We start from the raw sequence: 144,179 nt of genomic DNA, 5'->3' as shown, positions 1-144,179 counted from the left end.
CATTGAGAACAAACCGTATTCAAGGACATGGTTAAAAGGGTCATGAACTCCCTTCATCCTGAACATACAAGATTATGAACTAAAAGTCCTTGTTTACAAGGCAAGAAAAAGACCTTAATGCAGACTTAACTTATCTATGACGATCCCTTGATAATAGGAAGTTTAAGTAACTTGGGGCGTAAGTAATCGACTTAAATCACACCTACTCAACATCTATTATACTGAGATAACAGTGGCACACCTAAATACTTGTTAGTTTTGATTGCGAACCTCAAGGCTTATACCAAAGGCCTTACAAAGGCACCTTTCATACTAACTTGGAACTTTTCTTGTAGTACACCAAGTAGCAAGAAATTGCCCGACAACCAACCTCAACGCAAGTGCCAAACCTCCTAGATGAGCTGTACCAAGGCCAAATCCTTGCCCGAACATAGTTTTGGCAATCTCAATGGGACCTTGATAATTTTGTATGCCCAGAAAAGGGAAGGAACAAACTTTCAAGTGGAACGTAAAGTACGGGCAACCACATTGTCCAAAAAGATTAAACATGACCGATCACTTGGAAGATTTCCCCTCCCTACGAGGTCCAGCTATTTTGGGAAGCCCGACTTCATCTGAAAAGTCAGGTGGCAAGGTTACCAAAGAAGACTTGCAAGCCACCATGGTGCAAGTATTAAAAAGAATGGAGAAGATTTCTCAGAAAACCAGAGGAGAAGTGAGCAAACTCTGTTCCTTAATAAGGAGTCTGCAGAAGAGGTTAAAGTTGGAGTATTCTTTGCCAAGGAATGATCAAACCAGAGAAGTGATCAGGGAGACAAGCCCTAAGAATGAACCAATGATTCCCTTATTTCCTTTGCTCGAGGAAAAGAATGATAGGGGGAAGATGAAGGAAGCACCTGGAACTAGTTAACCAGAGGAGGAAGAGATCCTGGAAGGAGATTTGCATGACCCTCTATTATTCCCACTAGATAGTAGGGGGCAGATCAGGCAAGATTAGAGAAAGTATAGGATGAATCAACAAGTTGAAGAATCCAGTGGAAAACGCATGTCCACAACTGAGCCTCATTCTTATAGGCCACTATCGTTGGCTAATAAAGGAAGGGAAACTAAGTGGAGGGTAGCCGGAGCCGTAGAAGGAAATTTTCTCGAGTAATGAGCGAAGCCCGAAGTGAGGACCTCCCTATAGCCCACATAACAATGTAGCTATCCAGTAACTTAAAAATGAGTTGGCTAAGATGAGAATGATGGTGGTCCAGAATGCTCAACCTCAAGCTTGCCCACTATTCAAGATCACGTATCAAAAGCCCTACCCTGAGTATATTGATGAGCAGAATCATTTTCCCCTTAACTTCAAGATGTCCGCGTTCCCAACTTTCAGTGGGGAAGATTGCAATATGTTCCCTAGAGATTACATATTCAAGTTCTCCAACTACTATGTGGCGTTTGAAGACAATGCTAACTATAAGTTAAGGTTGTTTGGGAACTCGTTGGTTGGCTTAGCATCTTAGTGGTACTCTTTGTTACCCCTATCCCAAATTCCATTGCCAATTGGGGGCAAATGGATATGGCTTTCCACAAGCAGTTTTATAGAGTGAAGCCCAAGATGACTATCAATGACTTAGTGGATGTGAAATAATAAGAGCATGAATCTAGAAAAGACTTCATGATGAGGTTTAGATGGACGAGGATGAGATGCCAGTTCCCTATCAACCATGCCCAAATTTTATCCATTGCTCAGAAAGCATTGAGGCTCCCCTTAAGAAAGAAGTTCTCTGATGTGCAATTCATTGAACTACAAGAGTTGGTAATTGCAGCCACAAAGTATGAGAAGCTGTTGATTGAGGAACAACAAGTAAAGCATTCATCCAAGGTGCCTCTTTTCTACAAGAACAAAGCTGCAATTCACCAATTAAAGTTAAAAGGTTCAGAGCCTAGAGAAAGTGACAGCAATGGAGGATAGGGGATAAAGTTGTGTGCAGCAAAGATGACCACTCCCTTCAAACCTTTAATGGTGAAGGGTTTGGTCTACCTAGTTAAAAACCAAAAAATAGTGATGAATGACGGAGGATTCGTGCCTATGAAACCCCCTAAATACCAGACTTATTCTTTTGATCTGACCAAGGTAGCAGAAATCTATGAAGAAGTGTTGAGGGCAAAAGTGATTATTGATGCGAGAATTATACGCATACAAATTAAACCCTCTTTTTGTCAATTGTAGTAAGTATGTAAGTAGGGATTGCTCTGGACCGGGGATTAGGAGGGATTGTTAATCACTTGGATTTGACTCAAAAACGTAAAAACAAGTTTATAACACTATACTAGACTCAAAGAAACGGCGCCAAAATTTGATGCGAGAATTATACGCACACAAATTAAACCCTCTTTTTGTCAATTGTAGTAAGTAAGTAAGTAGGGATCGTTCTGGACCGGGGATTAGGAGGGATTGTTAATCACTTGGATTTGACTCAAAAACGTAAAAACAAGTTTATAACACTATACTAGACTCAAAGAATGCAAAATTCAAAATAAGATAGATTAAGACTAAGACTAAACAAAGTATGGGGGGGGGATTGAGGTTTTGACGAAATTAGACTAAAATGAACAAATTGTAAAGAAAACAAATTGTAAATACGAATTTGATGGAATTGAATGGATGGGAAGCTAGCTAAGGGGTTCATCTCCACACATGTTATACTTGCATACAAAATGATTTCTAATTGCTTTTCAATAAACCATGAATTCTCAACACCCTGGGTTAATTAGGTCCGCTTAAATTAACCGTCAAGTTTTCCTTAAGTTAATGAATTGGATGATTGCATACGACAACCCAAAGCATTCCCCACAAGTTCCCTACATGATTGCATAATAGAGATACAAGCAAGAATCATTAAGTTCTTTGAAAACTATAAGTGTTGACGAGGCATTCGTTACTATGAATTGCATGAAACTTATGCCAAGAATTTACTTAACGCGATTGTTTATAAGCAACCTCCACTACTTGTGAATATAAGTTCATAACTATTAGGTGAAACTCACTTATATTCTAGCGTCATATTCATGCATGAAAATTAAGCATGCACTCTCAATAAACATACATAAATAGGTTATCAATCAAATAGTTAAACAAATTGAATCCACAACTTATGAAACGCAATTGGAAGTAATCAAATCATATTGCAAGCATAAACATGTATTTCGAATCCCCCCTAGCCAAGGGGGGGTTTAGTTCCTCATACGTACAAGACAAAGAGAATTGAAATTAAACATTGAAATCGAGGAAAAGCAACACCTAAAAATTCCAACAACTCAAACTTGAATTGTATGAACGTTTAGGCACTCTTCTCCTCCTCTTTGTTGTGGCATAAGGTCTAAAGATAGGTTTGGAGGGATGGGGAGTGGTTGGATAGTGTTTTGGAGGAGATATGGTGCAGAAATGGAAGGGAAGAATGCTGGAATTGGAAGAGAAACCCATGACTTCAAGTGATGTGTTTGTTGTTGTCTATGGAGGTGTGGGAATTGAATCAATTGTGTGATGGAATTGCATGGTTTTATAGGGAAAGAATGGGTGAGAATGTGAGAGAATGTGGCTGCAATGATGAAGAGAATGCATGTGAAAAACAGCTAGATTGGTTGGTGGAAAGCTGGAATTGCCAAAGGGGAATGCAAAGCCACGGCAAGGAAGGTGTTTTTGGTGATGGATGCATGTGTTGGCTGATTTATTGAAGGGAATGCATGTGAGTGACAACTAGGGTGAATGATGATGAATGCATGTGGATTAAAGAGTGAATGGTGGCTGCATTGAAGGATACATGTGGCTGAAATGAAAGGGAAATGCAAAGGGAAAAGCTGGAAAGGGAAGGGTAGGTACGGCAAGGGGGATTTGTTGATGGTTTTGGGGTTGTGATGCATGTGTATGCATGTGAGTGGCAGCTAGGGTGAATGATGATGAATACATGTGGATTAAAGAGGGAGAATGTGGTGCAATGATGAAGTGGGAAGGTGGAAATGCAAAGGGGAAATGCTGGAAATGAAAGGGAAGGCACGGCAAGGGCTTTATTTGGGTGCATGTGTGTGTGAATGGTGGTTTTGCATGGCTTTGATAGATTGTTTGATTGGGCTAGAGGTTTTGCATGGCTCAAAGGATTGTTTGATTGGGCTAGGCCCTTTGTTTTATGTCCTAAAGTGCATACAATGCCTTCAATTTCGTCCAACACTTTGGCTCCAAGCATAAGCTATCCATTCCAAGCCCAATTTTGCTCCAAAATGCACCTTTTTGCTTCCTTAGCCATATGAACCTAGAAACACACGAAAATGGCATAAAGGACTCAAATAACTAAAGAAACACAACGTAAATGCATGAGAACAAACCAATTAAGTCGCATAAATATGCTCCTATCAAATTCCCCCACACTTAGCTTTTGCTAGTCCTCGAGCAAAACAAACAAACTAAACAAAACGAAACGAAACAAAACAAACAAAAGACAATCTAAACCTTCCAAAGTTGCCTCCGGGATTTCCAATGTACATGACATGTTAAAATTCGTTATCTCCACAGATTTTAGTCATCTTCACACTTAAGTATATTCTTACTCATAGTCACCACATACTAGTTCACAATTAGGCATTTAAAACCATGTTTTGAATGTAATAACATGCTTTAGAGAATTTGCTCAATTCCTTACAAGATATGCACTCAATTTTCACTCAGATTTTCTAACTACACACCCTAATCTAGTCATATGTGAGAAGATTGATGTAAACATGAAAACGAACACTCACATATATGTATCACAAAGAACGCAATTTCTGGAGTTAATAAGCATGTTTAGATATGATCTCATGAATGGAATGCTACTACTTAGACGCGAGAACCAGTGACACCATATGCTCATGCCAACTTCAAACTCCACAAATTGAAATGCACAACACTCAAGATAGAAGTCAAGGGTTGTAATGGGGTTTAGGGTATTGGTTAACAATGGAAAGATAGAGGGAAACAAAAGTTCTTTAAGCAATAGCAAGCAAAGTAATGAAATTGAGACTTAGAATTCACTTAGAATGCAGAAATCAACTTTTAGACAAATAGGGGAGATTCAAACAACTCTTAAGGCCTAATTCATTGTTTTGGGCCCTTACTTCAACAAACAATACTTTGGAACTCTTTTTCACTTCTTTTCAACTCTCTTTTTTCTTTTTCTTTTTTTTTTTTTTTTTAGCCGTGCCTATGGCACATAAACTCACATCAATAATCCTTCCCCCACACTTGTTTTCTGCAACACATTACTCAAAGGGAATTCATTCATGCTTACTATGCTTCAAGAACAAGGGTAAGGATGGTCCTAATCTAGGTTAGGTGAGGGTGATGTGGGTTAACGAAGAACATGGGCTACACAGCTCAATGGGGTTAAACTTAAACACAAAATGAGTGAAGGGCACATGGCTATTTGGCTTTGATGGTGGTCACTACACAACTTCATCTTGAATATGTGTTATGCAAATCAATAACATGCTTTGAATGAAACCAAGAGTAAATCAAACTTTTCTCCATGTTTATAACTCTTTTTAACAGTCAAGCAATTACAAACCAAATCCTCATCATTGTGTTGGAAGGTGACCTACGACACAAACACACAAAAACGACTTAAAACACTCTTTTTAGGCTTTTCAAAACATGTTTTTCTAATTTTTATGTGATTTTCGGAGTTATAAAACAAAACACACTAAAACACTCCAACTCAGCTTAAAAACATTTTAAAACAGCAAGGAACAACACTTGAAGTTATGGGTGATAAAATCCAACGAATTTGCATCAACATACTTAGTTACCCCCCCCCCCCCCCCCCCCACACTTCAATCAAACATTGTCCTCAATGTTTTAAGCTTAAAACACACCAAACAAAAGTAAACACATAAACAGCAACTAAACATACTAAACATGGCAGAATGTATCTAACAAAGAGAAGAGTTTAGGGATGCAAATCTGGTTATGGAGTGTAAATTCCATCTTCTTCTTGGTGATTGCATTGAGGCTTGATCGTGAGTTTTTTCACAGGCTAATCTTGGACTGGGCTGGAGGACTCTGACACATGGCAGGCAAGCACGAGGTGGAGGTGATGACCTGTTTCTTTGTTCAATCTTTCCAATTCGTATTGAAGAGGGTTAGAGGATAACTCAGCATATGCAGTTGTTGCGTTTGCTGACTATCTACAAGATTGATGTCACTCGTCTTAGCTGTTCTCCAAGCAGATGTGTAGAGGATAACTCAGCATATGCAGTTGTTGCGTTTGCTGACTATCTACAAGATTGATGTCACTCGTCTTAGCTGTTCTCCAAGCAGATGTGGTCCCTTCTCTGGAAGTGTATCAACCTTTGAAGATGACTACTCGAGAGCAACACTAGGTAAGCAACCAGGGAATAGATTCCAGGTAGTCGGTTCCAGATCGGAAGACTGACTCCAAGTGCCGGTTGATTGCTCACTTTACTTTGCCATGTGAGTAATAACAAGGACAAAGGAAAGGACAGGGAAAGATCATGATATGAGATACCTTTGCTTTCGCCCTTGATGATATGAGATACTTTTGCTTTTGCAAAAGCAGCGAATGAATTAGCACATATATTTGTTGCGCTTGTCTCCCTATGCTTCGATCCACCGTTTCCTCTTGCCTCATCTGTACTCCAGGCATTTGGTATCTTCTTTGGGGGATACATCAATTGTTGAATATGTGTTCTCAAGAGAAGAAGAAAACTGAGCATGTTTGAGAGGTTTGGTTGCAGCTACATTCTCGGCTGAGAAGGAAAGTCATGCGTTTTTGAGTGTATGCCTTGCCATGAATGTTGATGTATATAGGAATTGTAATGGCAAGTAGTAGTGCGGATGCGGCAATGTCCTCCACGCTTTTGACAAAGTGGCACGCGTTTTCTGAAAAGCCGGGATTTCGGCTTTGTCACCCACGCTTGTCGGCAAAAGTGTGTAGCTGCATTCTCGGCCTCCACGCGTCTTCAACTTTGTCAGAAATCTTTTGACAAAGTTTCACGCTTTATCTGAAAAGCCGGTATTGCGTCTGAAGAGCTGGCGAACTTTACGCAGGAAAATCCGGCTTTGAAGAGTGGTGTTTCTTCAATTCTGAATCGGTGATTGTGTCGCCTCTCCTTTTATAGAGGTGATCGATCACCTCTAACATGCACACTTTGAAGATTGCCCATCCGTGAAAATCATCTCCAGCCGTTGAGATTTTACTCCATCCAACCCTTCTCTTTTAACTTCTTGAAAAATGGCTAACTCATCTAACCCATCGAACATTTGCTTAGATTTGAGTCTCAGCAGTGATCCAGTCGCACCGCGTCAGGGTAAGGTATGGTGCCCGTCTTTCTTATCTTCTAATGGCCCTCTTACAGGTGAAGACTCTGTGATGACGGATGCAACAACAGCTACGATAGTAGCTCGAAACCTCCTCACTCCTAAAGATAGTCAGCTGCTTTCAGGACGGTCCGATGAGTTGGCCGTTCAAGAGTCCCTAGCTCTCAGTGTTCAGTGCGCGGGCTCTGTGTCCAACATGGGCCAACGCGTACTTGCTCGCTCCCGTCAGGTTGAATCATTGATGGCAGAGGTGGAAAATCTCAAGCAAGAGATCAAACAGCTTAAGCACGAGAATAGAAGTTTGCACGTGCTTGCAAATAATTATTCGACAGGCATGAAGAGGAAGCTTGATAAGATGCAAGAATCTCAAGGTCGAATTCAAAGTGAACGTCAAAGGCTTGCGTCTTTCTTCCAGAGGCACCTTTTTCCTGCGTCATCTAGCGTTCCACCAAGGATTGGGGCCTTGAATGATCTATCTTCAGTGGCTCCCGCTCCTCTGCCTCTCGCTCCGATACCTCCTGCTCCGATGCCTCCCGCTCCTAGAGTGTTGCCACGTAGTGGGGCTTCACATATACAACCTTTGTGAAGGCTCCATCTTTCTCTTTCTTTGTTAGATACAAATTTTTTTTTTTTTTTTACTCACTTGTAATCTCTCGGAAATCAATGAACAAGCTTTGTTTTATTCACTGTATTGGGTTCCCTCCCAAGTAGCGCTTTCTTTTACGTCTTGCAGCCGGACGAGACCTTCTTTTCTCACTTAGGACCCACAGCATGCAATGGGATCTCCTCCACAACATGCTCAACAAAGTTCTCGTAGTAGGGTTTCAACCTATGGCCATTCACCTTGAATTCTTGTCCAGTTTTCAAACTTTGTATTTTAACTGCACCATGCACAAAAACATTAGTGATAACAAATGGACCAACCCACTTAGAACGTAACTTACCGGGGAATAATCGAAGACGAGAATTGAATAACAACACTTTCTGCCCGATTGAGAAGGTTTTGCCTCTAATCATCTTGTCATGGACGGCCTTGGTCTTCTCCTTGTAAATCCGGGCCTTCTCATATGCTTCATGCCTAATCTCTTCAAGCTCGCTCAATTGTAGCTTCCTATGGTTTCCAGCCACGTCCACATCCATATTGAAGGTCTTGACCGCCCAATGTGCCTTGTGCTCAAGCTCTACGGGTAGATGGCACGGCTTGCCATAGACTAGCCGAAATGGGGACATACCAATGGGCGTTTTGTAAGCCGTTCGATAGGCCCACAGTGCATCCTCCAAGCGCAAGCTCCAATCTTTTCTATTCGGCCCAACGGTCTTTTCCAGGATTGCTTGATTTCTCGATTTGAAACTTCGGCTTGGCCACTGGTTTGGGGATGATAAGGTGTGGAAACCTTATGCATCACGTTGTACTTCTTGAGCAACGCCACAATGGTGCGGTTGCAAAAATGAGTCCCACCATCGCTTATGAGCACTCGAGGCATCCCAAATCTAGAGAAAATGTTAGATTTTACAAAATCTGCAACAACTCTATAATCGTTAGTTCGGGTGGCTTTAGCTTCCACCCACTTTGACACATAATCAACGGCAAGTAAAATGTACGTAAAACCAAAAGACATAGGGAACGGACCCATAAAATCAATACCCCAAACATCAAAGATTTCAACAACAAGGATTGGGTTTGCGGCATTTGGTCTCTTTGGCCTATACTTCCGGTCTTTTGACATCTATCACATGTTAAGCAAAAAGCCCTAGCATCTCTAAACAATGTAGGCCAATAGAAACCACTTTCAAGAACCTTAAACGTTGTGCGTTGTGTTCCAAAGTGTCCACCACATGCATATGTATGGCAAAAACTCAAAATGGAATTAAATTCAGATTCATGAACACAACGATGCACAATCTGATCCGGGCATATTTTCCACAAATAAGGGTCATCCCAAACATAAAAACGTGCATCTTTTTTTAATTTATCACGTTGAGCCTTGCTTAAAGTGTTAGGAACTTGCTTAGACACCAAAAAATTAACTAAATCAGCATACCAAGGGTTACTTACCTCAACGGACAGAAGTTGTTCATCCGGAAACGTTTCTAAAATGGGAAGGTCCTCTTTTTCACGCACCATTCGACTTAGGTGGTCAGCCACCACGTTTTCACATCCCTTCTTGTCCCTAATTTCAATGTCGAATTCTTGAAGTAAGAGCATCCAACGAATGAGCTGCGGTTTAGCCTCCTTTTTAGTGAATAAGTACCTAAGAGCTGCATGGTCAAAAAATACAATCACTTTAGTGCCAAGTAAATATGAACGAAACTTATCTAAAGCAAACACAACGGCAAGAAGTTCTTTTTCCGTGGTAGAATAGTTTAGTTGAGCATCATTCAAGGTCCTAGAAGCATAGTAGATGGCGTGGGATTGCTTATTCTTCCTTTGACCCAAAACAGCCCCTATTGCATAATCGGATGCATCACACATGAGCTCGAAAGGCAACGTCCAATCAGGTGGAAGGATGATAGGTGTCGTGGTAAGCTTGTTCTTGAGAAGCTTGAATGCCTTCTCACACTCCTCGTTGAACTCAAACGTCACTTCTTTTTGTAGGAGACGGCATAAGGGCTGTGCAATCTTGGAGAAATCCTTGATAAATCGCCTATAGTATCCTGCATGGCCAAGGAAAGAACGAACCTCTCTAACCGAAGTAGGAGAGGGTAAGTAACGTACAAGATCTATTTTAGACTTATCAACTTCAATTCCTTTTTCAGAGATGATATGACCCAAAACTATGCCTTGTTTAACCATAAAATGACATTTTTCCCAATTTAAAACAAGGTTAGTTTCCACGCATCTTTTCAAGATTAAAGTAAGATTATGCAAGCAATCATCAAATGAGTCCCCAAAGACACTAAAATCATCCATAAATACTTCAATTATTTTTTCAACATACTCAGAGAATATACTTACCATGCATCATTGAAAAGTGGCTAGTGCATTGCATAAACCAAATGGCATACGACGATATGCAAAAGTACCAAATGGACAAGTAAAGGTGGTCTTTTCTTGATCATCTGGCACTATGACAATTTGATTATATCCTGAATAACCATCAAGAAAGCAATAAAAAGAATGACCAGCTAACCTTTCAAGCATTTGATCAATGAATGGCAAAGGGAAGTGATCTTTCCTTGTTGCGGCGTTTAGCTTCCTGTAATCAATACAAACACGCCAACCGGTCACAACACGAGTGGGTATAAGCTCTTGTTCTTCATTCTTCACCACCGTGACTCCGGAGTTCTTTGGAACAACCTGCACAGGTGACACCCAAGGACTATTAGAAATAGGATATATAACACCACAATCAAGCAATTTTATAACCTCCTTTTTCACTATTTCCAACATGGGTGGATTAAGGCGACGTTGAGCTTCACGAGATGGCTTGGCTCCCTCCTCCAAAAGGATGCGATGCATGCACGTGGTGGGACTAATGCCTTTGATATCCGCCAAGGTCCATCCAAAGGCAGATTTGTGCTCCTTTAACATCCTTATCAACTTGTCTTCTTCTTGGGTCGTGAGTGAGCTTGATATGATGACGGGTAGTGTTTGATCTTCTCCCAAGAAAACATACTTCAAGTGACTAGGTAAAAGTTTTAACTCAAGTGTAGGTGGCTGCACAATTGATGGAAGTAACTTGTTAGTCAAAACCGAATCCAAAATTGAGAGTGGAGACTTACCAGAGTGTGAGGGCAATGACTCGAGGGCAGCAACCATTTCAATCACTTCACCACAAGCGGGCACGGTGATATGGTCAGATTGCATGCCGTGGGTTGCAAGAATTCCCCCACCCTCATTTCTTGCTCCTATGCTGTGCACAAAGGCTACATCGAGTGCATATTCGTTCATTTGATCCAAATGCACCTGTGCCACCGAATCCATAATGTCAATAGCAAAACAAGAATGGTCCTCAATTGGATATTTAATGGTTTCAGAAAGATTAAAATTAATAATGTCCCCATCAAACTCCATGGTTAATGTTCCCGTAAACACGTCTATCTTTGTTCTTGTTGTTTTCATGAATGGACGGCCTAGCAAGATTGGTAATGATGTGGAATGGGGTGAATCCTCCATGTCAAGCACGTAGAAATCTGCTGGAAAAATCAAGTTACCAACCTGCACCAAAACATCTTCCAAAACACCCTTTGGATATGCATTAGAACGATCGGCTAATTAAATTATCACACCATCATTTTTAAGCTCACCTAAGTTCATAGATGCATAAATAGAGTATGGCATAACATTAATCGAAGCCCCTAAGTCTAACATGCATTGTTCAAACTTAGTATTACCAATAACGCACGGAATTGTAAAACTACCTGGATCTTTGCATTTAGGGGGTAATTTCCTTTGTAACATAGCAGAGACATTTTCACTTACTTGAACCACCTCTTTGTTCGAAATCCTTCTCCTTGTTGTACAAAGTTCTTTTAAAAACTTAGCATACCTCGGGACTTGCTTAATCGCATCAAGGTGCGGGATATTGACTTGAACTTTCCGAAAGGTTTCTAGAATGTCCTTCTCGGCTTCTTCCTTCTTTGATTGCCTAAACCTGCCAGGAAAGGGCACATTTAGTGGAATAGAACTAGAAAAAGTCGAATTGGGACTAACCTTGGTGGTTTGGGACAGTTTAGGAGGACTAGACGAATTCGGCAAGGTTTGGTCATCCTTGGCCGTGGGCTTTGCTCCTTGTGCTTCTTCTTGCAGCAACTTGTCCTCCTCATCTTGACTTGATTTGGATGTATTTGAGTCCGTTCTAACCTGTTTACCACTTCTCAACATGATGGCCTTAGCGGTTTCAAATCCTCCCTTTGGGTTCATAACGGTTGAACTAGGCAATCTGCCTTGTTCTCTAATTTGCCCCATAAATTCGGCAATTTGACCCATTTGTTTCTCCAAATTGTCCACCCTCCTTTCTTGGATTTGCCTCTCTTTGTTTTGAGTTTGGACTTCCTGCGTCAAAGTCGTAAGTAATTGAAAAATCTTATCATTATTACTTGAATTACCTACATTGCTTTGGGCAGGTTATGCTTGGGCTTGTGGTGGTGCCAACGGCTTTTGATAGAAACCCGGGGGTTGTCGGTATCCACTTTGTTGGGCAGGTTGTTGTGCATCTCTCCATCTGAAATTTGGGTGGTCTCTCCAACCCGGATTGTATGTATTTGAGTATGGATCATTTCTTTGCTGATTTTGGCCTTGATAACCTATGGCATTGGCGCTTTCCCATCCTCCATTCTCGATGAGTTGTGGGCACGTCTCAGAAGCATGTCTTTGGATCGAACACACCCCGCATACCATTGGTCCTTGAATCTTCATTCCCTCGGCCAACTAAGAAACAATAGAAGTAAGGTTAGCTAATTGGGATTGAATTTCGGGCATAGAACTTACCTGATTCACTTGTGGCCGTAGGGGGTCTCTTTGTCCAACACCTTCGTATTGTTGTGCATTATGTGCTCGGTTGGCAATTAGAACTTTTGCAGCCCCCGGAGTTTTATCCACCAATGCACCTTCTGCCGAGGCATCAAGCATTTGGCGTTCCATGGTTAGGAGTCCTTCGTAGAAGTATTGAATGAGCGGCTCCTCTTTCATTTGATGCTGTGGACAAGAAGCAACAAGTGATTTAAAACGTTCATAATAAGAAGGAAACGATTCACCTTGATTTTGTTAGATGCCACTAATCTGTTTCCTCAAGAGAATGATTCTTGAAGTTGGGAAAAACTTCTCCAAGAAAGCTTTTTTCATACTATCCCAAGATGTAACCGTTCTGGGTGCTAATTCGTAAAGCCAATCCTTCGCTTTTTCCAAAAGTGAGAATGGAAAAGCCATCATCATCAGAATGTTCCCGTCGACATTTATGGGTGTCATGCTCGAACAAACAATCTCGAACTCCTTAAGATGCTTGTTGGGATCTTCCATGGAAAGCCCATGGTATTTCGGAATGTGGTGCAACAAGCTTGACTTCAACTCAAATTCATCGGTCTTGCCTTGTGCAGCCGCGGGGTATTGAATGCATAATGGTGCGGCATTGGCCAAACCTGAGGCAGAAAGCTCCTTGATGGTTCAATTGTCCGCTGCCATGGTTGGTACTTCCTCTTCAAACTTTGTCGTGGCCTCCTCTTCAACCTCAACTTCTTGCTTTTCTACTTCAGGTTCGGGACTAGGAGGATTAGACTTTTGCAATTTCTTTTTCCTTCTCAAAGTCCTCTCGAAATCGCCGTCAAAGTCGGAGATATGCTCACGAACAGGTTGTGAGCTACGGGTCATAAACTAATACCTAAAACAAGAAACAAAACAAGATTAAGAATCTGGAATAAAATAAAAACAAAAGAAAATAAAACAATCCAAGAGATTAGCAAAGTTGCTAATCCCCGGCAACAGCGCCAAAATTTGATGCGAGAATTATACGCACATAAATTAAACCCTCTTTTTGTCAATTGTAGTAAGTATGTAAGTAGGGATTGTTCTGGACCGGGAATTAGGAAGGATTGTTAATCACTTGGATTTGACTCAAAAACGTAAAAACAAGTTTATAACACTATACTAGACTCAAAGAAACGGCGCCAAAATTTGATGCGAGAATTATACGCACACAAATTAAACCCTCTTTTTGTCAATTGTAGTAAGTATGTAAGTAGGGATCGTTCTAGACCGGGGATTAGGAGGGATTGTTAATCACTTGGATTTGACTCAAAAACGTAAAAACAAGTTTATAACACTATACTAGACTCAAAGAATGCAAAATTCAAAATAAGATAGATTAAGACTAAGACTAAACAAAGTATGGGGGGGGGGGGGTTGAGGTTTTGACGAAATTAGACTAAAATGAACAAATTGTAAAGAAAACAAATTGTAAATACGAATTTGATGGAATTGAATGGATGGGAAGCTAGCTAAGGGGTTCATCTCCACATATGTTATACTTGCATACAAAATGATTTCTAATTGCTTTTCAATAAACCATGAATTCTCAACACCCCGGGTTAATTAGGTCCGCTTAAATTAACCGTCAAGTATTCCTTAAGTTAATGAATTGGATGATTGCATACGACAACCCAAAGCATTCCCCACAAGTTCCCTACATGATTGCATAATAGAGATACAAGCAAGAATCATTAAGTTCTTTGAAAACTATAAGTGTTGACGAGGCATTCGTTACTATGAATTGCATGAAACTTATGCCAAGAATTTACTTAACGCGATTGTTTATAAGCAACCTCCACTACTTGTGAATATAAGTTCATAACTATTAGGTGAAACTCACTTATATTCTAGCGTCATATTCATGCATGAAAATTAAGCATGCACTCTCAATAAACATACATAAATAGGTTATCAATCAAATAGTTAAACAAATTGAATCCACAACTTATGAAACGCAATTGGAAGTAATCAAATCATATTGCAAGCATAAACATGTATTTCGAATCCCCCCCTAGCAAAGGGGGGGTTTAGTTCCTCATACGTACAAGACAAAGAAAATTGAAATTAAACATTGAAATCGAGGAAAAGCAACACCTAAAAATTCCAACAACTCAAACTTGAATTGTATGAACGTTTAGGCACTCTTCTCCTCCTCTTTGTTGTGGCATAAGGTCTAAGGATAGGTTTGGAGGGATGGGGAGTGGTTGGATAGTGTTTTGGAGGAGATATGGTGCAGAAATGGAAGGGAAGAATGCTGGAATTGGAAGAGAAACCCACGGCTTCAAGTGATGTGTTTGTTGTTGTGTATGGAGGTGTGGGAATTGAATCAATTGTGTGATGGAATTGCATGGTTTTATAGGGAGAGAATGGGTGAGAATGTGAGAGAATGTGGCTGCAATGATGAAGAGAATGCATGTGAAAAACAGCTAGATTGGTTGGTGGAAAGCTGAAATTGCCAAAGGGGAATGCAAAGCCACGGCAAGGAAGGTTTTTTGGGTGATGGGTGCATGTGTTGGCTAATTTATTGAAGTGAATGCATGTGAGTGACAACTAGGGTGAATGATGATGAATGCATGTGGATTAAAGAGTGAATGGTGGCTGCATTAAAGGATACATGTGGCTGAAATGAAAGGGAAATGCAAAGGGAAAAGCTGGAAAGGGAAGGGTAGGTATGGCAAGGGGGATTTGTTGATGGTTTTGGGGTTGTGATGCATGTGTATGCATGTGAGTGGCAGCTAGAGTGAATGATGATGAATACATGTGGATTAAAGAGGGAGAATATGGTGCAATGATGAAATGGGAAGGTGGAAATGCAAAAGGGAAATGCTGGAAATGAAGGGGAAGGCACGGCAAGGGCTTTGTTTAGGTGCATGTGTGTGTGAATGGTGGTTTTGCATGGCTTTGATGGATTGTTTGATTGGGCTAGAGGTTTTGCATGGCTCAAAGGATTGTTTGATTGGGCTAGGCCCTTTGTTTTATGTCCTAAAGTGCATACAATGCCTTCAATTTCGTCCAACACTTTGGCTCCAAGCATAAGCTATCCATTCCAAGCCCAATTTTGCTCCAAAATGCTCCAAAATGCAAAGCCATATGAACCTAGAAACACACGAAAATGGCATAAAGGACTCAAATAACTAAAGAAACACAACGTATATGCATGAGAACAAGCCAATTAAGTCGCATAAATATGCTTCTATCAATTATGCTTGACAGCACCAAAAAGATGCTTAAACCAGGAGATTTGAGAGGAAATAAGTATTGCAAACTGCATTACACCTTTAACCATTCCATAACCAAATGTGTGCATTTTAGAGATTGGATCCAAGATCTCATAGTCAAGGGGAAGCTATTGTTAGAGAAACCCCAAGCAAATATGATGATAGACACAGATCCATTCCCAAAGGCCCCAATAAACATGATCTACCTTAATTGGGTTGAGAGAAGCAAGGGAAAAACTACCTGGGAAGTAAAAGAAGAAGGAAACCAAGATGCTAGACGTATAGAATGAGTTAGAAGGTTGTCTGATAGACCCAAAGCAACCATAATGAAATGAGTGGTGTTATGTAGCAAGTGTCAGTGTAAGTGTGAGCTAAAAATGACCAGTGTTAGGAGCTATCCTTGATCAAGAGTTAATCAAAAAAAGAAAGAAAGAAGAGCAAGGGGCCTGTAGGAATATCATATGGGGCAATTGAGAAAGAGACATCCAGAAATGTTTTCCAAAGGTTGGGAGAAGACTTTGGACCTAAAGGCTTGTCCGAAGTGTTCAGAAACTATGGAGCTTTCGAAAAAGTAGAGGACAAAGAAGCCGAAATGCCGAGATGGATAGATGTAAGACCTCCCCAGCCAAGTTATAATGGCAGTGTAAAGCAAGGATGGAAAGAAAGAACAATGAGCCTAGTTTCCCCAATCATTAAGAAAGATTGAGCCCGACTCGGGTGAAAATGGTATATAGTGGGGAATGATGGAAAACCTATCAGAGAGATGGGGGCATCAATGATCAAAAGAGTTCAAAGGCAACAGAAAGCCCTTGTGAACTCTATGAAAGTCCCTATTATATCAGAAGCTTCTAAGAATGTCAAGTTTGAAAGGGTACCTCAAGGAGGAAGAAAGAAACTTCAGTGGAGGAGTAAAAAAGAAATAGAAAGAGCCAATAGCAAAACTAAGGGGGAAGAGGATCATGTGCTTCCACGCCTCAATCCAAGAAAGGATAGAATCCTGAAGAAAACACAAGAGGATGTGGTGATGATGCCAACACCAAGATGAAGTCCAGAACCAATTTGTTTTGGAACCATTTCACCTGAGAGAGGAATACATTCGCCTCTATTGGTTGATACACTTTGTGAAATCCTAAGGTAATTGCATGATTTTGGTATAACCAGAGAGAAGGAAGTGCACAAATTAATGTTGCCAAAAGATGCACAAGCCTGGATAGATGAGTTTGTGTACCAAATTGGAAAAAAGAAAAAAGATTTACCTGGACCCAACAACTTCTAAGTAAACATGACTTATGTTTTATCTGCCATGTTCTACACCGAACCAGACCAGCCCGCCATGTTAGAGGGTGATTACTTGGCAACAGAACCAATGATGGCACTTGTTAGTGTTGAAGAAACTAAGAGAAAGGAATTAAGCACGACAGGTTTGCCCGAACCTACAAGGAAGAAGCCTGAGAGGATATATTCGGACAGAATGGTCTTCAGCAGCCCGAGTTTGGCCCTAGCCAACCATCTCAAACCCATATATATGACTACTCATCTGGAAGGAGTACCCTTCAAGAAAGTGTTAATTGATGGTGCAGCTATAGTCAATGTACTTCCACTTAAACAAATGAAGAGATTGGGTAGAAGTGAGGAAGATCTTATTCCCACTGACCTGACAGTTTCCAATTTCTTTGGAGCCATCACTAGTACACATAAGATATTGCCCCTAGAGCTTGACTTGGGGTCCAAGCAAATCATGCTAGCTTTCTTTGTGGAGGATAATAGCTCTACTTATGAAACTTTGCTTGGCAGAGATTGGATTCACCATAGTATATCTATGTCATCCATCCTACATCAACAAGTTGCTATCTACCACAAGTCAGGAGCCATGAGACAAGGATTTTGGGAGATGGTAGTGGTTGTTTTTACAATGTTGCTAAAGCTAGTTTTTACCATCCCAGTGTTGGGATTTTGCAGTGCCTAAAAGCTGATGAGAATGGCTGCCCGACTAAGGTGACGACCTAAAAGCTTCTAGTACAAGGATTGTCTCTCACTAGGGAGGAATGGGATAGACCTCACATTTATCCCAGCCCACTAACACTAACCATGTCAGAACAAAGGAGGAATGACCAAGTAATGGCAGTCAAGTCCTTAATCAAGAAATTGTTGGTGTATGGGAAAAAAATAAAAGAAGTGAGAGAGAGCTCGACCAAAGAAGAATCAGAGTGGGAGAAATAGGATTCAAGTAGCTAGAACAGAGAAGAAGAAGAGTTTTTAAAGACAGTCATACACATGGATGAGTGTATATATGACTTGGACTGGTCAGATGAGATACCCGAGGGTCCAAAGTCAGTTGAAATTTTATGTACCGAGCCTGATAAGCCAGCACTAGAAGTATAAGACCTCTTACAAACCATTACTTTGGGGATTGAGGGGGATCTAAGGTCCATACAACTCAGTGGCTTGTTGGAAACTGGTGATCGGGCAAAAATAGTAGACTTTTTACATGAATTTAAAGACTACTTTGCATGGCATTACACTGAAATGCCAAGATTAAACCCTAGTTTAGTATAGTACATAATGCATATCAAGGAAGGGTACAAACCTATGAAGCAAGCTCCAAGAAGAATGTCCAAGGAGATAAAAGAAAAGCTTAAAAAAGAAATCGAGTGGCTAGTGAAGGCAGGATTTATTAGGCTTGCAAAATATGTTGAGTGGTTGGCCAACATCGTGCCTGTATTAAAAGCTGTAACTAACACCATCAGATATTGCGTTGACTATATAAACATTAATGAAGCCACGCATAAAGATGAATACCCCATGCCCATGGCCGACATATCTATAGATGCAGTTGCAAAACACAAAGTTCTATCATTCATGGATGGGAATGTTGGTTATAATCAAATAAAAACGGCTAAAGAAGATATACATAAAATAGCCTTTAGGTGCCCAAGACATATAGGAGCATACGAATACGTAGTCATGCCATTCGGGCTTTAAAATGCTGGTGTAACCTATCAGAGAGCAATGAATACCATTTTTCGTGATTTAATCGGCCATAGCATGGAGGTGTACATTGATGATGTAGTAATAAAGTCAAAAACGAAAGAGCAACACTTGGACGACCTCATGCAAGCCTTAACCAGAATGATGACCTATAAGTTGAAAATGAATCCTAAGACATGTGCTTTTGGGGTAAGATCGGGCAGCTTTTTGGGATTCCTTGTTCATCAGAGAGGGGTGGAGATAGACAAAAACAAAGTTCAAGCCATAATAGAGTCACTTCCTCCCACCAACAAAGTACAATTGCAAAGGCTACTGGGGAAGATCAATTTCTTAAGAAGATTCATTGTTAATTTGGTAGGCAAGATTCAACCGTTGACTCCTCTATTGAGACTGAAGAATCAAGAAGAGTTTGAGTAAAGCCCACCATACCAAGAAGCTTTTGACAAAGTAAAGGATTACTTGGCCTCTCCACCAGTACTTATGCCACCTCAGAGGGGAAAATCTTTGAAGGTCAATATCTCTGCCTTGAAAAGTTAATAGAATCCTTACCAATGTAGAAACCAGATACACCTCAATTGATGCTGTATTTGGCTTTATATTTCATTGCATGTAAGCTAAGGCAATACATGTTGTCTTGCCAGATCCATATTATTGCCAAGACTGATATGATCAAGTATATGCTGTCAAAATCAATGTTAACTGGAAGAATTAGAAAATATATTCTAACACTATTAGAGTTTAGTTTTCAACATGTGCCTCAAGGAGCAATAAAGGGGCAAGCAATTACAGATTTCTTGACTAAACACCAAGAATCACATAATGAACTTGTCAACATCCCAAGAACTTAGGAAGTGGCCAGCATTTGGATCCCACCAAGTGGTACTCTCTCGGGCAAGAAGGAATGGATTCAGCAAGAGGTAAAGAGAATAACCAGCCTTTGGATCACTCCTTGGAGGTTGTATTTTGATGGATCTTGTACTCGACATGTTGTTGGGGTTGGAATTGTCATTATTGATCCCCAAGGGTGTTCAACACTGTTATTCATTTCTTCTGGATTGCTAAGATACTACCAACAATCGGGCAAAGTACGAAGCACTAATAATTGGTTTGGAAATCCCAATAGAGTTGGGGGCAACTGAAGCTAAGGTGTTTGGTGATTCAAAGTTAGTGATCAATCAGCTAAATGGAGATTACAAGTGTAGACACATCACCATGGCATGTAATTATTGGGCAACTACTTAGTTGTTAAGTTATTAGGGCACTGAAGTATTAGTCAATCATATTCCCAGATAATCGAATTTAGTTAGCTTTTGAAGCACAGATCCAAGAAAGAAGGTTCGAGGTAGATATGAAGGTACAAAGGAGAAATCTCCTATCTATCTTTGAAAAAGGGTTCAGCCTAGATATAATGACCAAAGAGCCTGAGATAAAAAACTGGAGAACACCCATCACCCAGTACTTGAAAAATCCTTCATTCCCCACAAGTAAGAAGAATAGGCAGTAAGCAACTAAGTATGTTATGTGGGATAGAACTCTGCTAAGGAAGACTCCAGATGGTTTTCTATTGAAATGCTTGGGCTTGGAAGAATCAATGAGAGTGATGGCCGAAGTACACGAAGGTATTTGTGGAGCATACCAAGCCAGAACCAAGATGAGGTGGTTATTAAGTAGGTAGGGCTACTTTTGGCCCGATATGGAAAGTGATTGTAAAGCCTATGTTAGAGGTTATGAAGAATGCCAAAGACATGGACCTCTTCAACATGTGCCATCAGTAACCTTGAATCTTGTACAGCCTTAGCCTTTCAGAGGATGGGCAATGGGCTTCATCGGCCAAATTTACCCACCCTTCAGCAAGAGGCATACCTTCATAATTGTGCCAACAGACTACTTCACCAAGTGGGTAGAAGCCTTACCTGTGAAGACTATCACTTCAACTACTATGAAGAAATTCATTGAAACCAAGATCTTGCATAAATGTGAGGTGCCTGAGACAATTGTTACAGACCGACGGCCATCATTTGTCTCAAAAAAAGTGGAAGAATTTGCAAACAAATTCAAGCTAAAGATGATCCAGTCTAGCCCCTCTTAACCCAATCAAATGGTTAAGCAGAAGCCAGCAATAAGATCTTGGTGAGTATTATTAAGAGAATGGTAGCAGATAGTCCAGAAATGTGGCATAAGAAATTAGGTGATACTCTGTGGGCTTATAGAACCTCAAAGAGGGCAAGAACTAGAACTACCCTTTATGCCTTGACTTTTGGGCAAGATGTTGTACTGCCTATGGAAATTAATGTAAGTTATGTCAGGCTTTAGAACCAATTTCGTTTACACAGTGAAGAATACATTCAATCTATGTGTCAAGGGGTCGAAGATGTAGATATAACCTGAATTAAAGCCTTGAACAAAATCCAAGAAGGAAAAAGAGCTATTGCCCGAGCTTATAACAAGAAAATGAAGTTGAAAACCTTTAAGGAATGAGAGTTGGTGTGGAAGGCAATCCTGCCTTTGGGAGCTCATGTTGGAAATGTGCCCCAAAACCAATCATATGATGATACTTTACGGACATTTCACATGTTAAACTAATATAGTTTAATATAAAGGGCAAAGATTATTGTTTTAAGTCGTCTCATATAAATGTTATATGCTTAACGATAAAACTAAGGAGCATGTAATTGGGAGAATGTGATCTAAAGAAGTTAGATTCAAGAGATCATTTTCTTTTTTATACATATCCTAAACGTTCTTGATCATAGGATTGCCAATTGGGCATTAACAGTTCGCTAAGATTAGTACGTGCTATGTCGATTGCCAATTGGGCATTGACAGTTCGTTAAGATTAGTACGTGTTATGTCCTATCTTAGGGAGAGTGACTGGGCTCGGGTCATTGGTGTGACCGACACCAAGACAAATATGTGGGTGCTCAATAGAGAATGAGTCCACTGAACACGATCAACAAGGTGTTCTCATACTCATGTCACATGAGAACTCATGGTTGGGATAACGCAAAGTAGTCATTTGACTTGAGACATCATAGTTGTCTTGTGGTTAGGTCCTTGATCTTTGACTATGTCAAAGTCACTTTGTTAGAGGGTGTCCACAACATAGTTGGGGTTAAGCCACATAGCCACGGAGGCAAGTGAATGCGCAACAAGGGATCTCTAGCCTTCAAACCATTTGAGGGAGAATACTCTATGATATGATTAAGAATCTCTGGCTAGAGTATGAATGAGATTTAGGAAGTCGTTCCAAATTATATTCAAGGTAATCATATAAGTAAGAGAATCACATTGGATAGTAGACATGAATAAATTATCAAACCAAACAATGTGGTCAAGAGTATTATATTAGAGAAAGACCGTATTGCATTGTAATCCTAAACTAAATAGGTTCTTTACCTTTTCTAATTAGCTTGGGTAGACATGACATACTGCTAGGCGTCACTCATGGTTTGCGAAAGCCTTAAAGGTGAGTAATCACTAAAGGGAGAATTGAAAGTAACTTTCAATTCACAATCGATTTGAAGAGTTCTAATCACCCACCACCTCGTTAAAAGGAACCTAGTGGATCATACACCGAGTAAGGTAGAGATTGAAGAAACAACAAAGATGAGTAAGGATAATAAAATGGTTTAATTATTTATGGCTAGGATTAATTAATATGTTAATTAATCAAATAAATATGCTCGTTATAGACCTCGGGTTAGTTTTAGGCCACAAGGCCCAATGAGATTTGAATTTCAGGCCCATTAACTCAAGTTGTATGACAACCTGAAAACACAAAGGGCTTGAAAGCCCAATGAACCCTTAATGGCCGGCCATATAGAAAGGGATAGTGAACTTGCCTTAATAGCAAGTTTGCCACTGCATTGTGAGGTGGTATAAAGGCAACTTTATAGCCATTTCATCCTTAGGGTTTTCTAAGGGAAGAAAAAGGAACACAAAGCTCTCTCTTCTCTAATAAAGGCCGGCCACCCTAGAGGAACTTAGCTAGCAATAAAAATTTGATGTGATAAAAGATAGCACTCAAATTAAACCCTCTTATTGACAATTGTAGTAAAGATGTAAGTAGGGATTGTTCTAGGCCGGGGATTAGGAGGGATTGCTAATCTACCAAAAACTAACTCAAAAGTACAAAACTAAGCTTAAAAACACTTAACTAGACTCAAAGACTCTTAACTAAACTTATATGACTCAAAACAAACTAAAATGACTCAAAACAGCACAAACAATCAAAAAGACTCAAACTAGACACTAAGATTACTTTGGACGAATTCTAACTTTAACTTGACTCAGAACACTTAAAAACACAAGTTTGGACAGATTCTAACTAAGTTGACACAACAAAGTAAAGGGGGGATTGATTTTGACGAATTTTAAAGTAAAACAAACAAATTGAAAGACTTAAACAACTTTAGACGAAATTAGGTGAATTTATGGGTGATAAGCTAGCTAGATGGTCCTTCTCCACACATGACACACTTGCATACAAATTGATTTCTAGTTGCTTTTTCAATGAACCATGAACCTCAATGCCCTAGATTAACCGTGACATCACTAATTAACCCTCAGATTTTCCTTAAGTCATTGAATTAGACGGACAATGCATCGGCAATCAAATTATTCTTCCCAAGTTTCCTACATGAACTGCATAATAGAGACACAAGCAAAGATCATTAAGCTTTGTGAAAATCATAAGCATTGACAAGGCATTTGTAACTATGACATCATGATACTCATGCCAAGAATTTAACTTAACATGATTGTGACCAGCAACCTTCACTACTTGTGAATATAAGTTTATAACGATTATGTGAAACTCCTTTATATTCTAGCATCAAATTCATGCATGCAAACTAAGTAGGCCTCCTTAATCAACATACAAGTATAAGTTCTTAATAAAAAATTTAAGTAAATTGCATTCACAATTCATGAAATCACAACTAGAATTAATCAAATCATATTGCAAATATAATCATGGTTTTAAAGTCTCCTCTAGCTAAAACAAGTTTAGCCTCTCATGTTCACAGCAAAACAAAGAGAATTTAAATTAAACATTGAAAACAAATGATAGATTACACCTAAAAATGTTCCAACAATCCAACTTGAATAGAAAAAACGTCCAAGACTGCTCCTCCTTTCTTTCTTCCTTGCTAGGCTACGGCACAAGGGTGTGGAATGGCTGAATTTGGGTTGTGATGTATTATGGTGAAGGATGGATGAATGGTAAGGTAGTATGGTGAATGGTAGGGTGCGGAATTGTGTATGAAAGATGGTGATGGCTGCGGATGGGGTGTGTAAGGATGAATGGTTCAGAATTGTGTATATGATTATATGGATGTGTGAATGGGTGCGGCAGAATGTATATAATTTAGGGAAATGATCATGGCTTCAATTAAATGTTTTAGGAAAGATTTAGACGCCAAATACTCAAGGAGAAAGGGTAGTTAAAGTCAAAATCGTAGGGGAGAAAGGATAGGAAAGTTGCGGCAAGGAAAATAAAAGGGGAAAGGTGATGTCTTGCACGGCAAGGGAAAGGGAAAGGGAAAGGGAAAGGAAGTACGGCATCCCTCTTGACTGGGATTAAGGCTTCTAGAACTTATATTTAAGTGTCCTAAATTGATTAGGAACCCCTTTGATAGCTGGAACATAAGTAGGAAAAGATTAGGATTAACTAAGTCAAAATAAGGAAGTTTGACTCATGTTTCCTTCTATGTAGCTGATTCCTTTTCTTCCAAGTCTTGAATTAATTTCTTCCATCTCTTTAGCAGATTCCTAGCCTCCTTTGGTCTTCAATTTCGTCCATCCACCTTGCTTCAAGCATGTGCTAACCATTCCAAGCCCAAAACTGCTCCAAATTGCACTTTCTTGCCACTTTATACAATTGGACCTACAAACACACGAAAATAGCTTAAAATACTAAAATAACTAAGAACTAACTAAGTAAATGCAAGGAATTAAACTAACAAAGTTGCATAAATATGCTCCTATCAATCTTCCTTCTTCTAGATCACCCATCTCTTCATCAATGCTCTCCTTGGTGTGGAGACTTAAAGGTTCTTTATTTTGGGAACTTGGAGTATCCATTCTACTATCTTCATCCAAGAAATCCATAGAGCTAAGAAGTAAGGAATGAAGGCCCTGTCTCTTCGGTGATTAGCCTTTGCTTATGCAAAGAGGAATAAACAAAAGTATAATATTTCTCAACTCGCTTTGTTCTTGAGTTGAGTCTTGGTTCACCACACTCAATAGGCCTTGAATTTCATGGGTAAAGTTTTATTTTTCAGTGCATACAAGCATGATTCTGCCTTTAATTGTTAATTGCATGCATAGATGTTGCTCAAATGAACTAGTTTTCACAAATATTTCCTTCAGCTCAAGTTAGAGAATTTGGGAAGTGGAGTCCCATTTGGGAAGGACCTTTCAGCATTAACAAAGTATTAGAAAGAGGAGGATACTACTTGACAGATTTGGAAGGAAACTTGCAAAGACATCCAGTCAATGCTAAGTTTTTGAAGAAATGTCACCCAACTTTGTGGGATGTTAGAGACTGTTACCTTGATGAGACTTAAATGTTCAAAGAAGTAGGAAAGATCTTTGTTATAATCAGAAACAGTTTAAGTATTGCAGGTATTTAGAATAAAACAAGTTGGAAATGAAGAAGCAAGTCATTTTTATTTCACAATGGAAGAAGGATACAAATGGTCTTAGCTAAACAAGTTTACATCCCTAGCCAAAGCAGCTATTATGGAGTAATAAGTTTGCATGATAGTAAAAATTCTACTAGGTTATTCTAAAGTAATATTGTTATTGGCTAGTTGGGCTTCAGCATCATCAACTTCCAGATTGACCTTCTTCACTTCATCAATCTTCTAATATAGCTTGCTTGCGAGGGTTATCTATTTAGCATTCAGTACAGATAGCTACTCGTCAAACTTGCTACTTTCAGAAGTCATTACCATGATACGATCTTCCATGGCTGAGCCTTCCTCCACTAGTTGTCACAAAGAAGCTAAAGTCCAAGTATGCTTCTCTTTGTAACACTTAAGTCAGTTGGATGCCCTCTCTACTCGTTGGTGCTGATCCCTCAGGGCCCTTAGGTTCTTGAAAAAGTTAAGGAATGACTCGTACTGAATCTTCAATATCTATTGAGCCTTGAATAACTCAATCAAAGCTTTCTCAACTTCTTGGAAGGCCTTCAGACTAAAAGAGGTTGTGAAGTCCTTCTTCATCCACTCCTTAATGATCCAGCGTTGATCCTAGAGGTTGTGAAGTCCTTCTTGCCTAATTCCCTTTCGCCAGTTCCATATTACCCTTAAATTATTGTGCACTTTGGGGCTAGCCTGAGACCTGGTACCTGCCAAGAATTAGGCTCAACTATACAAAAGTCTTCCTCAATGCCCATTTCCCTATCTCCTTCACAAGAATCTCAACTCAAGGTAATCAGTTCATTGTTTAACAAATGAATGAAAAACATGTATCTCAATCCATCCAAGTAATCGTATGCGCAATGAGTTTATGAATCCAACCACATAGATAAATATCAATCAATACGTATTAATCAGATAATAAAAGAATAAATATTTATGCTCCCTACCTGGTTCCAAAGCTACAACGTAAGTCCACGTAACTGCCAAACTGATCAAGTATTTTGATCCAACTCATGAGTTCCTATTCAAAGTATAAACTATCACTATTTAAGCATATATTATAACTCGTATTATAAATAGACTTTGTAGAATACATACTTTAATAAGTATGTATAATAATATCCCAAACAAAACATACTTCAGTTTTCTAGTAAAAATAGTTTTAAAACTAAAAGTTTTTGTATGGTGGAAATTTGCTATGAAAAATTAATATTGGATATCTGTACAAATCCACCAATAATATATAAATATATTATTACAATCAAAACTCGTTTCCAAAAAGAACACTCAACCAACCAAACTCAAAAACATACAAACTCTACTCTCAAGCCAGTTCGTAGCCAAAAAAGTTGAAACTCACCCAGATTTAGTTCTTTTAGCTATATTCCCCGTAGAAATGCTATCTTTTGTCTGTTGTAAAAACTCTGCTACCTTCACTTAGTATCGTAGTATCAATTCCCGCGTGTATAACTTAGTTATCTACCACCATTTTTAGCATACAAACCTTTGTGAACTCAAAGACAAGTGGCTGCAAGAAGTTCAACCTTACCCGACAAGGTGAAATCTTGCTCGAGTCTCTTTGTATGTACTTGTATTTGGTAGATCTATTGCTATATAGGCTTTTCATTGTATATTCAAGTCATTATCAACTGTTTTCCACCTAAGAAATCCCATTTACGTTCAAATTTGGTTAAGTTAAGAAACATGCTTTCGTTGAGAACAAATCGTATTTGAGGACATGGTTAAAAGGGTCTTGAACTCCCTTCATCCTGAACATACAAGATTATGAACTAAAACTCCTTGTTTACAAGGCAAGAAAAATAACTTAATGCAGATTCAACCCATCTGTGACAATCCTTGATAACAAGAAGTTTAAGTGACTTGGGGTGCAAGTAATCGACTTAAACCACACCTAGTCAACATCTGTTATACTAAGATAACAGTGGCACGCCTAAATACTTGTTAGTTTTTATTGCGAGCCTCAAGGCCTATACCAAAGGCCCTACAAGGGCACCGTTCAAATTAACTTTGAACTATTCTTGTAGTACACCAAGTAGCAAGAAGTCGCCTAACAACCAACCTCAACGCAAGTGCCAAACCTCCCAGAGGAGTTGTGCCAAGGCCGAATCCTTGCCCGAACAACATGATGTCATTTTAATAATCTAGCATTACTCTTCTTAACCTACCCAATTATTTAAACAAAAGTATAAGCAAGCTCCCATAGAAAATTTTGTGTAACCAAAATTTACCAGCCATTATTTTGCTCCTACATACTTGTACAATCATTTGTATCATTTCTCTAATAGAATTACGATCCACTAACACATATGGATCTTATTTTTATTTGAAAGATGATACAAATATGGTAGTAAAAATAGCAATATTGATTTATTATAGATTTGTAATTAATAAGGATCTCGTCCTTGAATAGGAATTTTATGTACCTTGACATTCTTGTACTTGTATGTATGTATGTATGTGTGTGTGTGTGTGTGTGTGTGTGTGTGTGTGTGTGTGTGTATTTCCTCCTAGAAAGAAGAAAAACATAACAATTAAAACCTTAAACTCTCGTGTAGTTTTACTATCTTGGTATTAGCAGGTTTTGGCCTTTCTCTTCCAAAATAAAAAGTCCTAAACCCCAAAAACCTATTCTTGCAATGTAACTTCCTTGGTTGCCAGGCCTTATATGCTTGTTGATTATCTTGCATTTGGACAATCAATCCTACCAAAAACCTAAATTTACCAATGCCGCTTTATGTTTTTTTAAGCAGCATAAAAATCTTAATCATTGCCGTGCGGTTTGTTCCTAAAAGTCGGCACTAAAAATCTTAAACCTAAGCCTACATCACCAATCCACTGCAACCATGGGAGAGAATACAATATTGTCTCTTGTTGATAATCAGGATGATTCAGGAACTCGGAAAAGTCTTAATTACGTCTAGAGATCGTGACTTTGGTTGGATTATTGATTCCAAGAATACTGACCACCTAACATATGACAAGTTTCTCTTTCAATACATGATTCCTCTTCTAAAAGAAAGTGTTGTCACTACTAATGGCTATGTTATCTCAGTAATGGAGGCTGGTCCAATTGCATTTATCCCATCTTTAACCTTACACAATACCTTTCTTATTCCGACATTATTAAATCATCTTTTATCGGTCGGTCAAGTTACTGAACAACTAAATTATATCCTACTAACGTTTCCTTTTTTGCTTAATTCAGGGTATCCGGATGCGGGCTATAATTAGGTGTGGTACTAAAAGAAGAGGGTTGTATTATGTCGTTGATGTGGCGCTCAAAAGAGTGAATCAAGTACGTAGTGTAGTGGGAACGGTGACAAAGGTAAGAAGATTTGGTTAAGACATCGCAGACTTGGGCATGCCTCATTTAGCTATTTACAAAAGTTGGTTCCGTCATTATTTACTAGTATTCATACTCTAAACTAAACTATCATGTATGTACTCTAACAAATAGTTATCAAACCTTTTATCCATTGAGTTCCACTAAAAGAACCGTTCCTTTTGAATTGGTGCATTGTGATGTGTGGGGGTCCCTCCCCTGTTTCAACTCTAAACGAAATTTGAGGATTGATTATCTGTGGATTACTATACTGGGATGACTTGGCTCTATATAGTGAAACACAAGAGCTATGTTACTCTAATTGTCAAGAATTTTCACCATATCGTTCGGACTCTATTTTCGCTTCCAATCAATGTATTAAAAGCGTGAGGCGTGGGCGAGGCGTCCGAGGCGAAGCCTAGCCTAGACGTGAGGCGAAGCCTTACAGGATTTAATTTTTTTTATATATATGTTTTATATATTATACATATAATTGTATTAAAAATAATACTATGTAAAATAAACATCCATTCTCAATTATTCAAAAGATAATATCATTTAAATTCATCATTCAAAGGTAATATCACCCAAATTCATCATTCAAAAGGTAATAGAAACAAAGAAAACAATCATTCATCTAAATCCTCTTCACCTAAATAAAAGGCAACATCATCCTCTTCATTGCCAACTCTAGATGAACTTGTCGGGTATCTCATCATTTCATCAAAAGAATCTTCCGAATCATATTCCACATTTCTTCTAGTTCTACTTGAGGATTCTTCATTACCCCGTTTTCTTTTGTATATAATAGGACCCTGAGGTTGAGTAGGCTCGCGAGGAGGAGGAGGAGGAGTAGGCTCACGAGGAGGAGTAGGCTCACGAGGAGGAGGAGGAGGAGAAGACTCTCTAGGCTCTCGAATGTATGAGCCACCTTCATAAACCGGGGTTGGCACATTCCTTACGGCCTCAACATTATACAATAACTCATCCTCAAGCCATGTAGGATCTTCCGGAAGAACGGGATCTTCTATCTCTGTTATCCATTCATCATCAGAGGCAATTTCTTCCACAACAATAGGATCATACTTCTCCATCCTTTTCTTACTTCTTTGTTGTAAAGCCAAATTGTACTTGACATAGGCTAAAGCATTAAGCCTTTTGTGTTCAAGCCTATTCCTTCTTTTTGTATGAATCTACAAATAAATCAATTCTATTATTCAAGTCTAAACATTTTAAGCAAAAATGACACTTAAGATACTAATAATATATTTACTTACCATTGAAAATGTGCTCCAATTCCTCTCACATCCCGATGCACTACAAGTAAGGCTTAGAACTCGGATAGCAAATTTTGTTAACTCGGGTGTTTTATGCCCAAAGCGCTCCCACCAAGCCGCTAAAAAACCAATATTAATAAGGTAAGTAATTTAAAAGTTAATGATAAAAAGATATTAACAATTAATTAATTAAATCTTACTTGGTGTTCGCTTTTTCCTAGTTTGCATAGCCATAGAATCCGCAAATGGACCACACTTATTAGTAAATAAATCCAATTGAACATCGGCCTCTTCACGTTCTTTCCCTTTCCCAAGCATCCTATCCATGCAAGCAATCAACCCATTTCGCACTTCATCAGTATCTGAGAAATTATCCTCGTATCGAAATTGTGGGTTTAAGTAATAGCCCGCCGCATGTAGTGGTTGATGAAGTTGATCGTCCCATCTACGATCTATCTTTCTCCAAATAGGCATATATTTTTTCTCCACTTTGTTAAGATTGTTTGCAATTTTCTCTTTTGCGGCTTCCATCAACTCATATATAAAACCCATGGGGGGTCTCTCCTCCGAATCAACCTCTCTCAAAACACAAACAAGAGGAAGAACGCCCTTAATGCAAAAGGAAACTCGACCCCAAAACTCACGATCATATAACACGTGATGCTTAGCCAACTTTGCTTCACGGGATTTTGCATAGGTACTTTCCGACCATTCTTGAGAGGTAAACAAAGCAACAAGATTTTCCTTTTGCTTTTGTAAGCTTTGTAGTGTAAGGAAAGAAGTGGCAAACCTAGTGACCGTCGGACGAAGAATTTCCGAATTGTTAGTGTACTTTCTCATCAAAGCTTGTACCCATTGATGCCCATATAGATACTTTGAAATACACCTAGCACGTTTGAGTGTGTCATCAAACCATGCCATCTTAGAGATATCTTCTAACATCAAATCAATGCAATGAGCCGCACATGGAGTCCACCACACCTTCTCTTTCCTCTCCATAAGTTTTGCCCTGGCATTCTTGTAGTTCGAAGCATTGTCAGATATAACTTGAACCACATTCTCCTCCCCAATTTCTTGAATAACGTCATCCAAATAACCATACAACAAATCTCCATTCTTAATAGAGGCCGATGCATCAACCGATTTCAAGAACCAAGTACCTTGAGGGCTATTGACAAGAAAGTTGATTAAACATCTACTTTTGCCATCCGACCATCCATCCGTCATAATAGTGCATCCATATCTCTTCCAAGCCTTTTGATGTTCTTTCATCATACTTTGTACATCATCAACTTCTTCTTTAAGCATCCAAGTTCTATATTCATGGCTTGTAGGAGCATCAAAGCCGGGACCAAAATTGGACACCAATTTCATTGCATTAACATAATATTCATTGTTTGCCGCATTGAATGGAATGGCACTAGTGTAGAACCATCGGGCAAGTGCTCGGGATGCTTGTCTTCTTTCCTCTTTTTTGAAAGGTGTATTCAACGTGGTTTGACGAGCTTCCGATGTAACATGCCTATCAAGTGGTCCCCTTGACCTAGGTGGTAGAAAAGAACCAATTTGTTATGAATGTGTGGCACTCGCACTCCCACTCCCACTACTTACATATGATGTCCTTGTTGTGCCCATATCGACACTTTCATTTTCTTCTCCACCACCACGATACAACTCATGACTAGCTTTCCTCTTTTCTTTAGTTCCCATAACATTAGCAAAACATTCTTCTTTCACATTGGGTGGGACTTTTTTACAACTTATCATTCCTCCCGAACTTACACCACCCAAGTGATGTTTGAATCTAGAAATTGAACCCGTGCATTTGTGGTTACAAAAAACACAATAGAAGTGCTTAGTGACAGGATCCAAATCTTTTGTCCATTGCCAAGCAAAATCTTTCTTAGAAAAAGAAGCCATATTCTTCAATACCCTAAACAATAAACAATAGATGCATGCATACAATTAATGAACCAACAATTTATTAATTAATTTATATACCAATACCAACAATTTCCAACAATTTCTAACAATTTCTAACAATTTATTAATCAATTTATAAATTAATCCTTTAATTAATTTATTAACAATTAACCCTTTAGTGCCAATTTCTAACAATTTCTAACATTTTATCTAAGTGCCAATTTATGGCAGTGCACATGAACACAATTTATGGCAGTGCACATGAACCGGTATAAGACTATAAATGCAAAACAGTTTGGCAGCCACACAGACATAAAACCGTGGGCTCTGTCCCTGTTTTCTATTCTGCTTCTTCCTCTCTCTCTCTCTCTGTCTGTCCCATGTTTTCTATTTTGCTTCTTCCTCTCTCTTTCTGTCTCTCTCTCGCAGAGCACCTTCGGCCTTCCCCAGAAAACACCGGCCCTAGAGAACTATTACAGAGGACTTTTCTTTAAGATCCTCGCTAGAAAACTAAATCCCCATTAACCCCAGAGAACTATTAACCCCTTCCCCAGAAAATAAATCCCTAATTTCAGAAACCCTAACCTTTGGATCTTGCTGACGGTGCTGGGGCTGGGCTGTTGGCGCTGAGGTGACGGCGGCGGGGTGATGGCGGCGTGGCGTCGTGGCAACACCGATGTTCTGAGCCTCTGGGCTTCTGGCGCGCTGGAGTAGAAGAAGCAAGGCAAAGTCGCAGAAGGCAAAAGGCAGAGGCAGAAAAATGGGTAGAATTCGAAGGTATGGTGGGTGATGAAGACTGAAAATCTTACCCAAACGACGTCGTTTTGGGTTTGGATAGTTTTTTTTTTTAAAAAAAAAAAAAAAAAACGTCCAGACGCCTTGAGGCACGCCTCCGCCGCCTCGGCGTCTCCGACGAAGCATTTCGCCTACTCCAGCAAAACTGAGGCATTTGCCTCTCCGCCCAGCCTCAAGGGCGCCCTAGGCGCGCCCCGAGGCGAGTTCTTTAAAACATTGCTTCCAATTAAAGTGTTTTGCTTCAATAATAGGAATAAGTATGGTAATGTTGAATTGTCTCAATTTTTCAACAAGGCATCCAGGAAACCACTTGTCCTCAACACCTCAATATAAATGGGTGGCAGAACAGATAAATTGACATATTCTTGAGATGGGGCATTTCTCATTGAAGTTGCTGCTCCGCAATCTTATTGGGTCGATGCAGTTACATATGTTGTTTACATGATTAACAGAATGCTCTCCAAAATGCTTGATTTTCACACTCCTCTAGATGTGTTAACAGATCATGTATCCTTGCCCTCTTCCCTCAATCTCACCTCTGGTATTTTTGGATGTGTAGCATATGTTCACCTTCACAAGAATCAGCGTACCAAGCTTAACCCTTGTGCAGTGAAATTGTTTTTTTGGGCTTTGCTCCACAACAGAAATGCTACTAATGTTATCATCATTCGTCTCATAAACTCTGTTTCACAATGGATGTTACATTCTCATAATCAGAAATTTTCTTTTCTCTTGATGAGCCTAATCGTGTCCTTCAGAGGGAAACAACTTATGAATGACCGATTTGGTACACGATGACGGGGTTGAAAGGAACAATTATCGAATGGCAGCCGACTATAGATCAGTACGCAGCCACCGAACGGCAGTTGTCTGACCATCAGGCAGCCACTGAACAGAAGCTGTCTACTCAGCAAGCAGCCACCGAACAACACATGTCCGACCAGCAGGCAGCTACCAAACAGAAGCCGTCTGATCAACAGGCAGCTACCGAAAAATAGCAAGTTACATATTAACAGCAGGCTACCAATCAGAAACTGTCACACGTTGTGGGTCAGCAGCTTGACCAATTCCTTATACCTGTCGATCACTTATTGCCAGCTTCTAGGGCAACTTCCCCTTCTCACACGCTTGTACCTGTTCACGAGTCCATGGATACTTCCGAGGAAAGTTTTTCGAAACCTAGTAAATTATCTAATTTTGATGTTGTTGAGCGTGCTTATCAATGACCTCTAAAACAAAATAGCTGGAAATCGCCAGTAAGATTCTCTCTAGAAGGGAAGGTCAAGTATGCCATTGCAAACTATATGTACCCACCCACTTTCGCCAAAGTATCAATCCATGATGAATCAAATGGAAGGAATAAAAATCCCAAGAAAAGTTGAAGAAGCTTTGAAGGATCCAAAGTGGAAGAAGCCATGCAGGTAGAGATGGAAGCACTGCATGAGAATGGGACTTGGAATATCGTACACTACCAAAAGGGAAGACAACAGTATGCAAGTGGGTGTTTACTATTCAACACAAAGCAGATGGGACCATTGATCGATATAAAGCAAGGCTGGTTGTTAAAGGACATACACAGACCTACAATACAATTACTAGGAAATGCTTGCACCGATTGCAAAAATGAATACCATCCTAGTATTGTTATCTTTGGTAGCTACTTTCGATTGGTCGTTGAAGCAATTTAAAGTTTAAAATGCTTTTTTGCATGGAGATTCAGAGGAGGAAGTGTACATGGACATTCTGCCTATTTCGTAAAGCATTTTATGGTCTAAAGCAGTCACCAAGAGCTTGGTGAAGAAGAAGAAGATGGTCGCTGAAGCAATTTAATGTTGAAAATGTTTTTTTTTTTTTTTGCATAGAGATTCAGAGAAGGAAGTGTATATGGACATTCCGCCTACTTCGTAAAGCATTTTATGGTCTAAAGCAGTCACCAAGTGCTTGTTGAAGAACCATAAAGCCAGCATTTGCAAATAAACCATGAGATGAAGGAAAGGGTTAGAATACATGTCCATAAAGCCAGCATTTGCAAATAAACCATGAGATGAAGGAAAGGGTTAGAAAAGAAGGATAACTATGATATCATTACAACAATTTGGACAATAACATTTTACATTGGTATTGAATTTAAAGCTTTATTTTCATTTCATTATTATCCGACTTTTGTATCAATATTTTGTTCATATATCCTTCAACTGAACAAAAGACTGCAACAGTGTTCCACAATTTCCCTCAGCTTAGTTTTTGGAAATTCCAAGTATACTTCCTGAACGTAGTCTACAATTTGCTCAAAAACTCGACTCCTCAGTTGATGGTCGCCTCAAATAATATCGTAAGCTGTTAGCAAGAACCTAAAAAATTTGCAAGTTTTACGGTCAGCAATCTCAGATGTGATCTTTTAGTTTATAACAGAATCAACCATAATAATGTTAACGGTTTTGCAACAGAAGTCTACTTCGGAAGTAATCAGATTGTAAAGATGGTGAACGATGCAACTTTCTCTTAGAAAACAAGAAAACAGTTAGCTTTCAACACATCGACCGCCATAATATATTAAATCCTAGCTTTACCTGCTGAAGAGGCTTGATGAGGGGTTTACCCCTGTAGTTAACATGAAATTTTGCCTTCGCCAACAACCCCTAATTCCCGAGACAAGAGTTAGCAATGAACTTGGTTACCAAAAACTAAAAAAAAAATAACTAGAGATGAGCTCCGTACATATGGATACTAGAGATCGGAAATAAAATTAGAAAAGGATATATTGAAGGTGCAACTGTAGGTGCGAAAAGAGCACACCTCTGTGTCGAATTCTCCTGATTCAACAGCAACATCAATGTCAGTTACAATCTTTACAAGATCCACCAGTAATCCTGGGCGATCTACTGACTCCACATAAAGCAAACTGCAGAAACCCAATATTAGCTGAACGCATTCATTCAAAACGTGATGTCAATGTGTCACTCATGCATAACCATTGAAGACTACTGTGTGCCTGTTGCCACAACAATTGTTGACATATGGGAATTGACTGTTGAGTTCTTAAAGCCCATCCTATCGAACACACATTACCTTCGGTTGGGGCCATCATCTTTGACGCTTATGTGGGTTGCTATGTCCACATCAACCTGATGAATTAAACACAGGCTTGAATCAAGAAAACGTTGTGGAATGTAATGCTCTTTTCCAGAAAATGGCTAGGGATATGACTAGGTATGGATCAAACAGCGTGGAGTAAAGGTAAACAAGACTCGTTGGAAGTTAAGATGGTACCACATTAGCCGAGTGTCAAGTCAAATCATTAATTACATTTCGACTGAACAAAATCAAAAGGTGATAGGCAAAAGAAATTATTCTCAAAAATTCATAATACTCATGATTCATAAACACATGAACTAACCAACCTTTGGACAAACGGTTGTCCCACCACAGAAAATTCAAGCAGACTATTATTCGAAAATTAAATAATAAATTTCAAGAACCTGTTCTGGTCGAGGCCCAATTCCAAACGCTGCTCCCATCGCTAACTGGGAACTTGATTCCTAACAACAAAATTGATTCACTAATAAAGTGTACAAAATGTAGAAATCCTGAAGATATTCCACCAGTTACCATCGAAAGAACAAATGGAAATGTTTAAGAAAGATTACCGGATGATACTCTATCAGATTATTTATAATTGTCAATCGAATAGCCTCAAGTAGTTCTGGATCTTCTACTTTCCTACCAGTATCACTGCAAACAAACCTCACCATCAAATAAGAAAATGGGTATGCAACAGCTATTGGAAGGACTGATCTGTTAATCCACAAAAATAGAAGGCTGATGATTTACTGGAAGCTAGATTTTTACTGCCACTTAAGGAAAACTGTTTTTTCTTCAGCACATATATCTAATGAGAAAACAATTATACCACTAGTATAGGAGTTAAAGCCGGTCGAAGAAGTAGAAGAAGCAGAAAAGAGATCATTGCAATCAATTGCAAATTGACAAATAATAACAAACTCATAGCAACAAGCCAAAACTATACTCAATGCAAGGGCACGAGGCTTGTGAAGTATACTCACGCTCTAGTGATGGCAAACTTGTTATGCTTCCCAGAAGAATCCAAATAGACATTGGCCTTGACAACATTCAAGCCGAGGTTTCTAAGCGCAGTCATCTGGTGATTCAATTAATGATAATTAATCTATGCTGTCATGTATGTTCAGATGTAAAGATGAAGATAGATTATTCAAACAAATTTATGAAAATCTATACAGGAGAACATAATAGACAACAATATTGTTGGAAGTCATAAGTAATGCTCCATACAGTATCGAGAAGAGCTCCAAGCCGGTCTCCAAAGGTTATCTCCACCACCGTTGCATCTGGATCAGAATCTTGGTCAATAATAACCTTAGGAATCGGAACGGTGTCAGATTCACTTGGACTTCCATCAGATTTACCATCCTATTTCCAACATAAAAAACCCAGCACAAAAATGAAGTATTCAGCAAGTTGATATTCAGTAATTACCAATTACAAAACAAATTTTTAGAATACCTCCACAGCTGTAGCAGAAGATGCTCGCGGAGTAATTGGGGTTGATGAAGATAATGATCTGTCATAGATTGCACATACACTTTCTAGACAAAGAATAGAAACTATGCAAGACCCCCACTTTCATGCTTGCGTATCTCAAGAATAATAAAGGTGTTAAACACACTACGACTAAAAATCTATCAGCTCGCTTGGGAACGTTGAGTTCAAGCCACAATCGAGGACTTGGACTCAAAGGTTCAAGAGCTGTTAGATAAACAGAGGTCGAACGATATCTGATAATTCCAACCTCAAGTGCAAAGGACATGATAATTCAGCTACATATTGAAAAATCACATATCAAAACTTGTTAAGTGAACAAGTCAGCCACAATAAACTGAGATGCAAAACAGACTTCATTCATACAAAAACGCCAACTATTTATATATTTTAATCTGCAGGATTTATTTATTTATTTACTTTTGTAACCAGAATACACAACATGATTAATCCATTAAATTAAGACTTCATTTATGCACCAAAATAAAAGGAAAAAATAGCAGAGAAGCATCAAATGAATACTTAGAACATAAACCAGAATCTCAGATATTAATACATCAATAAGCAATATAATTCAGACCTCATAGTACTAGAAAATGCAAATGAGATTAAGAACCAAACAAAAATAGAAAACAAAAGATTTCTACAACCAAAATAGGATAAGAAAAATAACAGAGGACCCATTTCATCACTTTTTGAACCAAAAAGAAAAAACCAATTTCTGAAAATAATCTAAGAAAGTAAAACAAACCCATTAAAGAACACAAAAAACCAACAAAAATTCAATATAACAGTGAGCAAAAAAGGAAGCATTACCTTCCTTTGTGCACAATGCAGAAGCGTTTAGGAGCAAACCCAAAGGTGGCTTCTGCCAAAGCCCCAGCTGGTGCTGGACTTGCAAGGTATTTTTTCAAACTGGAGTTACTGTTAAAGTTTACCCCAACACCGCAAGAAGCCATAGCCACGGCCATTTTTAGCTTCAAAATTTTACAGCCCAGACAGAAAGGTTGAGCAAACGGAGAAAGAAGAAGGGACTAGAAGGATGAACCCAAATCAGAAAAAGATGGTAAATTTGAAGAAGAAATGGGAATGTGAGAATTGGGTTCGGACAAGAAGGACGTGAAGTGTATTGAAGGAAGCAACTGGGGACCAACTAGATACATCGAATTATGCGCCATTCGATATAGGGGATAAGAGAGAGGGAGGTAACTTTTACGTGACAGAGGTGATTTCATGGGTTGTTCCGAAATATGGGATCCACAAGTTTTTTTTTTTTTTTTAACAAAGATATTACTTATATACTAAGAGGATGAAGATAGACTTAATTTCACAATGTGCTAGTAATAATATGGTTTAAATTCACTTTTGTCCAGAATCGGACTTAAGATCTCTCATTTACAAGCAAATAAGAATATTATTTAACCGTAGTACTAAATAATACAAGTTTTTAGAAATTTGTTCAAATATAAAAGTTTTTTTAGTCAAAATGGTTATCGACATTATCATAAATCTTTATTTTGGCATTTGAGATTTAAAATCAATAGAATAAGTCTTTGAGATTGTCCACCGTCAATTATTTGTGTTTTTCTATGAAATATTTCCGTTAAATTGACAGTGAATAATCTTACGGACCACTTTTATCGAATTTAGATTTAAGAATCAAAATAAAGAGTTATATCTCAAAAAAGCCATGGTAGATAAAATGCCATATAAAATATCATATATTTCGAAGGACTAAAAAAATTTCCAGGTAACTTGCCTCGTGCTCCTCTTTCATTTTCCTTTCTTCAATACTAAATTAAATTACTCATTATATGGTTTAGCCAAACTCTTCTTCCTCTAGTATAAAAATATCGATGTATTAAAAAAAAAGTAAAAGAAAAAAAAGGAACAAAATCCAAATTATCTTGCCATGCCAACGTCCATTCATTATTTGGCAAGTGAAATCCAATCCAAGTGCATTAGCCGGTAGGTATCAAAAACAGCGACGCGTTTGGTCTACAATTAACAGTTAAGATTGTGTTTCCTCTCTCTCTCTCTCTCTCTCTCTCTCTCTCTCTCTCTCTCTGCCCATTCCTCTCTAGCTCGCTCGCTCGCTCGCTCGCTTTAGATCCATGGACGTATTTCGTTGTTAAAGCATGTGATCCCTTTTTTGTTGTGAGTGTATTTTCACTTACCCATTATTTATTATTATTGAATGAGTTTTAATTTTAAGATATGTGTATATTTATTATACAAATTTCAAAAATTAAACTCACTCAACATAGTTAAATAAAATGTTGACTTGTTGAGTATCACAATCACTTATTAAGAGCTGTGAGCAAAATTATCCCTCTTTTTTTAATGTTTATGTTTTAACATAATTCATAAAGCACGTGCTTTGATATAATTTTTTTAGATATTCGTTATCACAAATGATTGTATGTGTGTACTGACAGTTGATTGTTCTAATAGTTATGGTTATTCTTCTCTATTGAGAATAGTTTTCCATATCGGTCATATAACAAACTATTTGGCTATTTATTAAAAGGCTTAATTTTTAGCTACACCTCATGTAACTCAATTTTGATCTTACTTTGCTCTCGACAGTTCAAAAGTTACAACTTTACTCCCTGAGACTCAAAATTCGCTCCACTTTTCCATGTTACTGCTCTTATGTCAAATAACTGTTAAAGTTGCTCACATGGATGAGTAAAATTGTAATATATAGGCTTTTTTAAGTTAAATCCCATGAAACTCGATTTTAATGTTGCTACACCTCCAAAAGAAGTCCTTGTTTAAAGAATTGCGCTACCATTCAACCACCCAGAGAAACCTTATGCCTGCATTTATTTCTGCGTAGGAAAAAAAGGATCCCAAAAGATTGAAAGCGAAGAACAAGCAGAACAATTCAATCAACATAAAGTAGAGCTGCATCAAGTTTTCATTCTCAATTCTACAAGAATTTTATGAAAGCCTTTCATTTACTTCTCTTCGATGGAAGTTTTATTTTCTCATAATGTATCCTAATCTTTTGCCTAATTCTTCTTCTGATGATCGATTCAACCTCTGATACAAAAAATATACCTTGATTATATTTCATCTCTTCAACAAATTTAGTAATGCATAACGACCAAGTTGTTCCAATGGAGAGAAGAACATATGATTAGCTTTTCGGGAAATTTCCAAATGAACAATTTCAACGAAATCTTTCAATTTCTTATTACTATGTTCAACTCTATGTTTTCCTCTATCCATAGAGTACATTGAATGTACAGAAATGGTTGTAACAGAGTTTTTTCTATTCGTATTAATAGCTTGGTCTCGGGCCAAAGACATCTTATGAAGAATTAGGGGTTCGGTCGTGCCGAATCCCTGATTCAAATCATTCTTTCTTTTGATAGCAAGGGCGGTTGGTTCACTCGCGACCTTGTGTGTGCCTCTTCCCAAGGTTGAGCTGTTGTGTGCTTCTTGTTGGAAAAATCTCCATTTCATTAAGCTAAACTAAGCCCTACTCGCTAAGCGAACTTCACCTCCTGAAACTCAAGTATGTAGTTCTGATTCATCTTGCTGTCGTGTCATGCTTGTTCATCTGGTTTATCTTTTGTGTATGTAGTGGTTGCATGGGTTTTTTTTTTTTTTTTCCCTTCTGGTTTAACATGTATATGCAAGGTTCTAAAAAATTTAATGACCGTGTTCTGGTTTGCCATCTTTTCGTAATTGCATCATATAGAAATCCAATTACTGTTGCTTGATGGAAATGTTGACTGCTGTTCGGGCCTAGTTTATTTGGTACAATCTAGAGACCTGGTGTATGAGGGTCATTATGAATTGTCATGCGGCTTCAACTTTGTTTTTTCATAGAGTTATCTCACCAGTACTTTCTGACCACCATTTTTATAGGGAGTAGTGTTCTATGATCTATCTTGGTAACTTCCGTTTTGTCTACAGCTAATTGCCCCATTTGTTGTTCTTAAGACGTGTTCTCATCAATTGTTGATAGAGTTATCTCAGAACATTTGATAGAGGAGGCACGTTCCCCTCCACCATGAATGGACCCTCATCAATTGTCATAACATCATCACGTAAACTCCAGGATAGCACAATGTAGCATCATCATAAAAAGCATTACACTTGTAGCATCAGAGTCCTTTCTTGTTTGTATCATAATGTAACGCTCTACTATCACTTCCTTGTTTTCGTTTATTTTACAATGTGAAGTAGAGAACTGGTCAATGGATCGAAGTTCAGTATTAGGATTTGAACATGAAATTGCGTCTGACTACTGATTGTGAACTTCAGGTATAAATTGGACGTGGTCAGTGCGGGAAAGAATTTTACAAAGATCAGGAAGGCAATTACAGCAGGTTTTTTCTTCCATGGCGCTAGAAAGGACCCACAGGAGGGTTATAGAACCCTAGTCGAGAACCAGCCGGTTTATATTCACCCAAGCAGTGCTCTCTTCCAGAGACAACCAGATTGGGTCATCTACCATGAGTTGGTTATGACAACAAAGGAGTACATGCGCGAGGTGACGGTCGTTGATCCCAAATGGCTGGTAGAACTGGCACCAAGGTTCTTCAAAGTATCAGATCCTACAAAGATGAGTAAGCGCAAGCGTTAGGAACGAGTTGAACCCTTATATGACAGGTACCATGAACCTAACTCTTGGCGTCTTAGTAAGCGTCGTGCTTGATATGTGTTTTAGCATGAACTCGGTCGTGGTCTTGTATTGATTTGCATTAGAGTGTACTGTGTATATATCTTGTAATTCCTCAGCTTAATTTTTTTGACATCGAGTAGGGGAGCCCTGAATGATAATTATGGAGAAGGTATCTGAATTTTGAATTTTGTGGTAAGAAAAAAAAATGTAGCACTTACTTTTTCAATATCAACATGTTTCTGCTCACACATGAATTTTCATCTACTATTTATTTTCTTAATGTCTCAACTTGAGTCTTTGCTTTTTCTAACCATGTCGGCTTTCTAATCTTACATCTAATTTAATAAGTATATCGTTTGACCAAAAAAAAAACAAAAAATCAGATTGGATTCTAATATCTAATTTAGGAATTAAAAAAAATGATGTAGCTGATACATAAAATCAAGAGACGTAATTTAAAAAAGATATTATATGTTGTCCGTTTTGCAATGGCAGTCAACTACCCGAGACAAAAATATTTGGCAGTGCAATGCTATTTAGACGCTTAAAACAAACTATATGCTGACATTTTCAAGCTTACGAATGATAAAGATTGTCATCAATCGTGTCAGTTTTATATCTAAACAGCCCCAAGTGTTATTTGGGAAAGTCCGACGAGAGTGAGAGGGCATCGTTTAATGGACTTAAACTTATATTCATTATTATTTACATTCATCATCTAGAAATACAATCTCTGTTATCACTTGATACTACAATCTAGTGGTATTCCTTTTCACTTGTAAGTGAGAGGTCTTAGATTCGATTCTCGCCTATGGCGAATTTGAAACACATTATTTCTAACTCATTGTGAGGCTAAGCCTACCTCCTCTCTTAGTGTAGATAACATCATTTGTTGATTAAAATAAAATAAAAAACACATGCGACCAGCTGACTTCTTTCTTCTAAATACAATCACAATTCGGTATTTCTACAAACAGTCACAACGTGACCAGCCAGAAACACCAGAAAGCAAACCACAAATTTGCAGTGCATCATATGCGGTTTTATTTAGCGATCCTCCCGTCGAACTGCATTTGGGTCAGTGACCATGTCCATCATCATCTTCTCCGGTGAATCCTCCCAATTCCCGAATGTTTTCAAGTCAACCTAAAAGAGGCAAACAACCGTGGTATTAAAATTAAGATGAAATTATTGACCGTGTCACAAGTATATGGATTACCTTCCGTCTTTGATCATTGAAAAGTTGTTCCCTCTTCTTGTATGAATCTTGCACATCCTTTGCGCCTCTTCCACCAAGCCCCCAAACTTCAACTTCTGAAACCAAAGCTTCAACAGGTAGGAAGCCCTGAGATGCACCAATTCGATTAATGTTAACTGAGCACACCTTATCCGCCGTGATTTTTTAGTCACAGTTAAGAGTCAAATGCAACAATCTTGTATACCTGATCAGGAAAGAGGGAGCCAGGTTGATACGTTTTGTCAGCTGCATGGTGGCGAATAGTAACTTTGGAAAAATCTTCATCAACAAAAATTCTTTCATTTCCCATACTTCCACCAAATCCTATCCCCACAGGCTTTGGTTTCGGCTCATACGCCCTGCCAGTGGGATGCAGATGGCAATACACAAAGTTCTTTTCCTTTCCTGTCACCAGATCATATTTTGTTACTTGGTTAGCTTCACAAGCCTCTGCTCAACAATTTTAAGAAAGGAAAATAAACTAGATCACCCCTCCTTCCGTTTTTCCTCTACATTACATACCAGTAGGTGGATACACATGAAAGACTGGAGTTATAGCATATAGATTTCCTGGACTTCCATAAAAAGCATCCCTGTTTTCAAAACCTTGATACGCGAGTGTACCTACAATCCATTTTCTTTCATTTTCTCTATCATCATTGGCATCTCTGGAAGTTGCAGAAATCAGCATGAGCAGTGCCCCTTGGTAACCCTCAACATTGGACCAGAATCTATTCAACCCTCTGCCATGAACAGATGACCTGCAAAGTAGTATGCAATCAAACACACTAGACAGTAAAAAAGGTAAAGAACTGCTCACAAAATCTTAGCCTCGTTCCTACTGCAATCTGTCATTAAATAACAGTAAGGATGCTTTATTATTATTTGAAAAGGTGAAACTTTTTTCCAAAACAAAAAAACTGTAAATATAATTGGTCAAGTTAGCCACCCATTAGCAAACAAGAGAAAAATTAATTGACTTAGCTACATCTAATAAGACAGTCTAGATAATCATGACACTACAACTTTCCAATCTTGAACAAGATCAGATAAAGATGTGTTACTAAACACAGGAGAAACATGAGCCTAAAGAGCCGCCCAAAACTTGACCTCCTCTCACACCGCCTCCACTTCCAGCCCCCTAACATCATCAAAGATTCATCAACTCCTTTCTGACCAAATAGCCCAAACAACAGCTATCACCAAACAGTTCCAGAACCCTTTAGCTTTTTTCCACCACCTAAAATCTTAAACTTGTCACTAAAAAGAGAAGCAGTCTTTTGGAACCACCCAGCAAGTATTAACATCATTGAATAGAAAACACCACAATTTCCAGCTAAGAGGGCATGACATGAGACAGGATCAGCACTCTCTCCTGAGCTCGAACATAAGATACACCATTGTGGCCACCAAAAGGATCCCGGCCTCCTCCTTTCGAGTAAGTCGCAAGTGTTCACCAGCCCATGGAACCCCAACCAAGCTAAAACCTTAAACTTAGATGGGACCTTTGATTTCCAGATCAGATTAAAGGAAGACTACCCAGAATGCCTCTTAACCGATTAAAATAGGATTTGCAAGAGATTTTACTAGAAGACTCTAAACACCATCATTTGGCTGTAAGGATACATATATGCAAACTTTGTAAGAAAATAACAGTAAGGATGCATTAATGCAAACTTTTTCATAAAAAAATAAAACACATCTACTACAATGATTGACATCAGAGACCAGAAAACAATGAAAAAGTATGTTTAGGATATTATGCTTGTATATACTGGTATTGAATTAATATTCAAGAATTCATTTAGAATTTAATCATTCCAGAACAGAGTCGAGTAACATGGAAACTGAATGGATTGGCAAGAATTGAAACACAAAAGATCAAGAGGTTAAAATGACAAACCTGTAAAGTAGGTTCTTATCTATTCCATTAACGCCACAGTGGGGGAAGCATAGTTTTGACATCTCATCACTTATTGAGCCTCTCAATGTGAGGGAAATCGCCCATGCCATTCCTTGGGACAAAAGATTGGAACTGTTTGCCATGGTGGAGGAATTATCTGCCAGTGAAGAAGTTGAGCATTCCTGTCCATCCTGCCATTAAAATCAATTCCATTCAGGTAATAAATATACCCAAGTTTATAGAATGGTGAAAACTAAGTGTTCTAGAAAAGTAACTCATTGTATAAGCGAGTACCGAAATACATAAAAGATACTCCCAAGGTTATGTGATAATGAACCTTTAAACCATGAAAACATATCGGCAAGGCAACACGATGATGAAATATAAGAGAAATGGAAACATGAAGACCTAATATTTTGTTCAATTGATAAGAGATATTACATACCTTCTGAGAAGCACATTTATTTATTATTCCATGCGCAAACCGTGTAAAGCAATCTGGGAGACCAGGCACTGTTTTCAAAACCCAAGATTGAAACTTCCCCACAGGAAGTTGAACTCCCAAGCCCGAGAAGTCGCAATCCCACACATTCAAGCCACTGCCAGCTTCAGCGCACGAAACAATAGCGGATAAAACAACATGTTTAACATCCGGCAAGCGTAAATGTAGTTTCTCATTTGAGATTTTCGAAGTCCTAGAGTACCAAGACATGGCCCAACACATCCAAAGAAGCATAAGCACGTCCGCCGGCATAAGCGATCCGGTTATCTTACAATCAGCATCATCAGATTCAAATTCCAAGTTCGAAGGCGAACTTGCCTTTCTAAGTGTCACAGAAAAAACTCTCAGCAACTTGTTAAGTGACACAGACGCAGACATTCTTGCACAACACTTATTATATCCCCTAACCAACTCAACCCAATTCACTCCGCCTTTATCCGACACGAAAAACAGGTCCGAAATCGACCCACCAAGATGATCCAGCAGTGCCGGAAACGAATCAGGCATTGGAATGGCTTCACATGCTACTGGGTTTTTGTAAGTTAAACGGAAACATTGCTGAAAAACCGTATGATTCTTTGTTAAAGTCCGACCCAAAAGCTTCAATTTCTGGTTGATAGAGGCATAAAATGAAAAAGGGCAACTTTACCTGCAGGGAGTGGAGGGGGATTGCATTGGATTGGGGATCGGCGAGGTTGGAGAAAGTTTTCTGGAGCATCGGAAGAGCTCCGGTGGAGGCTGCTAAGGCTTCCGCCTCTCGTTGTTCGTTCGGCACCTTGTGCTCCGTCGAAGTTGAGGCCCCCATTCTCGCTGACGCCGGCTTGCTTCACCCAGTATCCTCGATATTCTGAGATTTCGGCTAGAAATATCGGTGAGACGATCGAAAACAACCGAATTCTGTTGCAGTCACTGCATAAAGCGGTGGAGTTTTGTATTCCTAGGGACTGGCGTAATGTCGTGTGGCCTTCGGAGATGTTGCAAGGCCAAATGGCCAAATACCCTTGTTCGTGTGGCCTTTGGATATTCTGAGATTCGTGATGTAAAATGTACGATGAACGGATATAGTTAGAAGATTTTTAGAATTTTTACTAAGGGAATCTTCGCCGGATCCTTTTTATGTTGTAAGGCCAAATGATCATAAAGAGATTCACTCTGGATTTTTTTCTATCAAGGTTACTTGATTAAGTGATCGCGTCTTTCAAATTTCACCAAACGGTCCACTTGTTTTGATCTCTTAAAAAATATGATAATTTTTAACCGTTGGATGAAATTTGAAAGACATATATTACTTGATCTAATTTGATGATCTTAATGAAAGAGTTTCGGATAGAATCTCTTTCCCAAATGGCCAAATACCCTTGCTCGTGGTTCAAGCAATGTTTTGACAGGTGTACTTGCTTTTTTGTTTTATAAGCTTTAGGCCTCTAACAAGTACGTCGACAGAATAAATGGCAGATTTGATGTTGAGTCGGAATGAATGTTATACAGATGAGATGAGTGATCCTATACATGATTACAAGAGGTTATATTATTTTTTATATTATTAATTAATTTTACAATCGAATTCTCACTTTATTCGTAAAATTTAAAGATTCAAATTCTTTATGAGTGTTATGTAGCAAAAGTGAAATAGAATAAAATATTATAACGATATAATCTCTCATCATAAGTGTTATTACATTTCTATAAATATTGGTTATTTTTAACATTTAATTGGTACTTGTTACATGAAAACTTTAAACGCTATGAAATCATTTGAAGCAACTTCTTAGAAGTTACATAAATTCTCAATCAAAGGTGTCGATCTAAGAACATGAAGGTCGAAGTATGTGCTCAATGACTGTTTTCATCAATTTGAACGGAAAATTATATTCTTTAAAGTTTAAAAATAGTTTGAGATTTTTATTAGGCCTCTGAAGAGTTTACAATACTATTTTCAAAATATACACAGATTTGTATAAATGGCACATATTCGCCACGGAGTATAGAAAAATGGTCCTAGTATCCTTCCAATGGTGTATGTCAATTATTTGTATTTTTTTCCAATTAAAATTGAATAATTATCCTACGAAGCTTGATAAATAAAATCAATATTATGGAATGCTTAACTTAAAATCCTTGATAAATTAAACACATTCATCCACCTCAATCTTGATGGGGTTTTCTTACAGGTTATAGGTTCTTCTTATCAAATACGTAGTAGGAAATACGTTTTTGGACTCAAACTTTGTGATTTCGATTTGTGATTGATTTGCATACTAGTTGGTCGCTTTTAAAAGCTTAGTAAAACTATTGATATATGAAAACAATTTTAAAACACCTTGATGATTAGATTTCGCACAGAGTTCCAAAATCTCAAGAAAATCAAGAGTATGTTTATGCAGGGAAAGATTCCCACCTTGATTGGTTCAAATATTCCGTGCTCACTTGTGGCAGAAGATTCATGAAAGTTGTCATGGATCTCTGTCAAATTTTGGATCAAGAGTTGGATGTATTGGAAATTAAACCGTGCAGAAGCAAACGATACATCCCTGAACTTGGACGAGTTACAAAATGAACAGCTCTTGTGCTTCCATTCTTCTTCTTCCCAAGTTTACGGACTATATAGCTGATAACACGTCTGTCCTCCTCCCTCAGGTATGTGGTTTTTCTGGTTGCTTTACTGCTTCAGTGTGTGTGTGTCTCTAGCTTTTGGGAATATAATCATGATTGTTCCATGCAAGGGTGATGATTGGTCTTGTTTTGTCCTATAATTTGCATTTTGTGTTTGCAGCTACATTCTTCTTAGCCTGCAGAGCTATATGTAGCATTCCAAAACTGTTGGGAGATGTTTAATTAGCAATCAAGCTATTTGGTTTGCTGACAACACCAATGGGCATCGTGTTACAATCCATAAGACATTTTAAGAAAAACTCACTATAAAACACATCAATGGTGTTATTTCTATAACCAATCTAAAAAGAGGCGATATCCAGTGACGGAGCTAAGATTTTATAGCAATCAGAGTGTAACAAAGAATTTATCACATATTGATTGTTTATATGTACTTTTCAACCATATCTTCCAAAAAAATAACATATACTTTAAGTCATACACATGTTTGGCAAAAATATAATTTTTATCTCAGATTTAGTTTCTTACATATTTTAGTCTTCTCAGACATTTCTATCCAATGTTTAGCATTGAAAGTTGTATAAAAAAATGTTTAATGTTGAAAGAGACCTCCGACCCGATCTCATTGATAAACATATATATATATATATATATATATATATTGTATTTACAACTCAAACACTCGAATTAATACACATTTATACTGGTCTTTGTGTATATGATGTTTGTCCTTAATTATTTGCAAAAATAATGTATAATATACATGAGCTGTATTACCTGTGTATAAATCTTTTGGACCAGAGGGACCAATTGCCCCTTCCCTACCTTTGCTAGTGGCAACATCGTTTTAGGGTAACGATTTCTTCGCCCTCTTCTTTCTTTATGTACTCATCGCTTTGTTTTTATCTTGAATTTCTTTCATGTTACAATGCATAAGAATTATACTTTTGATGACGTCCACAATCTGATTAGACAGGCCGCACTAAAGATACCAAGGTTTAGTTTGACATTGATGTGCTGTGAAAACAATCCTTTCAAAATTACTGTGTGAGGAATCAGTTGTGGAAAAAAATCTTTTGATCTCTAGTAAATTATATATTTAAGGATATATTCAATTGAGATTTTAAAAGATTTTAACGAATTATAAATTTATGAAGTTTGATGGCATTTAATTGATTTTTAGAGATTTCACATAAAATTTAAGTAAAATATCTTAAAATAGAGGAAGAGTAGGAGAGATTCGTGAGTGCCTAATGGTTTTGAAAATGACTAATAACTTCAAATATATATATATATATATATATATATATATAGAAAAGAAAAAAAAAAAAAAGGAACATGTTGGGATGGTAGGAATTTCACAATAATAATGGGCCAACATCTTTTATATAGTAATGGCCCACTCAGGCCTACTAGCAATTTACGGGTTATTGATAATTATATTCCATAATTTCTCGGCAACAAAATTACAGAAGATACCACATAAACAAATGAAACTATATATTCGAAATTCGAATACAGGCTACGCAACCTTCAACTTACAAACTGCAGCCCAAAGCTAGCTTTCAAGTGGAAAACATTATTAGTAATTAATAGAAAAAGAAAATGATTATTTAATCTAAAGGAAAAAGGAAGGATGCAACAACATAAATATATACATATTAGCTATGGAAGAGTGCTGCAAACAGAATTTGATTCCAACTATCCGGAACGCCGGGAAGACACCAATGGGTGCAATCCATGTTCCGGTGGCCGCCGAAACCATAGACCGAAGGGTGGCCGTCTTTTCTTAGTTGTGAAAGAGTTGTTATGTTGAGCAAATGAACTGGCTTTGACATTGTCCGCAGCACGTTTTCTAGAACAACTTGTGCTGGATGTGAACCTCCTGGATATTGTGCCCCCATCACTGGTGCCCTTTGTCCAAAACAGTTCCCTGATTTTGCATCATCGCCCCATTCTCTTGGACTGGCCATTACCACAAACACAAGATTAGATCACAATTAATTGTACGAGGGAGAACTAATCGTCATTGCTTTTATTTTTGGAACAAAATTAATGGTCAAAGTTTTTTATTCGAGCAACAATCTAATCTAATCTAAGCTATGGGGAGGGTGATTCAAACTTGGATGCAGAAGAACTTGTCTATGTCAACTTGGCAACGACTAGGTCTGCAATATTGTCAAAGTTGAACTAAGCGGATGATGTTGTTTAATTAGGAGGTCCAATTGCTTAACTACCTCATATGATCTGGAGAAACACCTTGAAAGAAGACCTTAGTTTTACCAGGATCCACACTGGAGTCCACCCACCTAGCCCATGTCTTCAAAGCTTTCTCATATGCCATCATGCGATCAATGTCTTGGTGTACGTTGTTTACGCCATATCGAACTTCCTCCCACCTGCATTGCTTTAGTTTAATTAATGTAAAAACTTGAAGAAGGCAAAAGAAAAATAAAGGAGGAAAAAAGAAAAAAAAAAAAAATAGCAGAACATTCATGCGCATACATACGGCTGTTTTCTTCCAGCATGAAGCCACCAATGCCAGGTATTGAAGACCAAGACATCAAAGGTTCTCCAATAACTTCCATTCTGAATCGAGTCGAGCATTAGAACACGTCCGCTGCTCTCATGCACAATATCTACTAGGAAGGCATTCCGGGACAGTACGATCGAAACGTCGTAGGCCTACAAATTAGTGCAAGTGAGCACGATCACATCTTGTAATTAATATATTTCGTGTGATTAAGGGGACCTGATTAGTAACATGACGGGTTTATTAGATGGAAATGAAGCTAGTTAGCCTTACCGGAAACTTGAATGTGGAGACACCTCCAACCCTGTTTGAGGTGTAATTGGCTTGTGGCACTGATTTATGAAGTAAACATGTGAGGGACTGCCATTGATTTATGCTCAATGAGTCCCCTACAAATAGAATGCGCTTCCCTCTAAATTTTTCCAAAAAGCTTTTCCCATCGAACCTACATATATACGTACATAATTATGGGTTAATGTTAATTCTAAGATTATAAATTAGTATATGAATGCGTGAGATGACACAATTTTTTTATAGGGAAAATGACCCTTAATTAGGAATAATAGAAATGCAAATTATGACGAGGTGATGCTCCCAAAATAGTTTAGCAATTAAGGATGATTATTGTAGCATGCATTAACCATGTGGTAAATACTTTCAGAGAAAAAAAAAAAAAAAAAAAAGAAGAAGGACAACTCGCTACAATAAACATATTTTAACATTTAGTTTGTAGAAATATGTTTATGATCAATCTGTCTACATTATTGAAAATTGACCATTTGTATAACGAAATACCATAATTTTTTTTTTTTGATGGTCAGAATATGTTTATTGTAACTATTCCCCCCCCCCACCAAAAATACCATAATTTTTTTTTTTTTTATGGTCAGAATATGTTTATTGTAACTATTTCCACCCCCCCCCCCCCCCCCTCCTTTCTTTCCCCCCTCCCCCACACCAAAAAAAATTCCACATTCTGCTATAGTGGCAAGAAGGACTGGATAGAGAAGATGAAGAGAGAAAAAAAAAATGATGGATAAGAAATGTACGTTGGTAATTTGCATGAAGTGGGCTGCCATCTGTAGTTGAGATACTCATTGTCTGGTCGACCATTCTTTTGGCAATCGAATTCCTTCCAAATGAAGGGACATTCTACTGAATTGTAGAGAGGGTAGGACTTATCATATACCCATTCCCCAAGGAAAAGGTCACACCCAGACCCAGAACCAGCACTGTTTACATGTTTTATTGTCCCTTGACTCACCACCCTTCCTCCTATTTGACACAAAAGAGAAAATATCAATGCTGCAGAAAATATAGAGGAAGCACCCATGTGGCACAAGAGGGTGATAGCTAGCTACAATATTCTTACTTGCTTAGAATTATAGTCTTCTTTTGTTTAAATAAGGGGGCTTCCTCTATATGCATAATCTTTTCTTAATCGATATGGCAATTAAGGGCTTGTTATCTATTAGCTTTTCTTGGCTTGACATATTAGCTTTTCTTTTATAATCGAACACCCTAATTAAGAAGAATATATTTTGATTGCTAGATCAGCAGTTTAACAACATAACATTAGTAATTAGTTAGACCATTGATTGGATGGTTTTTGTCTTCATATCTAGAGTTAAATTCTCTGTTTGACGACATATTTGACAAAAGTGAACTAATCACTCTTTATATTGAATTTTCCCAATATAGCTTTTGTTCAAAACAAAGGCTCTAATACAAGCAAAGGCCCTTTTTAAACCCCACAAAAAAGCTAAGGTCTTAAACCTCTTCATATTAATATTTAAGTACATTAGCAGTAAATAATCATGTTGTCATAGACAAAATAATCCAAGAAAATTCTAATAGCGTTCGACCTTTATCTAATGGTGAATGAGAAAGTATAACAACAAAAGATTAAATCTGATCCACTATTGGATAAAGACTGAATGGTAGATGGCCACTTCCTTAAGTCCTGTGGTTTAGGTAAATACTAATATACTATATTGCGATATACAATGGAAGGCAAATAATCTCCATATACCTATCTAATTGAATAGATATTGGCCTTTGCAAGTGGCAAAATTAGTGGTCGAGGCTTGAGTAGTTTAGGCGTATAGAGGACCTCTTTGTTTGGATTATTCCAACTTCTGAGTGGTTTTTCTCCACTCTAAAATGATAAGGTTGGAGGCTAGCGACCTTCGATTCGTCACATTTTTCTTTTTCCTTTAATTTTGTCATTTGTTTCGACCGAACCTATACAATATACATGCAGCTCCTCAGTGTGGTCTTCATCAAGATTCCAACTTGCAGAAGATATATACTGAACTACGGTCGCTTCAGTGATTGCTGCGGCATAGGATTTACTTCCCTCTAAATTTCCTCTTTTTTTTTGTCCCATCTTTTCACACTTTTTATTTATGTATTTTTTTTTTGTCCTTATCTCTATAAAAAAAGGCAATACAAGATATTGACGTGACTTAATCGTAACCATTACCACGTTGGCTAGCTGTTGGAAGGTTCTGTGATATATGCTGCATTGGGGCCCATCGTTTCAGTGTTTGTCGGGGCACATGTGGCTGTCATAAAAAAAATTGTCTTATGACTTTTGCGGAGACCTGTATTTTTGTTAACAGTCGCCCGGGCTAGTCACTATGACCCCCCTTGTGAGGGACAGATTTGATTAAGCAATCATAAGCCAGTCAGTGACACAATCATTTGATTAAGAAGTTTACTGACACAATCATTTGATTAAGAAGTTTACTTGTGGCACAAGCATCACATATATAATCTAGTATAAAATTAATTCATATATTAACTATTCTAAAATTAATTCATCTTTTCTATTGACAGAAATCAATAATGGGACGCCTTTATAACAATAATCAAACAGATTCACTAGGTTCACCAAAGGCTTTGAGTGTCAATCCTCTGAAAACAACTGAAAATCCAACTTACGAAAGGGCCGTTGTGTTTTCAACCAAACAGGATTATCTTATTCTATTTACAGTACGGTAGCTTCCTCCACTTGTTGATTACTTTAAGTTCATCTTTTTCAAGGAGAAATAAATGTAGTTGAAGTTTTCGAGCCTAATAATACAATCATTTATTTTTTAGGTCTTTTATCAAAAATTATGTCTACCAAAAATCGTTCAAATCAGAAATTATATGATCATTGGCTTAAATGATAGTCATTTTTAGTGTTTTTTTACAGAACCGTATTCATTCATTTTCTTCACTACAAATGAATGTCTTATTGATTTTAGATTTGTCTAAATTTTTGCAAGGAAGATTTGTGAATGATGAATTGAAATCTAGACGATTCGAATTCTTGAAAAAATTACGGAGTGACCTAGAAAATTTGTGTCAAAATTAGACAAAATCCAAAACTAGTAAGTCATTCATTTGTAGTAAAGAAAATAGATAAATATGATTACGCAAAAAAAAAAAAAAAAAAGCCCACTAAAATGATTATTATTTTACAGCCATATGGTTTCGAATTTTTTGATGATTTTTTGGTAGACATAATTTTTTAGGGAAGACCTAGAAGATGGATTAGATCGTTGAAATACAATACAAAGTGAGCCAATAAAATATTTGTCAAAATGGGTGTAAAAAGTGTCATCCTAACCTAAACCTATATAATATATGTATATATGTGTATATATATATATATTTATGGTAGATTTACCCTAAGGGGTGAGAGGATAAGTAGGTATTGAACTCGTCATCCATCCATGATACCTGTCACTTATAAGTGAAAAAAAATACTAATTGACTGTATTAGTAAGTGTCTCTTTTTATAGTATATATGTACTTGTTCATAACTGTGTTACTTTTGATGAATAAAGATGATGATGATAAGTAGAAATCGCATGCTTGCGTATGTAAACCATATTAATTGGATGGAATCACCAATTGGACTAAACCTGAGGGCTTACATCTTACTTTTAATTTTCCGAGTCCACATACACAGTTAGTAACTGATTTTGCTTTCTATCAGAGATGCGTATAGAAGCTGATTCCAAGTATCAGGAACTCCGGCTAAACACCAGTGGCTGCAGTCCATGTCCCTGTGACCGCCGTGACCGTACACAGATGGATGCCCATCTTTTCTTAGTTGTGAAAGGGTTGTGACATTTAGCAAATGAACTGGGTTTGACATTGAACGCAGCACTCTTTCTACTACTACCTCTGCTGGATGTGAACCTGCCGGATACTCATCCCTCACCATTGGTTGCGTTTGCCCTTCACAATGCTTTGAGGCTGCCTCTCCCCATTCACTTCCACTGACAAAACATTGCACAACTAGAATGAGACAGGAAAACAAAAGGTTGCAGAAGAAATGTAAACAAAATGAGCAAACAATTGTGTTAAAATAAGGTAAAACACTAGCTAATTGATACTAAATCCTAAACCAATGTAACAATGTTTCCTTATGTGATGAAAGCCACAAGATTTCTTACCGGATAACCGAACATGTGCATTTGAATAAAAGTTCGTATTGTAAAGGTTGACGTTCATAATTTGATAACATGTTAATGCGGTTACATTACAAACAATGTGCTACATGAAATTAGCCTTACTTATTATGATCTGGGGAAACGCCTTGGAAAAAAACTCTTGTTTTTGTCGATTCCAAATTTGTATCAACCCATCTAGCCCATGTCTTGAGCGCTTTCTCGTATGCAACCAAGCGATCCATGTCTTTGTATGTATGCCTTCCTTCTTGAATTAGATCCCAACTGCAACACATACGTTCATTTACTTAACGATGTTAATTAACCAAATTTTTACAAGCTAAATTTACAAATTCAATTATTTAAGCAGTTTTGTATCTAGCACGGGCCCATAGGGTGTTGGAAAATTGAACTTACGGTTGCTTCCTTCCAGTGTGAAGCCACCAATGCCATGAGTTGAAGACCAAAACATCACTATTCCTCCACAGTTTCCCACTTTCGATAGAGTCGAGTTTAAGAACTCGACCAGCTGTTGTGCTTATTGTATCAACCAGAAATGCATTCCGAGAGAACATGACCTTCATATTGTATGCCTGTAGCCAGATGTGGAATAATACGATTTTAGAACCACTTGATGACATCAAATTACTATAGCTAGACCATTAATAACTGACGTGTGTGTGATTGAAAGTTGATGTTCTACTCTAAAACTAATTAGCAATAAGGAAATTAACTTGATTCTTTATAATCACATGCAAGGTCTCTTAATTCTCTGACGTTGGACAACACTCTACATCCTCGCATGCCTCCTCACACATGACGATACTCAAGTGAAGCGCATGGCTGACACATATTAGATCAAAGTAATGATGCACTTGCAAAATTTAGTTACCAAATTTTGTTCACCAAATAATATGCGGTACTATGTCGTTATTTATTCAAATCTAGCATGTTTTTAACCTTATCTATAACCAAGGAGGCCTGAGTCGTCATGTACTAAACAAATTTAATGAACGTAATAATATTCTGGTAGCTGGTAGCTAGAGATTTATAGGTGGTCTCACCTTTTTTTATATCTTTTTGTCAAGTTTTGACGCTGAGATGCTATATTTTAGGGAAGAGATTTGAAACTAAGGAATCTCTAATTAAAGAAATCTATGATTAATATTCCATCCTTGCGGTTGCTCTTTCCAGTTCACATGCATTAAGCTTACCTAATTTCCAAAATAATTGCTGGTAGAGTAATGCATGAATCATTACAGCATAATTGTCGTCTTTTCTACTATTTTTATAGTTAGGTGGACCACTACATCTACAGTAATATACTTATATGAGACCCAAAAAATAAAAATAAAAAAAGAAAAATCAGTATCCGATTCCTAATTTTTAATGTTTATTGATTAAGACCTTATTAGTTTTTAAATTTTGAACAAAACTCCTAGTGTTAATATATTAATGAATTACATGTAAGTTACATAAATTTTTATAATAAAAATTAGTAATTGATTTAGAGTTTTAATACTCATACCCTTATTAAACTCTTAATTAATTTTCAATTCAAACATTTCCAAAATATAAAAAATAAAATTAGAATAAGTTTTTACCCATTAAATTTTTATAAAAAAATTGGGTAAATTACAAAAAACTACCTTAACTATTGGACCAGTCACAATTTCATACCCCATCTTTAAAAAATATCAATGTCATAACTCATCTTACGAATTTGTTATAATTTCATACTTTTTATCAGTTTGTCTGTCAATTCTTCTGTTAAATAGTGACGGGACCCACTTTCAATTCCAACTAAATTAAAAATTAACTAAATATTTATTTAAAAAAAAAAAAAAAAAAAAACCAACACCAACAACAACAACAACAACAAACCCACATCCAGATCCCTTTCCTTCCCCCCTCACCTCTTTGCAACTCCCTTTCTGCAACTCCTGCTCTCTCTTCCTCCATCTCCACCTCCGCACTCCTCCCCCTCCCCCTCCCCCACCTACACACCCATCACCCTCACCACTACACATAACCCTCTCCATATACGCCCACTCTCCTTCCTCGTCATCGTCGTCCGTACGATTCATGAACCGCCACGGATCTCCCGGCCGTTCAATTTTGGTGAAGAATTAGTTCCGCAACAGCAAGAACAATAAAGGCCAAGCCGTCATCGGTGAGATTCGGAGGAGTGGAAGGCGATTTGGTGAGAGGGCTTTGTCGGCGATGGGTGTGTGGTAGGGTTCACAAATCATACGAACGATGACGATGGGGAAGGAGAGTGGGCGTACATGGAGAGGGTGATGGGTGTGTAGGAGGGGGAGGGGGAGGAGTGCGGAGGTGGAGATGGAGGAAGAGAGGGCGGCAGTTGCGGAGAGGTGAGGGGGAAGGAAAGAGATCTGGGTGTGGGTTTGTTGTTTGTAGTTTGTTTGTTTTTGTTTTTGTTTTTTTTTTTAATTTTTTAATATTTAGTTAATTTTTTAATCTAGTTAAAATTGAAAGTGGGTCCCGTCTCAAATCACATCACTATTTAACGGAATAATTGACAGACAAACTGACGGAAAGTATGAAATTGTAACAAATTCGTAAGATGAGGTATGACATTGATATTTTTTTAAAGATGGGGTATGAAACTGTGACTAAGCCAATAATTAAGATAATTTTATATAATTTACCCAAAAAAAATCAATTTTTTAATCTTATATGTATCCATTCTTAAATATACCAATTTGTTATATTAAAAATATACCCTTTTTTTTAATATAAAATGTACCCAGTTTTTATATAAAATTCATATTCAATCTTTTCTCTAATCTATTTTTTAAACTTATATGGGTGCATTCTATTTCGTTGATTTGAGAATGTATCCATATCAAAAGTTTAATAAAAAAAAATTTATAATGTTATACACACACAATATATTGGAGAGTATAATTCATCTTTAATATTTTTAATCCTATAAATTATGAGTGTTGTTAAAATCTCATTAATATAAATAACTATAAATTTTATTTTTAATGTAAAAATATAATAACCTACATAGAAATACATTATTACATTAATGTTCATGTAAGTGACTTCAATCAAAAACTAAAAACCACAAAGGTTTCAGTCAAAGAACATTGATAGTTAAGGATCGCATTTAAAATGTCCCAATAAAAAATTATGCATTACTGTGAAGGAAAAAGATTCTGCACTTCCTTTTTATCTTATTTTCTTGTTTTATTTATAACCCATGATTGAATAAATCAACCGTGAATCAGAAGACAAAAACCAACACACATTATTTCCCTAATATAAGAAATGCATTAACAATTAAAAAGAAGGTAAAGTATATAGGTATCAATGGTCTCACTGGGAATGCGAATGTGGATAGTCCTCCAGTCCTGTACAGGTTATACTGAGTCTGTGGATTTGCTGTATGAAGCATACAAGTGAGTGACTGCCACTGGTTTAAACTCAATGAGTCTCCAACAAACATGATGCTTTTCCCTTTAAATCTTTCCAACAAATCTTCACTGTTGAACCTATATATACACCAGTATTAAAAAAAAAAAAAAGAATTAAAGAATTAAAGTATTTATAATTTCTGAAACTAAAAGTTGAAGAAAGCATGCGGCAAAGGGGTATCTAGCCATTGATACTAAGGGAGGGGGAGGTTTTGGACTCAAACGTAGTGAATTGATGAGGAAGACTCTAATCACCAAAGCAATCCACCACTTACATATATTTACCTTGTTAAGTTGCAGTGAGTAGGCTGCCACCGGAATTTGAGATAGAATTTGTCGGAACGACCATTTTGTAGGCAATCGAATTCCTTCTCTATGAAGGAGCATTGTGATGATGTATAAAGGGGATATGATTCATCATAAACCCATCTTCCTTGGAAAATATCACATCCTTCACTAGAGTACTGGCGACTTCCGCGTACATGATGGTGCAGAATAGAAAGCACCATAATAAATGTGCCAATGGAAAAATTATCCATGAGAGAGAGAGAGAGAGAGAGAGAGAGAGAGAGAGAGAGAGAGAGAGAGAGAGAGAGAGAGAGGAGGAGGTTGGAGAGTCTCACAATGTATGTGACTAGCTAGGGGGTGAGAATGCATGTATGTATATACGTGTGAAATTACATGTTTCTTCTTTTTGGGAGGAGATTTTGTGGATTAGAGATGAAATGTAACCCAAGAAATTGAATTTAAAGATTTGGATTTTTGTTATGATTGGGTGGATGGAAAGGACTGGGAGAGAGTTTTGTGTAATCTCCATTATCCACATATATATGACACTTTGGATGCGGTCTCTAACTATCAATATTCTTTGACTGAAGCCTTGTCTGTGTTTAGTTTTGATCGAAGTCCCTGACATTAATGTAATCGTGTAAGTTACTATATTTTTTAAATTAAAAATTGTGAATTGAAATTTGTATTTGTTTATAATAATGAGATTTTAAATATAACCCATAATTTGTGGGATTAAAAATAATAAAATATAAATTATACTCTCTATTATATTGTGTGTGTGTGTGTGTAGGTACATTCATCAAAATTAACAAAAAAAAATTATTGTACCAAAACATGGATACATTCTTCAAAACACAAAAAAAGAGAGAAGATATTAGGCTTAATAACATTAGTAAATTTCTTTGATTAAACTTGACATAGATACATTCTCAAATCAACAAAAAAAAAAAAATGTACCCATATAAGTTTAAAAATGGATTAAAAAAATTTGAATGGATTTTATATTAAAAATTGGGTACATTTTATTTAAAAAAAAATTTGTATGTTTTATATTAAAAAAAAGGTACATTTTACATATAACAAATTAAGAGTGGGTACATTTAAGATTAAAAAAAAATTGAAAATTATATGAATGGGTACATTTAAGATTAAAAAATTGAGAATCTTTTTATAAAAAACTAATGGGTACAAAAAAATTGAGAATCTTTTTATAAAAAACTAATGGGTACAAACTTGTTCTAATTTATTTATTTATTTATTTATTTTGGAAATGTTTGGATTGAAAATTAATTAAGAGTTTAATAGAGGTGTGAGTATAATATATTAAAGCCCTAAATCAATTACTAATTCTTATTTTAAAAAATATGTAATAAACATGTAAATTCATTATCATATAAATGCTAGAGACTTCAATCAAAATTTAAAAACTAATAAGGTTTCAGTCAATGAAGATTAGTAATTAGGGACTGGATAATAATTTTTCCGACATATATATTGGTAAAAGTTGGATGAAATAAAAACAAGCTCTTATGCTCTAAAATTAAAAATTAAAAATTAAAGTTGCACGATTTAATCCCCTTCCCCAAAACCGAGCCTTCGATTTAATATGGATCCCCTCCCTCAAATTAATGGCTAATGGATTTTAGTGTTAGCTACAATCAGGTACAAATTAATCTACCAGTTTTCGTTCCTTACGCCCTAAGGCAACCATTTTGCTTCTGTAATTCAGTTAACACGGAGAAATATGTCTAATGTAACCAAATTATAGCACAAGATGGTGAGTATATTTTTAATTGACAAAGGTGTGATAAAATCTGGATAGATAATGGATTGGTAACAATACGTGTCGGTGTTTAACTCATACTAATAAATTTCACAATGCATGGACTCTGAATACATAAATAAAAAAGCACAAGGAAAATTTCAAACCTAATTTGAATACCAACTAGTATATGCCCACACACAAACCAGTGTGTGAAATTTTTTTATTTTTATTTTTGTTTTTAAAATTGAAGGAGAGAGGTTTATTTTTTATTTTTTAAAATTAGAGATGTTAAAATCACCTGTAGGTGAGGCCTAAACAAAAACAGCAAAATATGTTTTGTGAAATCATGTTACTGCCCTTAACTATTTTGTTGTGATAGAAGACTAAATAGTCTTTTCACTATCTTTTGGTTAACAAAGAGAGTTTTATTAATATGTAGTTTAAATAAGCTACCTAGTGGACTAAGAGAGGAACATATTAAGGGATTGGAATGTAAGTGATTAAGTTTTGTACAGTACGATGTTGGAATTATTGTGTTTTTTTTTTTTTTTTTATGTAACGATATTGGGATTGGATTTAAATGATTAAGTTTTGTAAAGAAACATGGTGGAATTAATGTGTTTTTATTTTTTATGTAACGATATTGGAAGTAAAGAGAAATTCGGCTAAACCAAATTGTTGATTAACTATAAATTAAGCATTGAACTCGTTAGTTAGAGGAAGCCGGACTTGAGACTTCCAATTTAATAGTGGAGAATAATATGATTAGGCTATAGTTTGGAATCATTGTGTTTTGATTTTTTGTGTGTAAACAAATACAATTGAAATTAGTAATTTAAACCACTAAAGATTGAAAAGGACTAAGAAAACTGCCAAAGTAAAAAGAAAGCGAATCATTTTTAAAACTAAGAAAGGATCCCAAAATAATAGAATAATCATGCAAAACCAAATAAAAAACTTATTTGAGCAATGCTACATGAATTGTACACAAAGTTTTACTGTAACTCTTATAAAAAAAAAAAAAAAAAGTGTTTCCTCTCATTTTAATTCATGTACTCATCCTCCATGTTCTGCATTATCCTATTCAGTCAACTAGGTTAAAAGAAATGTTAATTTCACATACAATGAACACCAAAAATTGAAAGAAAAAAAAAAAAAAAAAAACCCTAGCTAGACCAGTAAACTAATTAACAATAACCGAACCCTACGCCAATGTTAACCCAAGTTTCATCCAGGTCAATGCTAATGGTTCAATTTTTCAAAGATTGTCATTGAAAATCAAAATTCCTTTGGTGTATCCTTAATTGTATGCATGGTTAAAAGATCAGAGAGTTATTGCCACTTTAACGAAATCAACATCTTTGTTAATCTAGGTGAAGAAATAGGGTAACGTAGGGCAAAAATGATAAGTATATGCGGTAAAGTGATGCAAAATGTGTAAGTGGTCAAATATCCTAGTGGATAGAGTGTTATATTTTTACCCATGTGTCCTGAGTTCAAAACTCTTCTCCCAAAATTATTGTAATAGTTTCGAACTCTCACTCTCATCTTCATAAATTTACAAAAAAAAATAAAATAAAATAAAAAGGGTGTAATGATTGTTCGAAGAGTACATGCCTACACAAGCATAGCCAAAAAGAAGCTAAATAAAAAGAGTTTGTTTTGCCACTTAGTACTATGATCTAGTAGTATTCATCTTCAATTGTAATTAAATGAGAGGTTTTAGCTTCGATTCTCGCTAAAGGTGAATTTGAACCACATTATTGCTAGTCCATTGTGAGTCTTAGCCACTCCTCCACCCTTAGTGTATATAATATCGTTTTTTTCAAAAAACAAAAAAAAAAAAAATCTATTGCACTTGCGTAAGCATTAAATTTGATATTTAATTGCATGGTTATTTCTTGAATTTTCTACATAATTATATATAGCTATTAGACTCTACTTTTCGAACATATGATGAATTTCCCTAGTGGTTAGAGTCTTCCTTTTCGGCTCATTGTTTCACGTGTTCAAATCCTCCCCCCTCCTTAGTGTAGCTTAGATTAGAAATATATTTAGTAAGTAAAAAACATAAGGAAACCAAACAGAGAGCACAGCACAAGAAAACTTCAGCGAACTATTTTGCATTTTTTTTCGTTGAATCTGTAAAAACTAATGTATTTTACAAATACGAATAGCTAACGAAAGATTTAACATAATGAAGCCTTATTTGAGAAAAGCTTAATCAATGATTATTAATCGCCAATTTGGTAAAAAAAAAAAAAAAAACAATTCTTTGAGATATAAAGAATGCCTAATTTTGAGTAAGAGCTGCATGAAGAAGCACATTCCAAGTATCAGGAACTCCAGCTAAACACCAATGGCTGCAGTCCATGCCCCGGTGCCCGCCGAGGCCATAGACCGACGGGTGCGCATCCTTTCGTAGTTGCGAAAGAGTTGTAATATTGAGCAAATAGACCGGCCTTGACGCGGTGCGTAACACTTTCTCTAGTACTTGCTCTGCTGGATGTGGTTTTCCTGGAAAGTCTGGGCCTGGCAGTGGTTCTGTTTGTGCATTGCAGTTAATTGCTTGAGGATCACCCCACTCTGTTGCACTGATACAAACAAAAAGATTGAGTTTGATTAGAAACTATCAGAAACTCTGCTCAATATTTCAATTCTACGAAATGGGTTGTGATTCAGGTTCTCTCGGGTGGGTCGTGTTTGTGCGGTGTTCATACTTGCACAGGCAGTTGAGAATACTTACTTGCTATGATCTGGAGAAACACCTTGGAAGAAGACCTTGGTTTTGTTGGAGTCCACTTTGGTGTCAACCCATCCAGCCCAAGTGGTCAACGCCTTCTCATATGCACCCAACCGATCCATGTCCTTGTAAGTTTGATTCCCCACTTGAATTAAATCCCATCTGCAACACATTTGAAAACAAACATTCAATTTCTTGCACAACACGCAAACTCAAAGATTGAGTGGAATTCAAATCAATAGGCGTCTTACGGTTGCTTTCTTCCGACGTGAAGCCACCAGTGCCATGAGTCGAAGATCAATACATCGTTTTGCAGCCACAGTTGCTCGTTTTCGGCTGAGATTGAGTCAAGTTTAAGGACACGGCCATCAGGTGTGCCTACAATGTCGACAATGAAGGCATTTCGGGAGAAGGACACACTCAGATTGTATTCCTGAAAATTTTTGAATTGCCATTCATCATGTAAGTAATCCAACCAAATCTGTCATGTAAAACTAATAAATGGCAACTTCTTGATTTCGAATTAACAAAAAAGTTTGGAACACAAAGCAATCATTGTCATAGGACCAAAGTGCAGCAAACATGATCATTTCGAAACTGAACCTAACAATATCATCTACTTCTTTATGCTGAGTGAGACATTATAACAGTATCTCAAACCAATAATACGTTACTATATGAAAATTTTAAAACACATAATGTGTTATTAGTTTGAGATACTAACCACATTGGCGTACCTAGTTTAAGTCTTCTCTTTTATAGAAATAATTATAAGAAAAATAAAAACATATATAGATCATCATTTTGTGCATCTAATGTACAGATTCTAATTAGGTGTAAGTTGAGACTTGAGAAGTAATGCATCTTCAATGCACATAAGACTTAAAACTTGAGGCAAATATATTGAGACCTAAATTTGACTTTCAATAGGAGATTTGGGTCATTGGTGGAGCCTATGCCAACAAGGAAAAATTTTAGGGTTCGAGTTTTGACTCCAATCATTTTCAATGCACATACCTAAATTGTCAAAACTTAAAATTTGAGTTTTGAGTTCATTGTTTCTCCTCCGATGCAAAGACTCAAAACTTAAAACTCAAAATGAGTGTTAGGATTTGAGTCCTTGCATTGGAGATGAAACCCAAAATACATAAATCGACAACTTTTTTAGGATCCAAATATAAGAATTTAGGTCTATAATTTGACTACGAGATGCTCACCAGGAATGTGAATGTAGAGAGTCCTTCTTTCCTGACCAATGTGTATTTGGTTCCTGGAACAGTTGTATAAAGCATGCAAGTAAGTGACTGCCATTGGTTCAAACTCAATGAGTCTCCGACAAACATGATGTTTTTCCCTATGTACGTCGACAAGAAATTACTTCCATTGAATCTACATCATCAAAATTCAAACACACAGGTCAATATCAAAGTTTTATAACGTGTTAAGTAGATCTAGTTTGTTACAAAGATAAGTAAATAGTGTGATTTGTGCAATGTTTCCTCGTAGTAAATTTATGTTGTTTTATCACAAAATTGTTAATTTGAATTGCACATTCAAATTCCGATCGTGCCATATATCCATTTTGGAAATTTGGAATCTCCTCTTATCAAGAATATGGCCAGAGAAATCAATCTTAAGATGTGTTAATTTCATGTTCAAATTAAGAAAAATGTATGACCAACTACTGTTTATTATTGTTTTTGCAAAGTATATTTCTCAATTACGTGACAGCGACTTTCACTTATAAAAGCAAATATCCACATATCATCCATCAGGCCATTGTCCTCATACATACATACTACATACATACATACATACATACATACATACATATATATATATATATATGCAACATAGCGTTGAAAAAAAGGGTAAATACTAGTTTGATATTGTTTTTGCAAAGTATATTTCTCAATTACGTGACAGAGACTTTCACTTATAAAAGCAAATATCCACATACCATCCATCTGGCCATTGTCGTCACACACACACACATATACATACATACATACATACAAGCAAATATCCACATACCATCCATCTGGCCATTGTCCTCACACACACACACACACACACACACACACACACACACACACACATATACATACATACATACATACATGCATACATACACAAACACACACACATATACATACATACATACATACACACACACATATACATACATACATACATACACACACACACATATACATACATACATACATACATACATACATACATATATATATATATGCAACATAGCGTTGAAAAGAAGGGTAAATACTAGTTTGATATTGTTTTTGCAAAGTATATTTCTCAATTACGTGACAGAGACTTTCACTTATAAAAACAAATGGCCACATACCATCCATCTGGCCATTGTCCTCACACACACACACACACACACACACACACAACATAGCGTTGAAAAAGGGTAAATACCATATAGAGGTGCTCACAACTTGTAAACCAATCTCAAATGTGTTGTAATGATGCAAAAATCAACCCAACCATAAAGTTTAAAATTAATATAAATTAAATAATAAAATACTTTTATATGTAAGGAAGGGTAGAAGAACTTTCATTTATATTGTTGTTTTAATGAGAAATATTTAAATGTGGAAAAATAATGTCTACGTGTAATCAACTAAACAGTGTTATGAAAACAACATTCAAAAATCCAAACTTTAAAGGAAAAATTACAGCAGAGCAAAAATTAGTTGAACAAATTCAAAACAAAAAGCCATACCACGTCTCTCACATGGGCTTTAAGTTTGCCAGTCTGTCCAGAGTGGTAATATCGGACAACACAAACAACAATAAAAGAAGAGGTGTGCTATCCACACACCTCATTTTACTTCTCACACACCCTTTGATAATTTCTATCCATTGATCTTCTTCAATTCATCTGATCCAACGGCCGAAAATTAAAAAGGTATCTGAGAAGTAAAATGGAGTGTGTAGATATCACACCCCTAAAAGAAACAAAAGCATATATATACGAGGATGGAAGCTATTGAAAGTTACTCAAAATTAATTTTTAGTTTTCTGAACCAAAACATCAAGGGCATGAATTCTTTTTTCTAGGACAAGGTGATTCGGAGTATCGAATATTTCAGAATTTATAATTGTTTTTCAGAAACTTATTTTGACTAAATAGTTAAAACCTTGGTCAAAAATACAAAATTCAAAATCTAAAAATTAAAAAACCCAAAATAATCAATACTTAAGAGCACCATAAAATATTTTACAAATTCAAATGCCTAGAAAGTAATAAGGACCAATGCCTTTTCAAAAAAAAACTCATCAATTTTAGAAATATCATTGTAAATTGAAACGGAAATCAGATTCCTCATTACTAATGCGATGTGACATTGCTAAAACTCGTGAGGTATTAAAAAAAAAATGAAGGATTTTTTTTCACCGAAAATGCATTCATATGAATAAGGACCAGCCTAACGAGCAGTTCATAGATAGAGTCACGCATGTAACAGGGTGTGGGGATATATGGTTAGACCATGAAAGTAAAATTAGAAGGTGATAACTCAAAAAGTTTTGGACCAATAAGTTTCTAATTAGTTAACTCACATTAGCAATCTAATTATTTGCTCGGATGACCAAGTTTTATTTGAATATGTGTGATTCAAACTGAGACTTTCGTCATACAACATGTAAGAAGTCGGGCAAGAGAATATTATCTGCGTATGTATGCAATATGCGTGTATAATATGGAAAATCGTGGCGTACCTTGGTAAGCTGCAGGCAAAGGGTTGCCATCTATACTTGAGGTAGTTTTTGTCCGGGCGGCCATTCCCTACGCAATCAAATTCCTTCTCAATGAAGGGGCAGCTGGGCGCGGCATAAAGAGGATATGAATCATCAAAAACCCAGTTTCCGTGAGAAACATCACAGTCTTTGATATCGATCCCTACGAGTCCTCCATGCACTTGGTGATGCAGAAGAGGAAGTAGAAGCAGAACTACTGCAGCTCCAATTGCAAAAGAAGCCATGAAAACACAGAGGGATATTAGAATGCTGGTCCAACTCACAAAGTATATATATATACATAGATCATAGAACTATGAAGCAATAATATATATGGTTAAAATTAAGGTAATGTGGAAATGATGGAGACTGGGATTTGGTTTTTCCTGGTAAACTAAATATGGAGAGGGAGGGAACTGAAAGAGAGGGAGAGAAGTTTCAAAATGGTTTGGTGGAGTTAGAGAGAATGTAGATATCTAGGAGGGTACAATTTGGAGCTGTCCATTGGTTAGCTTCTGCGGGCTCACCAAATAAAATAAGGGAAAACATAACTTTTCAGTTTTCACAACCAAAACTTTACACAAATGATAATTTCTAAATGATTGGCTTCTCGACCAACAAACGAATTGGCTTCTAAATATTTTCCTTAGTAAATGCAAAAAAATAAAAAATAAAAAATTCTGTGTTTAAAATATAGGGATGTGCTATCCACACATCCTATTTTACTTCTCACACACCTTTTGATAATTTATGTCCGTTGATCTTCTTCAATTCATCTGATTCAACGGTCGAAAATTAAAAAAATATGTGAGAAATAAAATGAGGTGTGTGGATATCACATCCCAAAATATATAAAAGTGAGAAAATCTTTGTTAGAGATTGAAGTAAAACGCAAATGATGATTACTCTGTTTACGTCTTTATTTATATACAAGTCAGTATAATGGTGCGGAAAGAAGGAACAATGATACTGAGAGAAAGCAGTGAGATAACTTGATTTCTTCTGGAGTGTCTAAAATGGTAGCAGAAGGACCCTTTATACAGAGTCCTACAAGGTTATCTACAGTGTACAAATTGTATAGAGTGCATACACATGGACCACGTTAAAATTTTGTCGGAAATATTCAGTCTTTGTTGGTGTCTTAAGATAATTGATTTGGCGACTACGAAGGATTCAGAATTCCATCCCATGCAAATGCGACCTGTGCAAGTAATGGCTTCTAACAGAAAAGAGAATTGCCGTGCAAGATAAAATAACCTTTTTGTTTCGTTACGATTCGACCTTCCACTGTACCTAAATTTTAAATTGAAAAAAAATAATATTCTAACAGCATTTGGGAGAAAAATAAACTAAAAAAAATACTTAAATATTCATAGGAATGCTTGTTATATTTGGAGGATATATATCACTATCGACCATATAAAGAGAAGATAAATCAATTGAACGGTTTTAATTAATTCTCATGCAAGCAACAATACAGAAACAAAAAATCTGGACGCGAAATAGAGAAAAGGCCACAAAGAAGAAGAATCAAGGGACAACCTAGTTCAAATCGAATCAATCTACAGTTTAGAGGTACTACTGTCCCTATTGTGAAAGGGATTGCTCTCAGGGAAGCTTCAAAATTAGCAAGACCAAAGTTTTAAGCCTGTCTCTGTGGGGGGTGATGCTAAGTTGGTAATCGATGGAGATTGAAGACTATTACAAAAGATATTAAGCATTTTGCTCACCAATTTGAATCGATTTCTTGGAGACGTGTTTAGAGCGACAAATTTTCTAATTGCTTTCACAAATATGGATAATATAGCAATCAAACATCAACGACAATACTTCAATTTGAAAATTGATAATTTTAACTAATTTTTCCTCAAAAGTAATACGCAAGGAACTTACTCATTCTCATTCCACTAGACATATGCATTCTAAGAGATGACCGGCTCTTGCAACTACTTGAACCACTAGATCGGATCACTTCACCTTCGTATTCTCAACAACAATATGATGTTAAGGAACCAATTAAGCATAAAGAGATGTCAACACAGAACAAATCCCTAGATTTATCTCAATGAAAGGCTCCAAGAAGAAGTAGCAATATGTCTATATCAGCCCTTGCTTTTATATTAGCCTATTGCCGTCTTGAATAGGTATATAAGATTATTATCCTACTAATTAAGAAAGTAAATCGGTCGGATTCTTCCCTTTTTGGATATGCAGTATGAATTAATACTACAACTCAATTCGGGTAATAAAAAAAATTTGTAAAAGAAGAAAAATAACGCACTAGAAAAGGAAACGCCTTCTCTTCTCCACCCAAAAACTGATACATGCATTCGTCAACAATCCCCTACGTGAATGGGTAGGAGTCCTACGTACTGACATAGGGATTGCATTAACAGTCCTACGTACTGAAAGGAATCGTCCTCTGTTTTTTTTTTTTTTTTTTTTTTTAATAGGCAAGTTTTTTGTTTAGAGAGGAACCCTTGCCAATATAAACTTGTGTGAAACTTGGCTTGCACTAGAGGCTTGCCATTGGACTTCGTTGAGTGACATTATAATCCACTCAAAATTTGTTTTATATTAAAGTCCTAAATCAATTACTAATTCTTATTTTAAAAAATATGTAGTAAACATGTAAATTCATTATCATATAAATGCTAGGTACTTGAATCAAAATTTGAAAACTAATAAGGTCTCAGTCAATGAAGATTATTAACTAGGGACTGGATACTAATTTTTCCTATGTATACATTGGTAAACGTTGGATGAAATAAAAACAAGCTCTTATGTTCTAAAATTAAAAATTAAAGATGCACGATTTAATCGATCCCCTCCCCCAAAATCAAGCCTTCGATTTTAACCTCTTAAGAAAATGGAACAAAATAATTCCTCAAATTAATGGCTGATGGATTTTAGTGTTAGCTACAATCAGGTACAAATTAAAGAAGGAAATACTGGATGAAGCGCATATCTTAACTTATGTGATGCATCCCGAAAGTACCAAGATGTATCATACTATTCGACCTTTCTACTATTGGCCTGGTATGAAAAGAGAAATTGTTGAGTATGTAAATCGTTGTGCAGTTTGTCAATAGGTCAAGGCGGAGAGAAAGAAGCCATTTGGGTTGCTACAACCACTCCCGACACACCAGTGGAAATGAGAAGATATTATGATGGATTTCGTGTACAAATTACCTCGTACGTAAAATGGATATGATGGTATCTGGGTGATAGTTGACCGACTTACCAAATCAGCACACTTTATACCCGTTCATGAAAATTACTCGTTGAGTCAATTGGCCGAACAGTTCATCTCTGAAGTTGTTAAGTATCATGGAGTTCCAGTTAGTATCATTTCTAATCGGGACCCCCGATTTACTTCGAAGTTCTGGGTAGCTTTCCAAGAAGCTTTGGGATCAAGATTACTCTATAGCACCGCCTATCTCCTCAAACTAATGGGTAGTTAGAGAGAACTATCCAGACATTGGAGGATATGTTAAGATTATCAGTTCTACAGTTCGAAGACACTTGGCACAAACGCTTACCATTGATAAAGTTCGCCTACAACAACAACTTCCATGCCAGCATTGGTATGGCACCATTTGAAGTGTTGTACGGAAAACCATGTTGTACCCCTCCGTGTTGGTCAGAAGTTGGTGAAAGAGTTTTGGTGGGCCCTGAGATCGTGGATGAGATGACGTAGAACATTCAGGTGATAAAGGCTAACCTGAAAGCAACCCAGGATCAGCAGAAGAGTATAGTCGACAGACATTCCACCGATAAAGTTTATAAGGTTAATGATTGGGTATTCGTGAAGCTCTCACCATGGAAAGGTGTTGTACGATTCAGAAAGAAAGGGAAGCTCAGCCCTAGGTACATCGGACCATACCAAATCGTTAAGTAAGTCGGTGAAGTTGCCTATCGACTCGCTTTACCACCAGAGTTGTCGAAAGTACATAATGTGTTCCACTTGTCGATGCTACGGAGATACGTCTCTAATCCGTCATATGTCATCCCTTCTTAGCCACTAGAGATCAATCTAGATTTGACTTATGACAAGGTACCAGTGACGATTCTTGATTGGAATGACAAAGTTCTTAGAAATAAGATTGTTCGATTAGTGAAAGTCTTGTGGAGAAACCATTCAGTTGAGGAAGCTACTTGGGAGATAGAGAAGCGCATGAGAAATTTGTATCCACGTCTATTCTTTGATTATGATCTATAGTCAGTCTTGAAATTTCGGGGATGAAATTTTCTTAAGGGGGTAGGTTGTGACGACCTGTCCTTAATTTTCTATCTAATTTCTCCCCTAGTATGTGAATTGACAATTATGCCCTTGTTGGCAAGTGACGTGGACGTGTTTATTTGATCTTAAATTATTATTCTCGCTATCGTAATTAAATAGTACTCATTGATATGATTGTGTGAGCGCAAGTTCGACCCGAATTAGATTCGTAAGGAAAAAGTTACTCTCCGTTAAAATACGTTGACCATGGGTATTCTTGTACACGCGCGTATGGATTTACAGTGTCTAAAACATTTGAAGAAATCTAATTTTATACATTAAGGGTTGTACAAACTCTGAAAGTCAATCAATCCCACAAAAAGGGGATCAGTGTTCCCTCTCCCTCACACAATCAGCCAATCACTTTGCACAAATCACCCTCCTCCATTCATTTTCCTGGTTTCCTCTCCTCACCATCCAATTAGATTCTGCCCTCCTTTACATAACCAATCAGTGAGCTTCACACTCACACCAGTCGCCACTGAGAAACTCAGAACTCTCTCTCTACACTATTTTTCCCCCAACTCTCATTCTATCTGCAACACACAAACTCGACCTAAAAACTACCCCATTGTGTTCCCCTCACCACCACGAACATAGCCACGCAACCAGATCGTGATTTAGTTAAGGTTTGACTCACCAACTTAGAAGCTCCAATTCAAGAAGTTTGAGTCCAACGAGTTTCAGGCCGAGTCAAGGAGTTTTAAAGGTCGGGGAAGTTTTCTTGTAACTCCTTGAGGCTCCTAGGACAAGTTTGAGGAAGTTTTGACATGAAACCACCCAGTTTCAAGAAGTCTCAGTTTTGGCTTGATCTTTCAAGCCATTTTCAAGCCACCTCCGTCCACTTTTTGGACTCCAAAAAGGTATAACATGATTTTACTCTTCATAAGCTTCATTTCCATATAAATTTTGTAAAAAAAAATGGTTGAGAAATGAAGAAGATATGAAGGTTTGAAAATTTCCTAGAAACCGGCGACTTTTTCCAGATTTTGGCGAATAAGACGACGACGACTGGCAAGGACCACTGGAGAAGACGATGGAACATTCCGTCAACTCTGACGGGATATCCTAACAGCGTTAAGTAATGGCGTTACTATTTAACAGAATATTCCGTCACTTTAACGAAATATTCTTAAAGGCCGTTAGGGCCTCTGTCAGCTTTGCCTGTGAGTGTGGCCGTGCCATAGCTGGCTCGTGGAGGCGCGTTCAGTGTCCAAAAATTATTCTGAAAATTTATATAGGTTCATGATGTTGAGTAGATTGATTTCATGTAATTAAACCCTAGGTTTGAGCAAACTATGGGGGTCTTATTTAAGTTTCCGTATATGTGTTTAATTAATTTAAACATAGTTATTTCACATATAGGAGAAACGTATCCCGAGGACTTAAGGGGTCAGGCAAGGATTGGGGGCTACGATCCGACAACGTATTTGTGAGTGGGCAGTTTGTTTTATACCTATACATACTTATAGTTTCCATAAATGCGTATTTACTTCATTTTTACGCTTATATTGCCAAGTATCGTTATTGTGATAGTAAATGTGATAAATGTTGCTGTATGGTTGGGATATTACTGTCATGACATTTATACATCCGCACCGTTCGCTCGCCTTGGATCCAAGTTTGGTGCCAGTCCTGTCATTTAGATTGCATTAGGCAATTGCAACTTGTATGTGATCGTGTTTTTGCACCAACCTTCACGTGATCGTAGTACTAAAGTGTATTGATTATACCCAGTCTTGTTCGTGTCAGAATTTATCTATACGAACTCGTGTGTCAGCTTAGATGACACTTAATTATACTTGATTATCACATGGTTATATTACTGCAGCATTTGATATATCATGACTTGGCATATTTCTGGTTATATTGTTGTAATACTGTCGTTTACATACTTACGTAGTATGTTTTAAGGAAACTATACTTGTTTTACAGTGAGGAGTTAGTATGTTTGAAAATAAAGGTTTTCTTACAAACATTGTTTTGTTGACCCACTCAATTTTGTTTTTTGCCCTTCCAGGACCTAGATAGTTGTACTCTTTGTGGCATTCAAGGAACCTTCGACAGTTTTGACATTATCTCTGTTTAGAAGTATGAACTTATCCACTGTTGTGTAATAAGTGTACTTCAGCTACTTTGACTACTTCACTGTAGTCTTACTGTCTATTGTGCTCTAAATAATTGTGGTGGGTTTTTCCCACGACTGCGCACTCTTTCGCTATTTAATTTAAATTAGTTCTAGTTTAGTTTTAATATATTCACTTTTTCACATCACTTATCCTTTATGATTACGTTACCTCACGGTGACGACTATCATGCTCTGACATCCTAAGGTCGAGGTGTGTCATAAAAGATAAACAGATCTAGAATGAAGAAATAATATGTCAAACATAAAATCAAAACCCATATGCGTAAAATCCAAAAGGACACATCAAATATAAACCTTTGGCTCTTGATACCACTTGAAGGGAAATAATGAGATTTCTATGGGATTTCTAGTGACTAGTATGCATATATAATTCAAAATTTATATACATAAGCAACGGAAGCATATTATCACATATTATCAAAGCTATAGTCATGCAAATCCTTTTCAAGAAGCATAGGTTCATATATGATGCATCAAACAAAATATTGAAGAACAAAGTGAAGGTTGAGTTTTATACCTCTTGATCTAGACTTTAGACCAAGGATGGACCACCTCCAAGCTCTTTGTTCTTGGAACTCCTTGAGTCTAGCCTCCCTCCTTGTTTCCTCCACCTTGATAGATTTGGAACTCCTTTGATTCTCCTTTAGTCTCCAAAGTAGAAGACCTCTAAAGATCCACACCCACTAGTGTAGTGGATGGATGTTGGAATAACCAAAATGAGAAGAGATGATTAGCTATTTCCCTTCTTGGTGGCTGGCTATGTGTGTGTGGAGAGAGTGAGAGACTTGTTTTTCTGTAGTTGAAAAAAATAACACACACAAAAGCCATAATGAAACATTTTCATTCAACTCTCTTTATAAAGGTAAAAGAAGTAAGTCAACTAATTGACTCTTTCTCTCTCTTCTTTCCTCATCTTTGGCTGGCCCCTTAGTGTAGGTTTGGACTATGGGTTTTTATCATTTCAAGTCATCCTATGCTTGAATAAAAAGCCCAATGGGTTTGGGCCCGATGGGCCCGAATGAACTCAAACTTTTCTTTAAGTCCGAAACGATCTTTCATCGCTTCTATGATTTCTTTAGACTTTCTAATTAATCATAGAACGTAATTAATCCAATTAATTAATTCCATCATCCTTTAGTTGTCTCACCACAAGAGTGTATCGGTGTACAATTGTTTTAGTTTCTAATTAGTGAGGTAGTGAGGTGATTGGTACCAATCCAATTGATTAGTATTTATCCAATCACTCAGTGAATTAAAACTTAATTTTAATTCTCCTTCTTCCTTGATGACTACTTATTTAATCATCTAGAAGAACCCATAAGCCATGAGTGACATCTTATCATGGCTACCCAAGCTAATGTAGAATTTGGTCAGAGAACCTATTTAGTTGGAATTACAATGTAATTTGATCCTTCTCTAATACAATACTCACAATCATATTACTAGGGTAAGGATACTAAATGTCAAACCCCTAATGTGATTATACCAAGTTATATGATTTAATTGAGTCGTATAGGAACGCCTTCCATCATTACGCTCGATACTTCGGTCATAGATTCCCGAATCATATATAAGAGTATTCTTCCTCTCATAACAAGGATTAGAGATCCATTGTTGATCATTCACATGCATCTGAGAATAAATTATTGACCCCAACAATGCATAGAACACATCCAAGATGAGATGTGGTTACGTCTCATTATCAAATGACAAGTAATGTATCCCCAAGAAAACTATGATGTCTCAGGTCAAATGATTATTTACATTATTCCAATCAGTAGAGTTACTTGCTTGACATGTGAGTAGACCTCCATGCAAGTACTATTGTTTGATTATGTTCAGTGAACTTATTCCCTTAATGAGCACCTACATACTTGTCTCAGTGTCACTACACGAATGGCTTGAGATTTTCCATCCTTCCCATTTGAAAGGGACATAGTATGTACTGGTCTATGTATTGTCAGTGTCCTTCTGACAATCCTATGACCAGGACCCTTTTGGACATTATGGTTATGTGAAGAAGGTCTTTGCAGTCTAACATCATTAGATTACTTCTTCCATCAATCTATTGCCCATGGATTCACTATTTTGGATGTATATCGTTTATTGAGATAGTCCTAATAAGTGACTTTGCTCTTTTACTGTATGAGAGTTATCTACACATACATACATTGTCCTGAAAAGGTTTATTCCAAAGATTGACTTTTAGGGCATATCTCCAACAATTTCCCACTTGCATTAAAGTCAATCATTATTGCATCTTATAGATGCTAGTCGAGTGAACTTGAGCTCGTAGGTTAACTAGGTTATGTATTAATCCTTTTAACTTAGAAAAAGGATTTACTTCTTAAATGTTTCGAAAACATTTAACATTGTCTCTTCCTTGTGTTCAAGTACTTTGATGAGACCTTGATTCCATGGCTTAAACTATCGCCCCATTACGTCGCAATATCCTACTAATGGCCTTATGGTTTGGATTCAATCATTGGTTCAAAATAAATCTCGTCTATTCGAAACACCTTTTGAAGCAGTTTCTAAAACTTTAATATATATCGACATATATTTCGTTTGTATACTTTATACAAACTTTGCTCCAACATGAAGTTCCATTGTAGTATCATACTAACAATACATTCATATGATTAGTACTTCATCCACCATGAAGTTCCATTTGTTAAAATGGGTTATTGTCACTTTGGTTTATAACCTAAGTGAATGCACACTTCCAGAGTCCCACCCTGATATTCCTTTCTCAAAGGTAATAATACTTTATCAGTTGCTATGGTTCTGATCCTGGGGTTTTAGTAATATTTGAAAGTGACAACCCTGCTGGTTATTCACCTTTGGATATCATCTCACAAGTCCATACATGTGTCCCTTTTTGTGATTTTGTGACATATTCTTTATAAGGGTCATGAAAGTAGTTTTTCTATCATATGTAGAAATACTTTCTCAAATCTTCAACGTTTAAGATTCAATTTCCTTATATAACATTCTTGAGACAGCCTTGCTATGTCATTAAGTCCATTTTTAAGTCTATACTTCAAAATTGACCTTGTCACAATTTGTCATTTTAAGTAACATTTTTTTTCATTAAGTCTATCAGATAGACTTCATTCATAACATGTTGCTCAAAAGTATGACATCACTCTCACTGTCCTTGTTGTAACTAAGCATTCATTCGAAACTTTAAGAAAAAACTTAACATTTATATTTTCTTGATTCGAATATATATAGCTCCCACTAACTTGTCTTGGATCTATTGCCAATCTTTTAGTCCATTAGCTTATTATTGAAGACTCAATTGATTTGAGGCAATCAACAATTCTAGCTAATACAAGTTGTTTAAATGAACATACACAAAGAATTCCTTCTTAAGTAATCCATCAATATTGGATTAAAACTGGATTTAGATCCAATACCAAATGTGTGACTTGTTTTGTCAAGTCCTTTCATTTAAAACATATGGTGTCAAAAACCATATTTCAAGTTTTAGTCATACTAAGACTTTTAAAGTAGTCATATAAGAATTATCCAAATCTTTAGTGGAAGCATGGATCCAACTAAGGATATAGAAATTCAACCATACCTCCTAGGTGGTTGATTTAATTCTTTATCAAAACTACATAGAGCATTATAGTTACATGAGGTGCCGAAATTGGATTGTCTTGTTGTTAAAGAATATGTTGTGACTCATTTTGAAACTATTGTCCATTTGCTTTGTTCTTAGCTTGTTCTCATAAGAGAGAATGATGGACAACTCCCAACATATAACCATTTTATGATAGGTTGGTGAAACCAACATTCATAGGCTATTCTTAGAATGTTACACAACATAGAATTTTAACACTTAGAAGAGCTTGAGAACTTTAACAATTAAAATTACAAGTTCAATAAGAATAGTTATGTACTATTAATTTTAGACAACTATAAACCAATCATATTCAAGTTTATATACTTTTTCTCACCTCCCACTGTTTCTCATGACTTTAATGAGAAATTGCATTATACATTCGTAGTGTATATTCTGAAGTATACGGGTAGAGGATATTGTGGAGTAGCTTCAAACCTTTTAAGTTTATTGTTCCAACTCCACTAAGTTGATGTCTTGTTATTAAGTGACTAAGGTCTTTAAACCTTTTATAGATTTTAGACACTTATTCTTGGTTTGGTTACTCAATTTAAGAATGTCTAATTAGTTGTTTAAAACTACTAGTTGAACCAATAGTGATCTTGGTTATTGTGGTTAAGTAAGTGATAACCATATATAAGAAACGATTTTCTTACGTATTATTCACTTCATTATAATGTGATCTTCCTTTTCTTCAAGAAAGGAATCTCTAGACTTTCTCAATTCATATAGAACTCATATGTAGGCAATTGGAACCAAAATCTAAAGATTCATTGTATCCATCTATGGCCAACATGTGAGATCTATCCTTAATTGATGGATCCAAATTGGATATTGCATTATATAAGTGATACATTTCTTGTATCTCAACTAGAATACAACAGGACAATATTCAATTCATAACACTACTTTGAGGAACAAATATAGTAGAAGACATTCATCACATTACATTGATATGATAAGTTAAACATTCATAATGTTTAATACAAAGGAATTAGCTCTTACATTAGAGACTAATTATATACCTTCATATAGGCACCAAAGTGGGTCTTCCATCATATGAAGCCACATAATAAGTTCTTAGCAAAATAAGAAAGTTTAAAGACTGTCTTTAAGTGCCTAACAAACTTCCTAAGTAGTTAGCAAACGGGGAAATGGAACGAAGATTATATATACCTTTGGAGGCGAGAGGGAACTGACATGACCATGAAGAGAGGGACTTTCAGGGAGACAAAATGGAGAAGGAAGAAGCAGATGACGTGATTGCAAGAGAAGAAATTTTTTGGTCGTTGGATTTGTACCAACAACTATGATCAATGGATCCACAAGATCCCCATGGGACTGATTCGGAGAAGATCTCAGTTCGTGTATTGTCTAATCTATGATCCTAAACTTCCCTCTTGATTCTCGAGTCTCCTTTACCTCCATCCATATTTTTGTTAGGAGTGTGTTATACACACCTCTTTTTACTTCTCATACACTTTTAGTTAATTTTTGTCTTTTGATTTTTTTCAATTCATTCGAATCAACGGCCAAAAATTAAAAGGGTGTGTGAGAAGTAAAAAGGAGTGTGGGAGAAGTAAAAAGATATGTGTGGATATCACACCCCTTTTGTTAACATTTAAAGAAAATTTAGAAATTCACTCCACAATCTTAAAAATTAAATAAAATAATACAAAAAGGTGAAAAAAAAAGGAAAATATATTGAGAGAGGAATCAATATTCCAAATTCCGATCCATCCAACTGTATAGAAACCTTAAGAAGTTTGAAATTTGAGCTGGGAACTGATTTAATTTTCGTAGAGGGAGTGAGTGCGCCACAAGACTAGACAAGTGGCCTACCTAAGGACCCGAGGTGGTACAATGTGCTACCTCCTAACACTTTTCTTTTTGTTTTATTTAATTGTTAGATGCAAAAGCCTTATTTGCCCATAAATTTAGCAGAAAATTTGATGAAGTTAATGAAAATGGCCAAAATGCGACATAAGAGTGAGTTCAAAAACCATAGAAAAAAAGTTTCAAGTACAAAATGAACCAAAGAGATAAATTCATAGACCATTATTGTAATTGTCGCAATATAAGTGATGCTAATTAGCAATTCTCCTTTTTACATTATTTTTCGCAAGTGAGCAATTAAAATTTAACCAATTCTCATTTGTTTAATCTTAACCTTTGTTTTCTGTATTTTGATGAAGATAACCATGGGATTGCTTTTGATTGTGTCCTGAGGGCTAATGGCGAAGTCATGACATCCCCCTGGATTGGATCAGATGCCAACTAACTCTAATAAAGAATTCTCATATCACATATTTAATGCTTGCTTTTAAGCAATTAGTTTGAATTTTGACCGGTATGCTTTCCTTTTTAATTTTTTTTTTTTATGTCAATATTATGTTTTTACTATTGACAAGTAAGGAAGAGGATCCTGGATCCATTTTGTGGGATCCTAGGTATCCTCACATCCTAACTGTTCATCATACATCGTGCAGTCAATTTTCGTTAGGTACTATTTGTTTTTAATTTGAAATAAAAAAAAGTCAAATGATTTCTGATCGCACGATGCATAATGAATGGCTAAGATGTAAGGATCCCTAAGATTCCCACAATTTGGATTCGAATGGGATCCAAATCCATCAAGTAAGGAAATTAAGGAAATGATAGTTACCTTGTACTACAGTCTAGTGGTATTCCTCTTCACTCCAAAGGCAAATTTGAACCACAATATTGCTAGCTCATTGTGAGGCTTAGCAATGAGATTTCGAAAAACAATGATGTGAGGCTTAGCAATAAAAACAATGTATTTCCTATCATGTATGAAATTGTGGGGAGATGAAAATTAGATTAGAGTAAAAAAGATATTTGACTCTCTAAAAAATCATTACCTAAACCCTAAATCATTCCCTATAGAATCAAACTGAAGAGCATGAAGAGCAAATGAAAGAATACAGTGACCCCATATATGACAATCAGTAATAAGAAGGCCTTGGTCGCTATCCACTTGATATCTTCAAAATAGGAACTAGATTCCACGGCGTCACACTCCAGTCCAACACTGACTGAATGACCACCTTAGAGTCACATTCGACCATAATCTTTGTATATCTCTTCTTCTAAGCAAAAAGAAGGCCATCTCTGATGGCCCTAGCCTCCACTTTTGAAGTAGTGGCATCGTCAAGAATTAAAGCTCCGCCTCTAGTAAGTTGCCCATTATGATTCCTTAAGAAAAACATCTCGTTGTCGCCTTGTCCCCAGCCACCGAACTGTTAAAATTTAGCTTAACAAAACTCTAATCCGGAGGATGCCATTTAATAATCGTGGAAATATAATCAGTATTCCTTCTTAACCATTACAATTAGCTTTAAGATATCACTCACCCACAGATATAGCCAATAACTTAAATTTCGTCGTGAAAGGCATAACATTTATGAACACCATATTATTTCGGTCATTCCAAATTTGCCACAAGATCTAATATTTGACTGGATTGGAATGTGAAAGATGACGGTAAGTTGTAGTTGAAGTAAATCTTGTGAGACTTAAACAAGAGGTTGCACTTTGCAGTTATACTTATAACACTTAAACTATAGGGTAAATCTCAATTTACTACCTCAAGTTTCATGGTTTTCAACATTTAGTACATGAAGTTTTTTTCATCCCAAAATCATACCTAAAGTGTTAATTTTAGGATAGTCTCATACATCCGTTAGTCTGGCTGTTAAGTTTCCGGTTAACTGATGACGTGCTGCCCATGTGGACAATGACTGGGTGCCACGTGTCATTAAGGGGTCCACGTGGGGAAGACTTTACCTTAAAAAATTAAAAAACCCAGATCCTCCTTCGTCTTCCTTACCCGACACCTTTTCATCCTCTACATCTCTTCCACGGCTCCACCCTCCCATCATTTCCTTTCTTCTTGCCCTCAATTGAAATCTGATCGGACTCAGTGCGAGGGAGAATATGTCGAACCGAAACTCTCAACCCCAACCCGCCAGAAGCAAAGGTGTCCCAACCCCAAAAGGTCTTTTTCCCCAAGAATCTAGACCACAACAATGGCGATTTTACCCCCTTGATTTTTTTTCTTGGGGCAGATTTTTCAAACCACCCCACCTCTTTAGAAAAGATGCACCAGCGGCAGCAGCAGTGGGGTCTCTCTCCGCTCCCTCATTACCACGATATCTTTTCTGTCGATCCCTCTAGTTCACACCTCCTCCTCAACGTCGGTGATTGCCAAGGCCGCATCGCCCTCCTTAACCTCCGCCTGAAATCATGGTCCTCTGGTTGTTGGGTTTTAAAGCTTGAAGCTTGCAGATGGTGGGTTTTTTTTATATGATTTATGCTCAAATTTTGGGGTTCTGGTTGTTAAATTTGTTCTTTCGAGGGTTCTATGAACTGGGTAGAAGACAATGGATTTTGCCTGGAAATTTTGAATTAGGGTTTTCTGACATTTGATTTGGTAGAAGTGGATCGGAGAAAGGGTGGCTTGGGTGGGCAAAAGGTAGGTGATGGGTAGACCTGGCATTCATGTCGGGTTTCTCGTGTTCATGTCATTTTTGTTTCATACCCGATAGCTTAACGGGTCATGTCGTGTAATACTTGTTAAAGTAAACGGGTAATATGACCCAACTCGAAATCAACCCGTTAACATTATCAGATAATATGACCCGACCCGTTACCCGTTAAGAAAAATATATTTTAAATCAATAAAAATGAAAATGAAAAACATAATTTGACCCAAAAAAAATGTAAAACATAATACTAAAGTAGTATGTACATACTAAATTTCGAAGTTGACCCCTTCATGAAAGTTGTAAAGTTTTTCATTACGACTGATTACATTTTTCACACTTCTACAATAATTATTATTAATTTTGCACTCAAATAAAAAACATTGTTCATGAGATTTGGAGGGTTTTAAAAATCTAAACGACCATGTAACCATCGTCTAAGTGTTGAGGATGCAATTATGAACGTTTATTATGCTTTCACATCTTTCAGACTTATACATTAATGATTATGAATTTTGTTTATTTTGAACTCCCCTAAAAATACTATTCATGAGAGTTTGCATGGTTTTAAAAATTCAAACGATCATATACCCATTCTGAAAGCATAGAGGATGTGACTACGAGCGTTTGTATATTTTTTTCATATTTTTAGCACATGTAAATTAATTATTATAATTTTTTTATGTATTTGGTATTTTTAAATTACTTGATATTTTTATTTTTAATGTGTTTTATGATTTTTAATCTCAATCTTTGCCTATAATATACTATAAAAATAAATAAATAAAACTTAAATTTTAAAATTTATATAGAATAATAATTAATAAACAATATATACATATTCATTATATCTATTGCATTTTATAGTAAGTTTTTTTTAGCAGTTTAAAAAATTAAAATCATCAAAATAACTTTTTTCTTATTGTGTCGAAACAGGTTACCCACGTGTCACTTTCGTGTAAACCTGTTAAGGACCCGTTATTAACGGGTTATTATCGTGTGACCCGATAATGACCCGATTAGTTATCGTGTTGACCCGAAACCCGTTATTTTCGTGTCGTTTACGTGTCGTGTTAACGGATTGTGTAAGAAATTGCCAGGTCTAATGATGGGGGATAGGAGAAGGGTGTGCTCAGGTGGAGAAGACAAAGAGGGTGGAGGGGGTGGAGGGGTGGAAGGGATGAAGGGGTGTTGGGTGGGGAAGACGAAGGGGGTTATGGGTTTTTTTTTTCATAATATTTTTATTTAATTAATTATTTTAATACTTTAAATTTGGGCTGGAATTTTTTTTTTTGAATTTTTAAATTCCATGTGGACCCCTTAATTACACGTGGTGCCCAGTCATTGTCCATATGGGGGCCACATCATCAATTAACAGGAGACTTAACAATCAGATTGACGAATGTATGAGACTGTCCCAAAATTAACACTTTAGGTATGACTCTGTGAAAAAAAAAATTTCATGTGCTAAATGTTGAAAACCATGAAACTTGAGGGTAGTAAACTGAGATTTATCCTAAACTATAAACATATTGTAGTGGCCACTTAATACTACGGTCTAGTGGAATTCCTCTTTACTTGTAAGTGAGAGGTCTTATGCTCGACTTTCATCAAATACGAATTTGAACCACATTATTGCTTGCCTATTGTGAGACTTAGCCCACTTTTCATTTTTTTTTTATTTTTTTTATAATTTAGATAAATTCATTTGTTAAAAAAAAAAATTATAGTAAAATGATGAGAAAAAGTAGTGGTGGTGTGGGGACGGAAGTATAAAGAGCAAGACTAAAGACCATTTCTCCTCCACTTCCCTTTGAAATTTGAAAGTTGAAAGTTGAATCGTTGAATCGTTGAATCGTTGAAAGTTGAATGGAAAGGCTGTCACTCTTGGCTCCAGTCAACGCTGGTTTGCTTTCCACACATAAAAACACCAAAGTCCTGTGCTACCTATTTGCCTCATAATTTTCTCCTACAATTACAACAAATATAAAAGAAAACACAAATATTCTCTCTCTTTTAAGTTTTTATACGTGTATGAACCAACAAAAAGACGGTGTTAGATTTGAAACTAATTTGTTCTTATACTTCTTTGGCGTAATATATAGTTGTATAAAAAATATTTTAAAACAAATTAAAAGGGGTGGATTGTCCTAGTCATTAGAGTTCTTCCTCTTCAATGCAATGTCTCTCAGATTCATGGTTAATTTGGTATTGATGTGCCTTTTGAAAAAACTACTTCTGACATGCTGTGAGAAGAAACCGTTGTAAAATAAAGTTGTTCAGTATTTGGTAAACTTTTTTTTTGTAAAAGTGCTTTTAACAAAAAAAATAATGTTTGATCAACTTTTATATAAATTGCTATGAATATATTAAATTACTAAAAAAATATGGTATTTAATGTAATATAATAATTGTCAAAGAGAATAATATAGGGGCAATGATTGTAATTTTGTAAAATATATACTTGCCTAAAAATTTCATTAAATGAATACTGATTACTATGTTTTGAAAAAAAAAAAAGAACTTTTTCAGAAGCATGTTAGACTTTGCTTTTACATTTCTATGATTTTCTACTGTCATTAACAACTGTTTCTCAAAAAAGCATTTTTTTGTGTTTTACCAAACACATTTAATATTTTAAATTTTTTAATAAGCTGATTTTTTAAAAGCAACGTCATTCCAAACCAACTCTCAATATCTCTTTAATTTAAACCAGTGGAAAATATTTTTTATTATAAAAATAAAAAAATGAAACAATAAATAAATCAAAATATTGACACGCTAATGCTTACAAAAATCGAACACTTTGTTCTCCTCCGTCTGTCTCTTTTGCTTTCTCTCTCGTTGCGCGTTTAGATTGGGTCGGAAAAGTCAAAGCTTGTGCGCATACAAAAACGGAGTTCCGGTCGTCCTCTGTGACATTACCTCTCAACTGCTTTCCTCCATTTGCATCATTCATTTATACACTTTCTGGGATTGGCTTAAATCTTTCATCTTCCTCCTTTCTACGCTTTTTGCTTTCATTTGAAGCAATCCCAGTTCGGATTCACCAAAACAATAAACTCCCTTTGATTGACTTGGATTGTAGTTGGTTTTTTTTTTTTTTTTTTTTTTCAAATCCCCCCAAAAACATGATTGGATGCCAATTTTCCAGCTTCTGAATTGAAAAGAAGAAGAAGTAGAAGAAACCCCATCTTTCAGATTGTTTGGTTTCGATGCTCATACGGTTTACATGTTACTTCATTGAAACTTGAGTTGAATTTCAATTTTTTTTTTGCCAGTCTTTGGATTCTGGGTTTTCAAAATTCTGGCTCACAGAGTTCTGTGTTTTCACTAACTTCAACTAAGATTTGCAAGTGACTTGTAGCTCAAGTGGTCGAGAGTGTTTACCCTTCCTCGCGAGGTCTTGTGTAAAAAAATCCTGCTAGATTGAAGATATTTGACCCACTTGCCGATTGCCAATCCTGATTGAATATTTCTGGTTTAGAGTTTGTGAATTATGGATGGTTCTCAGGGTGGTTCTGGTGGTGCGCCGGCGCCGTTTCTTACTAAAACATATGACTTGGTGGATGATCCTTCGTCCAACCACATGGTGTCTTGGAGTGAAACTGGTTCTAGTTTTGTAGTTTGGGATCCCACCGACTTCGCCAAGGAAATGCTTCCCATGTATTTCAAGCACAACAATTTTTCGAGTTTCGTGAGGCAGCTTAATACATATGTAAGTTCTTTGGTATTTCCTTCACTTTTTAAGCATTTCATTTATCTTCAATACAGTGGCTCATTAGCATTGGAATCATAGCATTTCGATACGATTCACTGCGTGATGTTTATGTGTTTAATTTTATTGTGATGAACTAAACTTAAATGACCTATTAACTCAGCGGGATTATAAACTTCAGAATTGGTTTGTTTGTTTGCAGTTTTTTGTTCTAATTTGCGCTTGTACACACTTTATTGCCTTCTGAAGTAGGAATTATTTGTGTTTGTTGGAGTATTTGTAACTCTATTTCATAAGCAGTTGCAAGCATGGTAACGCTGGTATCATTTTTTTGTATAATTGTTCTGTTTACAATTGTTGTCTTCGATTGCGAGTGCACTAGTCCAGTTTGGCCTTTGCTCGAAAGGGTAATCAAACTTTTTCTTGTAGATTGTTTCTCTCGTAGACAACAATTGAGAAGGAGGTGATCCCTTCTCAGAAATTAGCTGAGTTTATAGAATCAAAATGGAAAATTGTTCCGTAATGAGAGGTCTTCAATATGGCCAAGACTATGGAGCGCCAATAGCTACGAGCCATAGATGCTTTTCCTATATGTTCCAAACATATACCAGGTCGGAAAAGGAGTACCTGGGTCTAACGCTGCGAAACAAAGAAACCTGGTCATGGAGTAAACTTCTAAAATGATGGCGAAAACAAGAAATGCTTCTTGCGGCTACTACGACTGAGGATACTCAGCAGTCAATTGACATGGTTTGAAATTTGAGCGATAAGATTATATAAATGCTTTGCACGGGGTGTTTATTTTGCTTGAACTAGGGGAAAGTGTCAGCACATTGAGTAGGTAGGTACCCTGTTGGCACACGGTGTTGAGGCCTCACCAGAAAGCTTCCAAGACATGCTACCATATGGTGGGCAGCAATTCAGAGGTATTTTCCGGATAAGGGAGAGCAAAAGGTGCAAATATTTCCTATGTTGCACGGTTATGGAGCATGTAAAGGCATTGGTTTGAAGTGTATCTTATATTGCCCTGGTTTGCCGAGATTTGTAGGATGAGTTTTCTTAAAGAAGGAGAAAATATAGTTCAGAATTGCTACTTCTTGTAGGGCGGGAAATCTAAAAAAAGGTCATATTTAAGCTATTTTTTATCCGAAAGGGCGGGTCATTCCTGAAGTCGAATTATAGACTTTTGCACTTAGTGCTGAGATATAGAATTGCTACTTCTTGAACTTTTTCCATTCACTGTGCAGACGAAAAAAACTAAACCATTGATTCCATTCCTAAAACGGTAACGAGAAATCTGCTGTAAGGAGGATTTAGACCATTCCTCAGGAGATTAGAAAGCTTGAAATATGTATTATGTGTGTGCTTGATTAATATAGCATGTGCTACTTTAGTACAATATTTGTGTAACCTAGCACCATGAAATTTCTTTTTCCTTTTGAGTTGTTAATCTGAGTACGTATGATTTGTAATTGTTAAACATTTGTGTTCTGTATGCGCAGGGGTTTAGAAAGATTGATCCAGAACAGTGGGAGTTTGCAAATGAGGAATTCTTAAGGGGAGGAAGACATCTGCTGAAGAATATTCACCGCCGCAAGCCAATTCATAGTCATTCCTTGCAGAATCACGAGTATTCTTCAGTTCCTTTGACTGATACGGAGAGAGAAGAATATGAGAAGAAAATCAACAGACTGAATCATGATAAAAGCTTGCTTGAGTTGGAGGTACAACGGCATCAAAGAGAGAACCAGGAGTTTGAATTTCAAATACAGATATTACGAGAACAGCTGCAGAACATGGAGAATCGGCAGAGGCAATATACGGCTTTCCTGGCTCAACTAGTGCAGAAACCGGGATTTGCTTCTGTACTTGTGCAGCAGTCAGAAATCCATAGCAAAAAGAGAAGATTACTGAAATCGAACGACTTTCCTGATGACTTTGGTATGGAAGATTTGACTTTGAATCCGCAGAAAGAAACTTTGGGAATAAAGTTGGACCAGCTTGAGAAGATGGAGTCTTCCTTGAACTTTTGGGAAGATTTTCTACATGGGGTTGGGGAAGCGATGCCCGAAGAAGTAAATGATATTGGCCCGTTGTCTCAGGCCTCTCCTATCATTGTTACAGAAATACAAGACACCAGCATGAATAGCAGGCCTTGCTCACCTAGATCGCATATATCTTCACCGAATTCAATGAATGCTCATTCCTTCCCAGAGGTGGCTGGGTCTGCAAATCTTTTTGACATCCTTACTATAACATCAATGTGCCACACTGTTGATTTCAGGTCTAAATCTTCAGCAATTGATATGAACTCCAAGCCCGACAGTGCCCCTGCTCTTGATTCCTCGAAAGAAAATGTAGTAGAAGTGAAAAATGCCGAGCCAGCCAAGGCAAATGATGTCTTTTGGGAACAATGCCTAACTGAGACTCCTGGTTTAGATGATGCGCCGGAAGTACAGTCAGAAAGAATGGATAGCGATGGCGATGGCAAAGCGAGTGATGTCAATCCAGCTATTCGGAAGAAGCTTTGGTGGAACACAGATAATGTAGATAACTTTAGGAACCAAATAGGGCGCCCCACTCCAGCTACATAATTTTAGTTAAATTGTGAACACTTCGACGTTTTGATGTTTATATTATGTATACTTTTAAACTTTGAAGGTGGATTTACTTAGTCATGTATTTCTAGACATTCCAATTTTTGAGCTCATTGTTGTGGATTCTTTCTGCTGTAGCTTGGAATTACAGACATTGGTTAGTTTTTGTATGTAAATAATATCAGGTTTCAAGGAGTTTTATAATTTGAATGTTATTGTGAATAGAATTATTAGTTGCGAATGTAATTGCGTAAACTTAAAGTAGAATTCCAATTGGGTTTGAAGATCAAATTTTCATACATTTGTATTACTTGTAAGGTAAAAAAATTCATCTTGATTACTATAAATAAAGGCAAAGGGTAGGGATGGCAACGGTAGATCGGGTTTGGATGTCTCATCCCACATCCAAATCCGATATTTTCCCAAGCTCAAAACTGTAGAATCCCCATACGGGTTTCCCCATAATTGAACTCATTGGATAACGGATTTCCCATCAATTAACGGTTTTTCATGTTATGATATTTATATATCTTTATATTATTAATTAAATAGTAGATTTTAAATAAAAATGAGATTAAATAGACTATTATTATTAATAGAACTAATATAATGCATATAATAAATAATATAAAAAATTTACATTATCAAAAAAATATTTATACTACTGATAATTGATGAGCATATAAGACTATCTCTAAAAGAGATGTCAAATACACTAAGTAAGACTAAGAGCAACTCCAGCGTTGGAGCCCTCCCCCCTGGCAATACACAATTCAATCCACCTAATGAACAGTAATTGCCCTTAATGAACAGTAAGTAGCCCTGGCAATAGATTTTGCATCTCCACCGTTACACTTCTATAGCCCTGGCAATAGGCAATAAAATATTAGTATTTTTTTTATTTATAAAATTAATACAAAATAATTTAAAATGTAATATCGGATAAGATTTTTAATCGTTGTCGGTGCGCCACGTGTCATTATCCTAAGTATTATTGAATTTTTTACACTTTTTTTTAAAATTTTTATTCAATTAATTAATCTCTGCCGTTGGATATAAAAAAATTTGAATTCCAACGCTCCAGATTGTGCCACGTGTCACAACGGTAACTTTTCAGATTTTTTAAACTATTATTTCATTTATTTTTTAATTTTTAAAGCATTTTAATATCCACCGTTGATCTCAGATCGAACGGTGGATATTAAATCTGACAGTTTTATTTTTTTTTACCGTTGAGATCTAACGGTCCACATTAAGTGACCGTTAGGATCTAACGTACCGTGGGAAGCCACGTGGCTTCCCAACGGTAACTGACAAAACTTTTTTTTTTTTTCTAATTATTGTGTCGGGACGCGCCCCCACGCGCGGGTGGGGTGCACGCGCCTGACACAAAAAAAATAAAATAATACGCTGACGCCACCCTGGCGTCAACCTTGTGTCACTCCCACCTCGGGCTCAAGGGCTGGCAATCCCTCACGGGCCTGGCCCTCGGGCCTCCCCCATCCCCCGGCCTGCCTCACGCTGGAGCCGATCCACCTTCACTCGGGCCTCCGTTTTGGAGCCCGTCCCCCGAGCTAAACCCCACGCTGGGGATGCTCTAAATGACATTGAGGTGTTTTTCATTCTATATTTCATATATGATGTGACAGGTCATTTGACTTTTTACTTTCTAGTTGTCTTTTTTTTACATCAAACAAAGAGAAGTGAAATATATTTAATTATATTTTTTATGCATGGTCCCATTGACAACTAATAGAATAAAAATTAAAATGAATTTTAATTATTTTTTTAATAGTTAATGTAACTGTGGGGCCCAATATAATAATAAAACGAATATTTAATTGGCCACAAGATTTAACATTGGTATTCAATTGGCCACATTAGCCAACAAAAAAAAATTTTGACATATTATAATTGACATCTCCAAAGGAGATGTCAAATATACCAAATAAGACTAATGATATTCAGATATTCTCCAATGTATATGACATATATGATATGACAACTGAGTCATTTAACTCCTTACTTTTTAGTTGTTTTTTTGACATAAAACAAAGAATGAGTCAAATATATTTAATTTAATTTAACTTTTTATGCATGGTTTTTAATTATTTTTTAATAGTTAATGTAACCATGGGGTCCATGTAATAATAAAATAAATATTTGACACATCTATTGAAAAAGAAGAAAATTTAACATTTGTATTCAATTGGCCATATCAACTATCAAATAAAATTTTGACATCTCATTTGAAGATGTCCTAATTATACTATTAATGATATAATGCTCATAAGGACTTTCATATTTTATAACGCATGATTATTGATAACTCGTTTTTCCATGTAATAAATATTTATGTTTTTTTATTAAAAAATGAAAATAGTTCTGTTTTGGATATGGGTTCGAGGCGGATACCCTAATAACCATAACCGAACTCAAAACTGAAAATTTACCCGACGGCTATCCATAATTGGAAAAATACTTGAAATTTAATCTCTAAAATTGAACCGTTTGGATCGATTACATGCGGGGATCGACTTTGATGGGTTATATCACCATCCCTAGTACAAGGCCAAGGGTAACGACACAATTTTCATACATATGAGCTATTTTCTCTCTGCCATCCTCTCTTTTTCACATACTCTTATTGTCACATCCCGGCACGGGTGGGACCACATCCCGGGCTCGATTCTATCGTAGCACAATATTGTCCGCTTTGGACCCCAGCACACCTTCACGGTTTTGTTTCTGGGAACTCACACGAGAACTTCCCACTGGGTCACCCATCATGGGATTGCTCTTGTGCGCTACTTGCTTAACTTCGGAGTTCCGATGGAACTCAAAGCTAGTGAGCTCCCAAAAGGCCTCATGCTAGGTAAGGATGGGAATATACATATAAGGATCACACCCCTGGGTGATGTAGGATGTCACAATCCACCCCCCTTAGGGGCCCGACGTCGTCGTCGGCACACAACGACCAAGGTTAGGCTCTGATACTAAATTGTCACATCCCGGGTCGGGTGGGACCACTTCCCACGCTCGATTCCACCGTAGCACGATATTGTCCGTTTTGGGTCCCAGCATACCCTCACCGTTTTGTTTCTGGGAACTTACACGAGAACTTCCCAGTGGGTCACCCATCATGGGATTGCTCTCGTGCGAGTAGAGCCCATATTCCTATCTTTACCTAGCATGAGGCCTTTTGGGAGCTCACTGGCTTTGGGTTCCATTGAAACTCCGAAGTTAAGCGAGTTCGCATGAGAGCAATCCCAAGATGGGTGACCCACTGGGAAGTTCTCGTGTGAGTTCCCAAAAACAAAACCGTGAGAGCGTGATCGGGGCCCAAAGCGGACAATATCATGCTACGATGGTGGAGCGGGCCCAGGTTGTGGTGAAGGCCCGGGCCGGGATGTGACAATTTGGTATCAGAGCCTAACCTGGTTGTGGTATGCCGACAAGGATGTCGGGCCCCTAAGGGGCGTGGATTGTAAGATCCTACATCACCTGGGGGAGTGATCCTTATATGTATATTTTCATCCCTACCTAGCACGGGGCCTTTTGGGAGCTCACTGACTTCGGATTCCATCGAAACTCCGAAGTTAAGCGAGTTAGCGTAAGAGCAATCCCATAATGGGTGACCCACTGAGAAGTTCTCATGTGCGTTCCCAGAAACAAAACTGTGAGGGCGTGGTCGAGGCCTAAAGTGGACAATATTGTGCTATGGTAGACAATATGACAATTGATCGACACACCCCGACCTGGAAAGTCCACTTGGACATAGAATCAAGCTGTGCTGGCCGACACCTGGAAGGTGACGAAGCCATAAAATGTGATAGTGTATAATGTGAATAAATTTGAACCTAAAAGTGTCTAAATACCAGCGTGCGCTACGAGTGGGAGCGAACTCATTTCACACGTGATGTTAGAGCATAAGTAAAGTACAGTAGCGTGGATAAGAATCAAACCCTTAAAAGTAGCCACCAATACTAAGATTAACCATATATCCTTGTCGATACGAACTCAGCAGTTAAAACCTAAAGGGGTACAAAACAAAAAGTGTGAGTAAGTAGTAAAACCAAACTATTACCTTTCTAACAGTAATAACTCCTCACTGTAAATCCCTTATTGTTTTCTATAGGACAGTACTACACGAATATATATATATATATATATATATATATATATAGATCCACCCATGCTCAAAAATGGCCAAAACCATAGGTATGCCATGTTCATCAACTCTACAATGCATTAACAAGTAGGCCAAATGAACTTGATCAATATAATTGATATATCAGCTGGAATCACCTAATGTGACCCGTACGATTGTACTTATATCTCATCAATCAATGTTAGTATATAAGTCGGGAGTCACTCATATTGACTTGTACGACTTATCCATATCTCACCAATCATCCCTGCACACGAGTCGGAACTACCTCTAGTGGTCTGTACGACAGGACTGGGTGTAAATAAGTACGCTCAAGTGCTACAATCACGTGAAGACTATGCAAATAATCGCGGGTCACCTCCCGCACCTTATGCTTACCTTGGATTCAAGGTAGTGCACAGTCCTGTCGTATAGACCACTATAAGTGGTTCCTATGCGGTGACAAAAACTTCCCGTCATCGATTCGTCGTTTACGGTGGACCAGCAGGGTCAAGGTTGGTTGAAATTTGCTCCTGGGATGATGGGCTACAAAGCCCAAGTGGTGGCATCGGCCATCGCTTTGCCGTTTTGCCAGAAAATTAAAATGGGTGGCCAGGGCACCGTGAGAACCGTTAACTTTCGTGACCTTAAACCGCCACATACAAAGGTTAATCAAGGTGGTTCTTGGGTGGATTTGTAGAGGGGAATGAGAGCTTCAAGTTGGAGGTGGTGGCGTTGAAAAACTCCAACGGAGTTAGTCGGAATCGACCTTGGAAAATGGGTGGTCACATAGGGTTGGGCACGGGTGCACGGGAAGCTTTCCTTTTTTCTTTTCTTTTTTTTTCCTTCTTTTCTGATTGGGTCTCACCCTCTCCCTCTAATTCTAATTGGTTCCTTGACTTTATACTATCACAATCCACCCCCTTAGGGGCCCGACTTCCTCGTCGGTACACAACAACCAGGGTTAGGCTATGATACCAAATTGTCACATCCTGGCCTCGTGCTCCCACCACAACCCGGGCCCGCTTCACCACTGTAGCACAATATTGTCCGCTTTGGGCCCCAACTACACCCTCATGGTTTTGTTTCTAGGAACTCACACGAGAATTTCCTAGTGGGTCACCCATCATGGGATTGCTCTTGTGTGCTACTCGCTTAACTTCGGAGTTCCGATGAAACCCGAAACTAGTGAGCTCCCAAAAGGCCTCGTGCTAGGTAGAGATGAGAATATACATATAAGGATCACACCCCTAGGTGATGTGGGATGTCACACTTATAATTAATTAGTTTCACAACACATTATCAACATGATGTGTCTTTGTAAGAAAAAAAGGATCTAAACCCTGCGAAAGCTTTTTCACCATTTTCATCAACATCGAAGTAATTCTAAACTCTTATATATTTGATTTCAATTTAATTTATGCCATGATTAATATGATTACTATTCTGTGTACTATGCAAGTTATATATTAATAAATATGTGTGGGTATATCAAGAAAAAAAGAAAAACAAAGTAATTCCAAAACCTTAAATTGTAGAAGCCGCACCTACGTTTCAAGCATAGTCATGCAAGCTGATGAGTTGTGCTAGTCATCCACCCAGGTCTAGCCGACAAGCCATTTAACATGTCTTTTTCTTCCCGACCTGGTCGTCGTCTCCCTACCTAGTGCAATCGTAAGGGTTGCGATTCCAAGCCATCTCTGATGACATTTGTCGTCATTGATCGTGATGCCACCCATCTTCAACGCATGTAGTTGTCAAGGTTGTGATGGGGATAACGCTGGTGACATAATTAAGGAAATTACTCAAGAATCTAGACAAAACCCTTGATCTAAATGTCGTCCAACCACCAATGTTTTTTGTCATAAATGACAATGACATCGGGGATATATTTATAGACCCTAGAAGGATAGATCTATGGACAACTCGTTACCCCCAATGTCGAGATTACATTGTCGTGTAAGACTTTGGGTTTCACCAAAAGCCTAAATCTCGAACTTTGCCTGGAAACCACCTTCTTCGATTTATCAAACTTTATGATGAAGTTTGGAGCCTCTCCTCGGCCTTAGAAACCCCATACACCGCTTGAAATGGATGGCCTGGTTATTCTGGCGAGAAAGAGGTTATCCTAGAGATTAGTTAAGAGATATCGAGTGATATAGACCCTACTTCGGCAGGAGTCTATCGAATGAACCTTGACATCTCTGGCTATGATGTACCAAAGGACATGTTCTGCTTTGGCAATGATATACCAATCAAAGTGCTTGCTTCAGTAGAAGCCTACCAAATCACAAACCCAACTTTCGACTGTGGTGTACTCACTGTTCTAAAAATCTCCGCCTAGCCCCACCTAGGCCACGCCTAAGCACTAGGCGGTTAGCCACCCCGATTCATGTCTAGGTGTTTGAAAATTAAGAAAGGGCACCTAGACTTGTTGAAGTGCCCACCTAGATCACTAGGCACCCACCTAGCCCATCCAAACCCGCCTAGGTTGCGACTCAGTTAGACAAAAAATAGATAACTTTTATGTTGCATTTTATTTTTTTCCGTAAATTGTAAAAGACTTGTAGCATACTTAAATGAGCACACATTATATGTTTGTTTCCCATATTTTCATTATGTTTCAATACTTCATAATATATATGTCATTATATTTTGTAGTTCACATATATCTTAAGTATAATCAAACACTTATTTAAACGAAATATTATAGATTTACTTAAATCCACCTAGTCCACCTAGGCTGCCCAGGCGCTAAGCCCTAGCCTGCCGCCCAACTAGCGTCTAGCATTTTTCAAAACCGAAGGTGTACCGAACCTGATATCCCAACTTCGGCATGAGGGTACCAAATGGAACCTCAGTTTCAGCTGAACATTTTCAAACCCCTGTATAGGTCTATCCCTCTTTGATTTTGGAATGGGCTTGAATGTCCATACACACCTATGTCCTAATACTTAAGCTTGAGGCTCAAACATAAGCAATGATGAGTCTAGATGATTCCCCACACATAAGAATTTGAAGTTGTTACTTTATATGCTTTTCATATACTATTGCAATGTTATATCTGTTTTCTATTGCATATGTATATGTGTGTATTCTTGTAGGATTTTTATGAATACATGTTGAGTGAATCTGAGATTCATTCCAATCTCGATCCCAAGGTTTTGGGCATGCCACTGAAAAAAATGGGGTTTTGTTCCCAAAGAAGTTCACCAACCATGTTGATAAGTATTGATCTCCATGATGTAAATTCTTTAAACCAAATTATGTCCCTTGAACTTATGGTTCTAGCTACAACGGGTGCAAATTTAATTCAAAGCACTAATTTGCGTTTTGGTCTTTTCATTGCTTTGGACTTATCCGAAGAAACTCTTCAAGTGGATTCAAGACTTCAAGCTCCACCTTACCGCAAAGGGTATTAGAGCAACCATCAAGGTTGAGAACCAAATAAGTGAAGCTGAGAAGACAACCACTATGATCATATATGCCGCCACATGCATCATGCGTTACAGATTGAAGCTAGATACAATTGGAAGGATTAGCTGATTGATTGAAGCTGAGAAGGGAACCTTTCTGGCAAGCATTAGCTAATCGATTTAGTCATTAGAAGTTGATTACTTGGCTTGAAGCTAAGCACAATTGGATTAATCTAATATACCAGGACTATAAGTTTGTGAATCAGGGTCCTAAGTTTTCGAGTGCCCAGGGCGAATGCTCAAAATGTGCCATTTTTCATTCCAACATATTATATATTAATTAAAACACTGGCATAACATTCTAACATATATTATAAAAACATTAGTAACTGACGACATATCAATTCAACATATTTAAAAATTAAAAAAAAAAACCTATTCGTCAGTTGCCACTCAAAGTCTCAAACTTTTATGCTTTGGTAGTCTCAATACGACATACGATTGTTGCAGGTTATTGCTTTTGTAGATTTGCAATCCTTTTACAAAATTAAAACAAATTTGTAAAAAGCAAAACTAACTTGAAAAAATTGATAACAGTGAAGAAAAAAAGTTTTTAATCTGGGCCATCTAGCCTATCTGCAGAGTGTAGACTACAAGATTGCGTCACTCTAGGCCCAAGGGTATGGGTGTGGCCCATGTGGGTCTTGTTAGTCTCGCAGTGAGCCAATAGGCAATGGCAGACATCAAATTGAAAAAAATAAAAGTCGGTCTTTGCCTAGCTTCCTTGTTGGAAGCAGGAAACACTAATTTACTAAAGTAAGGCGGCTTGAACTAGAAGCAGGAAGCAAAACTAGAAAATGGGAGATTGGGTTTTTGGCACAATCACCGACACCATGTTGGGTATTTGAAATTTTGAATGGACGGACTAAAATTCTGAAACTCGAATGTCTTTGAAATTTTGGAATTTCGAACAACTGCGGCACAAGCATATGATTATGAAAAGTTTGGACTTAAGGATTGATTTATAACGTTTAATTAAATTAAAGGCTTCTCTTGAAACATGAAATTTGATCCTTGGAATTGGAATACGTACTAAACAACTAAGAATCTCGAGGCGTTCAACATCTCAAGACAATGTGATGGTCAGTGTGCACTATGTCAAAATTTATCATTTTTTTTTTATACCTATCATTTGGACAAAAACTTTTTGGTGCCCCTTAAAATTTTAGGCCTAGGACAGGCGCCCTGTTGGCACTAGGCCTGGGTTAGTTCTATTATGAATGAATATAACTCTGAAGTATGTAGAATTTGATCATTGTTGAAATATTGGAAGGAAGAGTTGAATGAACATGATTTCTAGCAAAAAAACCTATTCAACCTTCCATGGTATGAATATCAATTTGCAACAGCAATATTGAGCACAAAATTTTACTAAATTTTAGGATCTCATATTTGTCTTGTTGATTGCTAAGAAGAACAAACAACTACTGATGAAGAACCATTAGTCTTGACCCACTGACACTAGAGTTGATCCAGAAGCACATGTGATCACTTTAAATAGCTAGAAATGTTGCTAGAGGCGTAAGGGACCCAAGAAGAATCTCAAATCCAAGCATGCAATCAAGGGGAGACTAAAATCTGACCAGCAAAAGGGAGATGTTTGCCCGAAGCATGATTCCCTTACTCCCAAAGCCCATAACTTTAAGAATAAACCTAAAGTTGCTAAAAATCCTTTCAACCTGAAATGTGCTACCCAATGATGAAGCTTTTAAGGTGCAGAGAGGGGTGGCCGCCTCTCCTTTCGGTAAAAAAAAAAAAGCCCAAAAATTTATATGATTATTGATATTGATTAATTGAATTGAATTTTGGTTTACTGAATATTTATATGCTTATTGGTATTGGTTAATTGAATTGTTGGTTTAATTAGTTATTAGTCATATAGTATATTCAACTCTAGGATTATGAGTCTAAGACTCTTTTTTTCCCCATTAGACAGTTACGTAATAGAACGATACTATAAGAAACAGTGTTTAAATCGTCCTTCAAATATTCTGGGTAGTTCACAACAAAGTAAGGTCATTAAGTTTGATGAAATTTTGGCTAATGTTCTTGTAGACCTTGAACATAGACGTCGAATGCTTGATTATCCACCTAATTATCGCGAAGTAATTTGTAAACACTGTCTCCAAAATGCTTTTTGTTAACCTAAAGACCACACCATGCCAAGATATTATTATATAAAATGATTTGGTTGTTGCCATTTTTTTGAACCTTGCACTCTTTTGAGTTCGCACATCTCCCTGACAATTTCTACCTTCGCCAGTGGTGCTACCACTATAAGGCGTCAGACCACTAGGTCTATTTGTGTTGTGCTCCCAAGAAGGTCGTGGAGGACTGTCACATCCCGGCCCGGGCCCCCACCACATCCCGGGCTTAACTCCACCATAGCACGATATTGTCCGCCTTGGGCCCCGACTACACCTTCACGGTTTTATTTTTGGAAACTTACACGAGAACTTCCTAGTGGGTCACCCATCATGGGATTGCTCTCGCGCGAATTCGCTTAACTTCGGAGTTCCTACAGAACTCGAAGCTAGTGAGCTCCCAAAAGACCTCGTGCTAGGTAGAGATGGGAATATACATATAAGGTTTACAGGATCCACTCCCCTGGGCGATGTGGGATGTTACAACTAGCTTTAGGTTCCGTAGGAATTCCGAAGTTAAGCGAGTTCATGCGAGAGCAATCCCAGGATGGGTGACCCACTGGGAAGTTCTCATGTGAGTTCTTAGAAAGCCTCGTGCTAGGTAGAGACGAGAATATACATATAAGGCTTACATGATCTACTCTCCTGGATGATGTGGGATGTTACAAGGACTATCACGCTTACACATCTATCAATGAAAAAGATGTTTTTTTCCATGCCCAACTCGTACATCATGATTTGGTTGTATTTGAAGTACGTGTCCACAAAACTCAGCAAATTATGCCCCACTGTAGAATCAATGAGCAAATTTATTCGAGGTAAATGATAAGGATCCTTGGGGCATGCCTTGTTTAACTTGCACGTGGGAGGCGTCTACGACTTTAAGACAATGAAAAAAAAAATGCCATTCTTGATATCACATGCCAAATTATTCCTTGCTCTTTTTTGTATACTCCTTTATTTATTGATTTGTATATTTGATGTAATTGAGTATTATCTAATTGATTAAATTTATACGGTATGAGTGTATTTCTTTATATTTTCTATACATTTTTGGTCTCATCCTCTCTTGTACCACTCACTTAGGGTGTCGCATCTTGAACCCTCACTTGTTTTAGGGGGACAAGCTATTATCATTACGGGAAATGATAAATACACATCATTTTTAGTTTCTTGCACACCCTTGTTTAATTTGTTTGCTAATTCCGTTTAATTTATTCAAGCTAATGGTTATAAATAAATAAAAAATATGTAAGAAGCTACAAAAAAGTGTGTGAAAATAACTTCCTCATTATTATAATGATTGAGTTTTACTTGGAATACACTTTACCTTCAATTTCGTACCAAACTTTGAATGCTAACAGTTTCCCATCATATTTTCATTTGCAAGTTTGCTTTGCACCAACCCCAAATACCATCATACCTGTATACTGGTGAACTATTTCATTTTAATAACAACTCACAGCATAAAAGTATGACATGTCAATACGAGATAGTCTTTAAAAAAAGAAAAAAACTAATTATGAAATGTGACAATATTCTCTTCGTAAACAAGAAGTTTAATGTTTGAATTTCACGGATACAATTGATATTATTATATTAATTTACGCTAAAAAACTTGAACTCGAGACTCATTAAATTAGAGGAAATGTCTTAAATATCAGAACAATCTACGATTACAAATTTAACGTGTTTTTCCTTTTACATATGGTCTAATATTCTAATTGATAGAATGTTGAGTTCTATATATATATATATGCATCATGAGTTCTTTTTGGTGATAATAATAATAATAAAAAGTTGGGTCAAAGACTCAAAATCATATCGGTGGGAATGCAGTGCACCAGTGACCAACCTGTATCTTAGAAATAAAGCAAATATTAATAGGGCTTTGAGTCTACGATCCACCAAATCCGAATATTTCAATTCATGCCTACCCAATAAAAAAAATAAAATAAAACCCTACCTAATAAAACAAAATCCTACCAAAATATAAATTTCCAAGCTCAATATAAAAATCAAAATACTATACTTTCTTAGGATAATAAAATACCATATGATAACAAATTTATTTGTTTTAATTTAAATTAAAAACGCTTTTGACATTTTTTTATTACATACGATAGAATGAGCTAAGCTTCACAATCAAATTTAAGAATTCTCACTTATCAATGGAAACTGTAGTACTAAATCGCAATATTTTTTTCAGATTATGGGAAATATGAGTGCATCATGAGTGAGAAATATAATTGGGCAACTACATTTCCACCGTTTCATACCCCTCCGTTATTTGACAAAAAATTCCCTCCGACACCGCACACAATTTACGAACACCGTATACATATTAATCTCACATCAAATTTTAATTAAAACAAATGACCAAACAACTCCCAGATTGGATCCTTCTCTCCTCCTCCTCAGCTCTATACATCTCTCTCTCTCTCTCTCTCTCTCTCTCTGTGGCAAACACGCAAAATTTGAGGTCAGTTCAATGCTCTTCTGGCATTCAATTTCTAACTCTGACCTTTCATATTTTATTTGTATATTTCTGTGTAATCTGATGGAATTAAGCTAAAGATTGTGGCCTTTGAGTTTGTGGATCGTGCTTATAATCCGATGAGCTACTTTTTGTATCCATTTTTTTTCATTCATTCATTCATTCGTGTTTCATTTGATCTCAATGCTTTAAGGAACAGACCCAAAGTTGGTTTTTTGGGTTTGGTACCTGCTATCCAGCTGTAATGCTTTATTCACTTTATTTCATTGGGTTTCAACACTGTTTGGTTGCTTATAAATTCTATGATCCACCCAAACTTTTCTCGGGAAAACTTACAAGAACTCAGCTAATCATTTACGTACTGAGTAGCGGGTTGTTTTCGGTTCTTTGTTTTCCTTCAGAATTTTCCTTCTTGCGTCTCGTTGATTTCGGTTTAAGCTTATATTGGACAATTTTGGCTTTTTGTTGATGGAATTTTTTATCTGAATAGGAACCGTTGGAGGAGTCTTCACATTCATCCAAGCATACCTGTTTGATTACTTTATGTTATTTGGTGGAAATTCTAGAGGAGCTTCGGAGGGGTCTTGAGTTTAGGCCAAGAAACTCGTGCTCAGAATGTTGTTTATGCGCTAGATAATATAGTGCGGTTAAGCTAGACAATGCTTTGGACTGCTTTTACGGAAACCTCATAGGCCATTTGGTAGATTGGATTGTGTTGTAGGGTATAGATGGATCTAATTTAGATCTTGATAGGAGATGGTAGAGAGTGATTTGACCACAAAAAAGGTCGGGTACACAGAAGCCAACTACGCTCAGAGTGGAAGCCACCCGTCAGGCCATCGCAGGGAGCCCTCATTCTCTCGCTGGTGCGATGAAGATGGGACAGTGCATTTTGATCGTCTATTAGGAAATACAGATGCGACTGCAGAAGAAGAGTCTGACTTTGAATTGCCCAAGCTCCAACAGGGTGAGCTAGCACACAATATTTTAGATAAGGACAAATACCACAATACAAAATCTCAGAAGAGAAATATGCACTTGAACGGTGGTGATACCATGGATTCTGCTGCTAACCAGGTTGGTGCAAACGGAAACGAGGAGTATTTGCCCTTTGATATTGAGAATGGGTCTGCAAGGAAGGCAGATGGTGTAGATAGCTTTATTTCTATGCATGACCATGAAGCATTACCACCCAATTCGGAGAACCCTATTACTCTTACAAATGTGTTGAAGACATTGTTCTTTGTACTTGTATGGTACACTTTCAGCCTGTTGTTGACCTTGTAAGTTACGTCTCGTCTCTATTAATCATCAGATGTATGTAGTTAATAAATATTCAAATTACTTACTGATGCAATGTTATTTCCTGTGGTTTTCAATGTTGGATTGTTTAGGTACAATAAAAGTCTGTTAGGAGATAATTTGGGGAAGTTCCCTGCTCCCTTTTTGATGAATACAGTTCATTTCACAATGCAAGCTGTTTTGTCAAAGGGAATCACATGGTTTTGGTCTAGTAGATTCCAAACTCGTGTTGCTATGTCATGGAGAGATTACTTCGTGAAAGGTAAAGTCATATTTGTTTTGCTTTGTTATTCCAATTTGGTAAATTGAGTGAAGTTCTTTACTGAATAACCTAGTGCTTTCATCTTTTAATTCAGATGCTGGTTGGTTTGCAGTTTCCGTGTTTTTATTGTTTGTTAGGATCTATACTTTATTTTTTTTTCTCTTTCAAATAGGAGCATTTATGTGGATTAGTTTCCCCATTTTTTTTTTTCTCTTATCTTCTTTTGAAGATTCAAGTGGTATTTTGTTATGCAAAATGTAAAATTTATATGCTACCATCCATAACTCTAATAATTGTGGCCTGCAAAGAGAATGCAATGCGTTTAATGATCTTTTGCAAAGCAACGATAGTTTTTTTGTTTGAACTGTGCCATACACGCCATATTCATATCCAAAGGAGCATGTTCCTTGTGATTTTAGTCATTAGGAGCAAATAAGGAGTTTCAGCCAATGGGTTGGATTCTCGATTTGCGGAGAAAGGTTCTTTCCCAAGTCCTTGGAACTACATTTCTCAAGGTTATCTTCAATAGAATCTCTTTAAACTGCAATGCTGCCATCTACTCCTTGGCCTCCCGTTCTTCACTTCGTGTTATTTCATGGAACCTTCAGTTTCGTAAAAAACTTGAATGATAGACAATTATTAGAAAATGCAGACTTGTCCACTCTAAGTGATATTTCTTTCCATTCTAATTGAGTAGACTCAAGATCGTGGTGTTTCATCCTTCCTTTTCCTTTTCGTACTAATATTTCCATATTCAGTTGAGTTGGCCACCAATCAATTCGATTCTCCATTCGAGCCATTTGGCTTGGTTTGGAACACTGGTGTTCCAACTACGGTGCAAATTTTCTCATGTTGGTGGTTCATGGAAAGATAATAAAACATGTGGCATACTCCAGAAAATATGGCCCTTTCCATGTTTATTTACATGTGCGTGTTTTATAAAGAGGAGAGAGAGCAAGTATAGACCATTTATTTTGCATTGCTGATTTGGAATTGGCTGCTGGAGGTGGTTTGGTGTGAGTGTTACTGAGAAACTGAAATCTGGTGCTGTCAGAACACGGTCTGATTAATGTTGCTAATTAGGTGCTCACATTGTGCACGTGCTATTTTGTCCCTTTGGTGGTGGTGCTTGGTTGGAACAGAACAAGATAATCTTCTATTGGAAGGAGGAAATGGGATCAATTTGGGAGAGAGACTATTTTCTTTTCTTTAGGATTTTCCGTCAAAACAAGAGAATCTTCCTTTAGTATATATTTTCCTATTTTTTTTGTTTCGGGGGGGGGGTGGGGGGGGGGGGTGAGGTGGGGAGTGGTGAAGGATGCAGACTGCAGAGAGTTTAAGGACACGTGTAAGTTAAGATAGTGACATGTACTCTCAAACCAACAAATGTAGATTTGTATAAGTTTTTAGAGGAATCTTAGACCTAGGTCATGAAGCATGTACATATTGCGGGTTCTCTCATAATCTGTGAAGCATCGACATGGGAACGATAATGACACAACACAGGCCAGCATGATATATTCTTGAACAGAGTAGAGTAGAAGACAGTATGGAGACATGATCCAGGACACATCATACATATTTGTAAACATTTAGTGTGAAATATTTTTAATTCTGAACTCCCAATTTGAATCCCCCACAGACTAAATTAGGCTCTCTTAACTTGATTTTATATCTTTTTTTGCATTGAAAACTGCTTCTTATTTCTCTGTCTTTGTCAAGGTTCTGGGGTGTGTTCTTGTGGTCATTGGTTATTTCTTCTGTTTAGTTGTTTTTAATGAGCCTTTAGGTGCTACTATTTAGTTGGGTTTATTGGCCAAAATATTCAATTAGAGTCCATTTCTTATGACTGTTAAGAGTACCGGAATCTTATAAATGTCAAGTTAATTCTTTTAACTAGATGGATTACAAGATCTGAAAGATATCTTCAACTGTTCAACCTTTTGGAGGACTGTTTACCGTCTGAAATATGTACGCATGATCTGTAGATAATCTTCCTTCTCATTCTTAAATATACTTACCTTGCTGCTGTTTTCATAACAATCCTTAAATTATGTGCATTACGTCTAAATTTCCTGTCCATTTAACTACTATTGGTACTGCGATCACATAGCCAGTCATGCCATTTTTCTTCTTCTTGTGGAATCCTTGTTGTGAACCTGGGTTGTGTCCTCATGGCGACTCTATTGTACCGAATGACAGGATCAGAATAATTTTGAGAAACTTGAAATTATATGTAGTATATATAATATCAAAGATTAAAAGCATTCATGCTTTTGTACGGATAGAAACATATTTGTGTGTCCTATACCATTGAATGTTGAGTTTCTACTTTCTATATAAGTAGAGAAGCCGGAAATTATTTTTTTATTGAATTTCAAATGCAGATTACTTGCATTGCTTTTTCTGCTTCCCTGCTGGGACTGATTTTGCATTTTTTTTTTCCTCGTTTAGAAACAGAGCTTTTGTTTATAATTGGACAAGTGCAGTATTAACAACTTTTACTTGCATCAGCTCGTTTATTATTTGTCGCAAATGACAATTGTTATAAAGGAAACAGAGTTGCTAAAGATTACGTCAAAATCAGAGTTCTTTGCGTGGCATTTAATTTTTCATAGACACTTTATCAAAAATTTGCCACACTTCCTTTAGTGCCTTAGGTTAGTGTTTACAAATATCGTTCTATTCTTATAAGTTTGTGGTCATATACTTGATACTTCTTATGTTATTTAGTAAATTAACTTTTCTATCAACTAATGCTACAGATGGACTTTGCCTTTCACAGTTGTACCGACGGCTATTGGAACAGCAATGGATGTTAATCTAAGCAACGCATCCCTTGTTTTTATATCTGTCACATTTGCCACAATGGTTGGTTACTTTCTCTACACATCCACAACCTATCATCTTTCAACTTTTATCAGTCAGCAACTGACTTCCCTTTCCACTTCTGCAGTGTAAATCAGCTGCTCCTATATTTCTCCTTCTATTTGCTTTTGCTTTCAGGTAAATTTCTTGCCATTAGAGTTTTGTACCCAGATTCCTTAATCATGTGCATAAATATCCGTACCTGAATGCTATCCAGTCTTTGCTGTATGTAATCCAGTGCTTTTCTGGTATCCCTATTGGTGCTTGAGTGATTCTTCTCCCTCATTTCTTATACTATAGTTATAAAATCTATTCTGGGTCAACATTAGTGTTGAACTGAACGATAAATTATATCATGCAAGTCACTGTGCCACACCCCAAGCCTCAAGACATGACTAAAAAGAAAACTAAAATAAATACTCTCTTTTCTTGTTTATCATTTCCAGTTTCCATTTCTGAGATTTTGCATGCTTGAAGTCAGTCGTTAGGTTAGGGCACAAAATTTGTTTTTATGAGCTTTATTTATTTTGACTGATAAATTGATAATGAACCCCTAAGATGAAGAAAGTTGGGTTCCACCATAACACCAAGCACATGCAAGGTCCCTTATTTTCCTGATTTGGGATTCATACTCTTAACGTAAGAATCTATGCGGCCTCTCAATCAAATATTACCTCAATTAAGTAGTAAATTTGAGAATGGGTGTTACAAATTGTTGTCTAGAAACCCTCTACGTTGGTGCTTATTGTTTGGTTTCCGCCACTTTCATTTTCTCTCTGATTGTGACTGTTGTCCTGCTGTGCACTGCAAATTCGCTGCTTCATAGATTGGAGTCACCAAGTGTTAGACTTTCAGGGATCATATTAATTATCTCACTCGGAATACTATTAACAGGTAACAAGCTTTAGCATATAATTTATTTCAATATGCACATATTTTCTTTTCATTTTATAAATTTTATATTTCAATTCTCAGGATGAAAGATTCTTTCCCTCCCTGCCCCTTTCTTTCTTGCTTCTCATTTCATTTATCTCTACTCCATTCCCTCTCATCAATCTTTTCAACAATATTGGGTTTGCTTGAAAGAAAGTTGAACAGGACATTTTATACTTCTAATTTTAATGAACTTATCATTAGGCTTTTACGCCATCTCTTTGTTAAACTAAATCTGTCCTAAAGTCTTGCTATTGTTGGATTTGGCCTATTTATGGAAATAACCAAGGTCCCCGTCAGGTTCCATTTATAATAAGATCTCTTTGTGATCACATTCGTGGAACTTATAGATACTTTTTAAAAACTTATTGTTTGTTTTAGACTTCAGTGCAGATTGATCACTAAGTTTTTGAACATGTAAAGGTACTTTGAGATTTTAAGTATCTCAACTGAGACCTCAATTTAAACCCTTACCATTTTTTTTTGATTTTTATGCCACTAGTTCTTGCTTTAATTAGGTTCTTAAGAAAATTTCTCAGGTGTAACTTTTAATCATTTATGATTTCCGATGTTAATGTTTTCTTATCTTTCCATTTTGAATAATGTGCAGTTGCAAAAGAGACAGAATTTGACTTTTGGGGATTCATTTTTGTCATGCTTGCTGCTGTAATGTCTGGCTTCCGTTGGTGCATGACACAAATTCTTTTGCAGGTTTGTTTTCTATGTGCTACTCGGTTTCAACCATTTTTCACTTTTAATAATTACATGCTCTTACATGATTTTATTGGTTACTTTGTTATGCACAACGCTCGTGAACTTTTTCCCAAAATCGAAATAAAGAAAGAAGATTATGGTAAGTCTTAATTGATATTATTGCAATCTCAATATTTTTGCAGTGTTTCACTAATATACTTCACCTGTTGTCTTCAAAAGAGTTCTTGCACCTTGTATAGGGTCATCAGTTGCCACTATGGTGACATCATTACATGTAATAGAAATAACATGTCAATGTGGCCAGTCCCTGCTAGAGTTACAACTTATTCAAGTAAATTGCCGTTGTTGCCAAGTGTAACAGTTTTCCATTTTCTAATAATTTAAACAAATATTTTGATTTGTAAATTCTACAAGTTCTTTTGAAATAAGAGCATCAATGCATACTTGATGTCACCACGTTGTAGCACAAAATTCATACTTGATTTAAAGAAGGTCCACCTTATTTTCCAATGATCTCACCCAACTGAACTGGACCAAGTTGAGAGATTACCATTGGTGATAGGTTTAGACAAGATTTTGGCACTGGAATAGTTATAGTTATGCATGCAGTCAAGTTAAGATGCAATTCGCACCAGGTTAATTCCTGGTGTCAATTTTATTTAGATGGGAGTATTTCTATAAGAATCAGGACATTATCTGACTATCTGCTCTTTGCATAACATACTCTTACAGTAATTCTGTTAAATTGCTCCAGGTTTGAGAAATCCGCTTACATTGATGAGCTATTTGACCCCAGTGATGGCAGTATTGACTGCCCTTCTCTCTCTTGCCTTTGATCCCTGGGATGAACTTAGAAAAAACAATTACTTCAACAATCCAGGGCATGTCGGTCGAAGTTGCTTGCTGATGCTTTTTGGTGGAACCCTTGCCTTTTTTATGGTAGGAGAATAGTGAAAACTTTTTCTTATTACAAAAATGTATTTTTTTTCCTTATGTTTGTATACTTAAGACTTTTGTTGTTGACTTTAAATTTGGGTATTATGTGAGGGCTGAGGGGCTGCTTTAAGTTTGGCAGGATATGTGTTGACTAGTTCCTGGTTTAAGTTCTACTTTGATTTTAAACACCCAAGTATGTGTGTAATAAGGTCCTTGAATAGAGATCCTTTTTTTTTTGGTTAGTGGTTAGATTGGATATGGATGGCTGAGACACATAGGAGTTGAGATATACACTCAAATCATCTCTGCTATTTATATATAATTGAAGGGTTGAAGCAGAGGTGTTTTTACGATCTTATAAGAGAATGGTTACATACATGCATATATTTACACTGTATAATTATCAAGCAGGTTTTAGGCTGACAAAGCTCTCCTTTTCCTGCAGGTATTAACAGAATTCATTCTTGTCTCCGTAACGAGTGCTGTCACAGTAACAATAGCAGGTGTTGTTAAGGAGGCTGTCACTATATTGGTATGTTCTGTTTTCTATGTTGGTCCCTTCTTCTAAATTTCTGGTTGTCTTACCTTTTGGACCTACTTGTCCTAAGCTGGACAATCTCATAGTTATATATTGTTTGTTTCTTTTAAGAATTACATGAGTACTGTTATATATAATGGCTCATCAGTGCTGTTAAGCAGATTCAAGTAACTGTTGTCTCTTGATTCTACTCTTGTGAATGCTAGAATGACTTCCTTTTAGAGTAGGGATTGATCACGAAGCATCATCTTATTGCAATATGTAGCATGTTATGAGCCTATCAATGTTGTAAATCTTGGTTGTTACCCTAATTGTCAAAAACAAACAAGATGTTGGATATGTAGAACCTTAGGAGTCTACTTTCCTGACTAGTGGTATACCCACTGCCTGAAAAAGTTGTCTTGCAAAAAAATAGTGAAACTTCTATTTATGTGTGTACTTGTTATGTACCCAAATGGTTTCATTGGCATTACAACCACATTCACTTGGAGAAACAGAATCCTTTTCTTTTTTTCTTTTTTTTTCCTTTTCTTTAGTTATTCACATTGTGTGAATATATAGTCCTAACAAATTATTTAGACTAATTTCAGTTTTAGGTTGAGAAGTGTTTTGTCAATGTCTTTTCTGTAGAAGGTGAGATGCTTTCCATCCCTGCATGGATTCGTGCTAGTGGCTGCTAGTTACAGTTTACCTGTCTATGCATGTGAATTCTGTTGTTGTCGAACTGTCTGTATGCCTGAACAGTTTATATCAGAGGGAGAACTATATGCATGTATCACTATAGTTATTTTTTACCTCAAATAACAGTTGATTGTCTGGCCTATCCTTTTGGAGATGAAGGAATAGTTGAGTTAACTTGAGTGGTGTGGAACTGGGAGGCCAAGGCTTGGAATATGTTTGGATTCTATGGTTGATATCTAATCATTGATTTCTGCTTTCCTACCTGATTTGAAAAACAGTAAACTATCAAGTGGCAACAAACAAAAGACTTCCTCATGCCACTGATTGCGTGAAGAGAGGAGCAACTAAGCTGGTTGCATTAATAGTTTAATACGATAGTTTCATGTTTTAGAGCTTTATCTCTTAGATTTCATAAATTAATTAAGGAGTTGCATGAACTAGTTGCAGATTGCAGTGATGCCTGATTTAATTCCCACTTAGTTTACATTTTCTATGCGTAAACTTTACATTCATGATCTACTAGATCCTAGATCTATATGCCATGGGAGAGTTTGCAAACAACCTGGTTGGCTCACATGCTAGATCTTTCTTTTATGCTTTGTACATGTTCTGATTTGAGTCTATGGATTTTAGTGGATAGAATCATAGAAGTTGAAAATTTATGTTAATCATTTTGTGTTCTTGTCTTCTTTTGATGCTGATCAGGTTTCTGTACTTGTCCATATATTTATCCTGGAGGCCAAAATTTTGTTTTGATTTCTGATCCTATCATTTTGTCATACTCAGGTTGCAGTCATTTACTTCCATGATGAATTTACCAGGTTGAAGGGAGCTGGACTCTTCATAATTATGCTTGGTGTTAGTTTATTCAACTGGTACAAGTAAGTACTCTTTCAGTTTGGGGAGAATCGTTTGCTCTTTTGCTTATGTTGTAGCATGTTCAAAAGTGAAACAGTCATGAAAATTGTTATCATCCATTAGTCTGTTGAAAATATGTAGTGGGATACCTCCTACCTTCAGTAATTGAATAAATACATAAAATTACAAGTGAGAATGAGTAACAATATAGGCAGGAGACGCAAAGAAATTATGATAGGTAAATTTTGGTTTTGTCTATATATAGTTGGGGAGAAAAGGAGATGATAGGAAGTGTGTAGGGAAGTAGTTTCTGCTTGGATGGAAGTAGGATGAAGTAAAAGACAAGAATTTTTAAATACGTAAGTCTCACTCATGATTATTTATGCATGTTATCTTACAGATACGATAAGCTAAAGGCGCGTCATACAAGTGAAGATGACATGGAGGAACCAGTCACAACAAATGTTGCTGCAAAGTATGTTATTCTTGAGGAGACAGATGAGCAAGATGATGGCAGATGAAAGCTTTACCAAGTCCATGCATCTAAATTTGAAGGAAGCCAATTGTAAGTTCATGAACTTCTTCAATCATGTGAAATTTATGCTAATTGCTTGGGTTGCCAAGTCCATGCGCAATTCTGTCTTACTTTGGGATATATGTGTATCAAAGAAACTTGTCATTCTCAAATGTGGCTGGCTTGTCGATACTCCTTTTACGTTTATGGATCTACCGCATTTAGATGAGGCCATTTGTATTTCTGTAGTTGTCTGCTTGGTGGTACCCTATTGGTGGTTATTATATCCAGAAGACTGTCTCAAGTGAAGGAGGTGCATCACAGAGTTTAATGGTTAGGAAATTATGGATAACCCCCTAGTTACAACCCCATCCATTTTTTACCCCCAGCTTTTGTTCTATTTATTTGCCGCCCCCTTAATTCATTTTGGTGTATAAGATCTTCATTCCAGCCGCAAAATCAACTAGCCCAGTATGATGAGTCTTCTTACTTGAAGCCCTTTTTTGTTGCACCCAGCCCTGTTATGAACGCCCAAATGAATAGGAGGTTGCAGGGCCAATGGTGGCTCACCAATCGCCGGAGTTTTGGGCTGCACTGGGCATGCAAGGGACACAGAAATGGGGCTGACGTTGTTTTAGATAATTAGAGAATTCCACAATTACAGATTAGACATTTGTATTCAAACAATCACAAATCAAATAGTTACAGACCAAAATAATTGAAAATAAACATAGTTTCCCTTGCTTTTTCACCTTTTTGTTGGATTTTCTATAACCTAGTGAAAAAAAAAAACCAGAGCAATGACTGGATATGGAGGCTTCAAGGTGAGAGAGTAGAGAAGGAATCTGGGTTTTGGGAGAGGAAGTTGGTGGAGGTGGATGCGGAGAGGGATTCCTGGTTCGAACTTCGAAGTTTTCCACTGTTGAAGCACATGTAGGGGGCGGGAAAAAGAAAAGAAAAAAGAATAGTTTGTTGGGTGTAAGTAGAGAATAGTGGTTCTCTGTTAGCTGATGCACATTGTCGAATTCTCATGCAATCTCATTTGTACAATAGGCTACTCTGTTAACTTGACAGTACATCATTTACGCAGGAAAACTTGATCTTCATGCATCTTGGTGAAGCTTTTGGCAAGAAGCATATTTGGCCGTTTCACTTTTCAGCATTTATCATGTTCATCTTTCTTCTTCAAGCTTTGCCCGAGAATCAACACGAGGCGAGATTCTGCAGCTGCTGCCAAAAATCAGAACAGCTAAATATTTGCTTTTGGTATATACGGAATGTTGTTGGCTAGGAGTTAGGATATGAGCGTCTCGATGTCGAATTCAATAATGCTCTATTTTTTCCTGATTATTTTTGTTAAAAGAGGGTGGTTTTTGCAACCGCAAGCTACCCAGAGTTTTGTAATGCCATCATTCGCGATGGGCTGTGTCATTGCCCTTCATGTATATTATAAATCGAGTTTTTTTTTCCCTTCCTTTTTTATTTTTGTATTTGAATCACAATAAAATTTATTTACCAGAATACGAAATTATAAATTCTCTTTTCATCATGCAGAGTTGGAAAAACTTGACAATTTCTTATAGTGATTTGTTGTACGCAGCATTAGTGACTGCTGGGAAAATGAGGATGAATGCGGGAGATGCATGACGACAATAGTTTTCGTTTTTAGTTTTCATTTTCTCTGCATCTCTCCCACCGTGCTCACTCTTCTACATCTCATATCTCTCGTATGTATTTCTCCTCCATCTCTAACACAAAAATGATAACTGAAAATCAGAAACAATTGAAAAGAAAGAAGGATCAGTGATGAACTTGAACAGATGTCAGACAAGAAAGACATGCTGGACGCTGAGGTTAAATGATAAGCGTTACCCAACTTCAGTCAATCTTGTCCTTTGATTTTTATCAAATAAAATTTGCGGCTATGATGAGTTTGGAAGTAATAAGTTGAAGCTGAATGTTGTATAGCGTATAACCCCCAATCAACAGATTCCTTCAAACTGCGTTCCGCTTCGATGATACGTAGCATTAAATGCTACAAGTATTTGATGATCTAGATTCACAGACTCAAAATTAATAAAAACTAAGGGTTATATTTGGGCCTACAATAGTCCGAGTTAAATATGCTAAACTAATTATGGCATATTGTACTTTTACAACCCATGTATTCCTAAAATGTTAAGAGGATTCTCTCAAAAGTGGGACTCTTCATAGAATCTCTGTCATCTTATGTTTTTAAACAATATTTTATAATGTTGGCATGTTGATTGACGTTAAATTGTGAGGTTGCAGAGAGCAATAACAGAGCCAAGAATTATTCGGTGAGTGAGCTAAGCTAAAATTATTTCTTCAAAATCAAATACTTATTATTATTATTTTTTGGTTGACTACATAAAGTTATGTAATAACCCTGAAATTAATAATTTAAAGTAAGAACTTTGTAGTTTATTTTCTAGACTTCTAGCCTTTGAAATTTCAAATGAATAAAATAAGGAAGGTATGGAAGTTTTAATTTATCACTATTAAATTTTAGTATTGGTCAAATTGATGAGTTTATTTAATACTTATTTACTGTTATTTTCCTAAAAACAGCTCTAAGATTTATACTTTTATTTGATAGGCGGGTTGTGCAAATTAAAATTATAAAATAGCCCAAGTGATTAGTATTTATAAGCTTAAAGAACTAAAACTCTCCCTATGCTATAGCCCACCAGAGCTTTGTACTTGGCTCTGGCGGTGGCAAAGACTCCATAGAGAGTCTTACTTTGAAAGAGTCTCCTTAGCATTTCTCAAACAAAAGTCGTTAGATTCCGTTAGATTATTTGATCTACGACTCTTGTTAAGATTTTAGAGCATCTTCAATGATTTAGGCAATTGGATAGGCAAATCAATTTTTGTGACGACTTGTCCCTAATTTGACACTGTTATTAATTTTAAATGAGTGAATTGATGGAAATGTCCCTAGAGGCAAGGATTTTGACTTTCGTAGACCGTATTTTTGTGACACGTACGTGTTACTATTTTGTCGTATTCTCGAAGTACTCAACATTACAAATGCGTAGGCGCAAGCGGAATCAAAATTGGAGCTACGATGAAGATTTTACGGAACTACGATCGTAAAGGGTGTATTAGTAATTCCATTTTGAAAGATATTTTTGTATTGTTTTGTGAGACATGTAGGGCCCATGCCTATTCCTTCACCACTACTATGTCTCCCTATCTCTTGGGACACCATTTTTCACATTTTTCAAATCTCCCTATCTTATTTCCTCCACTAGATGGCTACCATGCCATTTTTTCCCTCTAACCCTCTCAGTTTTCATCTCCATTCTTCTTAAAATCTCTCTCTATTCTTCGCACATGTAGAGAGGCCAAAGGCCATACACCCTCACCATCCATTCTCTCCCTCTATCTCTAAGTTATATGCACTGCATAGAAGGTGCAGCAACACCAATCCATAATCACCAGCACCACCTCAGCGAGTTCTCAAGCCATTATCACTGTTCTCTTATTTCTCTGCAAGCATCGAGAGGTACAACCGTAGCACCCCACACCACCTTAGGTCACTGAACCATTACTACTATATCAACTACCAAACCCTCATTCAAGAACTAAGCTCTTTGGGCGTGTATGGACTGAGGAGGGATCTGTTTTGAGTTGACCATCTCTGGTGAGTTTCTTCCGTCGACGACTAAGGTGGGCCTCGAAAGCACTCCATCACCCTTCTTTTTCGTTGTTTGTTAATGATCTTAGGGTTTTAAACTTGTTTTGGTAGGGTGTGGTGATTGAAAGGACGAAATGGAACTTTTCCCAGATTTCTACTACACTTCGTATTAATTTTGAAATAGACAAATTGTGCAGGAAAATTTTTAGTTTTGACATTAATGTTTCAATCACCCTACAAATAGTTTACTAAGCGAATCATTACCGTTGGTGATTGAATATTCCAGAAGCTACCGTGGTAGCGAGATGTTATGCATTAATCTAGTTACTTTCTATTCTAGATTGATGGACTTGTTTTGACTCTCAAATTCTTGATTGTTCTTTTAGCCTTCTAGATAGTTTTCGCTAAATCCGGGGGAAATTCAATATGAAGCTACTCGCTAAGGCATTGTGAACTACATTGTTTGATTTCATGGTATGCATGTCACTATTGTACCTCATCGTGATGTGTGTTTCACTTCCAAGTCTTGGTAAGCCCTGTTGAAGGTTATGACTACTAAGTTTTTGTCCAGTATCACATTTTTACCGTCAAACTAACAACCAATCTAAATGAACTACCCAGACCTTAGTGGACGTATTGCATTTTGTCCGTTCTATAATTAGCATGGTTGTAACATATATTTATCTTTATTTTAGTTGCTTGTAACTACAGTTACAATTTTTGGTTTTGGGTATGACATTGTTGAGATGCAGTATCGAGACTTATGCATAGCATATGATTGATAGAAGAGTATTGCGAATATGTATTTGAATGATCGAGATTACAATATAGAAAATTTTATAATATTGACGATGTTGCCCGAGAGGGTAGTATGTGAGCGCGGTCGAGGCGCTAATCAGACGACTTATATGTATTTCCCAATGAGGGGCAAGATGGTAATATTGCACCCTCGGGAATTTGTTACTTGCTTATCGAGACAACAATGGGCGGTTGATATCGCGGGCTGCAAACCGTAATAATGATAACTTATTTGTTGGATTCGTTAAGCAAGTGGATAGGTAAGTCCGTTTACGTTTGGATACTTATTTATTTATTTATTTGTTATATATTTACCTATTTATTGTTTGGGCTCAACCCAAAGATACTACATACACACTTATCTTCGGAGTACGTGACGCAACACATACGTAGGTGAAAAATATTTCATATTTAGTTTTGATTTTAGCACAACTATTTTAAATTGTACATTATTTTATATACGTATTTTGACGATATGTTACTATATATCTATTTTTCACTCGATGTTTTCATAAAGAATTTTATATTGTAGTATTGTATTGAAGGAGAAGGAAAGTTTTAAGTTTGGAGGCATGAAAGAGGAATCACTGCAATCCAATCGTAACAGAATGACATTCTCTTTTGTGTAGCCGCTCTAACTTGATTCTTACTTATATTCTTTCTCCCAACTCTCTTTTTTTTTCTTTTTTTTTTGAAGTTTTTATGTTTAGCAAATGATTTCAAATTTCGGGGATGAAATCTTTTTAAGGTGTGTAGATTGTGACAACCTGTCCCTAATTTAACAATTTATTTTAAATGAGTGAATTGACGGAAATGTCCCTAAAGGCAAGGATTTTGACTTTCATTGACCGTATTTTCATGATGCATAAGAGTTACTATTTTGTCGTATTCTCGAAGTACTCAATGGTACGAACGCGTAGGTGGAAACGGAATCGAAATTGAAGCTACGATGAAGATTTTACAAAATTGCGATTGTAAAGGGTGTATTAGTAATTCTATTTTGAAAGATATTTTTGTATGTGAGACATGTGGGGCCCACGCCTACTCCTTCACCACTACTGTGTCTCCCTATCTCTCGGGACACCCTTTTTTCCATTTTTTCAAATCTCCCCATCTTATTTCCTCTACTAGATGGCTGCCACATCACTTTCTCCTCTAACTCTCTCAGCTTTCATCCCCATCCTTCTTAAACTCTCTCTCTCCATCTCTAAGTTATATGCACTGTACAGAAGGTGCAGCAACACCGGTCCATCATCACCAGCACCACCTCAGCGAGTTCTCAGGCCACCATAAATGCACTGTCTCACCTCTCTCTCCTATTTCAAACCCTTATTACTAACCCTCCATTTTCCCCTGTTCTCTTATTTCTTTTGCAAGCACCGAGAGGTACAACCGTAGCACCCCACACCACCTTAGGTCCCTGAACCATTACTACTATATCAACTACCAAACCCTCATTCAAGAACTAAGCTCTCTGGGCGTGTACGGACCGAGGAAGGATCTGTTTCGAGCTGACCATCTCCGGTGAGTTTCTTCTGTCCATGACTAAAGTGGGCCTCGGGAGCACTTTATCTCCCTTATTTTTCTTTTTTTGTCAATGATCTTAGGGTTTTAAACTTGTTTTGGTAGGGTGTGGTGACTGAAAGGACGAAATGGAACTTTTCCTAGATTTCTGGAAAAACAAGGAACCGTGCCCATTTGGCCCCTTTTAGACTAAATTCTTGGCCAACTCCGATCTCCGTTAGGCCTCCTAAGGGTACGACTCTCTTCTCTACATTTCTAACTTCAAAATGGCTTTTGAATCATCAAGTTTGGTTAAGTATCAAACTAAAAATTAGCTATGAAAGTTGGGAAGAAATTTCCAAATTTCTGGAAAATTTGGCCGTGACCATCATGCCACTTTTAGGCCGTTCCCCCGTTCAACTCCGGCCACGATTGGACCTGGAACTAGTATAAACCTCTTCCCCACATTCCTAGCTTCTAGTTGGCTTTTAAATCATTGAGTTTGGTTAAGTATTGAGTTAAAAATTAGCCTTGGAAGTTAGGAAGAAAACCAGCAAAATTCTGGCCTTTGCGAGGAAGGCAAGTACTGATGTACTCGTGGCGCGCGTGCTGACAGCGCATGAGATGCTGGCGCGTTTGTAGCCGTAATTATTATAACTTTAAAGGGACCCTCTTGTTTGTAGCCGTTAGATAGACATCACTGCAGAAAATGATGATGACTTTAGAGCATGGAATGGCTGGGTTGAGTCCCGTATCCGTCAAATAATGCTGAAGATTGAGAGGCACACTTGTGGCAAGTTGCAATGTCACCCACATCTAGGGGATTTTTCAGACAAATCAAGAGGTTTTAGTAGCTCTTTCTTCATGGGCCCACAACGAAGTCAATGAGTCCCTGCCGATGATGGCCAAAGGTACTTTGACATAAGAAGAACAATTGAGGAGTTTAAGCAAGCTGATGTCAACCGTTAGGCATTTTGGAAACATGGAATGGAGATCTGTGTATCCTATGTAAACCATAGAAGCATTCCTAATTTTGTATTTCCTGGTGGGGTTTGACCTCTGTGCCCATCTAAAGTAACTTGGGGGAGAATGCAGGGTTCAGAATCAAATGTTTATGGAGCATCTGAACCACATAAATTCTGTGAAGGCAAAACTGATTTAGATGGATCAGATGGTGGGCGGAAGAGAAAGCGGGTGGATAAGAATGTAGAGATTGACTCAAGGCATGCTAAGTCTTTACGTTGCTGTGATGAAGAATTTTGTGAGGCTAGCCCTTGTATCAGCAGCAATGTCAGTTCATGTTCCATAATACGTGACAGTGTGGATGCAAACAGTAATAACTTGAGAAAGACAAAAATCCCAAGGGATATTCCTTATCAAAGTGATGAGACTGAAGCTTCTTTAAGGTGCAATCCACCAATCGATAGCTTGCCTGCTGCTGCTAGTACATCAAATTCTGAAGTAGTAGAGGAGCTGGCATTGGCGAAGAAGATTACGGCTACACAAGAGGGTGCATCAGTTGGAACGCCAATGAACTCTAGCGATGGAGCAGCTCCTTCCAATGATTCATGTGATGGGGGCGTAGAGGAATTCGTGGATGAATTCATGGCGCCATCCTCAAACGGAACCCCTTTACCACCTGTGGCGCAAAGCAAGTCAATCGTCAGGTTCAGTTTCACTAGATTGGTCAAAGCTAGTGGCTAAAAGCATGAGGATGTTCAATGTTTAACTTCTTTTGGAACATAATTTCAATAATCGTTATTTGATCTAAAAGATGAGGGAAGATTAACAAACTTTCAATACTCGTTATTAATCAATCTAAGCGTTGCAAGAATTGGCTTACTTGCCTTAAAACGTCGCATACATTGTAATTTCCTTTGAGCTCAATTACTTCCCACACCTAATTCGGCCACTGAAACTTATTTTGTGACACACCACCTCTTCGCTCATGCTTTGCTGTTAAGCTATATAAAATAGAAATTTCAGACGAAAAATGCTTGCATTGCATTGAGAATTTATTGAATTGATTAGAGCCTCGTCTTTTACACGTCTCAAATTAATGAAATTAATTGTTCTATTGGCTGATATTTTTTTTTTCAGGAAAAACAATATTGAACTTTGAACTTGGATGGTTCGTATAAATTTAGTTGCTTGATTGGTAGAAGAAGTCTTATTGTTGTCATTGCATATTATCTCATTTCATACTAACATGAATCTTACCCTTACTTTTGTATATGCACACGCGCGTTTTTGTGTCAATGAAACATAAGTCAAAGGGAAATTTTAAAAGCCTTACGCGGTTTTCTTATGTTGTAATTGTTGCCGATGCAAAGGAAACCCAAATCGGTCTTGTGACTTGTGAATCTCGTGATATCTATAAATTGAGCATGGCACATGCGCAAGAATGACACGCATAAGTAGTATGTAGGGTTTCCATCTTTCTATATATGTAGCACTACTAAATTTTTGACCCATTATGTCTGCAGAAACTTGTAAAGTTTATGAAGAATAACTATCGACACACTAAAATCTACATTTATGAAAATGGAATAATCCAGAAAAAGACGATATACCCCAAGAATCGGGCTTTATTGTATCGCCTACAAAGATAGTCTCAAGCGCATTCACGGAGTTTCGGATGGTTGATCAAGCTCATCTTTTGACCTTGCACACAGTTGCCTGTATGTGTTGAGTGGGAGAAAATTGTAAACAGAGAGTGCTAAAATATGTATTATGTGTGTGTACGCCATGACCGTTCAGTTTCATAAGCTTGGAAGTTATAGCAATCTTAGAGCAACGTCTTTGATTTTCCTCTTATTACTTGTTCATTTCTCAACATATGCTTGAGTTCAATAGTTTCTTACACTAAATGAAGATGTCGGCCAGAGTTCATGGCCAGCATCGTCCTTCTCTTCTCTCTCAAAACCAATGGATTATCATCACAACAAATGAAATGAACTCAAAGCTATATGCTTCCTGGAACACAACCGTCCATATGTTTTCCCTTTCTCTTTTCAATTTTCTCATTGACTGAATGAAAGAAACGCCTTAGTCTTACAACAGCCACTTTAGTGTTACAACTAAAACGATTATAATGTAGGACGGTTGTCCTTTCGCATCTGTTCAATCAGCTATGCGAAAGAACATCTACACCAATTAACTCAATTGTCCAATTCAATTGACATTTTTCAAACAACTATAAACCAATTAACCATGTATATACACTCCGTCAAGTGAAGAATCCATAAAGTACTTCAACGTTACAGCCTCCATTTCAGAAATGACAATCCTTTCGTACAAAAACAAACTCAACATGAATCAGCCCTCAACTCTATTGTTATTATATCCTCGAAAACACAAGCAAAGACACAGGATGACCCTTCAAACACAACTTCGGAATCAAATCAAAGATGCATCATTCCAACCTATGCTCTACCCTTAAAAAATACCATGCCATATTGAACAATGCAATCCCACATCGGAAACTTGACAAAGTAGACTACTACTCATAAATAAATGGTTCCACTACTCATAACCAATGCCATTTGTGATCAAAACCAACACCTGCAGGGCTGCACAGATGGTTAAGTTGGGAGGAAATCGGTGGGATTAGTTATGAACCACAGGCCCGACTCTAAATTCTTGACAAGCCAAACCGAAACAGACTTTAAACAGACTCTTGAGACCAAAGTCCAGGGTTTCGGCTTAGTTTGTTAGTGCTACATTACTCAAAGTATTATTATTTTGCAAACAGTTATCCATTGTAAATAATACAGTACCCTTATGACCTAAATCTGAGAACAAAACTAGAAAATTTGCATCTTAACGCGAAATTCAAACTAACAAGAAACGCGATTTGTTTGAAGATCACAGTACCGAAAATGGACCAATTATCTGAGCATGAGGGACTCAGCATTATTTAGAACCACCATATCAGACACAGAAATCAAAAAAAGCACAACCGAAACAACATTAACCACACAATGAGCAATCAGAAACCAACCGCTGGATGTACCTAGGGTTCTTCGCCGAGCTCCACTCACAGGTTGTTGTAGGGGTAAACTTTTGGGGCAAAAGGGATCTTGGACGCCTTGTCGTTCCACGCAGCCAACAAACCCAGACCAGCAAAGCAGCTCAAACCCCCACAGAGCCAAGCCAAAGCTTTGTACTTTCCGACGGTGTCTGCGATTCGATCGATGCAGGGTTCGGGAAACGGCGTGCCGTTGTCCCAGACGAGCTCGTCGTTTACGGGAAGGGGCTTGTCGGGGACGATATGCTTGCCGACGGGAAGGCCCATGTCGGCGCGAAGACGAAGGGAGGAAGCTACAGAACGTGAGACGATGCCGCTTCCACCCATGATTCTGGAAGCTACGTTGCTCAATCTCCCTGCCATTTCGCAAACTGCTTCTTCTTCTTCTTCGTACCTAAACCAACAAATTCGATCGCAACTGGATTCTGGAATTGAAGAAATGTAGATGAGAGGGGAAAGGCCGACGTTGGAAAATGTATTCTTGCCTGTTGAATGGGCTGGGCATGCTGTGTTATCTTCTTGGCCCAACAAAATTGAAGTGAAAATAATAACTGAAATTTAAAAACGAAATAGTTGTTAAATCACATCCCTACAACCATCTTTTGTTTAAAAAGTATATACATTCATTGGTGAAACCAGGAATTACAGAGGGAATAATGAATTTAAAAGAATGCAAAGTTCAACAAAATGAAAACAACGAAATTCCTTTATATAGTAATGTATTTCATAATATATTAATATAAACAAATTACAATTGTTGCCGGTGAGATTTCATGTCCTGAAAACATCACATAATAGGTTCACTATCAATAAAAGCAAATGCATATCTTTCAGTGTAAACAATCATGCTATCATTCAACCATTGGTCTCCATTTTGTTACGCAATGATGTTTTCACAATCTTCATAGCAGAAAAAACTTTCTCTATCAAAACGGTTGCAACCTGTAACACCAAAACCAATATAAGAAGCTTATACAGTAACATATAGCTTGCACCCCCCCCCGTATTTACCAACTCTTTTGCAAGATCACTAATATCTCTCGATGATGAAAATTCACTATGCATCTTTATATCATGAATGTAATTGCCAAGTTGAATTGGAAGATTCATGAGGTCCATATGATCAAAATCTTGATGATAAAGTTGGGCTAAACGAATAATTTTTGCTTTGTCAAAAGATGCAAAATTATTTACTGAACTCAAATATGCCATACAAAGAAACAACTCGGTATTTACCTCATTGAAGAGTCATTCAACTCATTTAGTTGCATATCAAGGACTTGAAAATAGAGATCCACATGTTAGTAATGGAACTTTGTGAGTCTTGGAGCTTTACCTCTTGATTTTCTAGGTACGAGATGCAAATCCTCAATGTTAGAAACAATAATTTAATGTTCCTCACAAAACTTTTGTACATCATTAAACAAGTCCTCAAAGTCATCTCTCAAGGATTGTAGTCATTACTTGCATACTTCCACTAACGCCATCGCACTCAAAATATCTTAATCTTTCTTTTGTAATATTTTTGATAACTCATTTCTAATTCCCAATATAAGTCTCATAAAAAAAAAGGTGAAACACAAAATCAAAAGTTTGTATGTCTCTAAATAACTTATTTGGTTTATCGAAGTAGTCTTGGTTGCCATCACCTGTAATTCATTCAAGCATCTCCACCACGGCTTCAAACATAACAATAATACTAATTATAGTACCATAATGTGAGTTCCATTGTATATCACAAAGACACATAAGACTACTCTCTTTATTCAACAAGCCAGATCACTAATATCAAGAGCTTTCTTAAATTGTTCTTGTTATTTCTCTCTAAATGCATCACGACGCTTACATGATGATCCAATAATATTGACCAAACTACTAGGCACTAGCATTGTTGAAAAAAAAATAGCAACATGCTCACCTTCATTTGCAACGGCCACGAAATTAGTTGAAGTTGGTGTGCAAACAATGAACATAAAAAGCTTGTGGATACTTGTTCAAAATCTTTGTTTTAAGGCCATTTATCTCACCTCTCATATTACTAGTTCAATCATAGCCTTGTCCCCGTAACTTGGACATACTTAATTTTTTTGTAACAAACAATCTCTCGATGACCTCTTCAAGCGACCTACTACTTGTAGAGAAGATATGTTGAACACCCAAAAACCTTTCAATTACTTCTCCTCTTTTATTCATATAATGCAATACTACCGCCATTTGCTCTTTAATTGAAACATCGCGTGATCCATCAACCAAAAGAGAAAAATGCACCTTTCATATCTTTAGTGATTGCAACAATAGTTTCAATGGCACAAACATTGATAAGATCTTTTGAATATTGGAAGAAGTATACTTAAAGATTTTTGGAAGCATTCATAAGAAAGAAATTGCATAAGCTCCACTTAATTATCCTTATTGCTTGATTTCAACGATTCATCATGGCTACGAAACAGCATACATTGTCGCAACAACCATCTTGTGCAATCAGGTGCACCACTCATTTAAGTGTGATAATTAATGTGAGCTTCATTGATTTGCTTAATCACAAATGTCTAATGTGTTGCTTTTGCGTCATCAAATCTCTAGCTTGTTGTAAAGTTTTATTATGAAGACTTCTAACACCTCCTTGATGATCTCAAAAATTTTCGAGTTCTTTCTTTCAATTTATAAACCCTCTTAGTGAAGCCATCACTTTGGGCATATCCCCTTGATCAAAATCATATTTGAAAAGATAGCAATAACGGTAAAATGAGACATCTTTTACATACAATACTCGAACCACTCAAAAATATCAAACCAACGGGTGACAAAACATCAATTGTCGCTAGCTTTTCTTAGCATGATGTGTGATCTTTAGGTTGACAATGATCATTTTTGAAGATAGTGTCCACGAATTGCTTTACAATATTTAGGTGGCTAATCAAGCATTCAACTTCTACGTCTAGGGTCAGTAGGAAGATTAGCCAATATTTCATCCAACTCAGTGACCTCACTTTGTTGGGAATTACCTGGAATACTCGAATGACTATTCGGAATATTTAAAGGAGGATTTAAGCACTGTTTCTTATAGTATTGTTCTATTATGTACTATATAATGAAGAAAAAAAAGTCTTAGACTCTTAATCCAAGAGTACAATATACTATATTGTACACCTTGTTGGGAATTGGAGGACAATAACACACCTTGCTGCTTTTTGATTAGTAAGTGGAAACAGAGTTGAAGGTAACAGGGGACCAGAGGTCCTCCTATAATTGAATTTTTTTTTTAACCTAATCATCGAAACGGCATTGTTTTAGATAGAATTTTTAATTTTTTTTTTAAATCCAGGCCAAAACATGTTGTGCAGCAACAGAAACTAAGCACACAAAAGTGTCATTTCTCACTTCCGACAAGAGCAAAGGGGTGGAACCAGCGCTCTTGGGCAGCTTTTTTAGCGAAGGGAGGGGGGCACCCTTCATCGCCCTTATGTAGCTTTCCTTGTGTATACATTACATACATTAAATCAGTTGTTCAAGTCAATGTGTATATGAATTTGGAATTTTTGATCCAAGAATCATTCAGAATCTTAATTTGCCAAGAAATTATGTATAAAACACATATTTCTCCAAATGCGTATGGCTTTTAGTATGGGTGTATTCAATTTGGGTTTTGAGAGGTTTTAAAGGAGTTTAAAAATTTAAAGGTATTCAACTAAGATTTTAAAGAATTTAATGAAAGTTTGTTGGTATTCAATCATAATTGTAAATGAGTTTATAAAAGTCCGTAGAAATCAAGCTGTATTTAATTACTTGAGAATGTCTAAGGGGACTTTCTCAAAAGTTTTGGGCCATTCAAAAATCAATTGAATTTAAAGTGATTTGAAAGGTGAAGAATTTTAGCGGATTTGAGGGATTTAATAGTGCATTTTATGCAATGACAAATCATACTTCTCCCCTCAAGATTTTGATAGGTTTTATTTTTTTTTCCTCTATTTTATTATAAATTCCCATCACATCTACTACCACCATTGTCCTCCCTGCCACCTCATACCATGCTTCCACCATTAACTCCACCTCGCCACTACGACCACCTAACACCACCACCATCAACCTTCCCACCATTACTACTGTTAATTGTTGAAAATATTGGTTGGATAGATATGTATGAATATAATTGTTTGCTGGTTATGAGAAATGTTATATTTTAGGGAGATTCTACCCAATTTTCGGTAGAATTGTATGTTGGTTTTTTACCATAAATGTTTTTTTTTTTAGCAAGGAAGAACAATACCATAGGTGTGACATCCCACATTGCCCAGGGGAGTAATCCTTATATGTATATTCCCATCCTTACCTAGTACGAGGCCTTTTGGGAGCTCACTGGTTTCGGGTTCTATGGGAACTCCGAAGTTAAGCGAGTAACGTGCGAGAACACTCCCAGGATGGGTGACCCATTGGGAAGTTCTCATGTGAGTTCCCAGAAACAAAACCGTGAGGGTGTGCTGGGGGCCCAAAGGGGACAATATCGTGCTACGGTGGAGTCGGGCCCGGGAAATGATCCTGTTTGGGCTGGGATGTGACAATTTGGTATCAGAGCCTAACTCTGGCCGTGGTGTGCCGACGAGGACGTCGGGCCCCTAAGGGGGGTGGATTGTGACATCCCACATTGCCCAAGGGAGTGATCCTTATATGTATATTCTCATCCCTACCTAGTACGAGGCCTTTTGGGAGCTCACTAGCTTCGGGTTCTATAGGAACTCCGAAGTTCAACGAGTAACGCGCGAGAGCACTCCCAGGATGGGTGACCCATTGGGAAGTTCTAGTGTGAGTTCCTAGAAATAAAACTGTGAGGGTGTGCTAGGGCCTAAAGCGGAGAATATCGTGATACGGTGGAGTCGGGCCCGGGAAATGGTCCTGCTCGGGCCTGGATGTGACAATTTATTGTGACATCCCACATTGCCCAGGGGAGTGATCCTTATATGTATATTCTCATCCCTACCTAGTACGAGGCCTTTTGGGAGCTCACTGGCTTCGGGTTTTATAAGAACTCCGAAGTTAAGCGAGAAATGGGTTAAAGCAATCCTATGATGGATGACCCACTAGGAAGTTGCTCGTGAGTTCCCAAAAACAAAACAGTGAGGGAATGGTATGCCCAAAGCGGACAATATCATGCTATAGTGGTGGAATGGGGTCGAGATGTGACAAATTGGTATCAGAGACTAACCCTGGCCGCGTGTGTGCCGACGAGAACGTCGGGCCCCTAAGGGGGATGAATTGTAACATCCCACATCGCCCAGATGAGTGATCCTTAAATGTATATTCCCATCCCTACCTAGCACGAGGCCTTTTGGGAGCTCATTGGCTTCGGGTTCCATGGGAACTCCGAAGTTAAGTGAGTAGCGCACGAGAGCACTCCCAAGATGGGTGACCTATTGGGAAGTTCTCGTGTGAGTTCCCAGAAACAAAACCCTGAGGGCCTGGTCGGGGCCGAAAGCGGACAATATCGTGTTACAGTGATGGAGCCAGCCCGGGAAGTGGTCCCCCCTCAGGCCGGGATGTGACAATTTGGTATCAGAGCTTAACCCTGGCCGTGGTGTGCTGACGAGGACGTCGGGCCCCTAAGGGGGGGTGGATTGTGACATCCCACATCGCCCAGAGGAGTGATCCTTATATGTATATTCTCATCCCTACCTAGTATGAAGCCTTTTGGGAGCTCAGTGGCATCGGGTTCCATGGGAACTCCGAAGTTAAGCGAGTAGCGCGCGAAAGCACTCCCAGGATGGGTGACCCATTGAGAAGTTCTCGTGTGAGTTCCCAGAAACAAAACCATAAGGGTGTGCTAGGGGCCCAAAGCGGGCAATATCGTGCTACAGTGGAGTTGGGCCCGGGAAATTGTCACAACCGTATTGTGACATCTCGGCCCAAGTAGAACCATTTCCCGGGCCCGACTCCATTGAGAAGTTCTCGTGTGAGTTCCCAGAAACAAAACCATAAGGGTGTGCTAGGGGCCCAAAGTGGGCAATATCGTGCTACAGTGGAGTTGGGCCCGGGAAATTGTCACAACCGTATTGTGACATCTCGGCCCAAGTAGAACAATTTCCCGGGCCCGACTCCACCGTAGCACGATATTGTCCACTTTGGGCCCCTAGCACACCCTCACGGTTTTGTTTCTGGGAACTTACACGAGAACTTCCCAATGGGTCACCCATCCTGGGAGTGCTTTCGCGCGCTACTCGCTTAACTTCGGAGTTCCCATGGAACCCGAAGCCAGTGAGCTCCTTAAAGACCTCATGCTAGGTAGGGATGGGAATATACATATAAGGAGCACTTCCCTAGGCGATGTGGGATGTCACAATCCACCCCCTTAAGGGCCCGACGTCCTTGTCGGCACACCACGACTAGGGTTAGGCTCTGATACCAAATTGTCACATCCCGCCCCGGGAGGGACCACTTCCCAGGCCGGCTCCACCATTGTAGCACGATATTGTCCGCTTTGGGCCCTGACCAGGCCCTCACGGTTTTGTTTCTGGGAACTCACACGAGAACTTCCCAATGGGTCACCCATCCTGGTAGTGCTCTTGTGCGCTACTTGCTTAACTTCGGAGTTCCCATGGCACCCGAAGCCAGTGAGCTCCCAAAATGCCTCGTGCTAAGTAGGGATGGGAATATACATTTAAGGATCACTTCCCTGGGCGATGTGGGATGTTACAATAGAGCCTTCAAGACATATCAAGTCTGCTAAGGTCACACATATGTCAAATGAGCGAATAAAGTCTGCTAAGGTCACACATAGGTCATAAAAAGGTGCACAACATGCACGACATAAGGTCAATAATGCAGACCTATTGCCCTATGTAATGGTTGTCCTGAACAAAAGTGTCTGAGGAGATGAAGGTGATGTGGCATGAGCTATAATTAAATTTTAATAATGCTTTCTATAATTAAGACTATTATCATTAATATTTTAATAATTTTGATATTTGCAGTTGAACATTAATGTTGAAGGCCTTGATCACAACATGATCACCTATATAGATAAAGCTTTCACGAGGCGGTACACTGAGTGGAAAAACAGCCTTCATAACCATTTTCTCGCTTTTCCGGACATGGAGACTATTATCGTCACTGCCTGCCCTAAGGAATTGGAGCAACGGTTGGAGGATTGAAAGTGGCTGTGCTACCATTTTTTTAGGACCCTAAGTTTTTTTGGTAAGTATAATAATATTTTAATAATTTTATTCCAATGTATTCACTAATAAATTTGATGTTTAACATAAGAGATCTCAAGCCAACAAGATAAATAAGTCGAAAAAGAAATTTCTCCACCGTTCGTGTCTGAAGCATTCTTCTATAGGTTGAAGAAGCAATAAGAGATAAAGGTATATTATTATTGTATTTTATTTGTATAGTGAATTTTATTAAGATTACTTGATTAATTTTTGAACCTTTTTTTTCAAGAGGGTTCTAAGTTTTCGAATATCAACATGTTCAAGGAAGTTCATGTTCGACTTGTGTGCAAGATGACTAAGCAGGTCTATGTAAGTTTCTTGGATTGTTGCTTTTCCTTGCTACTCTCAAGTTTCGTGGTTTTTAATATTTGGTACACGAAGTTTTTTTCGTCCCAGAGTCATACCTAAAGTGTTAATTTTGGGACAATCTTATATATCCGTTAGTCTGGCTTTTAAGTTTCTCGTTAACTGATGATGTGGTGCCTATGTGGACAATGACTGGGCGCCACGTGTCATTAAGGGGTATGCATATAAATTTAAAATTAAAAAGAAAAAAAAATTGGTCATTTTCTACCTCCCCCGACCTTCCCTTCCTCCCTTATCCATTCATTCTCTCCTATGCACCAACCCACCAAACCCTCATCTCCTCTGTGATGAGGATGGTGAAGCACCCAACATTGTCCAGCTCCAAAAGGTCATGGCGAGCAAGTCCAAGATCTATTTTGTAATGGATCTGGTCCGCAGCGGTGAGTTATTTCCATAAACTCTATCCGCCATTGATTTCTGCCACAATAGTGGCATTTACTATCGGGATTTGAAGTCGTTGCCAAGGTCATAAACTCCTCCTGGTTCAAAGAATTTGTTTCTAAAATCATACAGACAAAGCTCGGATCGAAAGCCATCGTTTTGTCCTAATCCAGTCGAGGTACTCTATCGTAAACAGCTCATTCACTGTCACAGCCAGATCCCAGCTGTCGATCACCATCGTGGCCATGTTCAACACACCGTGGAATCTTCCAGAAGGTCTTCAGATCTGGATCGTCGTAATTGACGGCTATGACAGCTAGAGGGTTGGTGAAGGAGATGACTATAGGAGCGAGAGAGGCAAAGGATGAGATGGAGGCGGTGACGAAAGTGGAGGATTTGGGTTCTCGGTGTGGTGGGTGAGTGAAAAATGGCAGCTTGAGAAGCTTTGGGAATGGGTTGTTAGAGGGAGATAAGGGGTGGCTAGAGAAGGTGTAGATGATAAAGAATGGAGGTTATAATTGTTTTTTTTTCTTTCTTCGTTCTCCTTGCTGGAGAAAGGGATAGGCAAAAAAAAATATTTTTGAATTTTTAATTGGGTTTATATGTCTATGTGGGGCCCACAATGCCACATTTTTGCACAATCATCATCCAGGCAAGTGCCACGTCACGTTTTAACAGAGCTCTTGACAGAAAGACTAACAGAAGTATGAGATTGTCTCATAATTAAGACTTGAGGTATGACTCTAAGATGAAAAAAACTTCATGTACCAAATGTTGAAAACCACGAAACTTTAAGGTAGTAAACTGAGATTAACCCATTTTAAAAATATTAATATGTATTTTCTTATTAGAGGCTACTATGGTGGAGAAGATATCACAGATTCCCCCAGACACCCCTCTTAAGCAGGAGACTCCGACTGAGGATGCGGGACTTCAAATTATCGTAGTATTAATTTTTTTTTTTCATGACTCCATTACTTAAAATGAAACTTCAAGTTTTCTCCCATTAGTTATATTACTATTGTCCAATTTCTTTCATATGGCTTAGAGGCCCCTCCCAGCCTTGATTTTTGGCTCTGCCACTGGTAGGCCCGAAAGAGATATTCAATCAACGAAGCAAAAAAACAATAATACTACACAATCTTCACCAAGACAGCAGGAAGGAAGAAAGTCGAGACAGAAAGCCAAAACAGACATCTAAGCATTGGTTATAGACAGGCAAACTAGAGATCGAAAAAGTCAAAGCCAAGGAGGAAGGGAAAAGCCGAGAAGACCATATTCATGTTTAACTGATTCAATAAAACTGGCCATCGACATACGCTTTATTGAAAGAGATTTTGCAGAAAACCAGTAATATTTGACCTTGGTTGGCCTTTCACCCCTAGCCATAAGTCATCTCCATTTATAGGTGGAGAATGCGTGAGTCTGTGACATTGGTGCCTCATTTTCTGGAGACCACTTGGGAACCGTCGCGAGTTTGCCGACAGAAGTTTAGGGCCTGAGGTGGCAGCTTATGGTCCAGGGCAAATGAGTCGTTTCTGATACCATCTCCACCCGATTCACAGCCATCTCAGCGCAAATTCCCAGCCATCTCAACCAACAGATTTCCAGCCGCCAATCTATAGTAGGTCTTTGTATTAGAAATTTAGAATATAAGAATATTTTATTTCATTTATTCGTACTTTTCTATATATAATATATTTAATTTTTTCATTAGTTATCATATTTTTTAATTTTAAATATTCAATCTTTACATTAATTAAAATATCCAATTTAATTAAAAATAATTAATTTAAAATTAAATAAATTATAATCAGAAAAATTTTGCGACATGAAACACATTCATCGCCCAAAACTAAAAGCTATGACATATTTCGTTACCCCAAAACATAAAGCTACGATTTATTTCGTCACTTACACATCTGCATAACGAAAAAAAAGTCAAAACCCAAATATGGGACAAAATATTTTGTTGCGCAAAGGTTTACCATAAGTGTATTCGACTTATATTTGTTAGTTTTGTGGATGTTCATGTTAGGTTTTGAAACATCACTTGATCTATGTATTCGAATTATGCGGTTAAGCTTTTTATTAATAATAATGTGATTAATTGAAGTATTAACTTAGGTATGTTATGAATTCTAATTCCAAATTATGAAACAAGGAATATGTGCTAATTGGTTCATCACGCATTGGAAACAAATAGGTATTTGATTTTGACATATGTCACACACGTTGCCCCAAGGAATATGTGGTAATTGGTTCATCATGCATTGGAAACAAATAGGTATTTGATTTTGACATATGTCACACACGTTGCCCCACATATCAAAGGAATAAGTGACAATTTCAGCGTCACTTACACATGATATGTGACGAATTTATTGTCACTAAATTTTATATTTTCTGATGCATACTTCGTCACATATCTCCTTAAGTCCCGTATTCTAATCAATTAATAGGTGGCAAAAACGACGTCACATATACATAAAATGTGACAAGTGCAAAATTTTCACATGGACTTTAGGTGACGCAGAAAATGCGTCACATATTATCAAATGTAACGCATTTTCTGTTTTTGTGACGAATGTCTGTTGGCACATAAGCCATTTTTTCTAGAAGTGAAATGTGTCATCACGCAAAGTTTTTTTAGATGAAACATTTTCGTCACCTTTAGTTTCTCACGAAGGAGACGTTTCGTCGCCTTAAAGTTTGCACAACGAAAACTTTTGTCCCAAAAGCTTTCACATGACGGGTTCTTTCGTCGTGTTTCTGACCCTGTTTGGTTGCATATACTTTCTTGCGCGATAAATTGTAAAAGTTCGTTGCACAAATCTTTGCGTCTCGAACTTTGCCCGTTTAAGTTTCTGCAACAAAGATTCCATCGCCAAAGTTTTGCACAACAATTTGTTTTTCATTGGGCAACACTTTTTTGTATTTTTTTTTTGGGAAAATTATGAAAAGAATCCTTATAAACATTTTTTCTTTGTTCACCCCTAAAAAATTTCATTTATTTTTCATTCACTAAAATTTGAAATTTGGAGCTCAATTGTTAATGAACGCTCAAATAAAAACCTACTCAGAGGAGGTTGCGGTGAGTAACGGTTTCAATTAGATCGACAAGAAAATTGGTCGGCAATACTTGAAAACTAGCGATAATTGAGGACGACTTCTAAGTTATAAATCAAATAAAAAAGGATGGATCTGGGGTGAACTAATTATTTAGGGCCAACAAAATAGAAAGAATGAAAGTGGTCTATAACTATCCATACTTTCAAGCTTTTGACAACTTGTGAAGTAAACAGAAAAATAATGGAAATGTATAGAAAAAAAAGGTGCTAACGAGAGAGAAAGGTGAAATTAAGACTCTAATAGTAGAGAGCCCAAATTTAATTTATGAGTATTTCATTAGTACTTTATTATTAACTTTCACCTTTAGCTAATTAGCTTATAGGAGAGAACCATTACATTGGCATTGTCCATGGAGACAGATAAATTGTCCCGATGTGCATGAAAAATCAAGTTTGTCGCAATCATTCTGATTGGAACACTTGAGACCATTTTGATTTGGTTGCAGGAGGCGAGAGTCATGAATAATTTTCGAGGCTAGTTGGCACGAGCAATGGTTGTCCAAACAAATCTTCACGGAGCCTGAATGGCATGGAAACGCTTTGCAGTCGGCATTGGAAGAACAACGTTGCTCACTGATCCTGGCTGCCGAGAATAATTGCAGACCTGAAAAATAAAAACACACTCGTAAAATGCTCCATTTAGATACACAAAATTAACCTCGTAACTGACACTTATAATAGAGGCGGACTCTAAAATATTTTTTAATTTGTATACGTGTAGGGTGACAATAATTTTCATATGCATGAAGATAAATTAGGTAGAGTGACAAAACCCACAAGATGAAATGACCACGAGGACGAGGATAATAGCTGCTTGAGATGTAGGCTTCTTCTCCATATTTTTTTTATAATTTTGTGACGCCTGGGACGATTTGATGCTCAACTTTGAGGTTTGTTTTAATTTGCACCGTTGTGTGTAGTGAGCCCTACCTTAATTTGGGATCTATTTATACTACAATTTTAGCGGTGAAGAGGATATCAAAGTATCCAAGTGATTAAAGCGATTTCCTACTTGAGATTTACTGATCAGGAAATTAAAATCGATATTTTTAATAATTTCATAATTTCATAATTGGGGACTAAAAATCCTTAATTTCTATGTTTAGTATCATCAACAAGGAAATGTAGAATCTATAATGGAAATAGAGTTTATATTAATTTTAGGAAATTGTTATTTTAAAAATCTCATTTGGCACTCTAAATTTTCTATAATTAGAAAGAAAAATACACTTGTAAAGAGTATAAAATGAGATTTTTGAAGTGTTAATAACAATTTCCTAATTTTAAATTAATATATATATTTTTACCTTGAATTCCATTTAAATACAAAAGAGTATCTTCTTTGTAAGTTCAAATCCCCTGCAACCAAAACCTTGGTGGCATTTCTATGACCTATTTATTTGAGTGACATGTGTCTTTTTTACTTAATTTATATTTTTTTATTGAGGAGATGAGTTGAAGAGTGTACACTGTCAAGTAGGAAATAAAGGAATGATCATGTGTCAACAAATGAGATAAGTTAATGTTTGGGTTAATATTTAACATTGGGGTTTATGATAATGAGGCCCAAGGATGCCAAAGCAAATAAAGACTTGCCCGAGCCCAGACAATAGGCTCGAAGCGAATTGGAAGCCATTTCAGCCAAGGGATAGGCCACATGCCTATGATTGAAATGATGGGTGACAGAAAACAGCTCACTACCAACCAAAAAACACTTTCTAATGGCATGAAGGAGTAAATAGATGATGACTCACCACCCTCCAAAAGATATCAGTTAAAGGCAAGGCAAGAAGGGTTGGGCCAAATTGTCTATAAGAGGAGAAAGGGACACCAGAGAAAAAGACACTCAACCAACCAATCAAAAGACATACAAACTCTACTCTCAAGCCAATTTGTATCTAGAAAGTTGAATTTTGTCTAGATCCAGTCTATTTTAGTTATAATCGCCTCATAAAAAGCCATCTTTTGTCGAGATTAAAAGCTCTACTACTTTCTCTTAGTGTCGTAGTATCGATTCCATCAAGTAAAACCTTTTTACTTTTCATCCACCACTGCATTTAAACCCTTGTAAACACAAAGAGAAGTGGCTGCAAGAAGTTCAACCTTGCACGACAAGGTTAAATCTTGACCAAGTCTCTCTTCTTTGTACTTACATTTAGTATATCTATCGTTTAATGTACTTTCCTTCATGTATTCAAGTTATTTTCAATTGTTTTCTACTTAAGAGTTTCATTTGTATTCGAATCTGGTTAAGTTAGTAAGCATGTTTTCATTAAAAGCAAACTATGATCGTGGAAATGGTTGGAAGAGCCTTGAGCTCCCTTCATTTTGGACATACAAAACTATGAACTAAAAGTCCTTGTTTACAAGGCAAGAAAAGAACTTAATACAGACTTAACCCATTTGTGACAATCCTTTGATAACAAGAAGTTTAAGTAACTTGGTACACAAGCAACCAACTTAATTCACACCCATTCAACAATCTGTTATGTAAAGATAATAGTGGCATGCTCAAATCTTTGTTAGTTTTGATTGTGAGCCTCAAGGCCTACGCCAAATACCCCAAAGGTACATTTCAAACTAACTACAAACTCATCTTGCAGTAGACTAAGCAGCAAGAACATACCATCTCCTCGAGGAGCTGTTCGAGGGACCGAACCCCAGAAATCCAGCCACGAACATAGTTTTGGCATGCCCGGTGGGATATTGATAATCTTGGATGCCAAGAAGAATGAAAGAATGAACTTTTAGGTGAAAAACAGAGTTTGGGCAAACCCTTTATCCAACAAAATTAAACATGGCAAATCACCCAGAAATAGTTACTACGCAACCCTACAATCCTAGAGAGTCTGAGTTCTTCTGAGAAATCAGTTGAGAAGGTTACTAATGAAGACTTACAGGCCACGATGGTGCAGGTGCTAAGAAGTATAGAGAAAATCTCTTTGGAAACCCAAAGAGAAGTCAGCAGACTTTGTTCCTTAACAAAAAATCTACGGAGAAAATTGAAGGTAAAGTAGTCTACATCGAATGATGGTTATGCCATGGTGACCAAGGAAGCAAGCCCTGAGAAGGGACCAGTGATTCCTTTTTTCCCTTTACTCAAGGAAAAGAAGAACAATAGGAAGAAAAATGAGGGTATTGGAACCAATTGGCCAGAGAAAGAAGAGATCCAGGAGACAAGTTTGCCTGACCCTATACTATTCCCACTAGATGGTAGGAGGCAGATCAGGCTGGAAAAAAAGAAGTTTGGGATGACTCGGAAAGTGGGGGAGACAAGTGGAAAAAGTTCACCTATAGTAGCGGGCAAACCTTTCCCTTATAGGCCACCACTGTTGGCTAATAAGGGAGGAATGACTAGGTGGAGACAGTTAGAACCAAAGAAAAGGTTTTCTCAGGTAATAAGTGTAGCCCAAAATGGGGACCCTTACACTCCACACAACAGTCTTGCTAACCAACAACTTAGAAATGAGTTGGTAGAGTTAAAGATGGTGGTCCAGAATGCTTAGCCACAGGCTCGCCTGCTATTCAGAATAACATACATCGATGAGCAGAACCCTTTTCCTCCCAACTTCAAGATCCCGCGTTCCCAACCTTCAGTGGGGAGGATTGTAATGTGTTTTCCAAATACCACATTTTCAATTTTTCCAACTATTATGTGGCATTTGAAGACAATCCTAACTACAAGTTGAGACTGTTTGGGAATTCGTTAGTAGGCTTGGCATCTCAGTGGTAATCTCTATTACCCCCGAATTCCATTGCCAACTGGAGGCAAATGGAGATGGCCTTCCATGAGCAGTTTTATAAGGTGGAGCCCAAGATGACCATCAATGATATAGTAGAGGTAAAACAGTATGGACATGAGTCTACAGAGGACTTCATCATGAGGTTTAAGAGGACTAGGATAAGATGCTAGTTCCCAATCAACCATGCTTATCTCATAGTCATTGCTCAAAAGGCTTTAAGGCTACCATTTACCAAGAAGTTTTATGATGTGCAGTTTAATGAGCTTCAAGAGTTGGTGATTGCAACTACTAAATATGAAAGGTTGTTGACCGAGGAACAGTAAGTGAAGCACTTGTCCAAAGTGCCCCCATTTTACAAGAACAAAGCCCCAGTACACTAGTTAGAGTTTGAAGGCTTAGAGCTGGGAGATGATGATGGCAATTTGGGAGAAGGAATTGAGTTATGCGCAATAGAGATGACCACTCCCTTCAAACCTTTAATGGTGAAAGGATTGGTTCAGCTTGTTAATGACCAGAAGATTGTGACAAATGATGGAGGTTTTGTGCCTATGAAGCCTCCAAAGTACCAGATGTATTCTTTTTATTTAACCAAGGCAGTAGACATCCATGAGGAATTAGTAAGAGCTAGAGTGATCTTGCCAGATGGTACCAAGAAAATGCCCAAACCAGAAGAACTAAGAGGTAGGGCCGGTCTTGAGTTTTTGGGTGCCCAATGCGAAAGCTCAAAATGTGCCATTTTTTAATACGGAAACATATGTTTAAAAAAAAAAAAAAAAAAAAAAAAAAACTAACGAGGGCTGGAACCCAGTCGAAGCTGGGGGGTTAGGCCCTCACACCCAAATTATATTACTTGAGAAAATACACAATGGGGGGGACATAATACCTAAACCCTGACAATCAAAAATACAATCGTATATAACCATTCCTAGCAAAGCTCCTTGAAATTTCAACCTTTAAGAAATTGTCTTCTAGCATTTTTTGAAGCAAAATCATCATACTCTAAGTCTTCGATCTCATCCTTTTCAATGCATAAGATTGCTAATCCATTTAGCCTATCTTAAGTCATAGTAGTCTGTAAGTAAGATTTTAATAATTTCAATTTTGCAAAACTTCTTTCTGCAGATGCCACAGTCGCAGGTACAGTCAACAGTACACAATAAGCAATCAAGACATTAGAACACACGTCAGTTTCTTGTACAAATTTAGCTATGCCCATGGATGTCCAAGGGTTATTAGAGAGAAATGCTTCTTCAGGTAAGATCATTTGCAACACCTGTAATTCGAAACATAAGTCGGCTCCATCTACATCCATGGTATTTCCATGTTTCAAATGTGCTTCAAGATTTATACAATTTTCTTTTAGCTGTTGATCATCCAATGAAATTAACTTCGGTGCATCAAACATGAAGCCAAAAATAGATTCAAAAGCCTTTAACTGTTCAAACCTGTGTTTCAGTTGAGAAAGAGCAATATCCACTATAACAAGAAAATAATCTGTTCTAAATGATTCTTCTGCAGACTGTTGTTCCCTCTCATTACCATTAACTTCATTATGATGCCTTTTTCTAGGTCTATGACGTTTAGTTTGAAAAACAGGGTCAATTTTCGAAGCAAGTGCAATTTCTTTAACATCATGCATGGCAGAAGCAAAACCAATTTCTCTGTAGTTTTCAAAAAAGGTAACAAGTGCTTCCAATGCCTTTACAGCAACATCAAGATACACGTCTTTAGATTGTAATTTTGTGCTCACCATGTTAATCTTTAACAAAATGTCATACCAAATAACCAAACTTAATACAAAATCAAGACTGGAAAGTTCTTCTGATGCTAAACATCCTGCATCCCTACTCAATTGGGGATTCTTAGTAATTTCCACCAACTTAAACAAAGCATTTCTAACTTGGGCTACTTGGGATTTAATTGCTTTAACACTTTCAATGTGACTTTCTCATCTAGTAGTTGACAATGACTTCAAAGTTAAACCACCAATATGTTTAAGCAAAATATTCCAACACTTTGTAGAGTTGGAAAACACCGTATAAAAAAAGATTTTGCTTTAAGACATGAACTTGCCATATCACAAACTATTAAATTAAGACAATGAGAACCACATGGCATGTAAAAGGCTCTGGGATTTATGTCTAGCAATCTTTTCTGGACGACTTGGTGTTTCCCTCTCATGTTAGATCCATTATCATAACCTTGTCCCCCCACATTATCAATATCAAGATCAAGAGACTTTAGGACATCTTGCAACTCATTAAAAAGTCCTTGTCCTGATCTATCTTTCACACTTAAAAACTCCATGAAATACTCCCTTATATTCTCAAAATTAAAGTCATCTGTTCCACATGACTTGTATCAAGAGTACAATCAAGAATGACAGTAAAAAATTTGGCTTCTTTTACCTTTTTAATGATTACGGGTTTGACTTTTGAAGCTAAAGTAGCTATCAACTCATTTTGGATTTTATGGCTCAAATAGTGGTGATTAATCTCTTTATTCTCAATGAGTTGAAAATGCTTTTGCATTATTGGATCAAACTCCGCAATCATTTCAAGTAAACCTAAGAAGTTCATATTAGAGTCTTCATAAGGTCTTTCATTTGTTCCACGAAATGCTAAATTATGTATGGCAAGACATTTCACAACAACAATAATTCTAAGCATCACTTGTTTCCAATGATTTGTCTCTTTCTTGATTCGCATTTGAAATTCTTATCAATTGACTGATTTTTTGTCAATCTACTTTTCAACTCAACCCAAGTTCTCAAATTAATGAGATGCTCTTTACTCTTTTCATGTTGGTCAAGCTTCACACTAAGACGTCTCCAATCACTAATTCCATCTTTTCCTAACTTACTTTTTGAGGCAATTGCTTTAAACAATTTACAACAAAAGCAAAAGACTTTATCCAGAGTACACGAGGCATTTCCTATCATAAATTTCACCCGTTGGTAATTTTCGATCATAGTAGTGTGAGGATAATTTTCTAGAGAGTTTGTCCTTAGGATAAGTGAGATTAGTTTCTCGAATTGGTCCATTTTCTACAAGTAAGTCTCTCATTTCTGCATTACGACCATCCCAAACTCTTGGATCATAAATGTTTATATTAAATAGGTTCATGAGATTCAATATTTTCCTCTACACTAATATGATCATCATCAACATTTAAATCCACATCACCACCATTTTCATGGTCTTGAGACTCATCACCAACATTTTCTTCTAAATGACTACCATTTTCATGCTCATGAGACTCCCCAACAACATTTTGTGACTCTTCACCAACATCATTTTCTCTCAAATTTTCAACTAACTTATTCTTTGTAGAGAAAAATTTATTCAGAGATCCTCTTAAACTTTCAGCAATTTCATTATCCTTTGCCTTTTTTTTCCTTTTCATATTACCAGAGAGTTGTTTCCTAAAAGACATGGTTTCAATAATTTGTTTGCAAAAATTACCTACATATGATATGACAAAAATTTCATATCAAAATTATCATTCCAATACATATTATATATTAGGGTAAAGTACAAAAAACTACCTCAACTATTAGTGTCACGACACTTTCATACCTCATCTTTTAAAATTGACAATATCATACCTTATCTTACGAATTTGTGACAATGTTAGACTCCGTCAATTTTTCTGTTAAAGGCTGACGTGGCTTGATTCGGAGCTCACTTTCTATTAAAGAATTAATAAAAAATTATTAAAAAAATTTAATATTTTTTAAATATTAAAATAATAAATAAAAGTTAAAAAAAAAAAAAAACCTAGTCGTCCCTTCCCCCCCCCCCCTCTTTCTTCACCATCTTCTTCTTGCTTAATCTTTAACACACAAAAAAAAAAAAAAAAAAAAAAGAGAAAAAAATTTGAAAACCCAACACCCCAACGCCACCTCCCGCCTTCCCCCCAGGAGAAAAAAGAGGAACCGAAGAAGAAGGAGGAGAAAGAAAGGAGGAAAAAAAAAAAATGGAAATTGCAAACCTAGGAAAAAAAAAACCCAGAAGAAGGAAGAAGAAGAAGAAGAAGAGAAGAAGAAAACCCATCAACTCAACCCCTCCTCCTGGCTTGCCCGCGGAAGAAGAAGAAGAAGAAGAAGAAGGCGAAGAGGAAGAAAAGGAGGAGGAGGAGAAAAAAAAAGAAAAAAAAACCTAGAAGAAGAAGAGAAGAAGAGAAGACGAAAGAAAGAAGAAGAAGAAGAAGAAGAAGAGAAGGCGAAAGAAGGAAGAAGAAGAGAAGAGGAGGAGGAGGAGAAAAAAAAAGAAAAAAAAACCCAAACTGCAACCCAGAAGAAGGAAGAAAGAAGAAGAAGAAAAAAAAAAAAAATTAAAACACCCCCTCCTGCGGAAGAAGAAGAAGGAGAAAAAATAAAAAAACCCCAACCCAATCCAATTCGTCCCCCCCCCCAACCTAACGCGCATTCATCTCTCCTCCCCCATCTTCATCTTGTTTCCCTTTTCCCTTTACCTACAACCTAGAAAAAAAAAAAATTTCGAACCCAATTTCGGCCCAAGAAGAAGAACCCTCTGTCTCCTCCCCATCTTCATCTTCGTCCCCTTTTCCCTCTACCTGCAACCCAAAAACAAAAAGAAAAACAAAAAACAAAAAGAAAAAAAAAATTCATACCCAGTTTTGGCCCAAGAAGAAGAAGAACGAAAAAAAAAAAAAAAAAAAAGTGACAAATCTAGTTTCGGCCCAGGAGAAGAAGAAGAAGAAGATGAAGAAGAAGAAGAAGGAGGAGAGACAAGAACAAAAAAAAAATTGAAATTGGTGCGGGTGAAGGAAAGGGGATGCCGCACCCCTAGGAAATTTTTTATTTTTTTGTTTTTTCACTCTTAATTTTTTAATATTTAATTATTCTTTAATCCAGCTGGATTAATGAGTGGTCCCCCGTCTCTTGCCACGTCAGCACTTAACAAAAAAAACCAACAGAAAAATTGACGGAGGTATGACATTGTCACAAATTAGTAAGATGCGATATGACATTGTCAATTTTAAAAGATGAGGTATAAAATTGTTGTGACCCTAATAGTTGAGGTAGTGTTTTGTACTTTACCCTATATATTATAAAAATAGTAACGCATAGTCTAACATATTATAAAAATTGAACCTAAAAATTGGGTTTGAAATGAAATCAAATAATTCAATTAGTCAAGAATTTAATTCATCAACAACAACAATTCTATACATCAATTATCATATAATTCTATATCACTTGCAAAATTTTATTTTAAATTATGAACTGATAATTCAAATTTTAAACATTAGTTTACCTCAAAACTCAAAAGGGTTGGTGGTGAGTGAATGTTCTTGCACTTGCAGCAGCCAATGCTCAATGGTGAATGGGCTTGGTGGCGCTGAGCTGAGGAGGAGCCAAGGAAGGATAGGGACCTTCTATGCTGGCTAACTGCGTGCAGCAGGTTGTAGTTGAAAAGAGAGTTAAGAGAATAAATCACTCTCAATGGAATTAAAAGAAGGAAAATGGAGTCAGGGTCAGGAACGAAAGGGAAGGAAGTGGGGGAAGTGGGGAACAAAAAGGGATCGGGAATCAGGAAAGGGGTGTAAGCATATAGGAGTTAGGGTTAATTGGGACCGAGTGGTCCCTCTAATGTCGGTTGTTTTTTTTTAATTTTATTTATTTATTTTTTTTTTGTGGCTTGTAAAGCCGAAAACCTGGATTAAGTGGTCCCTCTAATGTCTTTTTTTTTTTCTCTTTTTGTAATGCCCAAAACCTGTGCCTTTTTTCATCTTTCTTAGGCTTTTGTCCTCTAACCCCTATTTGGGCTGGACTTTTTTTTAATAATTTTTTATACCTAGTTATTTGGGTTTGTTTTTTTATTTGGTGCCCCATTCAGTTTAGGGCCTTGGACAGCTGCCCCTGTGGCACTGGGCCTGGGCCGGCCCTGTTAAGAGGGAAGAAGTATTGCAAGCTCCACTACATCTTCAATCATTCCATAGCTAATTGTGTATAGTTCAGGGACTGGATCCAGAATCTCATAGTTAGGGAAAATTGTTGTTAGAGAAACCCCAAGCCAATATAATGATTGACATGGATCCATTCCTAGAGGCCCTCATCAACATGATCAACCTTAACTGGGTTGAAAAGGGAAAAACAATGGCTACTTGGGATGAGAGAGGAGAGAGAAGGCAAGCTGTTAGGCTTTCAGAAGGTGTTAGAAGGTTGCCTGATAGACCCTAAGTGACTGTAGTCAAAGGAGTGGTGTTATGCAGCAAGTGTCAGTGTCAATGTAAGCTTGAAGTGCCAGCATCGGGTGCCATTATTGACCGAAAGCTAGAAGAAGAGAAATAAAAGAACAAGACACTGGCAGAAGTGCTATTTGGACTGCAGAACAGGAAACCTCTAGGAATGTGTTCCAGAGATTGGGTGAAGATTTAGAACCTAAAGGCATATCCAAGGTGTTTAGGAACTATAAAGCCTCTGAAGAAGTTGAGGATAAAGAAGCAAAGTTGCCAAGATGGGTGGATGTGAAGCCTCCCCAGCCAAGTTATTATAGCAGTGTAGGACAAGGGTGGCGAGAGAAGACTAAGAACCCAATTCCCCCCAGTTACAAAGAAGGATTTAGCTCAACTCGGCCAAAAATGGTATATAGTAAGGAGAGGTGAGAAGTCTACTAAGGAGATAGGGGCATCTATGATAAGGAGGGTTCAAAGATAGCATAAGGCTCACATGAACTCATTGAAAATCCCTACCATTTCAGAAGCTTCTAGAAATATTAAGTTTGAAGGGGGTCACATTAGGAGGAAGAAGACAACTCTAATGGAGGAGTAAGAAATAAATAGAGAGAGCTAACATTAAAACTAAAGGTAAAAGAGACCATGTACCTATAAACCCTCACCTAGGGAAGTATAGAGTGCTGAGGAGAGCTCAAGAGAGTGTAATGATGATACCTGCAACAAGATAGAATCCAGAACCTATCTATTTTGGAACCATTTCACCTTCACCTTTATTGGTAGATACTCCTAGTGAAATCCCAAGACAATTGCATGACTTTGACATCAGAAAAGAAGAGGAACTGCCTGAATTAATGCTACCAAAAGATACACAAGCATGGTTGATCAATTTGTGTATTAGATTGGAGGAAAAATAGAAGAGGTACCCAGACCAAGCAATTTCCATGTGAACATGGCCTATGTCTTATTAGCCATGTTTTGTGCAGAACTAGATCAACCAGCAACAACTAAAGGTGACTATTTGGCACTAGAATCCATGACAACACTTGTGAACATTGAGGAGGTTGAAAAAGAGGAGTTGTGCTTGGCAGACTTGCTCGACCTTGTGCGAAAGGAGCTCGAAAGGGTTTATTCGAACAAAATGGTGTTCAGCAACCCAAGTCTAGCCCTAGCAAACCATCTGAAGCCAATATACATAATAGCTCATCTGGAAGGAGTACCTTTCAAGAGGGTATTGATAGATGGTAGGGAAGCAGTCAATGTGCTCCCATTCAAGCAAATGAGGAGGCTGTGTAAAAGTGAAGAATATCTCATTCCCACTGATCATACAGTTTCCAGATTCTTTGGAGCTATCACTAGAACATGTGGGATATTGCCTTTGGAGGTAAACTTTAGGTCCAAGAAAATCATGTTGGCATACTTTGTGGTGGATAACAGCTCTACCTATAGGGCATTGCTAGGGAGAGATTGGATTCACCAAAGTCTGTATGTGCCATCCATTTTACATTAATGAGTGGTTGTATACCATAAGGCTAGAGCCGAGAAGTTAGGATTTTGGGAGATTGTGGAGGCCGAATCACGACCATTTTTCCCCACAACTAATGTTGCAAAGGCAAATTTCTACAATCCTAGTGTTGAGATGTTGCAGTGTTTAAGTGCTAATAAGAACACCGCCCTACCAAGGTGACGACCTAAAAGCTCCTAGAACATGGATTTTCTCTCACTAAGGAGGAATGAGACATGCCTCACATTGTCCCAGCCCACCAACACTAATGATGTTAGAGCAGAATAGAAAGAACCAAGTAATTGCAGTCAGGTCCTTAATAAAAATACTACTGGTGTATGGGATAGAGAAAAAAGATTAGAGAGAGCTCAACTAAGGAGATGTAGAGTAGGAAGAAGGGACTTCAAGCACCAAAGACAGAGAAGGAAAAGAGTTTTTGGGAGAAGAAGTAAAATCAGCCATTCACATGGCTGAATGTATATATGAATTAGACTGGCCAGATGATGTGCCCGAGGGTCCAAAGACGGTTGAATTTTTACGTACAGAGCATGATAAACTAGCATCATAAACACAAGATTTCTTGGAAACCATTAATTTGGAGACTGAGGAAGATCTAAGGCCAATACAACTTAGTGGTTTATTGGAAACTAGAGATTGGGCAAAGATAGTAGACCTTTTGCATGAATTCAAAGATTGCTTTGCATGGCATTACACAGAGATACTTGTATTGGACCCCAATTTAGTATAACATAGAGTGTCTGTCAAATAAGGGTACAAACCTGTGAAGTAAGCACCAAGGAGAATGTCAAAAGAAATAGAAGAGAAAGTCAAAGAAGAGATTGAAAGGCTGGTGAAGGCAGGATTTATTAGGCCTGCAAAGTATGTTGAGTGGTTGGCCAACATTGTACCTGTCTTGAAAGCTTTAACTAATGTCATCTGATATTGTGTCGACTATAGAAACATTAATGAAGCTATGCCTAAAGATAATGGCTGACCTATCCATAGATGCAGTTGCAAAACATAAAGTTCTATCTTTTATAGATGGGAATGCTGGATATAATCAAACAAAAATGGCTAAAAAAGATATACGTAAGACAACATTTAGGTGTCTAGGACATGTAGGAGTATATGAATATGTAATCATGCCATTTGGACTAAAAAATGCTGCTACTACTTATTAGAGAGCCATGAATGCCATTTTTCATGATTTAATTGCGCATAGCATGAAGGTATACATTGATGATATCGTGGTAAAGTAAAAAACTGAAGGGCAGCACCTGGAAGACCTCAGACAAGCCTTAGTAAGAATGAGGACCCACAAGTTAAAAATGAATCCTAAGAAATGTGCTTTAGGGTTAGATCGGGCAACTTTTTGGGATTCCTTGTTCATTAGAGAGGTATGAAGATAGACAAAACA

At 37.2% G+C, this 144,179-nt stretch overlaps 9 protein-coding genes and 1 pseudogene across 13 annotated transcripts; 3 read left to right on the top strand and 7 right to left on the bottom strand.

The window, feature by feature from the left end:
* Positions 1-29,646: 29,646 nt before the first annotated feature.
* LOC125473639 lies at positions 29,647-31,521 on the bottom strand. The gene is made up of 3 exons (XM_048576752.1): positions 30,495-31,521; positions 30,295-30,413; positions 29,647-30,210 (listed from the first exon to the last, which is right to left on the bottom strand). The coding sequence occupies exons 1-3, from the start codon at positions 31,519-31,521 to the stop codon at positions 29,647-29,649; spliced, it is 1,710 nt and encodes a 569-aa protein (XP_048432709.1).
* A 3,548-nt stretch (positions 31,522-35,069) lies between these two features.
* Positions 35,070-38,757, bottom strand: LOC103955111 (ACT domain-containing protein ACR11). Its single transcript, XM_009366988.3, has 10 exons — positions 38,407-38,757; positions 37,555-37,612; positions 37,324-37,461; positions 37,077-37,171; positions 36,660-36,744; positions 36,492-36,551; positions 36,082-36,137; positions 35,809-35,914; positions 35,583-35,651; positions 35,070-35,363 (listed from the first exon to the last, which is right to left on the bottom strand). Exons 1-10 carry the CDS (start codon positions 38,559-38,561, stop codon positions 35,301-35,303), a joined length of 885 nt encoding a protein of 294 aa, XP_009365263.2. The 5' UTR covers positions 38,562-38,757; the 3' UTR covers positions 35,070-35,300.
* A 4,393-nt stretch (positions 38,758-43,150) lies between these two features.
* On the bottom strand, positions 43,151-46,868 carry LOC103955113. Its single transcript, XM_009366989.3, has 7 exons — positions 46,524-46,868; positions 45,818-46,432; positions 45,373-45,563; positions 43,992-44,230; positions 43,675-43,874; positions 43,452-43,577; positions 43,151-43,378 (listed from the first exon to the last, which is right to left on the bottom strand). Exons 1-7 carry the CDS (start codon positions 46,677-46,679, stop codon positions 43,280-43,282), a joined length of 1,626 nt encoding a protein of 541 aa, XP_009365264.2. The 5' UTR covers positions 46,680-46,868; the 3' UTR covers positions 43,151-43,279.
* A 2,985-nt stretch (positions 46,869-49,853) lies between these two features.
* On the bottom strand, positions 49,854-52,480 carry LOC103955114 (protein trichome birefringence-like 43). The gene is made up of 5 exons (XM_009366990.3): positions 52,070-52,480; positions 51,294-51,465; positions 50,997-51,172; positions 50,725-50,886; positions 49,854-50,452 (listed from the first exon to the last, which is right to left on the bottom strand). Exons 1-5 carry the CDS (start codon positions 52,351-52,353, stop codon positions 50,149-50,151), a joined length of 1,098 nt encoding a protein of 365 aa, XP_009365265.2. The 5' UTR covers positions 52,354-52,480; the 3' UTR covers positions 49,854-50,148.
* A 2,407-nt stretch (positions 52,481-54,887) lies between these two features.
* Positions 54,888-59,607, bottom strand: LOC103955119 (protein trichome birefringence-like 43). The gene is made up of 6 exons (XM_048576738.1): positions 59,517-59,607; positions 59,200-59,484; positions 58,821-58,992; positions 55,886-56,061; positions 55,595-55,753; positions 54,888-55,297 (listed from the first exon to the last, which is right to left on the bottom strand). The coding sequence occupies exons 2-6, from the start codon at positions 59,451-59,453 to the stop codon at positions 54,985-54,987; spliced, it is 1,074 nt and encodes a 357-aa protein (XP_048432695.1). The 5' UTR covers positions 59,454-59,484; positions 59,517-59,607; the 3' UTR covers positions 54,888-54,984.
* A 3,470-nt stretch (positions 59,608-63,077) lies between these two features.
* On the bottom strand, positions 63,078-68,007 carry LOC103955117 (protein trichome birefringence-like 43). Its single transcript, XM_009366992.3, has 5 exons — positions 67,464-68,007; positions 64,931-65,102; positions 63,965-64,146; positions 63,717-63,875; positions 63,078-63,564 (listed from the first exon to the last, which is right to left on the bottom strand). Exons 1-5 carry the CDS (start codon positions 67,724-67,726, stop codon positions 63,264-63,266), a joined length of 1,077 nt encoding a protein of 358 aa, XP_009365267.2. The 5' UTR covers positions 67,727-68,007; the 3' UTR covers positions 63,078-63,263.
* Positions 68,008-84,959: 16,952 nt separating this feature from the next.
* LOC103955120 (heat stress transcription factor A-4b-like) lies at positions 84,960-88,573 on the top strand. The gene is made up of 2 exons (XM_009366995.3): positions 84,960-85,766; positions 87,269-88,573. Exons 1-2 carry the CDS (start codon positions 85,548-85,550, stop codon positions 88,358-88,360), a joined length of 1,311 nt encoding a protein of 436 aa, XP_009365270.2. The 5' UTR covers positions 84,960-85,547; the 3' UTR covers positions 88,361-88,573.
* An 11,837-nt stretch (positions 88,574-100,410) lies between these two features.
* On the top strand, positions 100,411-111,782 carry LOC103955121 (probable sugar phosphate/phosphate translocator At1g06470). Of its 5 annotated transcripts, XR_007255471.1 has the most exons (14): positions 100,411-100,615; positions 101,121-101,913; positions 102,025-102,194; positions 104,980-105,065; positions 105,151-105,200; positions 105,889-105,956; positions 106,606-106,706; positions 106,836-106,848; positions 107,464-107,648; positions 108,091-108,177; positions 109,651-109,745; positions 110,123-110,287; positions 111,327-111,343; positions 111,396-111,782. XR_007255471.1 is itself a non-coding variant. In XM_018649384.2 (13 exons), exons 2-12 carry the CDS (start codon positions 101,387-101,389, stop codon positions 110,241-110,243), a joined length of 1,503 nt encoding a protein of 500 aa, XP_018504900.2. In that variant the 5' UTR covers positions 100,411-100,615; positions 101,121-101,386; the 3' UTR covers positions 110,244-110,287; positions 110,486-111,186. The 5 variants fall into 5 exon arrangements, 4 of the variants coding, with proteins under 4 accessions (XP_018504900.2, XP_048432717.1, XP_009365271.2 ...); XM_018649384.2 differs by lacking the exons at positions 111,327-111,343; positions 111,396-111,782 and adding an exon at positions 110,486-111,186; XM_009366996.3 differs by having other exon boundaries at positions 100,412-100,615; positions 111,327-111,782.
* On the top strand, positions 111,037-117,905 carry LOC103955148 (annotated as a pseudogene).
* Positions 117,906-120,240: 2,335 nt separating this feature from the next.
* LOC103955122 (NADH dehydrogenase [ubiquinone] 1 beta subcomplex subunit 8, mitochondrial-like) lies at positions 120,241-120,594 on the bottom strand. Its single transcript, XM_048576740.1, has one exon. It carries the CDS (start codon positions 120,592-120,594, stop codon positions 120,241-120,243), a length of 354 nt encoding a protein of 117 aa, XP_048432697.1.
* Between the last annotated feature and the right edge of the window lie 23,585 nt (positions 120,595-144,179).

Source organism: the organism of the source record quoted next, unplaced genomic scaffold (genome assembly GCF_019419815.1).
Source record: "Pyrus x bretschneideri cultivar Hongxiangsu unplaced genomic scaffold, Pyrus_bretschneideri_v1 Contig90, whole genome shotgun sequence".
In the NCBI taxonomy this organism is placed as follows: domain Eukaryota; kingdom Viridiplantae; phylum Streptophyta; class Magnoliopsida; order Rosales; family Rosaceae; genus Pyrus; species Pyrus x bretschneideri.
The sequence above is the reverse complement of the archived record's forward strand: the minus strand, read 5'-3'. Positions and strand labels throughout refer to the sequence as shown.

Coding starts and splice junctions, on each gene's coding strand:
- LOC125473639 (XM_048576752.1), bottom strand. CDS start 31,521: ATGACGGATGGATGGTCGGATGGCAAAAGTAGATGTTTAATCAACTTT. Junction 30,414..30,494: donor TAGGAAAAAGCGAACACCAA/GTAAGATTTAAT, acceptor TTGGTTTTTTAG/CGGCTTGGTGGGAGCGCTTT. Junction 30,211..30,294: donor ATTGGAGCACATTTTCAATG/GTAAGTAAATAT, acceptor ATTTATTTGTAG/ATTCATACAAAAAGAAGGAA.
- LOC103955111 (XM_009366988.3), bottom strand. CDS start 38,561: ATGGCCGTGGCTATGGCTTCTTGCGGTGTTGGGGTAAACTTTAACAGT. Junction 37,172..37,323: donor TTGGAGCTCTTCTCGATACT/GTATGGAGCATT, acceptor TTGAATCACCAG/ATGACTGCGCTTAGAAACCT. Junction 35,652..35,808: donor CAGGAGAATTCGACACAGAG/GTGTGCTCTTTT, acceptor CTCGGGAATTAG/GGGTTGTTGGCGAAGGCAAA.
- LOC103955113 (XM_009366989.3), bottom strand. CDS start 46,679: ATGGGGGCCTCAACTTCGACGGAGCACAAGGTGCCGAACGAACAACGA. Junction 44,231..45,372: donor GATAAGAACCTACTTTACAG/GTTTGTCATTTT, acceptor ACTACTTTGCAG/GTCATCTGTTCATGGCAGAG. Junction 43,875..43,991: donor TCATGTGTATCCACCTACTG/GTATGTAATGTA, acceptor ATCTGGTGACAG/GAAAGGAAAAGAACTTTGTG.
- LOC103955119 (XM_048576738.1), bottom strand. CDS start 59,453: ATGGATAATTTTTCCATTGGCACATTTATTATGGTGCTTTCTATTCTG. Junction 58,993..59,199: donor ACTCACTGCAACTTAACAAG/GTAAATATATGT, acceptor GTGTATATATAG/GTTCAACAGTGAAGATTTGT. Junction 55,754..55,885: donor CACACTGGAAGGAAGCAACC/GTAAGTTCAATT, acceptor TATGTGTTGCAG/TTGGGATCTAATTCAAGAAG.
- LOC103955122 (XM_048576740.1), bottom strand. CDS start 120,594: ATGGCAGGGAGATTGAGCAACGTAGCTTCCAGAATCATGGGTGGAAGC.
- LOC103955114 (XM_009366990.3), bottom strand. CDS start 52,353: ATGGGTGCTTCCTCTATATTTTCTGCAGCATTGATATTTTCTCTTTTG. Junction 51,466..52,069: donor ACTTCATGCAAATTACCAAC/GTACATTTCTTA, acceptor GTATATATGTAG/GTTCGATGGGAAAAGCTTTT. Junction 51,173..51,293: donor TCTCCACATTCAAGTTTCCG/GTAAGGCTAACT, acceptor ACTAATTTGTAG/GCCTACGACGTTTCGATCGT.
- LOC103955121 (XM_009366996.3), top strand. CDS start 101,387: ATGGTAGAGAGTGATTTGACCACAAAAAAGGTCGGGTACACAGAAGCC. Junction 101,914..102,024: donor TTCAGCCTGTTGTTGACCTT/GTAAGTTACGTC, acceptor TGGATTGTTTAG/GTACAATAAAAGTCTGTTAG. Junction 109,746..110,122: donor AGTTTATTCAACTGGTACAA/GTAAGTACTCTT, acceptor GTTATCTTACAG/ATACGATAAGCTAAAGGCGC.
- LOC103955117 (XM_009366992.3), bottom strand. CDS start 67,726: ATGGCTTCTTTTGCAATTGGAGCTGCAGTAGTTCTGCTTCTACTTCCT. Junction 65,103..67,463: donor TTTGCCTGCAGCTTACCAAG/GTACGCCACGAT, acceptor TTGATGATGTAG/ATTCAATGGAAGTAATTTCT. Junction 64,147..64,930: donor TCTCTACATTCACATTCCTG/GTGAGCATCTCG, acceptor AAAAATTTTCAG/GAATACAATCTGAGTGTGTC.
- LOC103955120 (XM_009366995.3), top strand. CDS start 85,548: ATGGATGGTTCTCAGGGTGGTTCTGGTGGTGCGCCGGCGCCGTTTCTT. Junction 85,767..87,268: donor TGAGGCAGCTTAATACATAT/GTAAGTTCTTTG, acceptor CTGTATGCGCAG/GGGTTTAGAAAGATTGATCC.